The sequence below is a fragment of the Carcharhinus amblyrhynchos genome, chromosome 30 (genome assembly GCF_965287045.1).
Source record: "Carcharhinus amblyrhynchos chromosome 30, sCarAmb.v2.hapA, whole genome shotgun sequence".
In the NCBI taxonomy this organism is placed as follows: domain Eukaryota; kingdom Metazoa; phylum Chordata; class Chondrichthyes; order Carcharhiniformes; family Carcharhinidae; genus Carcharhinus; species Carcharhinus amblyrhynchos.
Genome location: NC_137353.1, coordinates 2,919,963 through 3,041,858, shown reverse-complemented (window position 1 = coordinate 3,041,858; position 121,896 = coordinate 2,919,963). Strand labels below are relative to the sequence as shown.

Genomic DNA, 121,896 nt, shown 5'->3' with positions numbered 1-121,896 from the left:
TGTGCTTGCTAAGTCAATGTCTGCTACATTCTGGCTGTGCTACCCTCCATTACCCTACTCTAGTTTGCTGCAGCATGCCCTCCCATGCAGTGCTGAAGCTATGTGCAGAGTGTTGCCTTGGTCCCATCTAACAACTGAAAGGAAGCCAGGAATGGGAAATAGATGTGACTAAATTTCTTCTGATTGTGTCAGGAGCTTTTGAAATTTCTAATTAACGGTGGACAATCTTGCTTCTGCAAGTCTATGCAAACACATAAAAGTAACCAGTCGAGACATACCTCATGTCAAACTGCTTTATTACATCTTAAATAACAGTACATTTTAATATAGTTATCTATCTTGCATCCAGCTTTCTTGTAGTACACCGACTTCAAAATTAAATACAAAAGGCAAAAGGAAAGGAGTGAGGAAAGACCTACAGAATTAATGGAAAGGTTGCCAATCCAGGCCTACGCACAATTACAGCACATCTGTACAGGTTTGCAGGAACAGAATGAGAAAGCCACTAATGCTAGTAAAGAGCACTTCTGTTTACAGTATGGTGCAAAAAACCTTGCTGTTCAACTCAGCAAAATCAGAAAGCCAGAAACCTGTTCTAGAAAATGATTCTAACATTAAGCTTTCTACATAAAGAATTGAATTTTTAATGTATAAACAAGATGGTTTGTTTCCTTAAGAATCATTCAAGGTGAAGATAATTTGAACAGGCCAAGTTTGTTGTGAGAGCGCTACTCCAGAAAGTGCATAGCTTTTTTTAAATTCTTCATTGATTATGCACAAGAGTAGCCATGATTACAGCTGCAATGGTTACAATTTAACAGGTGTATCTTAAAAGAACATCTACTGACTTAATTCCATAAGCACTTTTTGCAATTCTACAGCATGCTTCTATAAGAGTAAACCCTCCCATGGCAAAAGGGAAAACAAAAAAAACTCCCAAAAAAATTAACTTAGAAACCTCAAGATCATTATTTTCAACATTGACTTACATCATTTGATACACACATTGACCAAATCCAAGCACAGGACATCTGCGGCTGCTACAAGCAGGAATCTTCAGCAAGTATGGGCAGAATGTGCCCTGAACAACTTTACTGAGAAACCTACCAGTTTAAAATCCATCGGGGAGTTTTAATTTTTCTACGTTACCCACAAGGTGAAGGGGGAGAATATTACATTATTTAAAAAAAAAGCATTCATTATCAGGACTGTGTGCTTGGTTAGTTTAGTTCCAACACATTTTAAATGCAATATTTGTGCAACAAAAGGTCCGTGACACAGGACAAGACCAAAAGAGAAGATAGCTCTGGGACTAATTTACAGTCATTGACAAACCAGGACGATGCTGGTCTAGGACTCCCTTGTTTAGCGGAAAAATTTCATACCAGCAAATTCCTTAGCTAAAAACACAACTTAAAATTGAGATGTGTGTTAAAACAGAGCTTTCAACCCTTAACTGACAGCAAACCTTCATGGATCTAAAATTTTAAACTACTGAGAAATTAGCTGTTTATTCATGATTACCAAGTTTATTTTATAGTTACATTTTGTGGGATGATAGTGTTTTCTCAAGACAGAAACAAAATAATGGTCCCAAAAGGAATGCGCAATCTCATTTTTATACCACAGAATCTTCCATTTAAAGATGCCTAACATTGTGCTCTTCATTATAGCAAAGGTTAAAAGTACATTTTGCCCTTTGAAGTTGGGGGTGTCCAAGTCAGTATCAGTGGATCGGATATGCAATGTCATTGAATGTGGAATGGTCTTCCAGTCACCATGGAGTCCGTCTGCAATCTGGAAAAGCAAGGATATTTAATTTGTTGAGTATTGTGCTGTTTCTCCTTGTTTTAGGCAGAAATTGGAAATGAGAACTTCCTGACTGAACTAGTCACCATTAGCAATTTATTAACATAGTATGTCCTAGCATTTAGATAAACCAACAACTCTACAAGACACTGGTCAGAATGACCAGTGATCATCTGCTTTAAAATCAAAGTTCCTAACCCATGGTGTTTTTTCTCAAGATAAACACTGGCTTACATCATATTCCTATACATGGAATATTCCCAAAATATTCCAAATACAAATAAGGCCATTTAATCCATTAATTAATTCTTGCAAATATGAGGAATTTTACTCTTGTATTCACATAACATTCAGGAAATAGGATCTCTTTTTTAAAAAAGAGAATTGACAGGGTCACTCTACATTGTAGCTTGCAAGATTCTGGGAAAATTACTTGTGGAACAAATAAATGAAAATGTCACTAGCTTACCTTAATCTACAGGAACTGAACTAAAGGTAGCTTAATACTGTCCAAGTATCTGGAAATTACACCCAATTTTCAATTGCAGGGCAACACAAAATCTCAAATGATTTTTTTTTTGTTTACGGGACGTAGGCATCACTGGCCAGACCAGCATTTATCGCCCATTCTTAAGAGCATTTGCAAGTCCACCACTTTGCTATGAGTCTAGACGTGGGCCAGATCAGGCAAGAATGGCAGATTTCCTTCCGAAAGCACATTGTCGTAAAAACCCATCTGGTTTACCAATCGACAATGGTTTCATGGTCATCGCCAGATTTTTAATTCCAGATTTTTTTTTTTTTACTGGATTCAAATTTCACCGTCTACTGTGGTGGGATTTGTACCTGAGTTCCCAGAGCATTACCCTGGGTCTCTGGATTACCAGTCCAGCAACAATACCACTACGCCACTGTCACCAGAGTTTGTCATCTGCCCTGCCTAAACGCAAATTTAATATTGATGTGATGGATAGTGACTTGAAGTTAGTACATTAACTCTGCAAATCACACTAACAACATAGCCTTGAATTAAGCAACCATTCATATTTAAAGGGCAACTGTTGGACAAAGGAACTGGAAAAGCAAAATTATGACCAGGACAGAGAATCATTGTGGGTCACATCCTACAATTTTCTAGAATCTTGGATACCAAAAGGTGATACCCCAATGGCCCAAATAGGTCATGCTGCAGAATGAAGGAGGATGTACTGCTTGTGGTACTATACACCAATAATGCAAGCAAAATATTGGAACCAAGTAAAAACTGATAACATAGCCTTTAATAAATGAAGAGCCATTTTTCATGCACTTCATTGATTCATTTTATAAAATCAGAACCAGAACATATAAGGGATGATCTATTCCATTCAGCCTAACACGACCACTATACGAATCTTTAAAATAGCATGAGCTTTCACTCCAGAAGCTCTCCAGCAAGATTTCTCACTGACATTTTCTTTTCCCTCAATTGTTTGTGCAGAAATCTGTAAAGTTACACTGTAGGAAACAGATTTTCTTTCACGTTCGTGTATTGAGATTTAGGCAGCAAATGTTTCCTTTCACAAAGAATGAATAAAGCAAACTTCATTATTCAGAAAAGTTTGAGAGCGAACCATTATTTTGTCTGTGTTTTTATTAAAATTGTACTCAACTGGAAGAGATTCTAACAACCTCCACATTATTACCAATGAACCTCTCCACTATTCACTTGCTGAATTCTCTTCATAAAAAGTGATAGAAAAATTGTGCAGAACGTTCACACTCAACGACTGCAAATTCTAGACAGGGTCAGAGGACGATAATTATTGGAAATGAAACTGTCAATATTTCATTTTCAGCTTGCTACGATCTGTAAATATACGAACTGCATTTTCTGCAACTTGCTTTCACAATCAAACTGATTCTTCACCCCAAATTTAAAATAAGCCTATCATAAGAAACAAGTTTAAATACAATGTGGGACCTTACTTAGCTGCAGACAGAAACTAATTAACAAACCTAATATTTAGTTCCAGATCTTCAGAAAACTATCCCATGATCCTGTTGCAACTGCCATGCCATCATCAGTAACACCCAGGCAGCTCACACGATTATCATGGCCAGCCAGAACACCTGAAATAGTGAAGGGAAAAATCTTTCAGCAGGTGCGTGAGCAATATTACAAAACTAATGATTCTTTCCTACTAGTTAGAATTTAGAGCTAATTTGATTAAACACTAGGCAGTCCAGCATTCAACTTCTGCTGATGTAATTTTGGTACTTTGTCTTTGCTAAATGTATTTATCATTTTTGTAATGGCAGTAAACATTTTACTACTCAAAGTAGCAACGATACTAGCAGTCAAAGAGCAAGACAATTTTACTTACCTGAAATCTACTTTGCATAGGAAATTGGTTCAAAATCCATAAATAAAAGGCATAATTAAAGGCAAAAATGTGTGACATACCAGCACGATCAGCTTTCAGAGTATCCCAGACATTACAGTTGAAGTCATCATAGCCAGCTAGCAGAAGACGACCACTCTTGGAGAATGCTACAGATGTAATGCCACAAATGATGTTATCGTGGGAATACACCATCAACTCCTGATCAGCACGCACATCAAACAGCCTGCAGGTGGCATCATCTGAACCAGTTGCAAATGCATTGCCATTAGGAAAGAACTGAAAGACAACAGAGCACGTTAAACACGTACATCCACACACAGGCCTTAAAACATGCACATCCACACACACACAGGCCTTAAAATGTGTACATCCACACATGCATTTAAAATGACTTATTTATACAGCACCTTGACCACAATAAAATATTACGATGTTTTTGAGGCATAGATAACATACGGCAGAGAGTCACATCAGGAGATATTAGGGCAGATAAAGTGAGCTAGATGCTGTTGAGGTTTAGGGGGGAATTCCAGAGCTTAGGGCCCAGCTGATGGCATGGCCAAAGATGGAGTGCAATGAAAATTAAGGATGCTCAGGAGCAGCATAAATATTTGAGTTTTACAGCTGGAAGAGATAAAAGATGGAGTGGTGTAACCATGATGAGAATTTCAAAAACAGAAGCACTGTTTAACAGGGAAACAGGGCAGTTTAATGGCCACAGTGGTGACAGGTGAACGGTATATGGTAGGAGTTAAAAGCAGTCAGTGGGGCTTTGGACTACCATTAGTTTGACAGCAGAATGTGGCAGGTCAGCATGAGTCTATTAGAATAGTCACATCAAATTTAACAGAATTGTGGATGAGGTTTTCAGCAAATCAGCTGTAGCAGGTCAGAGATGGGTGCTGTTAAAGGTGGAAATAAAAAGTCTGAGCAGTGCCATGGATATGTGGTTTACTGCTGATCTCAGGGTCAAGTATGTAAGTGAGCTTGGGAGCAGGCTGCCTCAAGCCTCAGATAGTTGCCAGGGATAGAATTAGTGGTCAGGTCCAACAATAATAGATTCAGATTTCCAATATTTAATTGGAGGAGATTTCTGTTCTTCCAGGCAAAAAATGACAGGATTAGGGAGAAATGTTACCTATTCAAAATATTCTCTCCCACTGAAACAGATACTCCTATTTTGTATTTGTTGGTTCCTGCTTTCCTGAAGTGCTCTCATGATGTCAATGAGGTGAGCATTGTGGGCTTTAAGTGGCAGCTGACCCAAAACTGCTGAATGACGGTAGTGGCCAAGCAGCTCAATATGCACAAAGCTGGATATAGAGGACAGTCTAGAAGAGGCAGGCTATTTAGGATAAGTTGAAGAGGCATTTCTTCACTCATAGGATGGTGAACCTTTGAAATTCTCTATCTCAGAAGGTAGTCAAGGCTCAGTCAACATGTATATTCAAGGCAGAATTTGCAGATTTTTACATATTAAAATGTCACAAGATGTGGGGATAGTGCAGGAAAGTGACATCGAGACAGAAGATTGGCCCGGACCTAGTAAAACAGCAGGCTCAAGGGGCCAAATGGCCTACTTCTGCTGCCATGTTCCTGCTTCTGCAGAAATAAAATCAAACTATTTTTAAGTGACTTAAATGAGCCTTTCTGGGTAAACATTCAATTTTAAACTCTGAATGCAAAATGGAAGTAGAATTAGGTTTGAACAAAGATCTGCTCCAACTGTCTGAAACAAAAATAGTCTGATACAATACATATTCTCTTACAAAAAGTTAAACATTCAAATAGGCATAAGTCAGGAGCGTGATGGTATACACCCTACTTTAGTGGATGAGCGTAGCTTCAACAGAAATCAAGTTTCACATAATCCAGGATAAAGCTCGACTGGCACCTCACCCCCATCTCCTAAAACATTCACTCCCTCCCACTACTGGTAACACAGTGGAGTGGTGTGCACCATCCACAGGATGCACCGCAGTAACTCAAACATCCTTCAACAGCACCTTCCACCCAGAAGGACCAGGGCAGCTGACATGAGAACACCACCTGCAAGTTGCTCTCCAAGCTACACACCATCCCATGGTTTCTTAAATGTCACTGTCTCAAAATCCTTACTGGGTGCAACCTTCCATTTATTTTGCAAAATATTTTGATTAATAAAACGTTGGCATATAGGGATCAGTAATGAGCAAAAACAGCGATGAGTAAAAATCCTGGAATGCTTTCCCTAACAGCACTGTGGGTGTACCTCATGAGCTGCTGCAGTTCAAGACAGCAGCTCACTACCACTTTCCATAGGGCAATTAGGGATAGAAAATAAGCGCTGGCCTTGTCAACGATGCCCAAGTCCCATAAATAGAAAATGTACTTTACCTTTTCTGTGCCTAGGAGCTTCTTCTGATCATATTATTTGATGCGAGATTCTGGACAGCACTGTTATTTTACACTCCAAAGAAATTCTCAAACCTCTTAAAAAATTACTTTGATAATATAGACGAACGAAATAGGATATAAATAATGGTCACACAAATATTTTACTAGGTTAAGAGAAGGCTTAAACCACAGTTGGTTCTACTTGATCAATAATTAAAATGGCATTACTCCTGTCTCACACAAACCCATGAAAGATAAAACTAAAACTTACACAGATGGCATTAATGTCAGACTCATGTCCAGTGAAAGTCTGTCGGCACATGCCATCTCGAATGTCCCAAAGTTTTCCCGAGGCATCACAAGCACCAGAGACGAAAAGCCTTGTATCAGTGCCAAGAGAAAGGCTCATGACATCACCAGTATGACCAGTAAATGTAGTTGTTTGCTGCCCAGTTTCGATGTCCCAAAGAGCACTGATGAGAGAAAACAAGAAAGAATGCTTCAAATTAGCAATTCAACAATCTCAACTGCCAACATTTCATCTGAGCAACTCCAACATCTGTGTTTAAAATCTGCATACAACTTTAACCCAAGCGCTGTGCTGGGGACAACTGAACAGGGAAGGCAATCAATTTAAACTGGAATCAACAAGTATAAAGGGGTCAAATACATCATCCTGATGACCCCACCCTGTCATTTGCTTGTACAAAATAATCAGATGTTTATATAAAACTGTAACAAGTCAAGGCCAACCTATTTACGATATCCTATTTCGTTCCACACTCACGCCTGACAAAATATTTCAATCTCCACACCAAATTGATGAGTCAAGCAAGAAAGATATAACTCATGTCTAATAGATCACGAAGCAACATCTAATATTCAAACTAAGGCTGGTATCCGTCTGGCAGTGACATTTTCCATGTAATTTTACTCAATATACTTGGTTTAATTTGTAACTGTGACATTATTTTACATCTGTCCAATTCCTTGTGACCATACAAACCTCAAAAAGCATTTTACTTTCTGCACCACATTTGGAATAGTGTGTGCAGTTCTGGTCATCTCATTATAGAGGAGGATGTGGAAGCATTGGAGAGAGCGTAGAGGAGATTTACCACAATGCTGCCTGGTTTGGAGGGTAGGTCTAATGAGGAAAGGTTGAGGGAGCTAGGGCTTTTCTCTTTAGAGCGGAGGAAGATGAGACACAACTTAATAGAATTTTGTAAGATAACGAGGGGGATAGATAGTCTATGAACATTCATTCTATTTCCTCGGGTGGATGTAGCTGTTACTGAGGGCGTAACTATAAGGTTCATGGTGGGAGATATAGGAGGGATGTCTGAGATAGGTTCTTTATTCAGAGTGGCTGAGGTGTGGAATTGGACACTTTAGGAACTTTCAAGCGGTTATTGGATAGGCACAGAGCACACCAGAATGATAGGGAGTGGATAGCTTGATCTTGGATTCAGACATAGCTCAGCACAACATCGAGGGCCGAAGGGCCTGTTTTGTGCTGTACTGTTCTATGTTCTAATCTTCACCCCGCCAGATCTTTTCCCAGTAATTTAATCCCGATGATTCCTTACTGCACTTCAAGGATACAATCCTTAGATATTTCAAATTAGATTAAATGCACATAAGCATTGAAAAGATGACATTTTCAACACTGTGCCCAACTTATACTCAGTACCTTGAATACTACATGAACATAAGCTGCTCACCTGACAGTACACTTCGAAACATATTTTTTAAAATAGTCTAATGGTATGATTTCAACACTCACCAAGTGGTGTCTCCTGAACTGGTTACAATTTGATTATCATCCAGGAAGCGACAACAGGACAGATAACCTGTAATCAAGAACAGTTAAAGCTGAAATCATTAAAACTGCAGGTGTATAAGAAGTGTCAAAATCTGTACTTATTTTTAGTCACCCTCCTCCTATAGTCAAGTTAAAAATAGCATTCATGGGACATGCAGTTGCAGTGCCTGCAACATCACTAACACCACAGATAGGTAGGTGCCTCTATTGAAGAATTGGACCATCCATAATACTGAGCAATGTAAATATTTAAGCATCAATAAAATGTTATTTTCACCATGGGTAAGAGCTTCAATTTTCACAGAAAAATGGAATCCCAAAATACCAGTTAAAAATCCCAGGGTTGCAATTCTGTTTGCTGCCCTGCTCACCCACAACTCCTCACTGCCTTCCTCTCATTTGCTGCTCTGCTACCTCATGATCTACAAGCAGTGAGGAGAGTGGCAAACAAAGTAGTCAAGAGTTGGGAAAGAGGCAGTTAGCTGGCAACCCAAGCAACAAGTGGGACAGGGAGTGAAATGGCACGAGGTGAGCAAGCAGGCACTAAGCATTCGATAGGCACAGATCAGCAACACTGTGCAACGCCAATGAGCGGAGTGAGTGCCAAATTTGTGTTCCCGTGCGGTTACGGGTGATGGTGATTATGGAATAGACAACTGGCAAGCTATACTACACTGTCAAGTTCATTCCTGCTTTCACTCATGTCCACATATTTCCTTCAGCACTAACAGCTGATTGGCCACTTTAACCTCAAAGAGCTGAGGAAAATTATGATGTCCACATGGACATCAGGCTGAGATCAGCTAGCTTGGTAGAAAACAAGAAAACCTTGGACTTTCCTACATGGCTCAGATACTCATTGCAGTAAAGGAGAAAAATGTTCCTCATAACTCTACAAAGGGAGAACCGAAACATTTGGTACATCAATTTATCAGGGATCCGCCATCTGAGTACCACGATGTCCAAACATTGAGGATCTGTTAACATCTTAGAAGACTCAACCCTCAATGAAGCACTTCAGCCTGAAACTGCAATGCACTCAGTATAAACATGCTGCATAGTGGTCAATGTTCTCATTAAGACAGTAGGTATTCCTTTAATTCCTCTACGCAATATTTATTGCCGTTTCTTGTGCAGGTAACATCGTTATTGTGATCAAATGTAAGGACTTGGTTTGACCTCTGTCCTCCATGCCAAGACATAGGAACATCCAGGCCATGTCTCTCACGGTGACCAGTGACAATGAAATTGAGAGACGTGGCTGAAACCAGGGTCAGAAAATGATACGCTCTTACTCAATAACGGAGTTTTAATGGGTGAAATCCACTGTGCCCAATTAATTATGGTATAATGTAGAGCCAGGGAGGAACGACACCAACATTCAGAACATTAGGAAAGAATCGTTGAAGTCACCATACATGATTATCTACAATAAAGTCTCATTAACTTCAACTGTTTCTTTTAGCTTCAAAGGTAAAACTTGCCATAGCATTTAAAGGAATTCTGCCTTTGGAGAAAGTTAAAGGGTGCAGAATTACCCAGGTTATTAGGTACATCCCCCAAATAATCTGTAGTTTCAATAGATTCCTCAGAGCTAAGAAACAGGAGGAGGCTAGACAATCCACCAACCTGCACTGCTATGCAATAATGTCAAGGTTGAATTTCCACATCAGCTCCATTTTTCATCCAATCCCCATCCCTTTTTATTGGGACAAGGCACAGCCATACATTGAGTCAAAATGTCCATTAAGATTAATACAAACATCTGTGTCTTTATAGGAAAACAGCCTTAACTGCCAGCTGGGACTCCTTACCTGTATGTCCAGCCAGCTCACGACTCACACGGACGTTTCCTTCACGGGTCTTCAGGTTATAAATGGAACAGATGTTATCCAAGCCACCACAAGCAACATAGTTACCAGAAGGGGCATATGCACAAGTCATGACCCAGGAAGATCTCAGAGGAATGGCATGAACCTATTATTTAGGCACAAGGAACACAATAGTAGTACATATTGACATGATACCTTATTTATAATGCACATTGAGAATACTGTCTCAAATAGATTTTAAAAATTCACCTTATTACCAAACAAGAGCAGAAGATTATGAATTTCCTTTGATGCTTTACAGTTAATTTTGCTAATTTACATTGTTGTTGGTCTTGGTTTCATAATATTCTTGAAAACATCAACCACAAAGAACGTAACTCGAGAATCAAATTCATCTGCACTGATACTTGGCTGAACATCAGAATTTGTGCAACTCTGACAGGTGTGGTAAGAGGGTCAAGTGGAATACATTCAATACACTGCCTCGCCAGGACACAAAGATCTCAAGTTTAAAAAAAATTCAAATAGCATTCCCATAACTATCTGGATTTTTCTATCATTAATTTTTAATACTGATCTACACAGTTACAGTTGTAATATTCTTTCTGGCAATATACTAATTTCTCCATTTGAATAGAATATTCTGAAACTTCCCATATTACACCACAGAACTGATTATATCATATTTACACTCAGGCCTCATGTTGGATGAATGACAACAATCCAGTATTCCCCTGAAGCCAGTGTAGAGAGGATCAAAAAGCTGTTTCTGAAGACATCAACTGGTCTGTCACAATCTAATTCCTAGTAGATAGTGACACTGCATTAACAGCGCCTCAAAATTCAATGAAATGAGGAAAATGAAAATGGCAGAAACTAGCATGTACAAATTTGTGGTTAAATAATATAGTTGGGCAACATCACTTTGCATAAGGAATACTATTCCTATTAATGCACCAATAATCCATTAGTAATGAACATGGGGACTCATTAAAAAAAGTGGATGAAAGTGAACCTAGTGAAAAAAGTGAATTGCTTTGGAATGCTTATCTCAAATAAGTATTCTATCCTTTTGTATTAAGGCTGTCCACCAAAATTTAAATTGATTCAATAAAAAGTTAACATGTCTGTACAGCATAAGAAAATATTGAGATCAAAAGCTGTTTAACAAAAAAAAACACTTTCATGAGCTAATTAGAAAACGTCACTGTTGACTTTACTGTCCACATTTACCAGGTACATCCACTGTATCCTCCAATGTGTAAGAAACAAAACCACGAGATCCACAAATGATTGCAATTTATAGTGGCAAACACAATCTGAACCAAAATAACTGGGCGTAGTTTCTGAGAGAAAGCAGGACAAAAAATATTTTGAGTTTCAGTTGAAGCCAATTTGCTTTTTCTGATGATCACATGATAAAAATGTCTGAAGGAGAGCTGGGGAGGGAGCAGCTTTCTCCCAGCCTCAACACGACAGATAAATGTTCAGAGTTACTTTTATTGATGTACAACAGGATAAATAAGATACACAAGGGACCAGAAAGCATTTCTTGCTGTTGCTCTGATCAGGTGGCTATTAAGATGCCATGTTACAAATCAATCATTTTTCATTAAATTTTAAACTTATGGCTGTTTGTCACTTTACAATGTGTTATTGGTAACCTATTATTGGTTACAAAATGCCCTAAACGGAGGACCTTTGACTTGCGCATTATTCACCAGAACCTAATTCTGGAACCAGTGAAGTCATTATGGAATGTTGAATGAATGACCTTATTAAAAAGACATAAAACAGAATCCTTTCATCAAAATTATTCCACAAAACTAAGGAAACTTTTCCAGGTGGATCTTCCTTTATAATCACTAATTTTTCTTGCTTGGGCCAAAAATTTTAATTTAATTTTTAAAACAAAATCAACAAGCACCTGTATTTACACAGCAGCTTTGAGGAAGTATTCCACAGAGACATCAGACACACACTCCAATATCTCCTTCATTGGTACTGTGACAAAAAAAGCTTTTGTCAAAAAAGTGTGCTTTAAGGAACAAATTCCACAGTATGGGATCTAGATGGATGAAGGTGTAGACACCAGGGTGAGGGGAAAGGAAAAGAGGCTGGTCAAGTGTGTCATCAAGGAACCTTGGCAAAATTGGCAATTAGGAGGGGGAGGGAATTCTCCACTGGCTGGAGCAATAATTAGCACAAAAATAAATGGACTTGGTCATTGGAGGCCAGTTATTACAGGAGCTCCTGAGGTTAGTGTCCCATGCCCAATCATCTTCAGCTACTTTGCCCTTCCCATGGTCTCCTCATTTAAGAAAATATGTAAATATATTAGCAGCTCAGAGAATGGATGAAGTGTCAGGTGGGTTAGGTTTGTATGCATGAGTTTAGAAAAGCATGAGGCAACTTGATCAACACCACAAAATCCTGAGGGGTATTGACAAGGTGGATGTGGAGCAGATGTTTCTTCTTGTCGGAGAATCTGGAACTAGGGGTCACTGTTTAAAAATAAGGGATTACTTATTTAAGTTGGAGATGGAGAAATTATTTGAGGGTCACGAGTTTCTGGAACGCATTCTCAAAGTGCAGCAGAAGCAGAATCTCTGAATTTTTTTAAGGCTGAGCTGGACAGATTCTTAATTAACAAGAGGATGAAAGGTTAACAGCAGGTGTTGTGGGATTGAATGGTAGAGCAAGCTCAAGGGGCTAAGTGGCCTTCTCCTGCTCCTAATTCTTATGTTCGTATATTCCCTCCAAAAAATGTCAAAAGTGGGTGCTTGCTGATGAATGCAGTGTTCAGTACAGCTGCAGCTCCTCAGATACTGGGGCAGTTTTTGCCACATGTCCTAACTTTCAAAGGCATTATCACTGCTTGATTTCCCCATTAATATTTCGAGGGTTACCACTGACCAAAAATTTAACTGTACCAACGATTTAAATACTATGACTACAAGAACCTATGCAAGGATTCAGAGCAGGGGAAATCAAGAGGAAAAGACAGCTAGGAGAATAAGAAAAATGATAAAGGTAAATCAAGGGCCAGAGTGAAAAATAGTAGGAATGGGACAAGAAACATTAAAAGGGCTCACCTTAATAATTTGTACCTGAACACTTGGAGCATTCGAAACAAAATGGATGAATTGGTTGCGCAGAAAGATGTAAAAGGGGTATGATGTGGTGGCATTACGGAGACATGGCTCCAAGGATGGAAACTAAACATTGAGAGCTACGCAGTGTTTAGGAAGGACAGACAAAAGAAAAGATGGTGGAGATGCATTGTTGATTAAAGATGGTATCGATATGATATTGAGGAAAGATATTAGTGCACACAATGTGGAATCTGTATAGGTTAAGAAACACCAAGAGGCAAAAAACATTTGTAGGGGTGGTAGACCGACCAAACAATAGTGGCAACATTTGGAAGAGTATTTGACAGGAAATCAGAAAGGCATGTGCCTAAGAAACATCTGAGATTATGGGTGAATTTAATCTGCATATAGATTGGGAGAGTCAAATTAGTCACAGTACAATAGAAGAGTGTATATGGGCTGATTTTCTGGATCAATACCAACAAGGAAACAGGCTACGCTGGACTGAGTATTGTGCAATGCAAAAGGATTAGTTGGCAAGGTGGATAGTAAGAAGTCTCACAGCATCAGGTTAAGGTCCAACAGGTTTATTTGGTAGCAAAAGCAACTAGCTTTCGGAGCGCTTGCTGCTCCTTCATCAGGTGAGTGGCAGTTCTGTTCACAAACAGGACGTACAAAGACACAAACTCAATTCACAAAATAATGTTGGAATGCAAGTCTTTACAGGTAATCGAGTCTCAAAAGGTACAGACAATGTGAGTGGAGATAGTGTTAAGCACAGGTTAAAGAGATTTGTATTGTAGTGAGATTTTGCAAGGCCAGGCAAGTCATGGGGATTATGATAGTGTGACATGAACCCAAGATCCCGGTTGAGGCTGTCCTCGTGTGCAGAACTTGGCTATCAGTCTCTGCTCAGCGACTCTGCATTGTCATGTGTTGTGAAGGCCGTTCTGATGAAGGAGCGGCAAGCACTCCGAAAGCTCGTGGCTTTTGCTACCAAATAAACCTGTTGGACTTTAACCTGGTGTTGAGAGACTTCTTACTGTGTTTATCCCAGTCCAAAGCTGGCATCTCCACAAGGTGGATGGTGACATAGTTGGTTCTGAAACCAGGATCCTGAATCTCAATAAAGGTAACTATGACAGTATGAGACATGAATTGGCCATGACGGACTGGGAAACATTACTCAAAGGAAAGGCAATGGACAGGCAGTGGTAAGCATTTAAGGAACGAATAGATGAACTCCAAGTTGTTTATTCCTGTTTGGCACAAGAGTGGTAAGGAAACTGTGACCAAACCATGGCTTACAAAGGGAAATTAGAGACAATCCAAGATTCAAGGAAGCAGCATACAAATTGACAAAAAAAGCAACAGACCTGAGGATTGGGAGCAGTTTAAAATTCAGCTAAAGGACCAAGGGATTGATTAAGGGGAAAGCAGCATATGAAAGTAATCTAGTGGATAACAAAAACTGACTGTAAAAGCTTCTATAGGTACATAAAACAAAAAAGATTGACAAAAACAAATGTAAACCCCTTAAGAGTCATGAACAGGAGAACTCACAACTGGGAACAAAGGAATTACTGAGAAACTAAATTCGTCCTTTGTGATTAATATATAAATAATGTACCAGAAGTTCTGAGAGAAACAAGTTTTAGTGAGGAGCTGATGTAATTCAGCATTAGTAGAGAAATGGTTTTAGGAAAATTGATGCGACTGATGGTGGATAAATCTCCAGAGTCTATTAATCTTCATCCCAGGGTACTTTAGGAAATAGTAGCTTCATTGGTGGTCACTTTCCAAAATTCTTTGATCTTTGGACTGGTTCCTACAGATTGGTGTGTACCTCATGCAACCCACTATTCAAAAAGGGAGGTAGAGAGAAAACAGGGAATTACAGACCAGTGAGCCTAGCATAGTTACTGGGGAAGTTGCTAGAATCCATTATCAAAGATTTCATAATTCAGTATTTGAAAAACAGTAGTATAATCAGACATAATCAGCATGCATTTACAAACACAAAATCATATTCGGTGAATCTACTGGAATTTTTTTGAGGATGTAACTAGTAGAGTTGACCATGGAGAACTGGTGGATGCTGATTACTTAAGGCTTTCAGAAGGCTTGACAAGGTCTCACATAATAGACTACTACGTAAAGTTAAAGCACATGAGATTGCGGATAGTGTCTTGAAATGGATAGAAAGCTGGTTAGCAGACAGCAAGCGAAGAGTTGGCATAGTCTTTCTCTGATTGATAGTCAGTGACTAGTGGTGTTCCGCAGGGCCCCCACCTGGACCCCAACTAATCACATTATTAATTAATGATTTGGAACATGGAACAAAATGTACCTTTTCCAAATTTGTAGATAATGCAAATTTGGGTGGGAGGATGAGCTGTGAGGAGAATGCAGAGATGCTTCAGTGTGATTTGGACAGGCTGAGCGAGTGGGTATATTCATGGCTGATGCATTAATGTGGATAAATGTGAGGTTACTCACTTCAGTTGTAACAATAGGAAGGGAGATTATTTGAATGATTGTAAATTGAGGGAGGTGAATATTCAGCAAGATCTTGGTCTCCTCATGCGTCAGTCGCTGAGTGTGCAACAGGTACAGCAGGCAGTGAAGGCAAATGCTACATTGGCCTTCATAAGAGGATTTGAATATAGGAATAGGGATGTCTTGTTGCAATTGTACAGGGAGTTGGTGAGGCTACACCTTGAGTATAGTGTGCAATTTTGGTGTGCTTATCTGAGGAAGGATATCCTTGCTACAGCAGGACTGCAGCAAAGATTACTAGGCCGATTCCTGGGATGGCAATCTGTCAAATGAGACTAAGCCGGTTAAGATTATATTCACTGGAGTTTAGAAGAGAGAGAGGGGATCTCAGAAACTTATAAAATTCTAACACGATTAGACGGGGTAGATTCAGAAAGAATAATCCGGATTTTGGGGGGGAGGGAGTCCAGAACTAGGGCTAAACCTTTCTGGATTGAGGTGTGGAGAAATGTCTTCACCCAGACAGTGGTGAATCTCAGAGGCCAAAAGGTTGTGTGTTTTCAAGAAATTAAGATATAATTCTTAGGGCTAAAAGGGATCAAGGGATAATGGTGGGGGGCATGATCAAAATGAATGGTGGAGTAGGCCCGAAGGATCGAATGGCTGACTCCTGCTTCCAGATTCTATGTTTCATGTTTTTAGGACATGAGGTTGGGAATTCTGTGCAAAATAATATCTTCTGACTCCCCAAAGCCAAAGACATGCTGGTTAGGTGCACTGGCCACACTAAATTCTCCTTCAGTGTACTCGACGGGGTGCCAAAGTGTGGCAACTAAGGGATTTTCACAACAACTTCATTGCTGTGTGAATGCAAGCCTACTTGTGATACAAAAACTTAATCACTACAATGGAATACTCGCCTGGTGGAGTGCAACTTCAACAATACCCAACAAGCTCAACAGTAACAAAAACAAAGCATCCTTTGATTGTCACTCCCTCCAACTTAAACAACAAGTTCTCCCCATCAATGTGCAGTAACAGCAATGTATTACGTACGAGGCGCACTGCGGCAACCAGATTATGGGATCACCAGCACAGCTTAATATTGAATAGGATTCCAAAGCTGCTAGCCATCAGACAGGTGAAGAATGGCATTGTCACTGACAAGGATACAGAGTTTGAAGCAGGGTGCAAAGTTTTCCTAACATTCCCTGAATGGGAGAGAAGGGCACCAAGAAAACATACTTTGGGCACTTGAGACAACAGCATGAAGGGAAAAAGAAGCACTGCTGGCAATTTTGTGACTACAACTGGATAAGGAAGAGAAGAATAAGAGGACAGGCCCCCTGAGCTGGACATGAACCAGTATTGGAAAGGGAAGGCGCAGCAACCCTGTCAACACCTGCACACGAAGAAGAAACATGCACTATAAAAAGGTCACAAAAATGTCATTTGTGGCCTTGATTAAGGTTTAGTGACAGAGTTTGAAAGATTCAGGAGAGTTGCAAGAAAGATGGAGATAATTTGGGAAGTGACAGCATATTTAACAAATAATAAAAGCAGAACACTGCGGACGCTGGAATTCTAAAACAAAAACAGAATACTGGATAAACTCAGCAGTTTTGGCAGCATCTATGGTGAGAGAAACACAGTTAACCTTTCCTGTTCACATAACTCCTTCTGAGCGGTTCATACTTGAGAAAAGTTTGAAACAGGGCAAGTTTACGAAGATGAATGGAATTATTTGTTTTGAAAGGGAGGTGGTGAATGGAGCTGAGGAGGAACTTCTTCACTCAAAGGGTGGTGAATCTCTGGAATTCTCTGCCTGTTGAAGTGGTGGAGGCTGCCTCGCTAAATATATTTAAGACGTGGGTAGATAGGTTTTTGATAGGCAAGGGGATTAAGGGTTATGGGGAGAAGGCAGGAAAGTGGAACTGAGCCACGTCAGATCAGCCATGATCTTATTGAATGGCGGGGCAGGCTCGAAGGGCTAGATGGCCTACTGCTCCTATTTCTTATGTTCTTATGATGGTAGCTTGGAAAGGAAGGGAGACATCACCTAGGAAATATTTATAACTCAGAGGCTTGGAAAGGAGTTGGATATTCAGCAACATGGTGGCAGTAGGATGAATTTGGAGGTCATACAAGGGGTGAGAGAGAAACACGGGCTTAAGTAAAGGACAGGGGCAGGTTTGGCATCCTAAGCAAAGGAAAACTGGGGAAGCAGCAGAAGCTTCTTGACATGAGGGTGTTGATATTACTGTATAACTTGCAAAAATATGTACTCATGGTGAATGAGGACATTCATGAGACCCGATCTGCAAGTGTTCACACCTTGTGTTCTTTAATAACGTTTACCATAGTCATATTTTTGCCGCACTTCACATTCAAAAATAATTTGTTAAAGTCCAACAGTTAAGGTAAAATAATGATAGACTTGTTATAAATAGAACCATAGAAAGAATATGACAGAAAATGGCCATTCAGTCCATTGGTTCTGCTCCAGCCAAGATAAAGAAAATAGAAACCAGCATCGTACTTCAATCCCAATTTTAAGCACCTGGTTCGTAGCCTTGCAGATTACAGCACCTCAGCTGCAGATCCAGGTACCTTTTCAATGAGTTGAGCATTTCTGTCTCAACCAGAGACACCCTCTGGGTGAAAACCCGTTTCCCCATGTCTCTTCTAATCCTTCTGCCAATCACCTTAAACCTATGCCTGATGTTACTTGGCTAGGGGAAAACAGGTCTTTCCTTTCTATACCTATCTAAGCTGCTCAATTTTGTACACTTGGATTAGGTCACCCCTCAACCTTCTGTCGAGGAAAACAACCCAGCCTATTCAATCTATCCTCATTGGCCAAACAACATTTTACGCCGTTCCAGCATTAAACCCCTGCTTTTGTATTCAATACCTCATCCGATAAAGGAATACTTTCTTCATGACCTTATCAAGCTGCCCTGTCACCTTCAGAGACATGTGGACATGCACTCCAAAGTGTCTCACTTCTTCTACCTCAATATACTATAGTGCATTCCCTTGCTTTGCTGCCCCACCCCAAATGCATTACCTCAATTCTCTGCACTGAATTCCATTTGCCACTTTTCTGCCCACTCAACTAAACCATTAATATAATTCTGGAGACAGCATTTATCCTATCAACTATATGGTCAATTTTTGTATCATCTGCAGATTTCCCAATTTGTTCCTCCTTTACACTAGGCTGGTAGTACTTCCAGATTGGGTTAAATTAGGATCTTCCATGCACGATTTATCTATGCAGCGGGTGATGCTACTACCCATTGAGCTGCTGGAGGTAATTTTACAAAATTTTAAAGTTGCATAATTGTGATCCATTAGGTCAAGTGCTGCAGCTAAACATAATTAGGTGCTGTGGGGAAATTGAGTGCTTGACCATGTTAAATGTAGCCATGGAAACTTTGAGCCAAATTCAAATCCATAATACAGACTGTACTCACCTTGTTTGTGGTGTAGCTGTCCCAGATGATCAATTTCCCATCCTGGGAGGCACTGACTAGCAGTCTAGAGGGAGAAAAACACAAAACAGCTGATACCACTTTCAGAATTTGGAGTAGGTCCAACCACAACAGTTCAATACTGATCTGTAAATTCTATAATAAGTTCAAGTATTTTGTATACCCTAAGTTTACAAGTCAAGAGTTTACAGAATTGAATACCCACAGGTAAATGTTTCACATGACAAATACAAGCAAAGTGTATTCTCCAGAACACCTTACAAACATGTGGTTAAACACAGGTAAATCAAAGTTTGTATCTGCCTATAGCATTAGGTAGCTCTCAAAATGACTATTCCACTAGATTGTTTTGCTCGTCATATGCACTAAACCGAAGTCAGCACAATACTAAATAGATTTAAAAGTTTCTTAAATAAACAATTATTTCAGATTTACTGTACAGTGGATTTCAACTTTGCTTTTTTACAAAATATTTCAACATCAAAGCTAAATAATTTGTTATAAAAAGCTATTTTACAAACGATACTTCATTTTAATTAATTCAACTTGATACTTTGAGGTAAACAATAAAAGTCCACAGTTTTAGCACACTTTTGTACTCTATTTACATAACATGTTTAATGGAATTGGTTAGCATTAACTTTTGGCACTCAGGTACTAGACACTATTACATTTCCAATTTTATCAAAATACAGGTAAAATTATTAAGAGTTTAAAATTTTTCATTTTCAGTGCTTCTAATGACAGGTGCAGTTATATACACCTCAGGTTTTCCTTCGTGCGTCATTAATTATCAAGGGTTCAATAACTTGGAGCAATAACAATCAAGGTCTGCACTACACTAATCTAAATAATTAAAAAAATTCAGTTTCTGCTTCTGAATTTTAGCTGCAACATTAATTAAGTCTCATGTTAACCTAATCACTATGCAATTTAGCTTCCTGCATATTGCAGTTATGGCAAATAATTTGACAAATTTAAATCTTTGAACATAATGCATCAAATTAGAGCGACCAGTTAAAATCTCTTCAAAGATATACCACTACATGCATTGTGTTTAGGATCCTTTATCAATAAGTATACGTCTATACAGTTTTAAGGTTACAGGGACCCATAATTATCAACTTTAATATTCCATTCCATAAATAAACATTTTGCGTGCCATGCATTATTTTCATGAAAGTCATAAACAGCAGCTGGAAGTGGTAAACAGCAAGCCACCTGACTGAAGGTGGAGGAAGGCTCTGCTTTGGTCAGATATATATTCAACAATGGAATGTTTACTAAAATCTGTATTTCAAAAAATAAGCTTGATTTAATAGGGGACATTTTTGAAACAATAAATACATACTTTAAATTCAACTTCTAAGTGGGTGGCCAAGGACAAATATCTAAACTATATTAAAGCACACATCTGATGAATGAAAGGAGGAGGGGTGTACCCATTTGCTACTAGAATTTGGCAAAGTTGCAGAAATGCTGGGTCATAGTGCTCATCTAAACAAACCCATTCCCTTATTGTCTCCAGGGTACAGATGCTTCTAATCACAAAGCAATCAGATTTCCCCAGTGATCTAATCCACACCTGCTTCAGTTTAATTAGCCAAGTCTTGGTTTGTGCATTTATCCATCCATTGTTTTGAAAATCTGGATGCTGAAACCCTTCTTTGCATGAAGCATCATCTTGCATTGAAAATGAAAGTGTTTCCAATGTCAGAATGTGCAAAACCTAAAATGTCAATGTATCAATTGTGCTGCATTAAACTCTATTGGCATGTTAGTATTTGTTTCATTTACTGTCCTGCAGCATTTCAGCAAATCTTGTTTGACTGAATACTGATACGGATTACTGAAATCCGCACAAGAATGAATGCAGCCAAGCAGGTTTCCCGTTAAAAATAGTTACATTGTGATGGATCCTATTTAAAAAAAACTGTATTCCAACCATTGCTCAGTTTGTAAAATTGACAATAAATTTTAATGGCATTAGAGAAAGATATTTCATATTTGAACATTGTTCACAATATAATTAGGCTGAAGTTAACCACCCCTCTCTCCCCCGAAGAAACCCAGTGCTAAATAACTAGCAAGTGATACAGTCCTTTATTAGTTGATTCATTTCAAGGCTTGACAGCAAATGCACAGTATTAAAAACACTATGGTTAACATTTTATGTTTTTACAGAATGCCACATGTTTCTGTTGTGCATTGGTCTCTCTCCAGAGTCATTAGGTAATGAAAACAGGCCTGTTGGGATTAAGGAGCAAACAAAATTCCATTTAAAATGGCACTGTGCCAATGAGACGACAGTTTGTTATTTCAAAAAAATCCTAATGAACTTACTTTATCCCATGCCACTGCTCTAACAGTCACCATCCATCTGAATCTATAATAACACTTAGAAAACAAGAGAACTAATGATGTACACACCTGGAGTCGGTACCCCAGTGCATTGCATAAATCTTAGCAAGGTGGCCTCGTAGTGTTCGCCTGGTACGCATCTGAATTCGACCCACTGGGTCAATGTTAGCTGTGATCTAAAGAGCAAAACAAAATGTCAGCTTGCATCAGAGAACCTTTTCCAGTTCACTTATTTCATAAGAAATTTAGAACCATGATCACATTAACCATAAACCTGAAGCAATCCAATACTTAAAGATTCTTTCGCACTTAAACTAAAAACAGCAACTGCTGGAAACACTCAGCAAGTCTGGCAGCATTTGAGGACAGGAAAGTTGTTTCAAGTTAAACATGACACTTCTGCAGAACATTCTGAAGAGCCTTTTGTTCTGAAGCATTGTTTTTCTCTCTCTCTAGGTACTGCTAGACCTTGGAATCAAGTACTTCAGAACTCAGAAATACTGCCAGTATTTCAAGCACATGCCGTTTTTGTTTCAGATTTCCAGCACGTCCAACATTTTTCTTCTAAGCTTTGCTGCTGGTATATTTATGAAGCTGGCAAACTGTAGCACTACACACAGCACTCACTCCTTTCCTTCTCCCTGTGTACTCTACGAATCAAATGCTTTGTGTGTATAATATGCAAGAAACAATACTTTTCACTGCATACTAATACACGTGACAATAATAGAGCAAATCAAATTGACAAAGTCAACAGGTTAATGAATGTAATCATGAAACATTCTTTTCCGAGTAAGGAAAATTTAATAGCAGTTATAAGAATTCAGATAGAATCTCTACCATTAACCCAGCTCAGTATCTCCTTCCCGAAGTGAAAATAGCAAGTTGAGATCAGTTAACTCTCATACAAAGATGATCCTTTATATATTTTACTATTATGTAGAAAGTTTAAAATGGTGGGATAATGAGTTACATGACACCAGGATGGTGAAAGATCGAAAAACATTAAAAATCCAAGGGTGAAAACATAAAATAGGATACAGGCAGGAAAGGGGAGTTAAAAGCATAGAGCAGCCATGATCTTATCGAGGTGGTGCGGCAGACGCAAATGGGCCGAATAGCTATTTCTTATGACTTTATGAAAGCAGAAAGTATCTGCAGAAAAGTTTGGAACTAAAATGGTATAGGTAGGGAAAGCATTTCAGCAAATCTGGTTTGACTGAATACTGATACGGATTACTGATACGCGCACAATGAATGAATGCAGTCAAGCAGGTTTCTCATTAACCTGCTTATTGAGGTTATTCTCAATATTGACATATAAATGGAAAGAGATATTTGCATAGGGGTTAGTAATTTAAGATGTCATGAGTTAATGACCAAGTCCATTCAGTGATTTATCTTCCCTGTAGAGAAAGTCCAGTGGTACGTCTACGGATAGGTGGACTAAAATGCCATTTCTGAAATTTGTTTACACTGTCTATGGCAAATTAAATCTTAAAATTTTATGAACATTTAAACTCCATAATTTTACCAAACTTCTCTCCAGTGTGCAGACTCTGGTTTACATGAAAATTCTACAGGCCAGTAATATCATGACACATCCTGAGCTTAAGTGCAGCAAAAACATGTTTAACCTGTCATGGTCCAAGATGAAGATGATTTTGACTGCAATTATTTCTAAATGCATTTTTCGTAGCTGAATGTGCAAGATGAAAATTGAAATCCAAAGAACAAAGCAGCACAAGAGCAGGCCTTTTGGCCCTCCAAGCCTGCGCCAATCACATTTACCTATCTAAGCCTCTATTCCCCGTTGTTCAAATGCCTATCAAGACGAGTCTTAAATGGGGCTAATGTAACTGCCTCAACCACCTCACTTGGCAGTGCATTCCAGGCACCCACCACTCTTAAAAACTGCCCCAACATATCTCCACTGAACCTTTCCCCTGATCTTGAACTTGTGCTCCCTTGTAGTTGTCATTTCTGCCCTGGGGAAAAGCTTCCAACAGTTCACCCTTTCTATACCTTTTATAACTTTGTAAACTTCTATCAGGTCGTCTCTTCATCCTCCATCTTTCCAGGGAGAACAATCTCACTTTATTCAATCTCTTCTCATACCTAATACCAGGCAACATCCTGGTCAACCTTTTCTGCACACTCTCCAAAGCCTCCACATCCTCTGGTAGTGTGCTGACCAGAATTGGACACAGCATCCCAAATGTGGTCTAACAAATGCTTTAAACAACTGTAATATAATTTGCCAATTTTTATACGCGATACCCCATCCAATGAAGGCAAACATGCCATGTGCTTTCTTCACCACCTTTTTCACCTGTGCTCCACTTAAGGATTTGTGGATCTGAACTCCAAGATCTGTGTCCATGCTCCTCATTGTTCTGTCATTTATTTTATAGCTTTCACCTGAATTAGGTCTACCAAAATGTATCACCTCGCATTTGTCCTGATTAAATTCCACCTGCTGTTTCTCCGCCCAATTTTCCAGTCTACACATTCTGTTGTATTCTCTGACAATCTTTATCCAATCTGCAACTCTGCCAATCTTAGTATCATCCGCAAACTTAAATCAGACCAGCTACATTTCCCCCCCCCCGCCAACCAAGTCATTTATATTTTATAGACAGAAGTCCCAGCATTGATCCCTATGGAACACCACTGGTTACAGACCTCCATTCAGAAAAACACCCTTCTACTGCCACCCTCTGACTTCTATGGCCAAGCCAGTTCCAAATCCATCTAGCTAGTTTGTCCCTGATCCTGTGAGAATTAATCTTTTGCATCAGTCTGCCACAAGGGCATGAGGGTATTAGCTACCCTAGAAATCAAAAAAAAGAATTACTGACTGAGTGTTGAAATGAATTAATCTAGCCACCTTTGTAATGTGAACACAGTATACACATCAGTAAACAAACTGGCTAATAGTTATTTCATAGAAGAGACTCAAGTACTGCTGGAAAAAAAGTCAAAGCTTTTCATTTTGCAATCAGGACGCTTCGCAATTACCCACACAAAGATTCACCCTGTATGAGAACAGAGTATTATTCTTAGAATCCATCCAATGCAGGAAGAGTTCATTTGGCCCATTGAGCCTGCATCTACAACAGACCCTAACCCTGTAATCCCCCTGACATTAAGGGGCAATTTAGTGTGGCCAATTAACCTAACTGCACAACTTTGGATTGTGCAAGGAAACCCATGCAGACACAGGGAGATCATGCAAATTCCACACGGACAGTTGTCCAAGATTGGAATTGAACCCGGATCCCTGGCATTGAGACACAGCAATGCTAATCACTGTGTAGCCCTTAAGTGCTGATTCGTTGGCAAAGAGGCTCGGATTGGTTGAGGTGTTGACATGGAGAATGCACAAGTTGGTGGCAACTGACTGTTAACTATCAAGCCAGCAGCTTGAGCCTGATCGGTTAAAGCATTGCCCTGAGGAATGAGTCAGCAAATGGCTGTCACTTATTTTGTTTAGCTGAAATGGGTGCAATGTGTATGCATTCTGTCTTCAAAGAACAGGCCTATGAATTAATATATGCAGCTTCCAGTACACATAAATCCATAGAATCCCTAAAGTGCAGGAGGCTGCCATTTGGCCTACTGAGCCTGTACCAACTCTGAAAGATTATCTCCCTCCCCACTCCAATAACCTTGCGTGTTTACCATGGCCAATCCACCTAACCTACACATCCTCGGACTGGGAGGAAACCCAAACAGACAGAGAAGATGCAAATTTTTTTTAAACAATGTGCAACATGCTGCAACCCCACTGACAATTAAATTGGTTGTCAGCATAATTTAGTACACAGAATTATTTGGCAAATGCTTGAAGAGAGTTTGCAATCATGTTGGGCATGGTCTGTACCTCGTCTGTTGTTTAATGTGACCCATCAGCCTTTGGAACATATGGTCTACATACCTCGCATCACCCTGGCACTGAAATTCATATACGACATTACTCATGTGATAGACAAAACTTCATTTTGGCTTGATGGCGGCTCCTGTTAATGGTGAATACTACTCATGTTGCTACTGCACGGTAGCAGTGTGTAACAGCTAGCTTCACTCGCTGCTCAAATTTATGAGATACCTTGCCTTTCTAGGGTGGTCCAAAGTAGACTGGGCAAGTGAATAGCCTTCAGCCCAAGTCTGAGAGATATAAAGTGCAAAATATTCCAGCAGGGTAGCCACTATCCTGCAGGATACCTTTGGTGCACCCTAATTTAGCATCAAATTTGCACAATGAGCAGTTGAATCAGGCCTTATTTACAAGGCTGTCAATAAGACCAATCTTATAGCATGTGGAACTCTAAGAGTCCCAAGTGCACACCGACCAGTGAAGGTAGGATTGAGGGAGACTGTGGTAGTGAACTTGTTGCCAGATTTATCAATAGTACATTAAGGAAAGGGAGTTAATGGACAGCTCCATTTCAAGGGTAAATTTGGGTGGAGTTTGGAGCCATTAAGACATATACAAAATTATTACGTGTAGCTGCAGACTTAGATTTAGCAATGGTATCATCTATATGTTGGATATTCGAACAATGCTTAGCAGTTCTCAGTCATGTGATGCCGTCTCCATGACAACAGCTCAACCAGAGCCTGCTTCCTAACCAATCAACACTTTCTTCTGAGTATAAATTGTTTACTCTAACAAATCGGTATTCTTGTGAAATGTCCTGCTGAGTGCAAGAAAAGCTTCAGTGTGTCTATTTTTTCAGCAAGACTTGTAAACTGTAAAAGTTGTGCAAACATTTCAAGAAAAATAACAAGCCTTTAAAAATTGAGGAACCACAAAGTTTCGCTGACCATTATATCTAATCTGGCTAACTCGGCATTGTAGATTACAGGAATCCGTTCAAATCCATGGTATGGTTATGGATTCTAAGAAGTTATTTTCTTTTTAATGTTAATTTTTGACAAGACTTGTCCAAGTAAAAATTTTAATACCCTTCTATTATAAAATTCATTATTCTGTGGACAACTGATTTTAATAGCTCATTACAAATCCCCAAAAGATTGTTAAAACTTTACAAATTTCAAAATTCTTGATATTCCTCTTTCCTTTCTGTTTCCAATTAAAATGGTTTATTTCCTTCATCATTATAACTTTTAATTTGTGTTACACCTCTTCCCATGATTGATAGCATTCCCTTAATAGAATATCTGGAACTATAAACAAACAAGGTGTCAAAGTCTTCTACAATTTATCAACTGCTTGCCATAAACCCCTTCTATTCAAAATCCAGAATCCTATTTGCTTCCTTATATCCAATTTTGCCGAAGTTCTGAGGTCTTAAAGTAATTAGTTAAATACTGGTACACTGATTGGGGTGACAGTTGGTTACATGTTCGGCTGTCAAAAAATAAAAGATTGTGGTTTAAGGTTAAAGAAGTTGTTCATGGTTTTGTTTGCCAGTGGCTTTGCTACAGGTGGTGCCATATGTCAAGTACAGTTGTATGATCCATTAGCACTAGGTAGCATACTGTTAACAAGGAACAGCCAAATGCATAAAGTTTTTCCTGCCTGTACAGTCTCTGCCACAGCAAGACCCCTGTAGTGCCTCCTTGTGGTGACACACAGAAACTAAGTACCCTACATTGAACTGCAGGGAGTCACAGAGAAACTTTGGTTCCCAGAGATATGATACACAGGCTGACTGGTGTGGGGGACACCCTGACCTGCTCTCAACTTGCTACAAATGGAACTCATTTCCTTATGCTACAGGCATTGGGGTGTCCTATAGGCAGTTGATGAGCTCTTTAAGCAAATGCAATTCTTGAATGGGCCCTTAATGCAGGGACTCCTACTCTTGCTTTAGATTCAGTTTAATGTTGGTGGGAGGGGGAGGAGTCAAAGCCTCCTCAGGCTATGCTGCCAAAGAAATGTGGACGGCAATTCACCTATATTCTTACCAGCAAGGGAGCAACACGCAAGGTGGCAGTTTACAGCACTTCCAACAGTGGGAAGCATTATTACATTCTACAGGTTAGTCACCATCCACCTCAAGCTGCCAAGGTACCGTGCTGCCTATGTCTGCTTTTCTCTGTGAGCACATGAGGATAAAGATCCTATCCTGACAATTGGACAATAAACAGATACCAAGAAAAAACAAATGGTGAAGATTTGCCAGCTTGGAAGTTGGTGCCCTGGCATGCATGAAGACCTGCAGTCAACATAAACTCTAGTTGATAATCAATGTAAATGTGACACCTGTAGGCAGCTAGAATTTGCCAGAACAATGTGGTTTCAGAAACTTCAAAGCAGACGTCGGCCCTGCAAACATGGTCCCTGCACAGATCATCCCACACAAAGGGGCAACTTCATGTGTAACGTGGCAGACTCTACCTTCCCAGGTTCAGCTTGTTCAGTCACCAAAAGAAGTGCAACATTTAATCTCAATTCAACACACCCAAGTTCTACGGTTTCATTCCCATCATCTCTTGCAGATGGGAAGGTGTCAGCCAATCAGGTCAGGGATCACTAAAAACTAAATTAGCCCCAGAATAATAAAAGGGGAGGTCTGTTAGAAACAAATTCTTTCAATGTTTGACAAAATAAACATTAAAAAATATAATAGGAGATTGGAGGGATTGTCTGTCCAGGAGGGGAGCTAAAATAGCGGTAATGTCCGCTATGCTGCAAGTTCTGTGATGCTATAAACATGGCATGGTTTTGAATGGATTTCTGCGATCTATAATGCAGAGTTAGCCAGTGAACACCATGGGTTAGGAAGTGTATTTGCTCTATTAAAAGGAAATTTTGGGCCAGAAAACTTTGTAGCGCACAACTAAAAAAAAACGCCATTGGTTGAAGAGGATAGATTCACTCATTTCAACATTCAGTAAACAAATCTTTGAAGCTTTAGCTGGACTCATGCAGGGTTTATGGATAATATTTATCTCTAGATATATTTTGTTCCACTGTCCTTTTACCCCCACAAACACATTATCTCTTCATTCATCTACAAAGGCCATGGGCCTGGTTCATTAATCTGTTTATGACCTCCTTGAATTCCTCCAAGATCTTCCTCATATCTTGTGCAACTCCCCAATTTGATATCACTCAGCAAATGTTATTCCTGCTCTGCCTAAAGCCAAATTATTTCTATGAACAGTGACTACTAGACTGGTTGCAAGATGCCAATGTTAATCACATTTAGTCCTTTTTCCTGTCTTTCAGTTATTTGCTGCTGTTTGAGCCATATTCTCATACTTCAAATTTCATAGGTTCCTTTCACCTCACTTCAAATATTTTTTGGACACCCGTACATTTATTGGCAGCATTTTTAAAAATCACTTCAAATTCTAAATTATTTCAACAACAAACAAATCAATTTAACAGCCTGTCCTTTACGGATGCATGCTGGTGGCCTGACTAGCCTGTTTGACTATCCTCTAATGACAACTGACAAAGAAGATTTACCTTCCCCTTCTTAAACATTCACTTTTTCCTGAAGCTTATAATTAAATTACGTATAAATACCTAAAGGTGGAAAAGCTTGTAGCCAAACATGTGCCATCACTAACTATATCCTTACCTGGGCCAGAGTGGCATCTGCACATGCTTTCCTGGCATCCTGTAAAGGAAAATGGAGACAAATTAAAAATTGCACCAACATATTCACATAAAAGCCCACCTAGAATGGTCAATATCTTCTAGAGCATTAATGCAATTCAATCTGTCAAAAAATGATTTGTCAATTTTAATTTTGTTAAAGTCCTTGCAACGTGGAAGACAATAGCAAAGTTGTATTTGTTGTCCATCCCCAACTGTCCAAGGGCATTGAGGACTTGTCTTAAAAAAGATTGAGCACTTGAAGCCTATACTTGCTGGAATTGAGGAGAATGAGGGGAAGTCTAATTTAGATACAAGACTCTGAGGGAGATTGACAGAGTAGACAGAGTGGATGTTTCGCCTTGTTGGAAATTCCAGAACAAGGCACCACAGTTTTAGGTTAAGGGGTGGTAGATGTAAAACAGAAATAAGGAATTACTTCAAAGGATTGTGAATCTATGGAATTCTCTACTCCAGAGTGCGGTGAACATTAGAATACTAAACAAATGAGGAGATAGATAGGTTTCATTAGTGTGGGATGAAGGGTGCTGAAGAGCAGACAGGAAGATGGAGATGAGATCAGCAATGATTTCAGTGAAAGGCAGAGTAAGCTCAAGGGGCTGAAATATCAACTCTTGCTCCTATGGTCTTTTGTTTTATGTTTGAGACAACAATGTGGACTCGGGACTGTGTAGGTCCCACCAGATAGAGGCAGCAGGACACCCATGAACCAGTTGGGTTCAGAATATTCAGCAGCTTCCCTGGCACTTGTTAAGGTTTGGCCAAGGTGCATTGAATTCAACTTCACAATTTGCTGCAATGGAGTTTGAATTCATAACTTCCAGCTGCTGTTCAATGCAACAATCACTGGGCTACTGCAAACTGTTATTCTGAAAACTTTTAGAACAGCCACAAATTTTAAACAGACACTAAGTTTAAAAAAAGTCAGAATACACTAATGACAATTACTTCAGCTCGAGTTCGGTGAAGTGATACTGTAATGGGTAAAATACATGAATACCCTGAAACAAATTTACCAGGCCAGTCAATTCCATTTAGTTGGACTTTGGTTGTGCTTACACCCAAATTATAGAATTACCAGAAATGGCAATAATCCTCTTCTGCAGTTTCATAGAATCCCTACAATGCAGGAGGCGGCCCTAGGCTGCTGTGGGAGGCAAAGTAGTAGATTGCAGGGGCTTTGACCTGAATTTTCAATTTCTCTCTCGCCACAGGGAAGGTGCCAGACAACTGGAGAACAGCTGATGTAGTTCTGCTATTTAAGGAGGGTTGTAGAGACGAGGTGTGGAGATGCAGGCATTGGATTGGGGCAAGCACAGTAAGAAATCTCAACACCAGGTTAAAAGTCCAACAGGTTTATTTGGTAGCACAAGCCACAAGCTTTCGGAGTGCTGCTCCTTCATCATTGGGAGTGGGAGTTACGTTCACAAACAGGGCATATAAAGACAAGCTCAATTTACAAGATAATGACTGGAATGTGATTCTTTACAGGTAATCAAGTCTTAAAGCTACAGACAATGTGAGCAGAGAGGGGTTAAGCACAGGTTAAAAAGATGTGTATTGTCTCCAGCCAGGATAGCTGGAGATTTTTCAAGCCCAGACAAGTCATGGGGATTACAGATAGTGTGACATGAACCCAAGATCCCGGTTGAGGCCGTCCTCACTTGGCTATCAGTTTCTGCTCAGCGATTCTGGGTTGTCGTCTGTCGTGAAGGCCGCTTTGGAGAATTCCTGTGACTGCTGAAATGTTCCCCAACAGGAAGAGAACACTCCTGCCTGGTGATTGTCAAGCGGTGCTCATTCACCTGTTGTTGTAACGTCTGCATGATCTCCCTAGTGTACCATGCCTCAGGACATCCTTTCCTGCATTGTATCAGGTAGACAACTTTGGCCAATTTGCAAGAGCATGTACCCTGGTGAGGTGATGGCATCCAGGTTGATAATCCAACATGTCTTGCAGAATAGTGACCACAACACCACACAACCCTGCCACAGCAACTTCCACAAGACGTGCCGGATCATTGACACGGATGCTATCATCTCACATCAGAACACCACCACTTCAGCAATTACGGGTATTCAGCTTCTGATCTTCAGGTAAGCGTTCTCCAAGGCAACCTTCATGACATACGACAACGCAGAAACATTGAGCAGAAACTGACAGCCACGTTCCACACGAGGGCAGCCTCAACCGGGTTCATGTCACACTATCTGTAACCCCCACGACTTGCCTGGGCTTGCAAAATCTTTAACTGTCCTGGCTGGAGACAATACACAGCTTTTTAACCTGTGCTCAACTCTCTCACTCACACTGTCTGTAGCTTTAAGGTTTGATTATCTGTGAAGAATCGCATTCCAACCATTATCTTGTAAATTGAGTTTGTCTTTATATACCCGGTTTGTGAACATAACTCCCACTCACCTAATGAAGGAACAGTGCGCTGAAAGCTTGTGGCTTTTGCTACCAAATAAACCAGTTGGACTTTAATTTGGTGTTGTGAGACTTCTTATTATACAGACAAGCCGGGGTAGAAAGACCAGTGAGCCTCACGTCAGTGATAGGGAAACTACTGGAGAAATTTCTGAAGGAGAGCATCTATACCCACTTGAAGAGGCAAGGCTTGATCAGGGACAGTCAGAGGGAGGTCATACCTAACAAAGTTGATTGAATTTTTAGTGGTGGTGACCAGGTGTGTAGATGAGGGTAATGCTGTTGGTGTAATTTATATGGATTTCAGCAAAGCTTTTTACAAGGTCCCACATGGGAGACTTGTAAATAAGGTAAATACACATGGGGTACAGGGAATTTGATAAAGTAGATTCAAAATTGGCTCAGCTGTAGGAATCAGAGGGTGATGACAGAAGGCTGCTTTAGCAACTGGAAGCCAGTGTCCAGTGACATACCATAGGGATCTGTGTTGGGCCGCCTATTATTCGTCATTTACATAAACAACATTGATGACTACGTGAGGGTTATGATTAGTAAATTTGCAGATGACACAAAGATTCGCCAGGTGGTTAACAGTGAGGTGGAGTGTCTTGGGCTTTAAGAAGATATAGATGGAATAGTCAAATGGATAGATAAATGGCAGATGGAATTTAACCCTGAAAATTGAAATGATACACTTTTGAAGGAGTAATTTGACGAAGTAATCAAGCGAATTGCAGTACACTAGAGAGTTCTACGGCACAAAGGGACCTTGATGTGTTGTCCATAGATCTCTGAAGGCAGAAGAGCATGTTGACAGAGTGGTGAAAAAGGCACGTGACACTTGCCTTTATCAATCGAGGCAGAGATTACAAAAGCAGGGAAGTCATGCTGGAGACGTATAGAACTTTGGTGAGGCCACGGCTAGAGTGCTGTGTGCAGTTTTGGTCATCACATTATATAGGAAGGATGTGATTGCACTGGAGGGGGTGCAGAGGAGATTCACCAGGATGCTGCCTGGGGTGGAACATTTAAGTTATGAAGAGAGGTTGGATAGGCTCGAGTTATTTTTCAAGGAGCAAGAAAAGACTGAGGGGCAACCTGATCAAGTTGTACCAGATTATGAGGGACATGGACAGAGTGCATAAGGAACAGGTGTTCCCCTTAGTTGAAGAGTCAATTGCGAGGGGACATAGGTTCAAGGTGAGGGGGCAGAATGTGACGGTCTGGAATGTGCTTCCGAGAGGGTGGTAGAGGCAGGTTGCCTCACATCCTTTAAAAAGTATCCCGATGAGCACCTGGCACGTCATAACATTCAAGTGCTGGTAGGTAGTGTTCGGTGGGAATTCAAATGCTTCTCGTGTGTCAGTGCAGACTTGACGGGCCACAGGGCCTCCTCTGCTGTATGATTTTATGATTCATTGAGCTCATCAAGCCTGCACCAACAATAATCCCACCCAGGCCCTATCCCTGTAACCCCACATATTTACCCTGCTAGTCCCTGACACTAAGGAGCAATTTATCAAGGCTAATCTGACATGCACATCTTTGGACGGTGGGAGAAAGCCCACACAGACATGAGGAGAATGTGCAAACTCCACACAGTCGCCTGAGATTGGAATTGAACCCAGATCCCTGGCACTGTGCTAAGCTCTGTGCCACCATGTCACACGAAATGATTTTTAAAAAATGCCATTAACTTTTTGCACTAAACGAAACATGGTAAGGAACATATCTGATAAAAGCCATTGCTTTCATTGGCAACTACAAACAGGTTTTGCTTTCTCAGAACTGTGAATGGAGGAGATTCTTCTGCTAGCAATCTTATACCTTCCATTGGAAAATAAAATTAAACAGTAAGTTTATTTCAAGAAGTCACTTACCCATTAGCTCAATGTTAATCATTTACACTGTGACAAAGCCCAGAGATCCATAATTGGGAAAAAAATTTGAATGAAACCTATTCAGAAATATAATCTTTTTTCTGTGTTTCGAAACAAACGATTTGCCAGACATTTCTGTATGCTAAGATGGTTAGTTGGCAGCAGTCTTGTGAACTCAGATGACATCGTGCCCATGTCTTCTGATTCTTTCAATCCATTCCTGTCTGCTGGGTTGCATTTTTACATTAAGAATAGGTCATAGATTGAGCTGCCTTATCTTGAAGTGTCGAGCTGGATCAGGCTGGCAAAGAATGAGGCACACGTCTGAACCCCTTCTTCAAACATAGGCCACTGAAAAATCCATTATCTGACGACTGCACGATTATTGCATTTCAGCAGCTGGAGTTATATGGCTACAGCACAACTCTGCTCTGAACTGACCCGGGGGGTGGGGGCACACGATGGCCTTTATGGGAGATGGAAAACACATGCCGCGTGGGTGCAGCATAGCATTTTGGGGATGGGGCCCAAGAGGTGTTGCACAATTCAGACATCAGGAGCTCGAACAGCTCCTTTCCCAAAGTAGCGTTTTCAGCTTGAGCACTTTTGAATGGTTCATACTTATCCAATGATTGTTTCTGCAGAAAAGCTGTTTTGTTTGGCATGTCCTACATCGTGTCCCTGGTGATATAATAATCGAAGCACTACAAAAAGAAGCATTTTGATACTACTAACTTGGAGCATATATACCAGCAGGTGGGCTAAATGGCCTCTATCTGTGCTTCAAATTCTATACATCAATGTATCCATGTGCATAAGCAGTAGCTGAACCAGTTTAGGTATAGTGCACACATATTTCACCAACATGCTCAGCTGAAAAGGTACCAAAATGCTCAGATTATTCACTCACTCATCCAGCAATGAAACCGTAGCTGTAGATAGGTAATTTGTATCATGTGCATGATGGACTATCGGAAAGTCAGCTGCCAACCAGGTAAACATGTTTTGCAGTTAATGAGGCCCATAAATCTTAAACAATCTGACCGACTACCCAGTAAATATAGAAATCAAAAAGGTACAAATGTCTCTGATCTTCAAAACCATTACTTTAACAGGTCTTAGAATGTTGCTGGAACCAGAGTGCTCAGAACATCTTAGGTGGGCATTGTACATTGATATATCAGAGTCAGGATCAAAACAAATATCTGACATTCAGTACCCTGAACCCCTGGAGACTTCTGACTTGCTGACTGCAGACGGAATAATTTCAATTAAAGCACAGGTAATTTGGGGGTTAAGGTTTCAAATTCAGGGGACAGATAAACGAGCTAATCAGTCCCACCAAAGGAAACTCCCTACTGGCCAACCACAGTGCACATGAATATTAAGTCTAAATTGTAGCATGTCACACTTTCTCACCTCCCAAAATTATAGCATGAACTTACTATACAGGAAACTACAGATACAATCTGCCATTCACAGCATAGTGCACTGAGAACAATATAGTTTAAGTTTAATTTAAAAAACTGCCTATTTATGATTTCAAATCAAACTAAAGTTCTGCATTTACAATGTGGGCTAGCTGATGTAATACTCACTCGGATCTGATTCTTCAGCTGCTCGGCCTCCTGACGTAATTGATCCAGTTCACTCATTTTCCTGTACTAAACTTGTGCTTTATTGCCTTCACTGGGATACACTGATATCTGAAAAAGAAATGCATAATCTGAAAACGATCAAAGAGATTAAAAGGAAAAAATAATCCAATAAAGCTAAAGTGTAAGAGGGGAGTCAAAGGACTGCAAATCAGATTTTCCACTACTTTTAGGTAGAAAAATTCAAAAGCAAAGCATCAGGATTAAATTTATGATCAAAATTTCAAAACACTAACAGCTGACTTAAAATCTTACTCCACATTTTACAAATAAAAAAATTGATAAACAAAATTAAGCAACTATTATGCAGATATAAAATGCTGGAATACCTAGTAAAGCATTCCAGAGCACCTCATTTTTTTTTAAACGTTCTCTTTACACTGAGGGGTAGAAAGAATCTCCACCAACAGTGCTGCTTCAACCAGGAAAAAGATTTTTCATTATTGCATACTTACAATTACGACTTGCAATTCCTTTTGAGTTTCTAAATGTCAGCTTGTCCTAATAGTTCACCACTTTCCTACTGTCTAGTCTATTTGTTAGGTGTGTATGGCTGTGTCTTTCTCAGCAGTATAATTCACTCAGGCTCAATGTTGTTGATTCAGATGCTAAGCCAAATCGGTTTAACAAAAATCTGCTGATTACACAAACCCACCACAATCCATGACCCAAATCCAGTTACTGCCATAAGACACGCAATTTACATTTATTGCGCTGCCCCTCTCCATGCTAAGGTAACAAAACTGGCATTTCGATGGAACAATAGCTTGGATCCATTTATAGCTGCGAGATGTGATTTTCTGAGAAATTGGAATTACGAAAATCACTTTGGTTCTTTTCTGTTACCTGAACAAGAATCTACTTGCCATTTCACAGACACTAATAAATCAAGTTGCACTAACTGAAATGATTGTTCTAGCGATTAATTTTACCTATGTTACAAATACAATGGATAAATCCTGCAGCAGCTCAAACTGACCTGCTTGGGAACTACAAATTTTGGTACAGTATATCCCCTTCAAAAGGTTTCTTGAAAAATCCAAACTACAGACACAAATTTGACCAACTAAATTTGCCAATGGTTAAGATACTTCAAGAAACAAACTGGCAATTAAACATTTAATTCTGATTGAACAACTCTATTTTTTTTACAATATAAACTTAAATGTAACTATGGCTGACAAAATTCACTGTCCAACTCGCCAGGATGACAATTTTATTTGAAGTGAATACCTCGATCACAACAGCATAGGAATTAAGTTTCAATTGCAAAATGGCTTCCAGCTAGCAATTTGATTGGCCCATTCTCCTAAACTGGGTTTGCAGCTAGGCAATGACACTAAATCCTTTAATCTTTTTATGAAAAAATATGCCAGGGTCAATGCTATCATAACAAGATCTAATCCATAGGGCTGTCATTACCATTTACTGCTCAGTGTAATGAATGACCTCTATGCCATTTTAATCATACTAGTTTACTCACTTACAGTGTAGCTTTAACTTTCTCAGTAGCTGATGCATCTAAACAGATCCAATACACAATGGAGGTCAAATTTGAGGCTTGCTATGTTACTAATACTATTAATTCCTACCAGTTGGCCTGGTGTTATGGTACTATTCCAGTTTTTTAAAATGTGTTGAGTCTCCTCAGAGATACTATGCACTGGCTCCATACAAAATTCAGCATGCTGGCCTATGGATTGTTAATTTCACTTTGAATTCAAAGCAAAATTAAGTAAATTTGACTACTTTTAGAAGAGTACTCAGAAATGATCCAAAGATCGATTTCAAAGTCTGTACTACATTTGTGGTGACAATATTTAGAACTACTGAGACTTCTGACGAATCTTCATCATTTAGTAAAATTCATGTTCTTGGGTCAAGGTGTCTTGCAAGCAAATTGAAAGTTGCAGCAGTGAGAGGAGGGTAATTTTACTATCTCCTCACTGGTGAGCAAAAATAACAGCCGACATCCAATACTGTACTCTGCTCTTATGGTGCACAGGCACTTATGGCTAAATAAAGAATAGTGCAAGGCTTCAGCTTGTGTGTGCTGGGCTTGATTATACCATGCTCAATGACAGTAGATAGGAAATAAATTTAAAATCACTTTTCTGAAGCCCCAAATTATTTTTAAATAATGATATATATTTTCATTTATATATGCCTGTAAGAACATACATAGTCTACATGACTTCGCTGATTTTTAATGTGCGCTCAGCTTACTGGATACAACTTTTCAATTATTCTGCAAGATATTTCAAATAATAAACTGTAGGTATAAAGCGATCAGTAATGTGCAACCACAAATGAAGTCAAAATCTTGTAACCTCTCTAACAGCACTGTGGGTGCATCTATACCAAATGGACTGCGGCAGCTCAAGGCAGCAGCTCACCAGCACATCTGACGGCAATTAAGGGTGGGCAATAAATAAGCAATGCCCATTTCCCCAAGAATGGATTAAAAAAAGGACGGATGCATAAACTATGAATAAGTCAATTAAATGTTACACATTTAAAATGGTTGGTCTAAATATTAGCATAAACAACCTCTTTAAACCAATGCCAATTTAGTGTCAAGTAACTAATAAATACCAGTTTTCAATCATGATTATTATGCATCGTTGAGTTACAAATTGTGTTAAGATTAACAAAACAAAAAAAGAATGGGAATCAGTGGTGTGATGTCAAATAACTAAATTTGGCAACAGGGGTTTACAGGTATTCTAATAGTATCCAAGGAAATAAAAGCAGATTTACTATGTTTGCTGGAATTTTTAGTATCAAGTATTTTTAGCACGAATATTTTTAACATCCTGGGGAATACAGGTAAGGATAAAATAATTTAGATCCCCAGGGATAAGACTATCCATTAGGCAAAATGAAGTGACACCCTTATCCCTGTGTAAATTTTTCAAAATTTCAAGGATGGTTTAAAGGGATGCTTAGTCCAAATGGCCGACTGATCAAGATCTGCATTCCTGCAACACCTCACACAACCCGAGTACCCCAACACACTTTACGTTCAATAGCATACTTCTGAAGTGTGGTCACTGTTGAAAACAAAAGCCATTTGTGCGCAGCAAACTTCCATAAATAGCACTATGATAATTGTATTTTTTTAAAACTGACAGCTGTAAGAGCAGAGTCATGGATGCAATCAATGTGTCTCTGTTGTAGTCACTTGCATTCGTTCCAACTACACTCAGGCCGGCTCAAACTGGATTAGTCAACTTGGGTTACAGACAATGGTTAATTTGGAAGGTGACGATTTCATGTACAATGGGCAATTAGGAATGAGGAGGAAATCAAAAAGAAAAAAATTAACGTGATGGGGATAGACTGACAAAGAATAAATTAAAGGTTACCCTTCACTAAAATTTCACAATCTCAAGATGTGAATAATTAGTGAACAGATACAAATCAAACTTTCAGCCAACAATCAAGGAATGAAAATTATTTTAAGAGAACGGCACATAGGGTGCCATTCAGCCCATTTGTTGACGCACATTTCTCATGCTCACTACACAAAGTCAGTAAGGAAAGGATTGATTTTTATTTCATATTACTTTTGCCTGTCATCAGACTGATTAGCACTTCTGGTGTGGGGAAGAAAAGGCAAAAAGGTTAGTAATATGGACCAAGACACTAGAGTACAGATGAACTGATCATGATGGTCCATTCTTACACAGAAATCTAGTTTCTATTTAATTCACAGAACAGCACATCAGATATTTACTATGGTAATACTATGGTAATCACTTTTTCAATTCTACTTCACAATATTATCTAATCAGTACATTATTCAATTCACTGATGTTGTTACTCAATAGCATGTACTTACGAAAGTCACAACAGTTCAATATTCATTAGACCCAAAGTAGGTATGGATATCAATTTTGTCATGAAATACATTTTCAATCTATCATAAATTTTAGCTTTAAATGTTCTTCATGGGAGTTAAAAGTCAGCTTCGAATAATGATTTGAGTATATTATCAATTCTAAACGTCCTACATTTTTCCTTTAGAGAATTTTACTCTGGCCGTTGGGTAGAGATATAAATCATTAGCTGCTGACACCTTGTGGCTTTTTGCCCCCTCCATTCCTGAAGCATAGGACATGTGCAACCATAAATTTGGTGGAATCACTATAGCCAATGTGGGAATTCACTTTCTAACTAGATCTTCCCTGACTAATCCAGCAGATTTACAGTAAAGTTGCTGCAGGCAATGCAAATACTTGCTCTGGGAACAAGCAGTGCCAACACCCAATATAAATCAGTTCAACTTATACTATATCAGCAACACTGGCTAAAGCTCCCAGATTTGACCTGAAGTCATTCCCTACATGTGCAAAGTGTTGGTCAAGATGCAAAAGCAGCAAAATGGTTAAGTCCTATGGACTTGGGGGAAATGAAGTAAATCAATTACGTGGTAACAAAAGTGCTGGAAATACTCAGATCAGGTAGTATCTGAGGACAGCAAACAGTTAATGTTTTATGTTGATGACCTTTCATCAGAACTCTATTCTGTTCTGATGAAAGGTTATCAACCTGAAACATCAATTCTGCTACCCTCCACATATACAGCCTGGCCTAAGTTGCTCCAGCATTTTTTGTTCTTATTTCTAATTTCCAGTAAGCACTGTATTTTGCTTTTAAAGCACAAAAGCAAAGAAAAATAAAGGACAGGAAGAGGCCCTTCAGCCTCCCAAGCTCATGCCAATCATGATGCCTGAACTAAACTAAAAAAAAACTTCCGCCCTTCCTTGGATCATATCCCTCTATTCCCTCCCTATTCATGTGTCCATCCAGATGCTTCTTAAATGTTGCTAATGCTATCACCTTTTCTGGCAGCGTGTTCAGGCACCCACCATTCCCCCCAAGAAAAACTTCCCCCACAAAACTCCTTTGACGTTTCCCCACTCACCTTGAGCCTGTGCCCGCTTATAATTGACACTTCCACCCTAGGAAAAAGCTGGTTATCCATCCTGTCAATGTCTCTCATAATTCTGTAGACCTCTATCATGTCTCCCCTCAGCCTCCGTATTTCCAGTGTAAACAATCCTAATTTATTGAACCTCTCATCATAGTCAATGCTCTCGAGATTAGGCAACATCCTGGTGACCCTTCACTGCATTCTCTCCAAAGCTTCCACATCTTTCTGATCCACAGGCAACCTAACCAAGATTTTGGTTTTTATAAAATCAGTTGGGTACTTCCAATTTGTCTTCTAGGCTTAAATATACACAAGTTCATCACCTAGGCCATTCCAAAATTTCACACATCTAACAGCCTCACCTAATGCATAGCCCATAAAATAGCTTAAGGCACCCATGAAAGCACCCCCTCCCCACCCTACCCGAGGTAAACTTAAAATAATGAAAGGGATCCGTAAGTTTAAGTATCAAAATAATTTTGCTCTGTTCATGTTGTTATCATCAATACTCTCTGATGAGTGTAAGCCCTGTTGGAAATTAAATGACCAAGGTTTCAGTTCAGATGTTCATGGCTATCCCTCGATTCAAAGCTACTCAGTCGGAATTTCTGCCGTGGGTCTTCATGGGACTGAAAAGGCCTGCAGATCTTTGGGCCCATGGGACAGGATGCCACGAGATAATGGGATAATGGAGTGCAGGCTTGCTTCTGTTTTTCCTTCTCCGTCTCATTCAGACAGTGTGACTAAAAGCAACTTGATGGACAAGTTAACATTCTGACATTTGGCAGCAAGCACCTTTTGGTCATAGACGTCCATGCTGCTGCACTTTTGAGCCTCTGAAGTAGTTTTTTCTCTTCCCTTGAATGTTGCCATTTGAGAAAGCAGGTCCTGGCGGGAGTGATCGTTTTCAGCTAGACACAGAGCGCCCAGTCCATCAAGGTTGATTTTGCAGTGGTTTTCACTACATGCTTGTGAATCTGGCTTCGTGAAGACTGTTTGCCAACAGTCTTCACATTGATTCTGGAGGATGCAGTAGAGGCATTACTGATGGAATTTCTCTAGCGCTGTGTGTCACCGATACACAGTCCAGGTCTCATTACACATGAGAGCTTAGTGATGGCAACAGTCTTTACACTTGTTGACTCAGAGTTGCCTTTGTTGTCAAAGCACACAGCAAAAATTTGTAAAAGGATGAGCTTGCACAGTTAGCAGCGTTGGATCCTCTCATCACTGGTGGTCTTTTGAGAGCGAAGTGCTCAGCATATTCTAGAGTCTCTCCACGAACATCAACAGAAAGCAAAATATTTGTGTGACCATGTATGGGTCAATTTGAGTTTTGTTTTGGCTTTATTGAAAAACGGGCCAAATTCTGACATTCAGAATTGGAGACATAAAGAGTAGCTCACAAGTCTTGTACAGAGTGTGAAATATCACTGCAATTATCCGCAAATTTGGTCAGTTTAGTTTTGGCTCAGAGGCAAAGTTACGGTTTTCTGTCTAGATAGTACTTAACTGCCCTTTTGATGTCAGTGTTATCAAAAATTACCAGATACGATCCCTATTCAAATTGCATGCTGACAAAAGGTTAACAGCACAGTGGTTAGCACTACTGCCTCACACTGCCAGAGATCCGGGTTCAATTCCGGTCTTGGGTCACTGTCTGTGCGGAGTTTGCACGTTCTCCATGTCCATGTGGGTTTTCTCCCACACTAAAGATGTGCAAGTTAGGTTGATTGGCCACACTAAATTGCCTCTTAAGTGTCAGGGGGCTATCAGGGTAAATACGTGCTGTTAGGGGAAGAGGACCTAGGTAGGATTGTTGTCGGTGCAGACTCGATGGGCTGAATGACCTCCTTCTGCACCGTAAGGGTTTATAACAAGGAACAGCAAACCTAAAAAACTGCTAAAACCCATAGAATCATACCCAGCCTGTCACTCCTTAATACTCGCAAAGCATTAACCAATTAATATTTTCTGAAGGATAGTCATTGCCATAGTTCATACAGATTTAGTGGTCAATCTGCACAAAACAAGATCCTGAAAAGAATATCAAGGTAAACTGTTTCAACAGCACTGACTGATGGACACCACAAGATGTCTTTCTTCTTCTCCAATAATGCTATTGGAACTCTGTCCACCTGAGCAGGCAAATGGTGGCTCAGTTTCAGATCTCCGACAAAGGAGGAATCTGGGAATGCGTGCTAGTAAAAATGTCACATTTATTTATCATTCTGATATTAATAAACTGTTGAAAACATTACATTTAAAACGTACCAGTATAGTTATGGGATTTCTTAATATATCATCTTTCGTTTTCATGGAAGTTAGCAGCAACAATTTGAGTATAGATCTCAACACCCTCTCCTGACGTAAATGGAGGAATAAAGACAACCCTAACTATATTTACAGTTTAAATTGAACACAGAATATCAACATTTCAGTCTTTACTAAATACCAGTGTCAGCACTGGATTCTTGCTCAGCAAACGTTCAGTCACCATAAGCAGTGCAATCAGAACAGCTGAAATTCCACCACACTCAAATTGAGAGAATTTCACATTTTAAAGTGCACTACTGCTGATTCTAAAATCTGAAATTAAAAAGTGCCAGAAAAATACAAGGTCAGGCACAATCTGTGGAGAGAGAAACAGTTAACATTTCTGGTGAATGGTCATCTACCTGAAATATTAGCTTTTAAAAAGGTGCATATTATAGATAAATATTTAAGAGCTAACAAATAGAAGCGCTTGTTTAAATTACTTTAAAATTTGCTTACGTTACCAAACAAAAACATCAGGAGTCTAAATATATCAAAATATATTTTCACTATATAATTCACATGGTGATTGAGAACAACGGGAGAGAGTAAAGAAAAACAGCTGCATAGAGCTGGCAACAAAAGACGGCTTTCATTCAGGTTGTCTTTTTTTCACATTCCTGGCATTTACAGATATGTCACTATAGAACCCGAAAAAAGCCCATCAACATAATTTAAAATTGCTGTTACCTAGTTTAAGTCAGGTCTGAGCACAAAAATAGCTTTTTTGGTATTGCTTCAACAAAGGAAAAAAGAGATAAGCGCTTCAAAAGTATGTATTATTGAGGGACGAATGCAATTTAATATAAATTACTTGCCTTAGGAAGAGTTTGCACGAAAATTCCAGACACCTAGATAATTCAGTTTTTAAAAAAAACATGGGTTTTTTTGCCTTGCCTCAACTGCCCTCGGGAAGGTTGTGGTGAGCAGTTTCCATGAACCACTGCAGTCATCAAGTATAGATATGCCCAATTTACCATGAGGAATTTCCAGATTTTTGACCCAGCAGTGAAAGAATAGTGACGTAGTCCTAAGTCAGGATTATGTGCAACCAGAAAAGGGAAAGCATCAGCTGTCCATGTTCTTCTAAAGTGAAAGAGGTTGCTGTAGCAAGTGGCAGACACTGGGAGTATATTTAAAAACTATAGAATTGAACTTTATAACAGCATTGAATTCAAATAGTCACTATTGCTTTGATGAAAGATCATCTCAACATGAAGTGTCAACTCTGTTTCCCTCCACAGATGCTGCCTGACATGAATAGCTGAGTCAGTTTGGGAGGTTCTGTCGAAGGAGGCTTGGCGAGTCGCTGCACTACATCTTGTAGATGATATACACAGCTGACACAATGCCCTAGTGGTGGAGGGAATGAATATTTAAGGTGACGGATGGGATACTAATCAAACGGGTTGATATGTCTGATGATGTTGATGTGTGTGTTGCTGGACCTGCCCTCAACCAGACAAGAGTATTCCATCACACTTCTGACTTATGCTTTGTAGATGGGCTTTGGGGAACCAGGCAATAAACCAGGCAGAATTCTGAGCCTCTGACCTGTTCTGGTAGCCACAGTAGTTATATGGCCAGGAGAGACAGGTAGCATTGAGGAAGCAGGGGAGGACTGCAGAAGGACTTGGACAGGCTAGGAGAGTGGGCAAAGAAGTGGCAGATGGAATACAAATGGGGAAAAGTATGAGGTTACACAGTTTGGAAGGAATGGAGACAGACACTATTTTCCAAAATGGGGAAATGCTTAGGAAATCAGAAACACAAAGACTTGGGACTCCTTGTTCAAGATTCTCTTAAGGTCAACGTGCAGGTTCAGTGAACAGTTAGGAAGGAAAATGCAACGTTAGCATTCATGTCAAGAGGGCTAGAATACAAGACCAGCGATATACTTCTGAGGCTCTATAAGGCTCTGGTCAGGCCCCATTTGAAGTATTGAGAGCAGTTTGGGTCCCATGTTTAAGAAACGATGTGCTGGCCTTGGAAACGGTCCAGAGGAGGTTCACAAGAGTGATCCCTGGAATGAAGAGCTTGTCGTATGAGGAATGGTTGAGGACTCTGGGTCTGTACTCAGGAGTTTAGAAGGATGAGGGAGATCTTAGTGAAACGTACAGGAAATTGTGAGGCCTGGATACAGTGGACGTGGAGAGGACGTTTCCAATAGTAGGAAAAACTAGAACCAGAGGGCACAACCTCAAGCTAAAGGGAGGATCCTTTAAAACAGATGGAGGAATTTCTTCAGCCAGAATCTGTGGAACTCTTTGCCGCAGAAGGCTGTGGAGGCCAGTCATTGGAGTATCTTTAAGATCAAGATAGTTTCTTGATTATTAAGGAGATCAGGGGTTATGGGAAAAAGGCAAGAGAATGGGGATGAGAAAAATATCAGCCATGATTGAATGGCGGAGCAGACTTGATGGGCCAAGTGACCTAACTCTTTTCCTATATGTCTTATGGTTAGTCCAGTTCAGTTTGGTGATAACCCCAAGATGCTGATGGTGGGATTCAGTGATGGCAATGTTGTTAAATGTCAAATGGTCACTAAACCATCCTCCTTTAAAATTCAAACATTCAAATATATCAATTGTTTAACATTTGTTGGACGACGTCACTTGCTGTTCCAAGAAACAACATAGCGATATTTAAGACATGCTATTCTGGTAACATGCATTAAGAACTAATAAAATTCAATTCAGTGACATTAAAACAAAAGTTGCTGGAAATACTTGGGTCGGGCAGCATCTATGGAGGGAAACAGTTATGGTTCACAATGGGATGATCTTTCATCAAAACATTCAGTGATTACTTGAATTCAATGCTGTGATAAAGTTCAACATTGTACTAATCTACATAACTTTTTGAAAACACTTCCAATGTCTGCCACCTCACTACAAAAATGTACTATTACATGTCCAATTGAACATGAGGTAAACATGCTGGGAGCAGATGGTCAAGTTTCAGTGAAGCATTACTGAAAGCAGCTTAGAAATAGCCTGGATGCACGCAATTAGAAACCAACTACAAAAATACTAGATTGCTGAATTTGGCTTCCTAATTCCTGTGGACCCTCAAAAAAAATCATTCTTTATACATCCTATCTGGTTTACTTCAGTTTTGATTGGAGACTTAATTAGTTCACAGAATTGCAGAATCAGCGCAGATCCATTTCTAGGACAAGAGAACACGGATTTAGGCCAAAAGATACAGGGAAATATAAGAACAAACTTGTTTTACACAGCAAGTGATAATGACGTGGAACTCATTCTCCACAAGGGTGAAAGAAGCAGAAGCAGCAATTTCAAAAGGAAGTAAACCTGCAGCGCTACAATGAAAGTGGGCATAACTGATTGGATTGTCCTTTGAAAAGCTGGCATGGATTCAATGGACCCAATGCTTCCTTCTGTGCTGTAAACAATGTAACTATGACTTCATGGCAAAAGATCACTGTCTTTTATTTTTCATGAGATCACAATTCGAGTCACAATGCCAGTTACAGGAACCTTGTTCAAAACTTCAGCAGAAACAGCACTAAGTCATATCTAGACTTTTGAGAAGTGGTAGCAAACAAATGGTTCCTTACAACAATGCACACTGTAAGGTTTGGCTTCCGGCATGCTCCTGTCTCTAAAGTCAAGAACCTTCACACAAAAATTATTACTCCTTCCACCCACTATGGTAATATAGCCCTGACTAGTTAAAGAAATAGCTACTGATAAAGCAGCAACATACACTCTTACTCACCAAGTGATAAAAAAATTCAATCACTTAAATAAATCTGGAAGCTACTAGTGATGGCAACCATGAAACTACTCTATTATTGTAAAAAAACCAAAAACCATTCCAGTTTACTAATGTCCTTTAGGGAAGGAAATCTGCTGTCCTTACCTAGTCTGGCTTTATGTAATAGTAGAACCACAAAAGGGGTTAACTCAAATGGCGTAGCAAACCACTCAGCTGCCATATTATCAAGGGCATTAGGAATGGGCAATAAATGCTGGCCTTAATAATTGCTATGGCCCACAAATGCGTCACATTAAAAAGCAGTATCATATCTGGATCTTCCAATCTATACATTACAGTTCTACACTCCTAACCTCAGCGTTTAAATTAAATTGAAGAGTTACTGCCATAGTTTCTATTTGTCAAATGAGCTCAATCCAGAGCAGCTATTTTTTCATCAGCAAATGCTATTCACCAATGTCTTTATTAGTTTTTCCCTTCCTTGACCATATATATTCGAAGATTCCATCCACCTTCAGTTTGTACAAAATCAACTTTAATTACTAATGACCCACGATTTAAAAAATGCCAATGTGACAATGAACAGGACAGTCTTTGATGCCCAAGCTCCATTCTACAAAAGCAGTTTAAGATTCACTTTCATTCAGGGAAGTAGCCAATTCAAAGAGACAGAAGAAATCTGTAGACAAGAGACCTATACAATAGGTACCTTCTGAGACGGTTATAGAAATTGGGAAGAGGGGTAAGTACGAAGTTGGAGAAATGTTTTTTTCACATATCCATCAGTTGTCCAATGTGATATGCTTCAGGAAGGTCTAGTTACAAACAGGAGAAGCCAATGCACAAATGTTTTGCGCTAGAAGGAAATGCTTGGTGTCTTGCATTATCTGAAATTATATCCATGTTCACTTTTGTTGTGACAATGATATGGTGAAACTAATGGTGTGCATGGAATGAGAAAAAAAACAAGCTAGCCCATCAAACAGGTTCTCTGCATAGAATGTCAATACCGTAGGTGTGACGCAAATTCTTTTAGTTACATATATTCTAGCAAAGCCTACATCTGCTACATTCTGGAGATAATTGAGTACATCTAGATGATGCTCAATCACCAAAAGCTAAGAAAAATACATGTAGCACAACTACAATCTTTATATTTCATATTTGTGCAACTTACATTCATTTTGATTCAAAGTCTCATTTACATAGCTGAACAATTTCTCCAGATTGATTCTCAACTGCCTTACCCCTCCCAATGCACAAGTTAGTGTCATACAATGGTTACTAGAAAAAAAACCTGATCTTCCACAGTAATTTTGCTTCTCTGAATAAAATGCATGCTCTTCAGCAAATGTCATTCTACAGGAATGTAGATGAACTGCAACTCAAACTCCCAAAGTGCTAGTTGCAAGGCACAGAAGAATTTCCACCTTGAGCTTTTATGATTTTTCATCTACCAGTTTAATTCTGGCATATTCAAATGATATTGCACAAGGATCTTAAAACTAAGCACAACTGAGCTACTCCAATGCCCACTTTACACTGGAACATCTGATCTATTATGTTGGTTTGGAAGTCTATTTGACTGAAACAGTCTTTGTCCAGTCTTGAATTTCCACTGATCACAGCCATTCTGGAGCCAGTGTCCAGGTTCTCAGACACATGCAGCAACCAAGGTAACTTGAATTTAACATTATTCACCTGATCTACACTCAACTGAAACCTGACCCAGGTCTGTTCCTCCAGCTGTTGCTGCAGTAGTTACTTTTAACTATTCCACCTATTACACCAGAGACATGACCAGTCAGTTGAAGCCATATACGTTCCTGCTTTGTTGTAGCAATGTACAAATATTTAATCAATAAAAATCCAAGTTTTACCTAAAAATGCAACAGGAGGGTTGGTGAAAGCTTTGGAAACTTAGTCACCTTCAGTAGGAAGTAAGAGTGAAGAAAAAGAAACTGCTCATACAGTAAGCTTCTACGCTGATCATAGTGTGCTTCTATGTGCTATCATGGAAAGACGTGCATATTTACCCTGGCTATACAAGTTGTTGCAAAATAATGAATTAAAACATTGAGATTTAGGTTTGTGTAAAATAAAGTATTTTACTCATTCTTGATCTTTGTTATTTAATCTTAAGCAATAAATGTTTTGCTGCAAAGTATTAAAAATGCAGATACATTTCTGCAGCAAAAGTTGGAAAATCTTAGCACGTCTGGAGGAGTAGTAGAGCCAACGCTTCAGGTTTGGATGTGCCTTCGTCAGGTCAGCTGAGATTTTCCAGCATTTTTTGTTTTTATTTGAGATTCCAGCGTCCAAATTATTTTGCTTTTAACAGATTTCTGCAGCTTGGAAAGGTGATGGCTAAATGTGAAAAATACAATAAGTCCAAGGTACAAGAGTTCTCACTTCTAGATTCTTGTAGTGATATCCACACAATATAATACTAACCATGAGCTGGCAATCTTCTATGTGAAACTATCAGGGGAGGCAGGCAGGCTCTGGTGAATCTTACCCAGATCATTTTCTCTGACAGGACAACCAATAAATGAATGTCCACTGCAAATTTAGAAGCAGATGTCAATTAATGACTCTCCAAAATCTATTCTAAAATTTTACGATCCATAGAAAGGCAACAGTCACCTGAATCTGATGTAGTTCCACTTTACACTTTTTTGCCTCCAGGATAAATGGTAAATTAGAGCTTGAGGTGAGAGCACAAAGTAACCAATTTTGAACGGACGTTTTTGCCCAAAAGCTAACAGCTGATTTACACATCAGACCTATCAGTAGCTTTCAACCCAACAGGCAGTTAAGTATTCCAGCTAGTTACATCACATAGCTGATTCACAGCTCTCATTAAAAATAAACTTCATGGGGCCAGGGGTCATTGTGTGATGCAAGCATGGCAACAGCTTCATTTTTGAAACCTGTGGCACTTCTTTTAATCCTGGTGCACAACCCACGAATTTTTTGATGCTGAATCTGTGCTATGTTACTGGATGATCCTCACTAAATTTTGGTAATGAGGAGCCAAGTGAAATCAAGAAAGTCCTTTTGATTGAGGCAGTCAGGGTGGGACCCAGTTTGCAGTGGCCATTTCGCTGGTGAGCAGACCTACACTTTGGCAATAGTGATAATGGCTGCCATTGTGAGTGAAGTTGCGGACAGGGGTCTCACTGCTCACACTGATGAACTGCGAGATATCATGAAGAGGATGAAGAAGTGGAGGAAAGAAATGTTTGTCAATCAAGACAGAAGTTTCCTTGCTGGGACCTCACCTTAATCTTTGGAAATCCTACAACATGGTATGTTGAATATCCTGACTGATGTAGGGTGCTTTAAGTATTCATACACTTGGTCTCCTGAGGGGAATCTGGGACAAATTCCCAGCCAAATCTGAGAACTGACTTTCACAATCTTGATTTGAAGGTTAGGTGTTAAGTTTGATGGCGCACACAGTATTCGGTCTTCAGGGTTGGGTCAATCGAACACTCCGACAACAGATTTTAAATTGTTTTGTCCTGTTTGTAGAGATGGGCTGGAGACAGCCAACGTATTGGCTTGTCACCTGCTGGCACCTAGGTTTCTTTTTACCAGGGCTTCAGAATGATGACATGATAGAAGTACAAAGGCTTTGGTGAAACTCTGATGGATCCCAAGTTTTGTCCAATGGTCCCATCATGGTCTTTACAAGCTCAGTATATGATTACATTATCCTACAGTTCATCATTAATCCTGAACTTTGTTCCCTTGTGATTAATTATACTCTTGATTTTGTGCTACCATCTGTTATTCTGACAGGATTGTTCATTTTTCCCCCTTGATGGCATTCCATCACCAGTTTGCTTTGACAATGGAACGAGGGAGGCCTTAAATGTGCATGACTGTTTGCATTCACCTTCAATTTTGATGCAAGATACCGCAGGAGCAGGATGGGTAAAGGAGTCTGCCTACCCTGCTTCAGGCCATGTCAAATTCTAATCCTTGGTTTTCAGTGTTTCTAATATGGAGGTTTGGTGACTAGTGGGGTGCCCCAGGGGTCAGTGCTGGGGCCTCAGCTATTTACCATTTATATAGATGATCTGGAGGAGGGAACCGAGTGCAGGGTGTCGAAATTTGCTGATGACACCAAGATTGGGGGAAAGGCAAATTGTGCGGAGGGTGTGGAGAGTCTGCAGAAGGATCTAGATAGGCTGGGCGAATGGGCCAGGAAATGGCAAATGGAATTTAATGTTGGCAAGTGTGAGGTGGTCCACTTTGGTAGGAAGAATGGTAGGAAGGACTATTACTTACGTGGCGAAAAACTGCAGCAGGCGACGGTGCAGAGGGACCTCGGGGTCCTTGTGCATGAGTCGCAAAAACCCAGCTTGCAGGTGCAGCAGGTGGTCAGGAAGGCGAATGGGATGCTGGCCTTCATAGCGAGGGGGATTGAATATAAAAGTAGGGAGGTCTTGCTGCAGCTGTATAGGGCATTGGTGAGGCCGCAGCTGGAGTACTGTGTGCAGTTTATGAATGGGATGGATAGGATAGAGGTGGAGAGACTCTTCCCGCTCAAAAAAGACAGTAGGACTAGGGGGCACAGCCTCAAGATAAAGGGGAGGCGGTTTAGAACGGAGTTGAGGAGGAACTTCTTCACTCAAAGGGTGGTGAATCTCTGGAATTCTCTGCCCGTTGAAGTGGTGGAGGCTGCCTCGCTAAATATTTTTAAGAAGCGGGTTGATGGGTTCTTGATAAGAGAGGGGATTAAGGGTTATGGGGAGAGGGCGGGAAAGTGGAACTGAGCCACAACAGATCAGCCATGATCTTATTGAATGGCGGGGCAGGCTCGAAGGGCTAGATGGCCTACTCCTGCTCCTATTTCTTATGTTCTTATATTTCCTTGTAGGTCTCTTTTCTTCTACTGGGAACATGCAGTGTTGGTTGTATGCCATGAAGGTTGTGGGGCATTTATCTGTTTTTTTTTAAAAATGTGCTGTAATCCTTGCATTTATACTGAGGAGTACATTTTTTGAAATCCTTCACTTTATTGAGTAGTGCCACTGCAGGACTGTAGGTAGCTGGTTTGGTACAAGTGTGGTAAACATAGCTTTAATAAGCCCTCATTGTGGGTGAGAATAACCCTTACTAGAACTAGAGGTCTCGCATTTTTGTTGTTACTTTGGAATTAAGGAATCCTTGCTCATCTCCTATGAAGGGATGGAGAGATCATGCATCTTGGAAAAGACCAGGTTCTTTTTTTTTCCTGTCGTTGACATCTCTGGTGTTGTTGGAATAGAGGAAAAAAATATATACAGGTGCACATCCAAGCATGGCTGACTAATCCTCGGATATCCAGCCTTTCTCGGATTGGTCTTCTATATTTGCTTGGCTGCACGGATAGTGACAGTGGTTACTTGATCGCTTGGCTCTTAGAACGTACGCAAGGGAAACATCCTGTTGTTAGGGGTTTGATTGATATGGGGAAATAGGTAAAATTTTTTGATGGTGGGGCCTAAGTGGCATCTCTGGGATGCCTAGAGATGGGGTCGTTTGCTTTGTTCAATGCATAAGAGTGATGTGAGTACACTTGGCCCATCAGCTCTTATTCTAGCATCACTGTTCCTAGTTTAGCTCAACTGAGTACATTAGGGCAGTAGTAACTGTTTAACAGGGGGATGGTAAATTGGCAGGCGAATATGTCACCCTCTCGATATGTCCCCTTTAGGGGGCTTCTGTACTACTTTCTTTCTTGAGACTTGATTCCATTGGGCACACAGTATCCTTTCGGCTACAGGGCCCAAGTGAGAGTTTTTAAGTGCTCCAACTCAGTGTTGTTGAGACAAATCTTTAGTTGGAGATTAGGCTTGATGGAGGAGTAGGTCGTCCTATGTAGGGACTTCCAGACTATCTTGAGCTCTCCTGGGGAGGGCAGCAGTATCCTGCTAATGAGGTTATGTTGTCCCTACTAACTCTCCTGGCTTGAGACAATTCACACTGTAACCTGCAATTATCCCTTTCTCCACAAACTGTTTGTACCTGTGAAAACTTGCTTTCCTATAGAGACTCACATTCCAACCATTTTTTGCATTCCAATCTGCAACTATCTTGCAATTATGTCTTTTGATAAATGCCATTTTTATGAACCTACCTCCATTCATCTGATGAAGGAGCAGCGCTCCGCAGGCTCACGAATCCATATAAACCTGTTGGGTTTTAACCTGGTGTTGACAGACTCCTTACTGCTCTGTTTCTGGTATCTTGTTTTGCAAGTGTACACTGTTAGGCCACATCTATTGTCTATTCCTGGTGTTCCTCTCTCTGGGGTTCTCTTTATCTGGACAGGCGAGGTGCTGATACAGGCTCTGATGTGCAATAGTTAATTCTAGAAGGTTTCCCTTATCTTGCCGGCAGAATTGTATTGCACCCCAAGACACCCCATTGATGGTTGTCTTGAGAATAGTCTGATGAATATTTGCTGGGTCTTTTCTGTACATCTGGAATATTGATCACTCTGTATTGTGCAAGATTTTGGGGATTTGTTGTGTCTTATGGTAAACTATAAAATGGAAAACCGTCAATGAAAATTTTTTTTAAAGCTTCACTATACTACAGTGATTAAAAAGGAAATAGAACAAATCCACCTTATATTGTGGTAATTTTGGCAAGTGCATTAGACTTATATTCTAGACACTATCTTTAATGCATAAAACAATTTGACTGTTATACAATATCAGGAGCACAAGCACAAACTGCAATTTTAGATACAAAGGTGGTTAGTCTATCCAACTGCAGAAGTTCAATGATCCACCACAATTGCAGGACCCCCATAGCTAATTGGCAAATAATGAGCAGCATGCTGCTGATTGCCTCTCTGTGCGCACACTCCTTTCCAGCAACATTCAATTACTTCTGTCAGCAAGTATCAGCTGGTACTGCAGTGCTGATTAATCCCACTCCCAGACATGAAGCCAGGCTTTGTAATTATTCCAATTTGTCACCACTACCCGAGGCTGCTCTTGGTGGGTTCACTGACGATCAAGGACATAGTCTACAGTGCCAGCTGGTTGGTTGTGATGGTGAAAGCACTTCTGTTGAGCTCAGATAAGTGGCAGATCCAGCAGTTAAAGCTGCATTCAGCTCCTTGGAAAAGCTGTAATGCAGCAAAGCAGCAAATAAATCACCAGAAGCAGCACCACCCAAAACAAAAAATGGCAGCTCAAATGGGGAAAAATTGCTGGAAGTGCAACACCCACTAATCTCCAATCATTAGCTAATGGTTTTTAATGAATATGTGAAAAGGCAAACAATCCGCACATTGATAATTGATGTTCCACTAAGTAAAACATGACACGCTTCTCATTAGGGTCAAGGCAATAAAGTTTTCTTTCCTATACACTAGTTAATCTGATGCATTTCGTTTCTTAATTTAAATGTGCATTATAGCACAAGTTTCATATCCATTTGGTACATAGCAAGGTCCCACAAAAATAAATAAATTATATTATCTAATGCTGGTTGAACAATGTTGATCAGGGCACCAGAAAAACTATTCTCTTCTTTAAACAGTGCTTTAAAATCTTAAAATTCCACTTGAACTGACAGTTGAAGGCTTGGCTTAATATCTTAACCGAAGGTCTGTGCTTCCCCCTAAGAGGCACATGCTCAGCACTGCACTGGATTGTCAGCCTAGAATTATGAAATCTCAACTTCGAATTCAAAGTCAAATAGTACCAACTAAGCCAAGCTGACAGTAACACCATAATTCCCTACAGATACTCCGAAGGGAAGGTTAAGAGGAGATTTGATGTACTAAAAATTGTGGAGGGTTTTAAGAGTGAAAAAGAAATTGTTTCCTTTAGCAGGACTGGTAACCAGAAAATAGACTGAAGATGATTTACAAAAGAACCATGAAGGATGAGTGTTTTTCTCAAAAGAAGCAAAGGCGAACTGTGATCGGGAATGTGCTGCCCTAAAGGGTGAAGGAAGCAGATTCAATGGTATAGGGATGAATGGGTGAAGACAAAAAAAGGGTCTGAAATTATGTGACAAGGAATCACATACATATCATAATGCAAAGTGACTGCAGGGCAAGGGGCCAGAAAATTTACGGTCTTCAGTAGTAAATTGTAAATAATACTTGGCCAGTTCAAGTGGGTAGGACAGTAGGCTTCCTTTTAGTTTCTTTTACAGTTAGACCATGGGCCAATGTATTTGTATGAAATCAAAGTGACCTCAGCGTTTCAACATTTGTCTTTAATGCAGTTAATACAGGTAATACAGGATGAAGTAAATACTAACACCAGAACATGACCTTGCTGGATTATGCTCATGCAAAGCCAAGCAAAGGACTATAGGGAGGTAGAGGCAGAGGTCAGAAAAAACATTTCAAAAGGGTAGAGCTCTATAATCAAAAAGTCAGAATTTCATCCCTTTCAATCTTCAAAATGGAATTGATAAATATTTGGAGAAAAATTTACAGGGTTGTGTGAGAAGAGTGAACAAACTGATCAGGTATCTCTACCACAGAGCTGTCACAGGCACAACAAGCCAAACACTGCACCCAACAGAAGAGAAACTCATTTTGTGGAACGTGCCATATTTCTGGAAGAAATATTTTTGATTTGAAATTCAAATTTTTTCTCCAATCCACTCTTAACAGTCAGTACACATGATGTCATAAGATCAGTCAGTTGTGAGTTCAAGTCCCACCTCAAACTCAGGGGAGGGGAGAAGCTAGGCTGATACTTGTGACATCAGACATGCTAAGTTCACATCCTACTCCAGGACTTGACCACGGAAGGTGTATTCACAAGATGGCTAAACAGGTTGATCAGCCTGTGTATCCTTCCAATACACCTGATGGCAGAGAGGACTGTTTACTGGTCAGCCGTACTGCAGACAGCAATGCCAAACCACTGCAGTATTGTATAATCATGGACCAATTCAATGGAAGTCTGTGGTTGCCAAGGCTCTTTTAAGAGCATGATACCAGAAAGAGATGAAGTGCTTGTGAATACAATATGCACAAGTCCGATTATATTTAGATTACGTTTGTCACTAATCGGATATTGTGCACTCGAGCCAAAATCTATTCCTTTGAAGGAAAGCACAGATAGGCATCATTAAACAGTCACACCATACCCCAGCACTGTAGCTAAAATCCACAAATTTTTAAATAGCCCTATTACAGGGCAGAATGATGATTTGGGACAGGCAACAAGGCTTGCCAGTATTACCCACATCCCAAGACCAAATTAAGAGACACTAAACAAGTTCAAAAAGAATTTGTAAATAATTAAATGAAACAATTTCATTTGAATACAAGAACACTCCTAAGAACAGGACTGTGAACAAGAGACTGAAGTCTGATAGACAGCAATGAGATAAAATACAGGATCTAAGAAATGCCACGTCAAGGGTTAGAAAACTGACCTAAATATTCTAATTTTTCCTTCTCCACAGGGACAAATCTACCTGCTGTTCAGCTAAAATTTGCGTTCCTTTTAATATTCTAACGTGATTCTCTGGAGCCTTCATGATTTTATAGAAAGAACTTTCTGGAGAAATTGGCCAGGTACAATTGCAAGGACCAACTCTGTAAATCATACATTAAGCGGAAACCTTAGATGAGCAAAATAATTAGGGGAAAACGTTTACCCATTTAACATGATTTTTGATCTTATTTTGAATTTTAAGCTGCCCTCAGTCTAAGAAGAGATGAGATGACATTTAGACTTCCTTTCTACAAAAGGGCTCCAATGTCAATTTCAAAACAGATTCAGGCCTGTATGAAACACAATACACAGTGAATTTAAGAGCATTGTTGGCATTTTGGCGAGGCTATTAAGAAAGTGATCACTTATTACTAAATCTGAATTTGGCAAACAGCAAAAATACATTAAAATGTGAGGTTGTCATAAAATAAGATCAAGAGTCAATGAATCAAAAGGATCACAAAACATCTCCATTAATATTAATTTCACTTAGTAAATATGAAACACCATACAACACATTTAACAAGAAAATGTGGAATACCAATTCATTTGAACAAAGCAGTCCCAATGAGCGCAGGTGGCACTTAAAATCATTTTTTTCCCCCACACGTAAAGTTAAGTTATATGGATTACGATGAATGGTGAGTGCACTGCAGAACTTCAGACAAAACGAAAAGCTTTAACCATACTTCAAAAGCTATCCCTCTGTTCCATTATAATCTGAAGAACACTTTCTTATATATTGCCTAAAGATTTCAAGGTGGCTTAAATAACTTCCTGACCTATGAATTACTTCTGAAATAAGCTAAGGTGGCTGAAGTCACAGCTCCAATGGTGGGATGGAGTGGAGGATGAAAAAGACAAAGTAGATGGGGCAGGATGTTTTATTATGGGAAGGTTGCAAAGGTAAGAGAGAATGGACAGAAGATGCTAACTTTAAAGTTGAGATACATAGTATCAAGATCAATGCAGTAGTTTATTTGTCACAAGGCTTACATTAACATTTCAATGAAGTTCATGTGAAATTGCCATAGTCGCCACACTCCGGCACCTGTTCAGGTCAATGCACGTAACCAGCACATCTTTCAGACTATGGGAGGAAACCCACGCAGACACAGGGAGAACGTGCAAACCCTACACAGACAGTGAGCCAAGCTAGGAATTGAACCTGGAATGCTGGTGCTTTGAGGCAGTACAGCAAGTAGAGGTGCGACAGATGAGTGAAAGTTGGCAGCAGAATTTTTAAGGATGAAAGACGAGAGGCTAGGCAGCAGACCACGGAGGTGAAAAGTCTGCAAGTGTCAAATGGGCTGAGGTAGCAAACATGAGAGTTGAAAACAAGATCAAAAAGAACGCTGGTGTTGAAAACATCCTGGCTCAATCCAAGTCACTGGCATGGAAGAGACTGAACTAGTTCCAAGGGTATGGCATTTATTGGGGTCAAGATTTCTAGGGCAAGGATAAAGTGAGAAACCTCATTGAAGATTTTTGAGCATTCAATTCAGTTCAGTTACACATTCAATTCAGTTACATGTTGATCCAATCAAAATATTAACTCCAAGAAGCAGGACTGAAGCATACAATCAAAAGCACCTCTTTCTTTCATAATCTTGAAACCCAACATTTGTTTGGAACAAAGGTTCATGAAGCAAAGTCTTAATTCATCAAGTTTCCTGTTAGCTTGAAGTCCAGACTTCAAGAAGTATTGGGTACCTATACCTTGTCAAAGACAAGAGAATTAGTAACCAGAACTGCCACAATACACCTGAGGAATCTGACCACATTCGCAGCAGTCCATCCCTGTTATTTGACTATTTACTATAGTGAAGCAGTAACGGTTTAATACATTTATTTGCTGCAACACTAAATAATGCTCTTTTGGGACTTGTGACTTGCTGTTCCCATTTTATAATTAAACAGTGATCTAATGGAAGTTCCACCTTATAGACAAAACAATCAAAAACAGAATTTACTGAAAGTTTATGAAACTTAGGAATTCATTGCATCAAACTGACCATTAAATTTTCAGAGTCAAATTGAATGGGTATCTGATGCAGAGCATGAGACACCTTAATGAAATAGATACTCCTTGTGCTTTAAAATTTGCATAGGGCCATGGGTTTCCTTTCTTCAATGAAGTCTTTAACCCACCAGGTCACTGACTAATGATTTTCCTGAAATAATGCTAGAATTCAAAGAACATACTAAACTCTTTTTGAACAGATATAATAATGACAATTACTCTTATTGCCTGGGCATATAGAGATGATTTAGGAATATATGTAGTGTCTTAAATCCAGCTATCCCCAACAAAGATTTTTTGAAAGCTGCCATCACCTGACTTTCCCTCCACGCTGACATCTTTGGACCATGCTTGCTTTAATCAGCCAGAACGATGGCATAGTTGGACTGAGGGCTTCTCTACTATTTTGTGATGTAAAATTTTTTACTTCTGTGGTAACCATAACAAAACTGTTACCAACTCAAGGAGGATAAATTTGAATAACAATGGAAGTTATGATTCAGCTGCCTTTGTAGCCCTTTTTCCCCCATCCACAGGCTGTTCTGTATCTTTTATTTCTAAACTTGGCAAATTACCTTCCAAACTAAGAAAATTATTGTAATTTTTGTGTCAAAGATCCCTGAGTTTCAGTAAGAGCATACAATGTCCATGTAATTGTAATTCCTTTTGTTGCTGGAACAGGCTTTTCAGTGTTCAAGAATTCATGGTGTCATCCTGTAAAAACAAAGGGCCTTTTTAAGGCAACACACTGTGAATGTTGCTGTTCGCTCAACATCTGCACAGAGTTGCCATCTGCAAAAATGCATCACTGGTTAAAATTTTAACCCTGAGCTTTCCAAATCTAGCCAAATTCTACATTTATCAGCTGTAAAAGGGCTTCTTACATGAGACCTGGAATCACATTGCAATTCAAATAAGACTGATATTACTCTATATGACCAAAGAATGAATGAACCTGGTGCCAAAGCACAGCAAGAATGTTAACAGCCAAACTAAATATGACTTTCATCAATAGCATTGGCAAACACAACATAGACTTAGATTCCATCTATTACACCATGCTGAGATATGAAATGTCAACACACATTGGTATGGCAATGGCCACGTGACCCAGTAGATCAGTGAGGTATGGTGAACGTTCCAGTAACAGAACGCAATGACAGTGTAATTACTGGAATGCAATGACACCATAATTATTTTCTGGGGAGTTTGCAGCGCAAGGTGGAGTCCCAAACACAACCTTTCCAACTTTGAATCGATGCAGAAAAGTGGCTCAGCAACAGTTTCTGTCCATTTTGGTCATTTTAATATATTTTCTGACATGGGCTACTTGGTGAAACAGTTCACTGGGTTGTTCAGATTGCTTCCATGGGTTCACAGAATTGTCAAGTAGCCGAGAGTATTGTTGAAGCCAGAGATTTACAAGTATTTGAATTAAAGCGACGAATCAGGAAGGTTTGACTCAACCGAGTCAGATAGGCATTCAGAGACATGATAAGTGTAGGTTTCGCAGGGCTTTGCAGAAAAGGGAATGTGACTAACTAAAAGCTTTTTCAAGTGTTTTCACAGACACAGTAGCAAAAAGCGTCTTTCTGCTTTAACATGAGTAGGCGGCAAATCAGTGCCTCAAGCCTGCTCTGTCATTCAATGCCACCATGGCTGATCTCAGCCTCGATGCCACTTTCCTGCCCGTTTTCTATAACCCTTCAACCCAGTACTAATTAAAAATCTGTCTATCTTCTCAAATTTACTCAATGTCCTAGGGTCCACCATACACTGGAATAGTGAATTCCCACAGATTCACCACCCTTTGAGAGAAATCGTTTCGCCTCATTTCAAACCTGCTACTCATCCTAAAACTAGGGCCTCTCGTTCTAGGTTGCCCCACAAGAGGAAACATCCTCTCTACATCTATCCTCTTTAGCCTCTTACAATACCTCAATTAGATCTCCCCCATTCTTCTAAATCCTAGATACAAAGATAAACTTGTGGTCAAAGGAAACTCTAAATTGCTCAATCTCTCTTAAGATAAACTTCATTTCTGGAATCAATCTAGTGAACTCTTCTGAATTCCCTTCTTCAAGTAGGGGAACCAAAACTATGCACAAAATGCCAATGCAAACTCACTAATGTTTCGTACAGTTGAAGCAACATTTCCCTACTTTTATACTCAATTGCTTTAGTAATAAATACCTAAATTCCATTTGCCTTCATTACCTGCTGTACCTGGATAGTTTTCTGCGATTCATGCATGAGGTACCCAAATCCCTTTGCACCAAAGCATTCTGAAGTTTCTTTCCACTTAGATAGTAAGTTGCCTTTTTACTTTTCTGACCAATGAGTCAATGAAGAGGTAGGGTTGGATGCCATCATGCATGTGAAAACTAAATCCTTGCTTATGGGTAAGGTGACAATGTAAGATTTTATGTAAATGATAGAAGAGGACCAAGAATGGAAACACTGGATACAAAGATAACCTTGTGGACAATAGATTTTTTTTAATACAATGTAATGTCTCCGTGTGAAAGGTAGAAGTGGGACCAAGAGACAGATCTATATGTGCATTATGGAGGAGAAATGTTAGAGGGAAAAGGTGCACTCGACTTGTGGAAAAATCACGTCTTCATTCAAATTTCTAACAGACCAATGCAGTTTCAGCATTTTTGCTCAAGGTCAGGATATCTTGAACATGCCTTTACTTATTGAATTTTGCTTGAACATGCTGCAAAATTTACATTTTCATGCCATACAATTCAGCTGGATATGCCATAGAATTGTAGAGGCTGGGTTATTTGAATATGCAAACACAGTAGCCCACCAATAATTATACAACAAAACATTTTCAAAGCACTGATGCCATGACCAACGTAAGTTATCCGAGAAGCTGGTTGGTAACTTTCCTGCACCTTTTTATAAAAGATTACTCAATAAGATGCTCATTCACAATACCACTGATCTGTTGTATTACTGACAAACCACTAAAGCACTGAATAGCTGGGTTAAAAATCCACCCCCTCCCCCCAAACTTTGTCATTTCTTCCTCACAACAGCTACTTTCTAGCAGTATTGACACTGACAGGTTCAATTCTGGAGATACCAGCATATCTTGAAGTCAAAAGTGCAAAGCAAGTAAATAAAGCCTCAATTGTCTCCAAAAACACTAAATCATAGGTGGAAAAAGTTCACGTGTGACTTAGGCATAGGTTAACTGCGGCCACTATTCTGGAAAATGTTTTTGTACCATTTTTAAAACCAGTAAAACGCAAGACTTTGAACCATGGTCAAATAGTCTAACATTTTTATTAGTGACCACTTCAGCAAAGACTCTTGAGAACTCTGGGTCCTGTTGGAATGCACTCAACATTTGGGGCTTTCAAGAAAACTGACCTGATAGGACTACTTTTAGCCAAAGTTACAATCATCAAGAAATCGATATGAAGCAAAGCTGAAATGTTCAAAATTACTACGTTTTCGCTTCAATTACAATATATTTAATATGTAATGAAACCAAAGCAAACTACAAGGTTTGATTTTTTGTACTTAAAAGGTAAAAAGCTTCAGTAGTAATAAAAACTTTCTACTTTTGGAATGTAGCTCCTCATTCATTTCACTTAAGAGATTTGATGAGCTTTGTAGTTAAAGTAAACCTGTCACTTTTGGAGAACGGAAAACAGCAAAGTCACAAGTTATCACGCGGAGTACATTCTTTTGCTGTTTCCCCACTCCACTGAACAATAATCCAAAAGTTTCCACCCTGGATTAAATCATCAATTTAGTTGTAAACTGTTCTCAGGGTTGCCTCATACATACTCTAAATTCAGATTATCCAAGTTTACTTCATTTCAGTCTCCTCACAGGGAAAAAAGTCTACACCAAAATTGCAAAAGCCTGGAATACACATTTTGTTTAATGCACAGTCACATATAAAAAAGCTTTCACTTAAACTGGGCATTTTGAGTGAACAGAACTAGATCAAGATAGAAAAGTCATAAAATGGATTGCCTTTAATGAGTTAATTTGTGCAAAACGCTGACTACATTTTGACGAATAAGTTATCCATTTATACAATGCTTGCCTTCATTAATTTGATAAGAAAGGGAATCGGAAGAATTATAGCTGAGCACAGTGTACTTCACCTTGAGGAATACAACACTCAAGGAATAGGCTGCTGCAAATAAACTCTTAGCAAATAGTGTATATGAGATTATGTTCCGTTAGAGAACCCCAATTATTCAATTTTCTTCACTGGAAGAACCTCTAGGCTAAACAACCATGCATGAACTTCATCAGAATCCACATTAAAATAATAACTAGCACATTTTAAAATCAGGAGATTGGGATGGAAGGGTTGAAGAACTTCATAACTCAACTAATTAAGTAATATAAGAATACCCAGGCTTACTTTATGTTGATTCATACATACAAAACGTTCTCAAAGTCCAGTTTACTCCACCATCAGGATTATTCCTAGTCAGGCACAATCCTCAAATACCTTGATCGTGTTAATACTCCAATCCCTTTATTCCACATTGGCCTCCTCACAATGATTAGCTTATGCTTGGCCTGTTCATTATAGTATTGCAAGGGGGGTGGGGTTTGGCCAAACCACTTCATAACAAGATGTTCCTCGCACTATTTTCCGATCCTGTCTTCAGTGAGAAATCAAGCGTCTTTATTACAGAGTTTACCAACCAGCCTAGATGAAAATAATGTTTAAAAATAAATGCAGATTCCTCTGAAGTGGGGCAACTTGTGGAGTTCCTCGTTTTCCCCTCATCCTTTAAATTTCGTCATTATTTGAGCTGCAAACTGTTGGAAGCATAAACTGATAACAGCACATCAAGAACACCACAGCATCTGGGACTTGAGCTTTAAGGATTGAAAAACAGAGAAATAACAAAGTGAAAATGGCTGAATTAAAGTCAGAAAGAGAAAGCCCAGATCAAGAGGAATGAATTAATGGAAAAAGAGAAAAAGAACTTTTAATCTAACAGATCTGTAGAAATGAGACTCTGCAGTCTGAACTGTTCCCTTTCTGGGCTGGAGTGGTTGAGTCACATTGGATGAACACAGATCTCTATAATTTAAGTAGCAACCAGTGTGTTCTGGTGAGTTTTATTAGCAACTAATGCTCAAATGCTGCAGCTTTGCAAAACTCATGGATGATTGAGGATGAGGTGCCACAAAATGAAACAAATTGCTCAACAAATTCATTTTACTGATCCTCACTACAAGGTGATGGGACAATTTGCACATTGAACAGAGTGCCAAACATGCGTTATTCTGGGCATTAGTTTAAAGTTACTTCACCTCAAATGAGTGGTCTGGTTAAGTCATGACAGAAACTTCAATGTTCATATGTAACAACATTGGGAAATCCAACTTAGTTCCCATGCAGAGCTTTCACTTAAAATTTTGGTACAAATTTGAATACAACTAGCATACATCTGGATGAATTTGAAACCACATTTAGTGTACTATACTGTGCTCACTCATCATTATGAATTGATTAAAAAAGATTCATATCTTTAAGAACTTTTACAATGTTCAATAAAATGAATGGCTGAGGGTGACAATTTAAATTTTCTGCATCAGGGTTTGGCTGTAAGGTAAAGCTATTATTTCCAACTGATTAGCTGTATTGATCGGGTACTGGTACATTCAAGTATTTGTGTAGCTACAAGTTCATTATCTGGACCCATGCCAAATTAATTTAATCATCTGGAAAGTTATGCAAGTAGACAGAAGACTTAATTATTTGTACACTATCATGCAACATGTTACCTGAGTTAATATTCATTCAATTTAAAAGGAACAGGATGTGAATATGTCTATCATGATCTAGAGATGAGTTTTAAACCTACATAAAGTGCACTTAGAAAAAACCAAGTCCTCGGATACTAACACATTCTGAACTAGTTTAGCAGTTTCCACCATTTTCAATGTAAAATTTATATAATAACTCAAGAGCTACATGAATATTTTTCCAAAGATGAGATTTGATCAGACATCATATGCAGTGGGATCTAAATGCACTTCTGTTCCAGTAAACACATTTTAAAAAGCAGAGCGCTGTTTTTCTTCTGTAGTTGAGGAAGCCACACCCATCACATCTACTCAGATGCAAGACATGAATTCACACTAAATAACTTCAAAACAGCTTAGCACAAAAATGCTTCCTTAAAAGCTATGTATAACCCATACATCAGCAGTGTTTATAATTGAAAAACAAAAATCTTTCATCTATATTTTCTGCATGAACTTGAATGCTAATGCAGTAATGATAACACTGCAGGATGCTTCTGAAGTCCTCAGAGGGTTATAACATTGGTTCCTCAAGTTATAACTCTTACACGAATTAAACCGAGAATACCAACTGCATTTTCAACAAACAAGTACACAATCTCAAAACTAAATACAAACATCCTTCTGCACCAAGGTAAATTTATGGTTCTAAAATACAGTTGAAGAACAGTTTTGTAAATTTACTGAACTACAATTAGGAATTTGGTTCAAACCTCAAGTTGCAAATTGCCTGAGACGCAGCACAGACAACTGAAATCATCTTCAGGGTTTTCGGCCTTAAAAGACCACACCTTACCTTCTCAACCAGTGTGCACTGCAGCTAAGATCGGTTCATTTTCACTCAAGACAGATCAAGTAAGAACAAGTGGATATTTTAACATGTTAAATTGCAGACTTTTTAAAATACAATTGTTGATTCATAATGCTGAGTTTTCCACATCCTTTTAAAAACACAAAATGGCTGCTCTGCAGAATGCTAAGAGAAAAATATAGTCTGTTAAAATGATGCACATTCCTGCCCCTGTATTCCAAACACTTCATTTAAAAATGATCAGACTGCATTATCTATCCTGCAATCCCCCTTGCCACTTGTTCAAGATGTGCTTAAAAATAAAATTTACATACATTGCATATCTAGGTTTAAGCGTTGTGAAAACAGTTAGCTTAGCGATGTATCGGGGGGGGGGGGGGGGGTGTGTGTGTGTGTGTGTGTGTGTGTGTGTGTGTGTGGGTGTGTGGTTGGTGGGGCAGTGCAACCAGTGGAATCTCCCAGGAATTGGGGGCAAGTGGAAATAATAAATACCAAATACAACATTTCCCTATCTTTCAGGAAACTAGAATGCAAGCCAAAAATCAGTTTTACTACAGTCTCAGAATTCCATTAATACTGGGGACGTTAATTTAAATTCAAGTTAGCTAAATGACTATTGCTTGGTTTGCAATGCCAATGCATCTAATTGGAAATCTGGGTCTAAACATCTGCTACAAGGATAGGAATTTAGCACAGTAAATACTGGCAGTTAAGTGGTGCCAGTCTTCAGCAATCAGAACTGAATGCTGTCGTTAACAATTCCCAATAAAAAAAAAGCATCCTGCATGGAATCCCTACAGTGAAGGCCCATTTCTTCAACTCTCCAATACAGCAATCCTTCCAGCCTTTTCCCCCACCCCATAACCCCACACAGGGACACAAAGGGGCAAATTTCGTATGACCAATCCATCTAACCTGCACATCTTTGGATTGTGGAAGGAAACCGGAACACCCGGAGGAAACCCACATAGCCAGGATGAGAATGGACAGTCACCTGAGATGGGAATTGAATCCAGGTCCCTGCTGCTATGAGGCAGCAATGCTAACCAACGTGCCACTATATGTTTTATAAATCGCAGGTGGCCTTGTACACTATAAAACAAAACACTGTATTCAAATCAAGCAAAGTTAGAAGATGGATCAAGGTGGAAGCAAGGAAGTTGGCACTTGTCAGGAGTTTTTTTTTAAAAAGAGTTTGAAGAAATCTGAATTTGGAGAATGCAATTAGTGTCAACAGCTCCTATTTTAGATTTAAAGGGGATTTTTCCAACTGAAGAGTCCATTTTGTTTGTTTTTAAAATCAGAGATATACCCATATGTAGAGTTATGGTTTCTTCACATCTAAATAAATATTAACACTTCAGGATAAGATAAGGCAAGACATTACTGTGTTAGAAAGAACAGGAGACCTTTATATGGCCCCTCATGCTTACTCCGCCCCTCAATATGATCACAGCTGATCTTGGTCTTCAACACCACCTCCCTGCTTATTCCAAGACACCAAAAATCTACGTCAGTCAAATATGTTCAACGGAGCATCCACAACACTCTAGGGCCGAAAATTCCAATGATTCACAACACTAAGTGAAGTAATTTCCCCTCATCTCAATCGTCAATGATTGGCCCCTTATTCTGAGTCTGCGTCCTGTTTTAGATTCCCTTACAAGATTCTGAAGGGGATTTCTGCTGGTAAGTTTCAATGAGATTGTTTAATTTTCCTAAACTGCAAAAATAAGCTGAGCAAATTGGAGCTATCATAGGACAAATCTCTTCACCCCAGGGACCAATTTAGTGAATCTTCACAGTATGACTTCAATACCAGTAAACTTTTTCTTACAAATGTGGAGACCAAAACTGTACACAGTACTCCAGATGTAGTCTCACCAAACCCTGGCCAGCCTTATTTATTCCTGCAATCAATCCCCTTGCAATAATGGTCAAAATTCCATTTGTCTTGTTCATTGCTTGTTGCACCTGTGTGTTAACTTTTTGAATTCCTTGTATGAGCACACCCGAGCTTCCTTAAACATTAACACTTACAGGTTTCTCACCTTTTCTAAAAAAAATCAAATCTTCTATTCTTTCAACCAAAGAGCCTATCATTCATATTATAATCCAGCTACCATTTTGTTTCCTGCTCACTTAACCTATCTATATCTCTTTGCAGCCTACATCTCCCACACCCTATCTTTCCATCTCGTTTTGTTTCGTCAGCGAACTTATATACATTACAATTAATGATCTAGATGAAGAGGCAGAGAGTAAATAACTGAGACACTGGCACTGATCCTTGCGATGCATAAGAACATAAGAAATAGGAGCAGGAGTAGGCCATCTAGCCCTTCGAGCCTGCCCCGCCATTCAATAAGATCATGGCTGATCTGTCGTGGCTCAGTTCCACATTCCTGCCCTCTCCCCATAACCCTTAATCCCCTCTCTTATCAAAAACCCATCAACCCGCGTCTTAAAAATATTTAGCGAGGCAGCCTCCACCACTTCAACGGGCAGAGAATTCCAGAGATTCACCACCCTTTAAGTGAAGAAGTTCCTCCTCAACTCCGTTCTAAACCACCCCCCCTTTATCTTGAGGCTGTGCCCTCTAGTCCTACTATCCTTTCTGAGCTGGAAGAGTCTCTCCACCTCTATCCTATCCATCCCATTCATCATCTTATACGTCTCAATGAGATCTCCCCTCATTCTTCTAAACTCTAACGAGTACAAGCCTAATTTATTCAGCCTCTCCTCATAGCTCAACCCCCTCAACTCTGGCATCAGCCTAGTAAACCTCCTCTGCACTCCCTCCAAGGCCAAAATATCCTTGCGTAGGTACGGCGCCCAAAACTGCACACAGTACTCCAGCTGCGGCCTCACCAATGTCCTATACAGCCGCAGCAAGACCTCCCTACTTTTATATTCAATCCCCCTCGCTATGAAGGCCAGCATCCCATTCGCCTTCCTGACCACCTGCTACACGTGCAAGCTGGGTTTTTGCGACTCATGCACAAGGACCCCGAGGTCCCTCCGCACCGCCGCCTGCTGCAGTTTTTCTCCACGTAAGTAATAATCCTTCCTACCATTATTCCTACCAAAGTGGACCACCTCGCACTTGCCAACGTTAAATTCCATTTGCCATTTCCTGGCCCATTCGCCCAGCCTATCTAGATCCTTCTGTAGACTCTCCACACCCTCCGCACAATTTGCCGTTCCACCAATCTTGGTGTCATCAGCAAATTTCGACACCCTACACTCGGTTCCCTCTTCCAGATCATCTATATAAATGGTAAATAGCTGAGGCCCCAGCACCGACCCCTGGGGCACTCCACTAGTCACCATCCGCCAATCCGAATAGCACCCATTGACCCAACTATTCACTACCTGCCAACTTGGAAAGTCCCATTTACTGCCACTCTTGGCTTCCTATCTGTTAGCCAATTTTCTATACGTTAATATCTTACCTCCAACTTCATGTGCATTTCTCTTGCCATTGGCACCCTATGCGCAAGCCTTTTGGAAATCCAGGTATACTACATCTACTGGGTCCCCTTTATCTAGCTTATGAGTTACATTCTCAATTACACTGAAAAGCTACAAACTCAACAGGTATTGCAAGTAAACGTACAGGACAAACATCCTGATCAACTGATTTGGATGTTTTCATGTGGCCTGCCAATTACTTAAAATGAAATAAATTACCTACACACACTTAAAAACGTATAACCTGATTTTTAATCAAGATACAAACTACTAATTTAATTCACAAACATTCGACCCTCAGTTTGCGCTACTTTAGCTTTCAGGATTCGTTACATTGCCACTCAAGGTCATCTGGAAAAATAGCTAGGATGCATATTGCTATCTGAGGATTCCTACTGGAAAGTGCATATAAGTATTGGATCAGGTGGAAATCAGCTTTTGATGCGATGTAACAATGGAAAAATAGCTCAGCAATATCCACTGGTTAGGTCCACATGCAAAAACTGGTTCCAGCCACTTGAAGCTAAACTTAGGAAAGTCCAACCTTCAGCAGAAAAAAGGAGAAACAAGATATCTCGTAACTGCTTTCAAATACGTTTTTAGTTGTTTATGCTAGCATGAGTTACCACTGAAGAACAGAATACTTTCTGCAATAGTTCTGCATCTTGGGAATCTGAGACAAATTAAACGACCCAGTTAGATGACAGTACCTTCAGGAAAGTGATTTCTGAAAAAAAACCAACATATCCATTTGGCAAGTTATAAGACCACCCGCAAGGGACGATACTACATCACCACTACCGAATGGCACCTTCAACATAACGACAGTTGACTTTTTGGATCAAAACTTATCATAGAAACTCTACACTGCAGGAGGCGGTAATTCGACCCATTGAGTTTCCACCAACACAATCCCACCCAGACCGCATCCCCGTGACCCAACTTATTTATCTGCTAATCCTTCTAACCTATGCATCCCGGGACGCTAAGGGGCAATTTAGTATGGCCAATGCACCTAACCTGCACATCTTTGGAATGTGGAGGAAACCAATGCAGATATGGGGAGAATGTGCCAACTCCAGAGAGTGACCCCATCCAGGAACTGGGCCCAGACCCCTGGAGTTGAGGCGCAGCAGTGCTAACCACAGTGCCATCCCAAAAATTGAGAAAAAATTGATGGTGGCATGCAGAGTTTTTTGAACACGTTCGAGGGTCTCAAAACGGACCCCAAGTAAAGTGAGGTTGATATCAATTGGTCAAATTTGCCACAACACCGTTTTGTATTTTTACGGAGCAGTAAAACATCTTGGGCATTCCAGAAGAGCATTTAAAATCAAAATCAAGATACTAAATCACATCAGAGATGACCAAAAGCTTAATCGAGGTCAATTTAAATGATTGTCTGAAAGGAAGTGAGATGGAGATGCTTGGGAAGAGAATACTCCCTAGGCTGCTTAGGGAGGCGAGAGATGAAATTGCTGGGCCACTTCTTTGGACACAGGTGAGGTCCCAGAGGACTGGAGGATAGCGAACATGGTACCGTTGTTTAAAAAAGGGTAGGAGGGATAACCCAGGTAACTATAGGCCGGTGAGTTTGACTTCAGTGATAGGCAAGTTGATGGAGAGGATTCTTAGGGATAGGATGTATGAGCACTTAGAGCGTTGCAATCTGATTAAGGATACACAGCATGGCTTTGTAGAGGGGAAGTCTTGCTTTACGAATCTGGTAGAATTTTTTGAGGAGGTGACAAAAACGGTCGACGAAGGACGAGCCGTTGATGTCGTCTATATGGATTTTAGTAAGGCGTTTGACAAAGTCCCTCATGGTAGGTTGGTAGGAAAGATTAAGGCTCATGGGACACGAGGCCAGATATCTAGATGGGTGGAGAACTGGCTTGCTAAGAGGAGACAGAGTAGTAGTGGAGGGGTCCTTTTCTAGCGGGAGGTCTGTCACTAGTGGTGTGCCGCAGGGCTCAGTACTGGGACCTCTTCTCTTTGTGGTGTATATAAATGATTTGGAAGAGGGAGTAAGTGGTGCGATCAGCAAATTTGCTGATGACACCAAGATGGCTAGATTGGTGGGCAGTGAGGAACAGTGTCTGGCAATACAACGGGATATTCTTAGGCTGGTATATTGGGCAGATATATGGCAAATGGAGTTTAATCCAGATAAATGTGAGGTGATGCATTTTGGCTGGAATAATGTAGGGGGGAGTTATATGATAAAGGGTAAGCCCATAAGGAGTACAGAATCGCAGCGAGACCTGGGGGTGCAAGTGCACAAGTCTTTGAAAGTGGCAGTACAAGTGGAGAAGGTTGTGAAGAAAGCCTATAGTATGTTAGCCTTTATAGGAAGGGGTATAGAATATAAGAGCTGGAGTCTAATGTTGCAATTGTATAGAATGTTGGTTAGGCTGCATTTAGAGTACTGCATCCAGTTCTGGTCGCCTTACTACCGGAAGGACGTGGAGACTCTGGAGAGACTGCAGAGGAGGTTTACCAGGATGACGCCTGGTATGGAAGGACTGGGTTATGAGGAAAGATTGAGCAAATTGGGGCTGTTTTCCCTTGAAAGACAGCGACTGAGGGGGGATCTAATAGAGGTATAAGATTATGAAGGGTATAGATAAACAGAGGTAAGCTATTTCCTATGTTAGAGACACAGTACGAGGGGCCACGGGCTTAAGGTGACAGGGGAAGAGGTATAACACAGATATTAGAGGGAGATTTTTCACACAGAGGGTAGTGGGGGTATGGAATGCTCTGCCAAGTAAGGTGGTGGAGGCAGGCACGCTGGAGTTGTTTAAGAGTAACTTAGACAGGCACATGAATGGGTTGGAGATGGGAGGATAAAGGAGATTATTTTAAATAAAGTTCATTAGCAGTGGGACGACCCTGGTAATGTAAAAGGATACAGGATGATAATAGCTTTTTTCTCTTTTAATTCACAGGTTTTATGTCGGTCCGCCTTGTTGTCCGACGAGGGGCATACACGCGACGGGTCGTACTTGGGCTGCTCTTGAATGTTCGAGATTGGCCTAGTGCTTCATGTCGTCAGTGTGCTTAAACTGGACCAGATGCTGGGCAACACGACAGCTCAGTGACTATCACTGTTTGCTGTGTGGACACATGGATTTGGGCCAGTGTCTGTGGGAGTTCGCGCATCCTCCCCATGCTTGCGTGGGTTTTCTTCAGGTGCTCCGGTTTCCTCCCACACCCCAAAGATGTGCTATTAGGCTGACTGGAAGTAATAAATTGTCCCTAAATTAGTTTCCCTCAACGTGGATTGCCATAAAAACAATAGGTAGGGGTCACGGGTGGAGGGGGGGGACTGGTAATATTAAAATGGCTGCGCGGGCTCGTTGGGCCGAAGGGCCTGTTTCCCAGGCTGTTTTTGTACTCAAGCTTTGGGCTCGGACAGATGTCAACATGGCCACAAATGGTGGATTGATGAAAATTACAAATGCTCAAGAGGTCAGAATTAGATGGGTACAGGTAAGAACATAAGAAATAGGAGGAGTAGGCCATCTAGCCCTTCGAGCCTGCCCCGCCATTCAATAAGATCATGGCTGATCTGAAGTGGCTCAGTTCCACTTTCCCGCTTTCTCCCCATAACCCTTAATTCCCTTGTCTGTCAAAAACCTATCTACCCGTGACTTAAATATATTTAAGCGAGGTAGCCTCCACCACTTCAACAGGCAGAGAATTCCAGAGATTCACCACCCTTTGAGTGAAGAAGTTCCTCCTCAACTCCATTCTAAACTGCACCCCCCCATCTTGAAGCTGTGTCCTCCAGTCCTGCTGTCCTTTCTGAGCGGGAAGAATCTCTCTACCTCTACCCTATCCATCCCTTTCATTATCTTATATGTCTCTATAAGATCTCCCCTCATCCTTCTAAACTCCGAGTACAGACCCAGTCTATTTAATCTGTCTTCATAGTCTAACCCCATCTCTGGTATCAGCCTAGTGAACGTCCTCTGCATTCCCTCCAAGGCCAATATATCTTTGTGCAAGTGCGGCGACCAAAACTGCACACAGTACTCCAGCTGCAGCCTCACCAGTGCCCTGCACAATTGCAGCAAGACCTCCCTGCTTTTATATTCTATCCCCCTTGCTATAAAGGCCAGTATCCCATTCACCTTTTGATCGCCTGCCGCACCTGCAGACTGGGTTTTTGCGACTCATGCACAAGGACCCCCAGGACCCTCTGCGCCGTAGCATGCTGCAGCTTTTCGCCCTTTAAATAGTAATCCCTCCTACTATTATTTCTGCCATAGTGGATAACCTCACACTTGCTAACACTGTACTTCATCTGCCAGGTCCTCGCCCACTTGCTCATCCTATCCAGATCCCTCTGCAGGCTTTCTACACCCTCCACACAGGTATCTGTGAGGATTATGAAACTGGGGAATATAGAGATGAGGAGGGAAGAAAATGGAGGGATTTGGTAAAGATGAGAATTTCAAAATCAAGAAGTTGCTTGACCAGGTGCAAATGTAGGTCAGCAAGCATGGAGGCGCTGGTGCAAATAAGGGCACGGACAAACTTTTGGATCATCTCAGATTTATGGGGGATAGAATGAGAAAGGCCAACCAGAATTAAAAATAACTATAACTAGGATTTTAAATTTAGACTCTGGAGAAAATTTGAACAAATTAATTTGAAAGATGTCAGAACTGGGGAATGGAAGATTTACATTTTCCACATGTAGTTTCAAAGGTTTCCAGATCAGGTCAGAAAAAAGACAAAGCTAAAGCTCCCCCAAAATCTATCCTGATAACGTGCCTTGCAAACCTCCCTCACTCACTGGGATTCCCCCCCCGACCCCCAACACCTTACACTGTCAGCTGTTTTTAATAAAGCATATTTTAATACCATAACATTTTTGGCAAGAGCATTTCGGCTTTACTTTAAGAAGCTGACAGTCTTTCAGAAATCAGAACAGAAGATTGCCAATTGTGTTGATATCTATAGCCCACTTCTGGCAGTATAAAAATATTTAAAGAGGATCCCACTCAAAGTTGAAAACTATACCTGCAAGATCAGACTACTCCAACCTCTTCCCAACATTCAAAATTTCAATATCAGTTAGGGCCATTTTAAGGCACTTACAATTGCAGCCTTGGTGCAAATCTGTTTTGTTCTGCACCAATAATGCAGTTTAGTCTAAATGCAGCACAAATTTAGTCAGCACCTGACCTACTGTAGTGAACTGAGAGACTTGGAGTCACAGTCCAATTCACTTTAGAGTCAGTTTAGACCTTAAAAATTGATTTAAAATGTTAGCACATAATCATATTTCTGTTTTTCTTGATTCAAAAGCAGTAAAATCAGGCATCATTAACTCTCAGCACTCAAACATTCCTTGATCAGTATTAACCCTGTGATAAGCAAGATAATCATTAAAACTCAAATCACAGGATTTTAAAATGGCAGCCAACTGATTATTGTTCTAGGACTAGCAATCCAGAGGTTCAAATCTCAGTGGTAAATAGTGAAATTGAATTAAATAAATCTGAACATGGCAGCTACCACTGTGAAAGCTGTCAGACTATTCAACTGTCATTCTGGGAAAGGAAACTGCCACCTCTCCCTCCTCTGGCCTACATGTGACTCCATTCCCTTATGTTGTTGACAAAATGCTCTCAGGGCAAATACAGATGGGCAATAAATATTTTCCATCACAACACTGTCCACATCTCAAAAATAAAAATACCTTAGGGGTATTATAATTGGCTCCAGAATGTCAAGAAATCTTTGTTCTAGTTAACCAGCAGGAGCTGGCTAAACGGAGCATGTGGACACCAGAAACTATATAATCACACAATTCTATGAATGGTGCATAAATATTTAGCAAAATAACTGAAATATTGTAAACAATTCCACTAAAAATGGTTCCCCCCCATCAAAAGATTATTTCCCAAGATATTTCACTATTCGCTTTGAAATGGTTATTCCAGAAATCAGATTTATTCTTGTGCAGAGTCAGGTAGAACAAAAAAGAGAGCTATTTATCTTGTGGTCGATGCGTCTCATGCATTGCTGCCAAAGGCATTATCACACTCACTTTAGTGCTTCCAAACAATTAGACAACAGGGAAAGAAACCAAAATCAGCTCTGGAGTTCACAGTTGTGCACTGCATTAAAGAGGACAGCAACCTCTATCACTGCTTCATTATTGGCCAAAAGAAGAATTTTCTCCATTTCCCTCTTCTTCTAGCCTCTCGGTCATTTAATCTTACTTATTAGTCATTTCATTCAACCAAATTTTATTCTGACAAACCAGATTTTTTAAAGATACAGCATGATTCATATTCAAATCTGTCAATGCAAATTTAAAAATTTGCAAAAAATGTGAACCAGACATTAATATTTAACTGTCATTCTATACTACAACAAATGAGACACCTGAACTTACTATCCCTTGTATATTTTAAAGCAATAACTGTCTTAATACCTGACATCTGTATTCATAATTTGCACCTTTCTCTTTGTATATGAATTGAGCAACTGTACAATAAAATCCCATCAATGCATTAGTGCTCCACCACATAAATGGTTTTAAATAGCTCTAAATAATAGCACACACAGACAGTTTGCCTGGAACAGCCATCCATTTCCTGCCTGTGGGGAGAAGCACTGACAATAGCTTGCCTGGTCCCAATGGAAGCAATGCACTAACAAGCTGAGCTAACCACCTCCCTGATTCTGGCGGAAAAAATATCTCCCCTGGCACAAAAGGCCCAAAGATAAACAAGGACATCTGTACATTTGACAAATTATTCCATAATAATCAGCTTAAAACTAATACACTTTCAAAGGAAACGAAGACTTAGAAAGTAGAATCCAGCCCCACATGTCAACATGATTAACTGTAATGGTGATTTTGAAAACAGGATCAGTTTAAAATCACTCTCTGCAAGTGATTTCACGTAATCAGGATTAAAAGCTAGAGTTTGCCTAACACAGAATTAGGTCCATATTTTACTAAATATTTAGTAGGCAACATATGGTATACAGTACTAACAACCCATCAGTATACTGGAAGCCAAAGTGGCTTTGTGCTGCTGCTTCACAACTGAAAGTACAGCCCAGATTTATTTTAACGGAGCTTTTTAAAAGCAAAGACAGACTGGGAAAGGAATTTACATAAATTAAACAGAAGGACACAACGTAATCCAGAAGCTTTAAAAATTTCTACCACTGAACAGTTTTAATTGAATTCCCTACAGTATATATGCAAAATCTTGATCCTCATCAGATATACACCCCACAAGAACACACCTCATTTCAAATTTTCATCATGAGACAGAAATAAGCTTTGTCTATTTAATAAGGGGAAGAAATATTCTTGTCAAAAAATAAAGACCAGAAAGAACTTCAAATACCTATCCTGGGATACAGTGTACACTGAACCTTCAAATATAATTCAGCTCAGATAGAAACAAAAACTACAGCACAATATAGGCCCCCTACCTTAAGAGATTACTAGGCTATGGAAACGTAGAAAAACTACAAAGTACACTGCTGCTCAGTAAATCCAAATAAAGGGTATAAATTTTGGGTGTAGTAGTCCAGAAAGCATGTGCATGCTCAAATATTTTCTTACTCCTAATTTAGGTGACATTTACATCAAGGAAGAGTCCAATCCTGTCTTCACATGACATCTGCACAATGTTTCTTGGAGAGTTTAATGGATTTTGATCAGAAGCAGTAATTGTAATCGTTTTCTCTTCTCCCTGACCAGGGTCGTAAAAGGCAGTTACAGCATTCATACGGCTAATTTAATATAGAACTTGGTTTGAACCCAAGATCCACCAGGCCTGTATGACCATCAAAAAATAACCCCAATACATTATTAGAGAGAGTCAGTTGTCTATCAGTGGAAAAAAATTCTATTTGGCAGAGTGTCATTACAAATATATTTGGCTTTAACCATGTGTCAAGGGGATACAATTTTCAACATTCAATTCTTAAAAGTAAGTTATTCTAAACTTACTCAAGTTAAAAAAAACTAGAGCCTATAAGCAAACATTGTACAGAATCCAGTGGTTTATTTTTTGCCCCAAAATAAATGGACTTAAGATTCATTTTCAGGATGTGGGTACCACTGGCAAAGCTGCCAATTATTATCCATTGCTCAGACTTGATATTAGAATAGTTTTCCACTTCACCAAACAGTGAAGAGCCAACCATGATGTGTGACTGGAGCTACAAAAAGACTAGATCAGATAAGGCAACAGATTCATGATCAGTTTTAAGCCTTTTTTTTCCTCCCAGATTATACATATTTTAACCTGATTTCAAATTTCTCAGTGCCACGGTGCGGTTTACATTTTGATTCTCTGGACTACTAATCTATAAAACTCTGAATACTAATCCAATATAATACAATACTGTGGGACTTCAAAGTTACCAATGCCCAATAACAATTACAAGGACACACAACTTCAGTAACTCTATCAGACACTTCCACCCTAAGCAGCCCAACGTGAAGCTCAAGTCCCTCTAATTCACCCCTGAGAAACATGCCCTAACAATTTACAAGGTTACTGCTTTATTGATTAGAACCACATAACAAGTACAGCGCATAGGCAATTAAGCGCATCAAAATTCAGCTCTTTCAAAGAGCCTGCCACACCTGCGTGCTTACTTTCAGCGGCTGATGCACAAGGACTCAAAGCTCACATTCAGTATCCACCTCTCTCAATTTACACCTATTCAAGTAAAAACGTCTTCCTATTATTGCTACCAAAGTGGATAACTTCACATTTATCCACATTATATTGCATGTCATGCAGATGTCCACACATCAGTCTGTCCAAATCACACTGAAGTATCTCTGCATCCTCCTCACAGCTCACCTTCACACCCAACTTTGTAGCATAAACAAATACATTCAGTTTCCTCTTCCAAGTCATTAACACGAACAGTTGGGGTCCTTGCACAGATCCCTGTGAAATCCCACAAGTTACTGACTGCCAATCAGAAAAAGACCATTTATGCTAACTCTTTGCTTTCTATCCATCTCAAGACATTTAAAGCACATTGGATTGCAGGCACTTAATCATATTATGTAAGACCTTGTCAAAAGCCTTAATAAACCACATCCACTGGTTCTCCTCAATCAACTCTACTAGCTACACCCTCAAAAAATTCCAATGGATTCATAGAGCACGATCTCCTTTTTGTAAATCCATGCTCACTTTGTCTGGTTGTACCACTGCCTTCCACATGCCAAGTTATGAAATCCTTGATAATGAACTCAAGTACCTTCCCCTGTATTGACGTTAAGCTCACTGGTCTATAGTTCCCTGTTTTCTCTCTACCTCTCTTTTTGAGCTTATATCAGTTACCCTCCAATCCATAGCAACTATTCCAGAATCCAAAGAACTTTGGAAAATAGCGACCAATGATCTACTATTTCTAAGGCCATTTCCTTAAGTACTCTGGGATGAAAATTATCAGTATCTGGAGATCATTCCACCTTCAGTCCTTATTTCCCCAAAACCATTTCACTACTAATGATAATTTCCTTCAGCTCCTCACTAAAACATGTTTCTCTCAGCACTTCTGGCACACTGCTTCAGTCTCCACAAAGGAAGGCATAAAAAAAATACAACTTTAATTCCTCAGCCATTTCCCCATTATGGACTCTCCCGTTTCAGACTGTAAGGGGCATGCATTTGTTTTTGTCAGTCCTTTTCTCTTTACATATCAAAAAAACTGTCAAGGTTTCTAATGTTTCCTGCTAGCTTACTTTCATACTCTTTTTCCCTCAATCAATCCCTTGAATTTTAAACTGCTCCCAATCCTCAGGCCTATTGCTTTTTCTTGCCAATTTGTTTGCTTCCTCCTCAAATCTGATACTACCTCTAATTTCCCTTGCAAGCCATGGTTCGGCCACAATTACCTACTATTCTTGTGCCAAACAGGAACAAAACTTCTGGAGTTCACTTGTTCGTTCTTTAAATGCCTGCCATTACTGAAAAGGAAAGGCAGTGGATAGGTAATGTTCCCCGGTCCATCATGGCCAATCCATGCTTCATACCGTCAGTTATTTTTATTGAGATTCAGGACCCTGGTCTCAGAATCAACTACATTATTATCCACCTTGACAAAAAATTTCATCACATTATGTCACTAAGCCCCAAGGGTTCTCTCAACTGGATTGCTAACTAATACATTCTCATTACACAACACCAAGTCGAATAGAGTTTGCTCCCTTGTTGATTCCTCAACATACTGCTCCAGAAAACCATCCCATGTGCACTCTGGAAATTCCTCTATTGTATTGAGACTAATTTTACTCTAAGCTTATACAGATTTTTTTCTTTTTTATTCATCCTTCAGCCAGTGAAGATGATTTTTCATTACGTACTCAACCTAAATTTTTCATGATTTTAAATAATCAAACTTCCTCTCAACCTTCTCAGCTTTAAAACCCCAGCTTCTCCTGTCCATGTGCAAAACATTAAAGTCAATGCCAAACCTAAATCTTTCAGGATCTTCCTAAAGTGCAGTGTTCAGAATCAATACTTCAGCTGGAGTCAAACTAGTATTTTATGAAATTTTAGCTGAACTTCCTGACATTTACACAATAAGCATCTATTCCTAAAGCCCAGGATCAATATGCTTTAACTGCTTTGAAAGGTGGCAAAACAGAATCAAAAATTTGCACACAAATATCACCTCTGTGCTTTTACGCCGTCATTTCCCCCCCCTCATTCTTCTAGTAAAATGTATCACTTCATAGTATTCTCATCTGTCATGTCTATCCATTCATCATGTCTTCCCATTCCAACAGCCTATCTACTTCACTATTTGTGCTTTGCACAATTACAAAAAATTGAGATGCATGAGCAGTCCACATAAAATTAAAGGAACAATACAGTTAATTAGAAATAGTTCCAAAAAATCTTGGTCACAAGAATGCTAGAATTGAAATATTTTCCAAGCGAGTATGGAAATTTCTTACATGAGAGGCACTGCAGCTTGTATGATTCTTTGGATTTAAACGTGAAAGTAGATGAACAGATGACAACTGTAATGATGATCATTTGTTCCATACTACTTTCCTTCAATAGATTGGTGATGTTTACAGGGAATTATGTATAATGCACATCTTCAATGGGGAAATTGCCGCAAACATCTTGAACACTTCCTCACACCAGTTAGTTGTATTGCAAGTAATAAGGATGTCAGAATTTAAAATTTACTGGTGTGTCAAATCATTGTGCAAAGATAGCAGAACTCCACTATCAGTTTATTCTTAATGAAGAGACTAGAAATTTGATGGAGGAGGAATGAGATTGAGATATTAATGTACTTAAGTGCATCAGCCATGCTAAAAATTCTCCGTGTCCCCGAACAGGCACCTAGCGTGGCCACTACGGGATTTTCACAGTAACTTCATTGCACCGTTAATGTAAGCCTACTTATGACACTAATAAATAAACTTAGAACTCAAATTTAAAAACAATTTACACAACTCACCACAGATACAAACACAGATTAAATGGAATGTTGGCATTTAGCTCAAGGGGGCTGTAACTCAGAAGAAATAAGAGGTCTTGATTAGGCCACAACTGGAGGCACTGTGCTCATTTTTAGGTAAAGTACTTCAAAAGCTAATACTGCATTGGCTTTACAGGAATACAAATGTAAATTCACCAGAATGATAACTGGGATTGCTGGGTCAAAATTGAGAAGTGGAAGTTTGAAATTCTCCCCAAAAAACTGGTAGTTGCTGGGTCAGTTGAAATGTAGATTAACAGTCATTAGGAAGGCATGTTGAGGAACCTGAATCAAAGGTAAGTAATTGGAGCTGAATGGTGAAACAGCTCATGGGGCCAAAATGCCTACTGCTGTTAATGACCCATATGTCACAGGGAAAGTATAACCCAAAAGAGAGATTGATCGTATAATACATAATCTGAAAGGGCTCCAGGATACTTCTTGGTGATTGTTTAATCAGCAGCTCTGGGAAAAGCCTCAAAAATAGGCCACCATGCTGGTCCCCTAGGTATGAAGTGGGAATTGTACACAGCATTATTAAAAACGTGTGTTAATGGGGAAAAATGATCAACATGTGTAAGCAAAAAAAAAACCATATGAAAAGGAAAAAAGTCAAATGCAGGTTTGATGTTGCAACATATTCTCGGTGCTCAGGATCAGAACAGTAGAGTGTAGGTGGTCATTTGGTCTCACTCCCCAAATAAGAACAAGTAGGAGCAGGAGTAGGCCATCTAGCCCTTCGAGCCTGCCCCGCCATTCAATAAGATCATGGCTGATCTGAAGTGGATCAGTTCCATTTTCCCGCTTTCTCCCCGTAACCCTTAATTCCCTTGTCTACCAAAAACCTATCTACCCGTAAATCCCTTAAGCAGCTCATTAAATAGTTGAAAACTCCTTGGAACCATGAGAACCCCAATCACTTCATATTCCTGGGCAAAACTTCCAAGTTATCCATTAATTAGTGAAAATAAGTAACCTACTGCAGCATGGAGAAAATTACATCAATGCCCACCACTCTTAAGTGGGGCCAGGATGAATCATATCTGGCTATGATGCCACATGTAGCTGAATAACCCGGTATTCACTATTTTAAGCTTACACGATAAATTGTTAATTTGACGAGGCATTAGAAAGCTGTTAAAGGGAACCACAATGTGCACAAGAGGGGAAATGTACTTGATTTGAATATGTTACAACATTATACAAAGCTAGATTTTGCAGAATGCAATAGGTGTATATAGTATTTAAACCAAATGCCTTGTGTAATAAAAACAAGCGTAGAAATAACATATTTGCAAAAATGGACAGTCTTAGGAGGATACTTCAACAATATATAACAAACAGCAGCAGGAAGTAAAATATCGCAGTACATCAATGCAGGATTTAAATATCCAAAACTTGATTTAAATATTTATAAAAATATGAACTTCCAGAAAACTATCACTATATTGCATAAACTCTTGGCCAAGAGGCAGGATGAATAGTTTCCATTCCATTTTTGGCAAATCTGCACTGTAATAAAAGCAGTTTGTACTAAGTTTTGGTTCAAAACTTGATTACCGTTGTTGCATGTACTAGAAATTCCAATTACTAAGTTACCCCGAGCTTACCCAAACTTTCCAATCATCTGAGCGATACAAGTGGTGCCGATTTACTTACTGAAGAGAACATGAGGATTTTCTTGGAGATGTTAACTGTAGATTTCTGACAGGTGATTTATTAAATCTTGCGTGCATATTGAGACAATCAGCTGTATGACTAGATTTACTATTAAACTTTAGACCAAGATGTTTGCTTAAGGAACTTCCCCATAGAATTAAATTTAAACGTCAGGAACTTTGCCCCATTTATAAAGGTTCAGTCAATACTATGCCATCCTTTGAAGTTAAAATAATTAGTACTCCAATATGAACATTAAATTATCTGCAGTACCAAAAAAAATTGAATGTGTTTGCACATGTAGCTCAGGATGAGTTAGCAATGTCACCCATTCTATCACACCAAACAAGATGAGTGGGAAATAAATCACCTTGGTCCTGCCTCTGACCGCATTTACCTTGTATATGTGGTAATACACAGGCAGATACCCAAGATCACTTATCTACCCTTTTTAATCAAGAGTGGAGAATGATGAATGAAGAACAGCCAGCTTTGATGCTAGAATTTTTCTCTTCCAAATGGTAGATAAATACTTATCAATTATGTCATATAACATACATTCACTGGAATATAGTGTCCAAAATTAGAGAATCTTTCAAGGCTTTCTTCTAATCACCATCTTGGCACAGACTGACAAAAGGATGACAAAAAGTGCACGTATTAGATGGGCTTTGTGAAGAATAACTGTCCAGTAGTACAGCTTCCCTTCATTACTTGGACTTGAACTATACATTGTGATCTTTAATATCAATGTAAAATACTGTAGCTTCCTTAACATGCATCATATAGAAACGCTGCTAATAAATGAAAAATACAATTTCTATGGCAGAAGGGATTAATTCAAAAAACAGTAGGACCCCACCTACTCAATTTCCTGTTAATCATCAATTTGGTGTCGAGGGGTAAATCTCCTGGATATACATATTTAATTATCTTGTAGCACTTAATTTTTTTTAAAGTCTAATTTTAAATCCTCTGCATCCCATTATAGGCAAAATCGAATAATTAAGATTAAAACAAGGAACGGGGAATGATAGGGAAGGGGAAAGATAGAGCAGGGCGAGTCCCTCTTTCATTAAAGAATACAGATGGAGAAAGATTACTGCAAACAAAAAAAATACCAAATAGACTTAACATGGCTCTATGGTTGGTGATTATGCGTTTTCTTACCGATAACGGGAGGGAACGGGGAAGAAAGAGATGACTTAATTGGCAAAAGTCAAAAATCCGACGCAGCATTAATTGTATTAAAGCCAATCTCCAGCAATGCCTGAAAAACCCAGCCCTGCAAGAAACGAGGAGGAGCCCCCAGCACAATCCCTCCAAGAGAAAAGCATTGCCCCCCCCACCTCCCCCGGCAGTAAGAGGAGACTGGAAAACGCACATTCGGCCATTTGAGGGACAGGAAAAGGAGTGGGGAAGTCAAAGCCGTCGAAATATTTGAGGCAGAAACTGTGGGATGCCCCTTTACCCCGAGCTCATTATTGGGATGAGGGAGAGGGAGAAGCTGCCATCGCCATGTTTGGAGTCCGGGCCCAGATTGAGGAACTCATTCATTAGGAGGGGGAGAGGCAGAGGGGGCTCCCTCCTCCCCCACCGACGCCAATTCACACAATTCCAGCCGCACTCGGCTCCCCGCCATTTCACATTCACCGAGGGAAAGGCGGGAGGGAAGCAGGGCGGTGGGGAGATCTTCCCTCACCGCCCACCCCCTCCTCCCCGGCCATGAGGCTCCCTGTGTCCCCCTCCTCCCCGGCCTGACCCAGCCCGCCCAGCCTCACCTACAGCTCCTCGGTCCCGGTCAGCAGCATCCACCTCAGCCCGGGCTCCGGAGGCGCTTTCTGCTTCTTCCCCCCTCCCCCCGGCTCAGGCCCGACCGCTCCCGACTTCTTCCTTCAACAATTCTGGATTTTTCTTCTGGTTGTCGGGTTATTTTCTTTTTCCTCTTTCTCTCTGTGTCGGCTCAGTGTCGATGTTGGGGCGGAGTGTTGTTTTTCTCCTCACGGTCTCTCTCTCTCTCTCGCTCCCTCAGCCGCTCCGAGCGCGCCAGCCCGCGGCCATTAGATGGAGACACACTCACCCGGATGGGCGCGGCCCAACCACCGCCCCTGCGCCGGCCGCCCGCCCGGGAAACCCCGCACGCGCGCTCCCGCCACCCCGCTCGCTGCCGCCGCCGCGCCCACGGCCGGGAACCCGCATCGCGCCAGCCAACCAGCGCACGCGCGCCCACTCCCCCAGCAGCGCCCTCTTTTCTGCCAGTGAGGCACTGCAGGCGTATTGGGGGCAACCAGCGAGGCATTCCTAACAGCAAGTCAGACCTGCATTCATATACCGCCTGGTTTTCACCTAATGACATGGTAGTGCCAGCGTTGGACTGGGGCGGGCACAGTAAGAAGTCTCACAACGCCAGGTTAAAGTCCAATAGGTTTGTTTGGAATGACGAGCTTTAGAAGCACTGCTCTTTCATCAGGTGAGTCATTCCAAACAAACCTGTTGGACTTTAACCTGGTCTGCACCCAAGACTGACACTCCAGTGCATTACCAAAGGGGTGGCATGATGGCACAGTGGTTAGCACTGCTACCTCACAACACCAGGGACCTGGGTTCCATTCCCTGCTTGGGACACTATGTGCAAAATCTGCATATTCTTCTCGTGTCTGCGTGGATTTCCTCCGGGTGCTCTGGTTTCCTCCCACTGTCCGAATGACATGCTGGTTAGGTGCATTGGCATTCAGCCACGATGGGCTGAATGGCTTCTTGCTGAGCTATAAAACTCTATGACTCAAATCATCTGCTCATTATCACATTGCTGTTTGTGGGATCTTGCTTTGCATATATTGGCTGCTGTGTTTCCTACACTCTGGTTTCTCTTGATCCTGTAAATCTTCTTTGGTGAGAGGATTATTGCACGTAGAGCAAAGAAAATTACAGCACAGGAACAGGCCCTCCACACCCGCACCCCCCCGCATGCTGCCCGTCTGAACTAAAACCCCAAAGAACAAAGAAATTTACAGCACAGGAACAGGCCATGTAATTTTAGTCTCCTTAATTAAGGAAATGCTTTGGAGGTGGTTCAGAGGAGGTTTCCTGGATTGATTCCTCAGACAACCCACTCATTTGAGGTAAGTTGGACAAGCTGGGTTTGTTTCCACTGGAGTTTAGAAGAGTGAGGGGTGAGTTGATTGAAATATATAAGATCCTGAATGATTTTGACAAGGTGGACGTGGGAAGGATGTCTCCTCTTGTGGGTGAATCCAGAACTAGGGGGCACTGTTTTAAAATTAGGGGGTTGCCCCTTCAGGACAGAGATGGGGAGAATTATTTCTCAGAGGGCTATGTGACTTTGGAACTCTCTGCCTCAGAAGATGGTGGAGGCGGTGTCATTGAATATCTTGAAAGCAGAGGCAGATAGATTCTTGTTTGATTTCCTTATCAAAGGTTACGGGAGGTGGATGGGATTGTGGATTTCAAAACAAACTGATTAGCCACATTGAATGACAGAACAAGCTCAGGGGGCCAAATGGCCTACTTCTGCTCCTATTTGCTTTGAGATGTTTGTGGTGGTGATAAGTGTTACATAAATGTGAGCTTTTCTCATGACCACCAGACATTCTAACCAATGAGATACTTTTTCAGTGCTGTAAGGTAGGAAACACAGCAGCTGATCTGCAACACAAGCTCCCATAAAGTGCAACGTTATAATGACCACATCATCTGTGATGTTTGAGTGGTAAATATTGGTCTGGACACCAGGGAGAACACCCCTGCTCTTCTTCAAAATAGTGCCACAGAATTTTTTATATCCATCTAAAAAGGGCAGATGGGGCCTCAGTTGAACATCTCATCCTAAAAACACTACCTCCAACAGTGCTGTCTTAGTACTGCATTGGAGCACAAACTTTTTTTTGCTGACATTATGAAGTTGAACCCACAACAGCAAGAATTCTAGCAACTGAACCACAGTGACAAATAAAAATGTAAGAAATACAATCTGCAGTGAGCCATTTGGCCCTTTGAGCCTGCTACATCATTCAACAAGTTAATGATTGTTCTTCTAATTCAACTCTACTTTCCCAATTTATCCCCACCCCATGAGTTCCTTAGAACGCAACAACCTATTGATTTCTGTTTTAACTATACTCAACATCTGAGCATCTACAGCTCTCTGTCTGGGTTAAAGAATTGTAAAGATTCGCAAACCTTTGAGTGAAGAAATTCCTGAACCCTTATCCTGAGTCTGTGACCCTCATGTTCTAGATTTCACAATTAGGGAAAAGATTTTTTTCAGCATCTAACCTGCCAAAACTCTTAAGAATTTAGTATGTTTCAATTAAATCATTTCTCATTCTTCTAAATATCAGGGAATATTGATCTTGTTTAATTAGTCTCTCCTCATAGGACAATCCCGCTCATCCTAAGAACCAGTTGTCAATCTTTGTTACAATCCCTCTTGGGCAATTTTGCTTTTCCTTAGGGAAGGAGATCAAAACTGTGCTCAGTACTCTGGGTGTGGCCTCCCCAAAGACCAGCTTAATTGGAATAAGATGTACTTTCTCTTCTACTCTAGACTTGTTTAACAAAAACTAACATTGCCTTCTCAATTGCTTGCTGTTTCTGCATATTAACTTCCTGTGATTCATGTATAAGAACAGGCAGGTTCTTTTTGAATGTATACATTTCTCAATATTCAAAAATATTCCGTTTTTATTACTTTTTCATACCAATGTGGATCGGCTTCATGGTTTTCCCCATCATACCCTATCTGCCATTTTCTTGTTCACTCACCCAATCTGTCTTTATCCCCCTGCAGCCCTTTTGATAATTTAACCCAACTGTGTATCTTCAGCAAACTTGGATACATTGCATTCAGTCCCCTTATCTAAATATTGTAAATAGATGAGGTGTATGTACTGATCCTTGCAGTATCCCACTGCTTAAAGCTCTCCTCCGGTTAGGGTCATACCTAGCACAGAGGAAGATCATCATTGTGGTTGGAGGTCAATCATCTCAGCTCCAGGACATCTCTGCAGAGTTCCTCAGGATAGTATCCAAGACCCAACTATCTTCAGCTGCTTCATCAATGATCTTCTTCCCATCATAAGGCCAGAAATGAGGATGTTTGCTGACGACTGCATCTTGTTCAGCACTTACATTTACGACTCCAGGTGCTGATGCAGTCCATGTCCAAATGCAACAAGACCTTGCCAATATCCGAGCTTGGGCTGACAAGTGGCAAGTAATATTTGCATCTCACAAGCCCCAGGCAATGACCACTCCCCACAAGAGAAAATCTAACTGTCGCCCCTTGACATTCAATGGCAATACCATCGCTGAATCCCCCACAATCAACATCTTGGAGATTACCATTGACCAGAACCTGAACTGGACTAGCCATATAAATAGTATGGCTACAAAAACAAGTCAGATCTATAAGTCGCAAGTCAGAGTGCGAGGAAGTACTCCCACGCCTGGTTGAGTGCAGATCCAACAACATTCAAAAAGCTCGACACCATCCAGGACAAAGCAGCCAGCTTGATTGCTATCCCTTCCACAAACATTCACTCCCTTTGTAGCAACATGTACCATCTACAAGATGCACTGCAAGGATTCACCTAGGCTCCTTAGGTAGCACCTTCCAAACCCATGACTACTATTAGCTAGAAGGGCAAGTGCAGGTACATAGGAACACCACCACCTGGAGGTCTCCTTCCAAGTTGCTCATCATTCTGACTTGGAAATATATTGCCATTCCTTCACTGTGGCTGGGTCAGAATTCTGGAACTCCCTCTCTAACAGCACTGTCTGTGTACTTACAACACAGGGACTGCAGCAGTTCAAGAAAGCAGCTGGCCATCACCTTCTCAAGGGCAACTAGGTGTGGGCAATAAAGGCTGACCCAGCCAGCGATGCCCTCGTTTGGTAAATGAATCAACAGCTTGCCAACCTGAAAATGTCCCAGGAAGTAACAGCAAGTCTTTGTCAAACATCAGTTCAGTCCCAGCTAGAGCACTGTCTCCCAATTCTGGGCAGCATATTTTAGGAAGGACAAAGAGACTCTGGAGAAAGTAACTAGAATGGTTCCCGGGATGTCTGATCAGAATCACATGGATGGGCTGATGATGTGGAGATGCCGGCGTTGGACTCGGGTAAACACAATTAGAAGTCTCACAACATCAGGTTAAAGTCCACCCAGGTTATTTGATAATAACCCCACAAGCTTTCAGAAACACTGCTCCTTCGTCAGGTGTGTGGAAGGTTGATAAATAATTGAAGGGGGAAAATTTGCAGGGATACTGGGAGGAAACAGGGAAATGGGACGAACTGTAAAGAACAGAGGAATGGGACTAACTGGATTGATTTTTGAAAGAGCAAGCTTAGGTTTGATGGGTGAAATGGTCACCTTCTGTGCTGGATTATTCTATTACTCTATAATTTAGGAATAAAGTCCTAATGAGGACTATATAAAAGTTTATTTATGAAGACATTTACTTTTTATTCAATGCTGATATACAGATGCACTCCTGTAAAGATAACAACACAATGTCTCAGCTCCTCAAATAAATAACACAGCACATTTTGCAGAGTCTAAATAACTTCCATTCATAAAGCCCAATCAAGACAGACTTATACTAGAAATCTTTTGATTTTAGACAATTTACTTACCAGAGTCGGTTTGATTGGTCAGCTAAATCCTGAGCATGTACCTTTAGTTGATGCCACTGAGATTGAAACCTCAGTCGCAACTCATCCAGTCGACAATCTGTCTGAGTGGTGTTGTGATGCGCTGGTGGTGTTTTGCACGCCAAAACTCTCTGGAGATGTGCCGCTGATCCCGGGGGATTGTTATGTACTGCCAGTTTATAGGCTGCAGTGTGCAGTGCTCCCAATCTCAGAAGGTGTTAGAGTCTCCAGGTTATGTAACCAACGCTGATATGATACATCAGCAGAGCCGCCCAGGCAATCAACAATGCTCCAGCAATAACAACTTGCATTTATATAGCACCTTCAGCATTGTAAAATTTCCCCAAGGTGCCACACAGGAATGTTGTCAAATACAAAATAACACTGAACCGCATAAAGTGATCAGACAACAACCAACCAAAAGCTTGGTTTTAAGCAGCATCTTAAAAAAGGAGAGGGGGATGCAGTGAGGGAATTAGAGCTTAAAGGATGGCAACAGAAGGTATGGGTGCCAATGGTGGAATGATTAAAATTGGGTTGTGGAAGAATTGGAGGAGCGCAGAGACCTCGGTGATTGTTGGGTTGAAGGAGGTAACAGTGACACATGGAGGGATTTGAAAGCAAAGATATTTTAAATTGAGGACCTGTAACCAATGTTGATTCATTATCACAGGGGTGAACATGCTTTGGTCTGACCTAGGGTAGGAACATTAAACGAATACAGTGATATCGTCAAGCATTGTAGATGGGATTGAGATGGGAATGCCACCACCTCCAGGTACCTCTTCAAGATGCACACCATCCTGACTTGGAAATATACCACTGTTCCCCTACTATCGCTGGGTCAAAATCCTGGAACGCCCTCCACAGCAGCACTGTGCGTGTTCCTACACCATATGGACTGCAGAGATTCAGGAAAGTAGCTTACCATCGTCTTTTCAAGGGCTATTAGGGATTGGGAACTAATGCTGGCCTCACCAGTGACACCCACATCTCATGAAATAATAAAAAAAATGTTGGGAGGTCTCTCATATTAACACTCCACTGTTCCAGTTAATAATTTACCATGGAATTCTTGAAATATTTGGTAGCAGAACAATAAGGAGAAATGTCCGACTCCCATTCCCTAATAAAAACACCTGACAAAGAGTTTATTTCTTTAATGCCAATAGCAAGTTACTGGGGTTTGCAAATTTCATAAAGTGTTAATCCCCTTTATTTTATCTCCCACCAACCTCACCTGGCAGGCCACAAATATCTGGGGGTATTTTAATTTCAAGGTTTTGTGTGGGTGGTTGTGACAGACACCCACGGTCAGAGATTTCAGAACCGCATTGTTTTAACCTCTGACCTCATCGACACGTTGCTGGTAAACTGATTGCCTGCAATCTCAAGAATGAAATAAAATAGCACCTGTCACCACTATTGGATTCCCCATCAAACTTTACAGTCAATTAAGCACTTTTAGAATTGTAGCCATTATTGGAATGGAGATCACAGCATTCAGGGTGAGGTATCTAAATGGAGGATTGAATATAAAAGTAGGGAGGTCTTGCTGCGGCTGTATAGGGCATTGGTGAGGCCGCAGCTGGAGTACTGTGTGCAGTTTTGGGCGCCGCACCTGCGCAAGGATATTTTGGCCTTGGAGGGAGTGCAGAGGAGGTTTACTAGGCTGATACCAGAGTTGAGGGGATTGAGCTATGAGGAGAGGCTGAATAAACTAGGCTTGTACTCGTTAGAGTTTAGAAGAATGAAGGGAGATCTCATTGAGACGTATAAGATGATGAATGGGATGGATAGGATAGAGGTGGAGAGACTCTTCCCGCTCAAAAAAGACAGTAGGACTAGGGGGCACAGCCTCAAGATAAAGGGGAGGCGGTTTAGAACGGAGTTGAGGAGGAACTTCTTCACTCAAAGGGTGGTGAATCTCTGGAATTCTCTGCCCATTGAAGTGGTGGAGGCTGCCTCGCTAAATATTTTTAAGAAGCGGGTTGATGGGTTCTTGATAAGAGAGGGGATTAAGGGTTATGGGGAGAGGGCGGGAAAGTGGAACTGAGCCACAACAGATCAGCCATGATCTTATTGAATGGCGGGGCAGGCTCGAAGGGCTAGATGGCCTACTCCTGCTCCTATTTCTTATGTTCTTATGTTCTTAAAATTGGCTTCCTGACAGAATCCAGAGGGTGGTTGTAGAGAGTTGTTTTTCAAACTGGAGGCCTGTGACCAGCAGTGTGCCTCAGGGATCAGTGCTGGGCCCACTGTTATTTGTCATTTATATTAATGATTTGGATGAGAATATAGAAGACATGGTTAGTAAGTTGCAGATGACACCAAGATTGGTCGCGTAGTGGACAGTGAAGAAAGTTATCTCGGATTGCAACGGGATCTTGATCAATTGGGCCAGTGGGCTGACGAATGGCAGATGGAGTTTAATTTAGAGAAATGCAAGGTGATGCATTTTGGTAGATTGAACCAGGGCAGGACTTACTCAGTTAATGGTAGGGCTTTGGGGAGAGTTACAGAACAAAGAGATCTAGGGGTACATGTTCATAGCTCATTGAAAGTGGAGTCACGGGGGACAGAGTAGTGAAGGAGGCATTCGGCATGCTTGGTTTCATTGGTCAGAACATTGAATACAGGAATTGGAATTTCTTGTAGAAGTTGTATAAGACATTGGTAAGGCCACACTTGGAATACTGTGTGCAATTCTGCTCACTCTATTATAGAAAGGATATTATTAAACTAGGAGGAGTGCAGAAAATATTTATTAGGATGCTACCGGGACTTGATGGATTGAGTTATACGAAGAGACTGGATCGACTGGGACTTTTTTCTCTGGAGCGTAGGAGGCTGAGGGGTGTCCTTATAGAGGCCTATAAAATAATAAGGGGTACAGACCAGCTAGATAGTCAATATCTTTTCCCAAAGGTAGGGGAGTCTAAAACTGGAGGGCATAGGTTTAAGATGAGAGGGGAAAGATACAAAAGTGTCCAGAGGGGCAATTTTTTCACACAGAGGGTGGTGAGTGTCTGGAACAAGCTGCCAGATGTAGTAGTAAAGGCAGGTACAATTTTGTCTTTTAAAAAGCATTTAGATAGTTACATGGATATGATGGATACAGAGGGATATGGGCCAAATGTGAGTTATTAGGATTAGCTTAGGGGTTTTAGGAAAAAGATCAGCATGGACAAGTTGGGCTGAAGAACCTGTTTCCATGCTGTAAAACTCTATGACTATATTTAAAATGCAGCAGCCAATTTTCACCCAGTAAGATCCTACAAACAGCAATGTGATAATGACCAGATAATCTTGTTCACTGATGTAGATTGAGAGATAATATTCATCGAAATCATAGAATCCCTACAGTGCAGAAGGACTCCATTTGGCCCATTGTGTCTGCACCGACCACAATCCCACCCAGACTATACCTCCACAAGCCCATGCATTTACTGTAGCTAGTCCCCCTGACACCATGGGGTAATTTAATATGGCCAATCCAACTAACCCGCACATCTTTGGATTGTGGGAGGAAACCGGAGCACCCGGAGGAAACCCACACAGACAAGGGAGGAACATACAAACTCCACACAGACAGTGACTCGAGGCCAGAACTGAACCCGGGTCCTTGGCGCTGTGAAGCAGCAGTGCTAACCACTGTGCTGCCAATATTGGTCAGGACTTTGGGGAGGGCTCCCTTACTCTTCTTCGAAATAGTGTCGAGGGATCTTTCACATCACGTGAGAAGGAAGAACTGGCCTTGGTTTAATTTCTGATCTGAAAGACAGCGGTTGCAATTCTCCGACATCGCCTGTGGCTGGGATTGTCTGGTCCCACCACTGTGAACGGGGATTTGGCTCAGTGCCATATTCTCCATTCTGGCTGACAGGGCGTATGACATTGGAAATTTCCAACCAGTATCTCCGGCAGTTTAACTCTCCCTCAGAGAGTTAGCCTCAATGTTTTTGTGTTCCAAGCAGCTCCTGGCTGGCAGGCAGGAGATTAGGTGACCTGGAAATTGCCTATGATGGCCCACAAGCACGCAGGTGTGTTTCAGGATTGTGGAGGAGATATGGAAGGATGGCTGTGATGTCTGGCTGAGGATGGGGGTTGCCCTGTGCTGAGCACAGCCTCACTTGTACACATGCGACACGGCATCATTGAGATGAAGGAATTTGTGGTAGTTGTGAATTGGTTGAAAAGTGTTGGTCTCTTTATATTCCTGATAAAAATCCAATGTTTTGCCTCATGTCCCTTTAACCGGCTGTGTAGTGGTTTAACATTTCTTTCAAAAGAAGTTTTCATTTCTCCTGAACAAATTCTTTGTTACATATCAGTAAATCGCAGAGTTCTGATAAAAAGATTGTTCTACCAGAGATCCTGCACCTGAAGATTTAACCAAGATTTTCTCTCCTGACTTGTATATTTCTGGCATTTTTAATTTATCTCCTTAGATATCAGATTTTCAGAACGTATAATTATTTTTGAAATAACTCCCCAGAGGCCGGCGTCCCTTCACCAGATTCCCTTTATTTACTAACTCTATTCCACTCCTAGTTTGCTTCAGGTACGCAGTCAGAATCCGGATTGTCAGTGGACCTGACACGCCTATTTTTATAAACGGATGAAGATCCCTGATTGGGTAGGCAGTTATGACGTCAATCAGGGAGCTCATACTCCAAGAGGCCAACCTCATGGGCCTCATTGAAGTCATTTCACTTTTCTCTTTTGTAATCTCATTCAATTGCTTTTTCCCCTGTTTTCCAGCCATTACCATTTAGATTTCATTTTATGGCACAATTAGCACTGCGAGGAAATCAGCATGGGGCAGTGTAAAGACACTGAAGACAGAGACACCAGACAGTAACCTAATTATGGTCAGCGCTTTTTCTGCTTCTTCAGTTTACCATCACATTTTTGTGGAAATATGAGCTCTTAAAATGCTGAACCATTACTTTATTCTATGACATACAGACCAGGATTTCTTTGGAAAGACGAAAGCATTAAAGACAACACCTCATAAAAGCGAATGGGAGGCGGAACAATGCTGGCCTCGCCAACAACACACACCTCCCATCTGCATTTTTTTTTAAAGCTAAGATTAGTGTTCAATCAAACTTGCACTGTTTTGTTTTAAAAATAGACCTCACATTATTGAAGTGCACCTAAATTATTAAATTAGCTATCTAAAACCCCATTTAGAGGAGTTTAAAAGCCTGAAGTACAGACTGAATTATTCAGGAGATTTTCCACAATCCAAAATCGATAGCATGAAAGCTGCAGAAGGAAGGGAGGGGAGTTTGTAAGTTATCACTCTCACTTATTGGGCTTTGTCCCTTGAACAGGAAGAACATCAAACCCAGTTCTAGATTCCCTTTTGAGAAATGTCAGCAAGTATGGTCATGACAGAATACACAGCCAGAATAATGTGCCTTAAACTAAGCTTAGTCCGTTTATATTAAATAGGTTAATCCCTCTGTTATCTTGCTAATCAAAGGCTTTCACTGAAGCATTAAGCATTCTCATTGTAACATTTTGCAGCACAGCATCTGGGCTGTATCACTCCACTGCATTGAGCTCCATCAATTATTTCATTCGTCAAATATAAGTCAGAAAACATAACTATTGTCAAAACTGTGCAAGGATCAGGATTTCTAGAATAAATTAACAGTGAGGGTATTTTATATTTTGTGCTGGACATACACATGAACCGGAATTGAATTCCAGGCAGTTAATGTGACAGGTCCGGAGCCACCCGCCCTTTGCTGTTACCTTAGATGAATTCCTCAGTATCAGCAGGAAGTATTCTTCAGGCCAGTTTAGCAGAGTAATGCTCCCTCTGTACTGCATCAATAATCTGACAGCATCAAGCTATCCAGCTGCACTAGCATCAAAACCCCTGGCCACAATTTTCCCCCCCAAAAAAATAACTAAAGGCCCAATAGGCAGGAAAACGGGAGTTTCCTGGCCTTTTTGTTTTGGATGAGCTTAGTTAAATGAACTTCCGACATTCCCTGCAGCACAGAGACCATCAGGAGATTTTCGCTGGTGGTTGGGGGTGGGGGGGGGGGGGGGGGGGGGGGTGGTGGGGGGTGTGCAAATCCCGCTGGAGAAACTGGAATTACCAAGGGGGCCAGTGCGCACGTGCTGATCTCCTAGTGTACTGGCAAATCGGTTGATATGCACTCCCCCCTCTCCCGTCACCAGCCTCCCAATCACTGGCCCTGAACCTCCCCCACCCCCCGAGCACCGGCCCCACCACCAGCCCCCACCCTCCGACAGAGAGTTCCTCCTCTCCCCTCCTACCTTCCTGCACCCCCTGGTCTGGCTTTGCCCGTGTCTGGGCATGGCCTTGAGAGGCCCCACTGCCTTGGCACTGCCAGGGTGCCAGGCTGACCACGGGACACCTGCCTTTCCCCAACCGCCTGGGGGACCTCAATGGCCTCCAGTCTCAGCAGCGAGACTGTCAGACCTGGTCCACATTGCTGGGGATCAAATATGACCTCCACTGGCAGAGTCATAAACATTACTGAGCCCAAAGGATGGCGTCCTGGGCTCACTAAAGAGATGCATTGTAAAGAGTCTTGCGCTGTTCTCCGGCGTGATGGTCACCTATTGCAATTCCTATTTTGGTCACTCCCAGCACACTGTACTACCCGAGCAGCACTCCGGCCAGGGAAATCACACTCCTTTTTCTCACTGTTGTAATACAGGGTCCTTAGATATCACAATGATGGGATATTGAGACTTGTATATTGAACCACGAACCATTTATTGCCAGTTTTGAAACTATTTATTAGGTTATTGTTATGTATTGAGCTGCTTCTCTATGCAAAAGTTAAAGTTTATTTATTAATCACAAGTAAGCTTACATTAACACTGCAATGAAGTTACTGTGAAATTCCCAGTCGCCACACTCTGGTGCATGTTCAGGTCACTGCACCTGACCAGCATGTCTTTCAGACTGTGGGAGGAAACTGGAGCACCAGGAGAAACCCATGCAGGCACAGGGAGACCGTGCAAACTCCATACAGACAGTGACCCGAGCCGGGAATCAAACCTGGGTCCATGGCATTGTGAGGCAGCAGTGCTAACAGCTGTGTGGTTTCCAGAGTGTTCTCTCTGAATCTATTACCACAAGACTCTTTGCAACATACTGTGAGCTGTGCTATTCTCCAGTCTGACATTAACCCTTGGCTCTGCTGAGCACCTGTACACCACAACAGCATGTAGGCACATAGCACAATGTCCCCCTTTCTTCCTCAGTGAAACTTCCCTCCTTTTCAATGGAGTATTACAGCACAATCTTCACGGCTATCCCTTCTCACCCCCACCTCGGTTCTCTAATGTTATAAATTCAGACAGTCTGTCGGCTTGACAGTTCTTCCATGTCTCTGTCAGCCACATTTGGAAGGATGGTAACAGTACTCTGCGTTTCTTTTTTTAAAGTTTTTAAAGATCTCACTTTGGTCTGTTCTTTCTCCGTCTGGAACAGATCTTTGGTCTCTGTCTTTCATTTTGGTTTCACTGTTTGCCAGATTTATCTCTGGCCAAATCTTAACTTGCTTCAGTTCTGTAATTGTGTGATTCATGGCTGCATTATCTGCTTACAACTTTGAAAGTTCTCTGGCTTTTCCTTTCAATTCCTATTCACTTTTATTCAGCTGCTTCTGAGAGAATCAGAGAATCCTCACAGTAGAGCAGGAGCCCATTGAGTTGGCACTGATTCCCTGATGGGGCATCTTAAAATCCATAGAATTACAGAATCCCTACATTCAGGCTGTTCAGCCCATTGAACCTGCACTGACAATGATCCCACTGGGCCCTATCCCCATATACCCCACGTTTACCCTACTCATCCCCCCGACACTAAGGGGCAACTTACCATGCCCAATTAAACTAACCTGCACATCATCGGAATGTGGGAGGAAACCCATGAAGACATGGGGAGAATGTGTAAACTCCACATAGATAGTGACCCAAGCTGGGAATCAAACCTGTGGCCCTGGCGTTGTGAGGCAGCAGTGCTAACCCGTGCTGCTGTGCAGCCACACTTCTGCTGCTATTCAATCCATTTCTGCCTCTTTCTCATAGCTTTTAGCTTCTTCCTGCAATATGGAATATTGCCGAGTCTTCCCTGCCATCTGGATCTTCCGTTTGGTGAGGCTAAATTTTCCACCAGGTCTGTTGAGTGATACGACCAAGACATATTTCTCTGCCAAGACATACCAGGCTGATTCCTGGGTGGCAGGTCTGTCATATGAGGAGAGATTAAGTCACTGAGAATTATAATCACCGGAGTTTAGAAGAGTGAGAGGGGATCTCGTAGAAACTTATAAAATTCTATCAGCTTTAGACAGGGTAGATTCAGAAAGAATGTTCCTGGTGGTGGGGGAACCCAGGGGTCAAAGTCTGAGGTTTTAGAACTGAGTGAGGAGACATTTCTTCACCCAGAGGGTGGTGAATTGTGGAATTCACTCCCACACAATGTAGTTGAGGCCAAAATGTTGTGTGATTTCAAGAAGAAATTAGATATCGCTCTTGGGCTAAAGGGATCAAGGGATATGGCGGGGTGGGGGATCAGGACACTAAATTCAATGATCAGCCATGATCATGATGGGTGGTGGAGCAGACTCGAAGGGCTGAGTGGCCTACTCCTGCTTCTAGTTTCTGTGTTTCTATTTCACATGGAACCCTGACAACTAAAAGTCAGGAGACCTCCTCCAATCATTGGAAGTTTGGTTTGAACTCAGATTGTGCTAAGGTACACTACCAAAAATACAAGTGTCTCCCCAGCGGTGAGCTCCTAATAATAATGTGCTACATAGTTGTCAGGCAGCCTTGAGGAGATTACATGAATCATGTTGTATCAGATTGTTATTTCCATGCCCCTTATTGAGCCAGTCTAAATGTATTAAAATCTAGTTTCCATATACCAACTTTAATGCAATAAAACATCTCAACGCACTTAATAGGAGCAATGTCAAATCAAATTAGATGCCAAGCTGTATAAGGTGGTATCAGACCAGAGGCAAAGAGCTTGGTGAAAGAGGCAGGTTTCGTGTTAAAGGAGGTGAGCGAGGTGGAGAAACAGAAAGGTGTAGGAAGGGAATTCCAGACATTGTGTCCTTAACAACTGAAGGTAGACCATCATAGTGGAGCCATTAAAAAAGGGGGATGCTGAAGAGAGCAGATAGTTCAGTGGGTTATGGCACTGGAGAAGGTTACAGAGATAGGAAGAGCAGAGATCACAGAGGAATTTGAAAACAGAGATGAGAATTTTAAAATGGAGATATTTCTTAACCAGATCTCAATCTTCAGCAAGCACAGGGATAGTGGGTAAATGGGACTTAATGCAAGTTAGCATCTGGGCCATTGAGTTTTGGCTGACCTGAAGTTTAGGAGGGGTAGAACCTATAAGACTAACCAGGAAATGATTTGGAATAGTCAAGTCTAGAATAAAAAAACCTCTATACGGAACATGTTGTAGCTCAGACTCACTTTGCATGATTCACCAAGAATGGCGTTTAAATCAAATGGGACACTCTTCAGATTTTAATGGACACTTTGAATAACAAACTAGATATTAATACATTTACACTGGCTCAGTAAAGTGCCAAGGAGAATACAGAGCTTCTTTAACATGGTCAATAACTATCTGATAAAATATGGATCATGTACACTATCTCCTTGGGACTATCATTAGCATAATTGCCAATTAACCAACATCTGTTCAAATTTACAGATAAACACTAAAAAAAATCAATTTATTTTTGTATTCTTTCGCCCTCTAATCTTTATTTTACCAGTTTATAGCTGTGGGTGACAGTAGCTAGACCAGCGTTTGTTGCCTATCCCTAATTGCCCCTTCAGAAGGTGGTAATGAGCTGTTTTCTTTAACCACTGCAGTCCATGTGGTGTAGGTACACCCACGGTGCTGTTGGCCATGCTAAGTTGCCCCTCAGTGTAACTCAACAGGTGCCAGAGTGTGGCGACTAGGGGGTTTTCACGATAACTTCACTACAGTGTTAGTGTAAACCTACTTGTGACACTAATAAATATACTTTAAAATTTTAAAACATTTGAGAAGCTCAACACCATTCCATCTACAAATATTCACTCCCAATGCACAGTGGCAGCAATGTGTACCGTCTACAAGCAGATGCAGCAACTCACCAAGGTTCCTTCGACAGCATCTTCCAAACCTGGGACTTTTACCACCCAGCAGGACAAGGGCAGAAACATTGGGCAGGGTGTTCTTGGATTTTGACCCAGTGACAGTGAAGGAACAGTGCTACATTTCCGAGTCAGATGCTGAGTGACGTGGATGGGAACTTGAAGGTGGTGATGTTCCAAAGTTACTGTGAAAATCCCCTAGTTGCCAAACTCTGGTGCCTGTTCAGTCATTTTGAGGGGCAATTTAGCATGGCCAATGCACCTAACCTGCACATCTTTGGAGTGTGGGAGGTTACGAGGAGAGGTTGAAGAAACTGGGACTTTTCTCCTTGGAAAGACGGAGATTGAGAGGGGACATGATAGAAGTATATAAGATACTGAAGGGAATAGATAGAGTCAATAGTGAGAGACTGCTCCCTAGACTGGGTACGAACACGAGAGGTCATCATTTAAGGGTGAGGGGGGAGAGGTATAATTTGGAGGTGAGAAGAAGGTTCTTTACGCAGAGAGTTGTGGGGGTCTGGAACGCGCTACCGAGTAGGGTGGTGGAGGCAGGAACGTTGGACTCGTTTAAGATGCAGTTAGATAGGCACATGAGTGAAACGAGAATGGAGGGATATGGTAGGGGCTATTAAATAGGGTTAAACCTCGGGAGACACCGGAAAGGCAGGCTGTAAGATTAATATTTTTGTCTTTATTCCATAGGTGGAGGTCCACCTCGTGTCAAACGAGGGGCATGCACACGGTGGGTTGTGCGTGGGCTGCTCTTGGAGGTTCCGGGAGTGGCCTAGTACTTCGTGTCGGTGTGTGTGCTTGATCCTGGACCGGTAGACGGGCGCCGCAACAGCTCGGTGACTAGCACTGCTAGCTGTGCAGATACATGGATTTGGGCCTGTGTCTGTGGGAGTTTGCGCATTCTCCCTGTGGTTGCGTGGGTTTCCTCCGGGCGCTCCGGTTTCCTCCCACACCCCAAAGATGTGCTCTTAGGCTAATCGGTTTTTACCAAATTGACACTATTTCTTCCCTGAATCTGACTGAGTAGGGTCCCATTCGTAGACACGCAGGGTAGAATAGGTGTAGGGTGATGCGGCGGTGCGGGCTCGTTGGGCCAAAGGGCCTGTTTCCCGTGCTGGGTTGTTCTTTGAAACTGGAGCACCCGGAGGAAACCCACGCAGACATGGGAAGAATATACAAATTCTACATGTTCACCCAAGGCTGGAATTGAACCCAGGTCCCAGGTGCTACAATGCAGCAGAGCTAAGCACTGTGCCACTGTGCTATGGCAGTGGTGCTGCGGGGATGGTGAAAAACAGTAGTAAACACACACCATGAAATCAAGAACAGCAATTCTTGAAAAGAAATGTAGATATTGTGTATTGTTTCCAGGTCATCACACTTTCAAAAATGATATGAGAGTTCTTGAAAGTGTAGAGAGGAGATTTACCAGAATTGTTTCAGGGGTGAGGGAATTTAGCTACAAGATTAGCTTGGGGTCGATCTTCTTGGTGTAGAAGAGACTGAGGGGAGATGTGATGGAGGTTTACAGGATTATGACAAATTTAAATAAAACTTTATGTACCATTAGCTGTTGGTACAAGGGCTCGGGGACATCGATTTACGATTTCATAGAATTCTACAATGCAGAGAGAGGCCATTCAGCCCATCGAGTCTGCACCAATCACAATCCCACCCAGCCCCTATTCCTATAATCCCATACATTTATCCTTCTAGTCCCCTGACACTAAGGGGCAATTTAACATGGCCAACCTAACCCGCACATCTTTGGACTGTGGGAGGAAACCCACACAGACATGGGGAGAATGTACAAATTCCACACAGACAGTGATCCAAGCCGGGAATTGAATCCCTGATGCTGTGAGGCAGCAGTGCTAACCACTGTGCTGGCGTGCTCCCCCACCGTTTTAACCAAGGGATACTGGGTACATAAGAAATAGGAGCAGGAGTCGGCCATCCAGCCCTTCGAGCCTGCCCCGCCATTCAATAAGATCATGGCTGATCTGAAGTGGATCAGTTCCACTTTCCCGCTCTCTCTCCCCATAACCCTTAATTCCCTTGTCTGTCAAAAACCTATCTACCCGTGACTTTAAATATATTTAGCGAGGCAGCCTCCACCACTTCAACGGGCAGAGAATTCCAGAGACTCACCACCCTTTGAGTGAAGAAGTTCCTCCTCAACTCTGATCTAAACTGCCCCCCCTTATCTTGAGGCTGTGCCCTCTAGTCCTGAGTAGATGTGAGGAAGAATCTTTTTACATGATGAAAGCCAATGACCTGGAACTGATTGCCTTTGAGGCAGGTGAATGTGAGACAATGATCAAAAGGACATTGGATGGGCGCTTGAGGGAAATGAGCCTGCAGTAGGGGAATGGGACTAACTGGATTTCTCAGAGAGCTGGCATGCACTCAGTGGGCTGAATGGCCTCCTTTTTTGTTGTAAGGATTTGAATCACTGTAATATATTGGAAGGGGGAAGTTAGATTACTGGGTAAATTAAAACTACTTCAAATAAATGAAGTTATTCAAAATTTTTAAGTTCAGAAACTTATTTTTGCTGATAATATTGGAGGGAGAATTTGGATAAGTTCTTGTTTAGCTAACTGTTCAGATTGCTCACTGACTAGCACTGATGTGACAGTGAAAACATGATGCTTGCGCAAAGTTAAAAATAAGCTGTTTTCATGACTCCGCATTTCCCCTGACATTTGTCACGTCAGGTTATTGGTGCTTTGAGAGAGCAATCTGCAGTGAGATCGGAAAGACTGAGCAAATCGGCAGAAGCCTCAGTGCAGGGAAGCAAAACTTGTTACATCACACCAACAATCCTAAACTCTGGGCAGCATCAAACCCTTCTCCATATGGCACTTAATCAATGTTATCACCCCCACCCCCAGACTAGTCCTGCTGCTAATTAGTTGGTAATGTTTCAGATGGTGTATAGGTACAGAATAAATAGTGTGTGTGTTAAGAACCTAAAATGGATCTCCTAGAAAAACTTTAGACTAAGGACGGTTGAAGCTAGTTTTAGTTTTGAATTACTTCTGTTAACACAAATAGACACAAACTGGTTCTGAAGAAGAGTTATATTCGATGTGAAATGTCAGCTCTGTTTCTCTCTTTATAAATGCTGCCAGACCTGCCGAGCTTTTCCAGCACTTTCTGTGTTTATGTTAAGGAGTTCCATTGTTGCCTTCTGTGAATGCTTTGAACTGCCAGCAGCTCGATGGTGACAGGGGAACTGTGTCCTTCTCTCTTATGAGGAAAGGTGTGTGGGAATGTGAGGGATGTATTAAGGCTGGGCTGGGGATAGAGAACGGGTGGGTGTGAAATTACTTCATTTATTTGTTGAACATTCTGGGCTCTCATTTTTGCTTTCCTTGGCAACAGACTTCTGTTTAACCTCATCTGCTTACACCTCTCCTTGTTCACTTTCATTATACTGTTTTTTATTTATTCAGGGCATCATTGGCTGGGACAGCATTCATTGCGCTTCCCTATTTGCCCTTGAACTGAGTAATTTGCCGGGCCAGCTCAGAGGACGGTTAAGAGTCAACCACATTGGAGTGTGTCTGGAGTCACCTGCAGGCCAGGCCGGGGAAGGACAGCAGATTTCTTTCCCTAAAAGGACATTCATGACCCAGATGGGTTTTCCCTTGCATTAAAAATTGAAAGATCAACTTAATGTGAAGTAGGTCCATTCAAAGGTCTGACAACAGCAGGGAAGAAGCTGTTCTTGAGTCAGTTGGTACTCAGACTTTTGTATCTTTTACCTGAAGGAAGGTGGGAGAGAGAATGTCCGGGGTGTGTGGGGTCCTGAATTATCCTGGCTGCTTTGCTGAGGCAGTGAGAAGTGTAGACAGAGTCAATGAATGGGAGGCTGGTTTGCGTGATGGATTGGGTTACATTCATGACCTTTTGTAGTTCCTTGCGGTCTTGGGCTGAGCAGGAGTCATACCAAGCTGCGATACACCCAGAAAGAATGCTTTCTATGACGCATCTGTAAAAGTTGGTGACAGATGTAGCTGACCTGCCAAATTTCCTTAGTCTTCTGAGAAAGTAGAGGCATTGGTGGCCTTTCTTAACTATAGTGTCAGCATGGGGAGGGACCAGGACAGGTTGTTGGTGACCTGAAGCTCTTGACCATTTCTACTTCATCCCCATTGATGTAGACAGGGACATGTTCTCCTTTATGCCTCCTGAAGTCAATAACAATCTCCTTCATTTTGTTGACATTGAGGGAGAGATTATTGTTGCTGAACCAGTTCACCAGATTCTCTCTCTCATTCCTGTACTCTGTCTCGTCATTGTTTAAGATCCGACCCACTACGGTGATGTCATCAGCAAACTTGAAAATTGAATTGGAGGGGAATTTGGCCGCACAGTCAGAGGTGTATAAGGAGTATAGTAGGGGGCTGAGAACACAGCCTTGTGGGACACCGGTATTGAGGATGATTGTGGAAGGGATGTTGTTCCCTATCCTTACTGACTGTGATCCATGGGTTAGGAAGTTCAGGATCCAGTTGTAGAGGGAGGTGTTGAGGCCCAGGCCACAGAGTTTGGAGATGAGTTTTGAGGGAATAATGTTATTGAAGGCTGAGCTGTAATCAATAAGTAAGAGCCTGATATCGGTGTCCTTGTTATTTAGACGTTCCAGGATTGAATGCAGGGCCAGGGAAATGGCGTCTGCTGTGGACCTGTTGTGCTAATAGGCAAACTGTAGTGGATCCAGTTAAGTCCGGGAGGCTGGAATTGATTTGTGCCATGACTAATCTTTCAAAGCACTTCATAACGATACTTGTAGCTGAACAGAGCTGAGTGAAGATAATGTCAAAATGCCCAATTCAATCCGAAGAAAATTGTGATGCACCCCAACCTACAGGAGCACCCCCAGAGTGGGTGTGATATCTCCCTCTGGGATATCCTGTAGTAACTCTTATTATTCACGATGGGAATTGAGAGGATTGGTTTGGAAGGATCAATCACTGAATTTCATTGATACGTGGGCTTTTTCTAGAAGAAAAAGACATCAGTAGATGTTTTTGAGGTGCATATAAGGGGGCGGATTTTAAGAACACATTCTACACCTTCCTGCTCCTTAATGCACGACATGACGGGTGACAGTTCAGGGCAGAATCCAAACTAATGAATCCACATCCCCATTCAAATCAGCAGAAACCAATAACCTCATCAAGATCTTCGTTCATTGAGCCAAACACAAAGAGCTGGTTGGAAACTTTCCTTTATCAAAAGCCTGTTCAGGTATCTTCCTTAGGATTGGCCATAGGAATTGTGATGATTAATGTGTTAGGATATAATGAAGTGTGTTTTCTGTCTGAAATAGCTGATCCTTTCAGAAAGCTTTGGATACAGTTATTGTCCAACTCAGCACTAACCCTTTCTTGGATAATATATGAGAAAAAGGTTTAAATTCTACCCATTGGCCAACATGTTCTCATCCCTCTAGAATAAAGTAAACTCCTGAGACCCTGAGCTCTGCATGCAGCAATTCCAAACGCCTGGATAATGGTAGGAAAATTTCACTTTGGGTCACAATCCCGTAATTTAATCTGAAATCATAGCCAGAATTTTCCAGCTGTTCACTCCTCACCATTGCTTCAAGCAAGGATGGAGAACTTGGTGCTCAGCCAAGTCTCCATTCACTGCAACGGATCCGGAGAATCCCAGCCGTGAGCGAGGTCGGAGAATCCCAGCCGTGAGCGAGGTCGGAGAATCCCAGCCGTGAGCGAGGTCGGAGAATCCCAGCCGTGAGCGAGGTCGGAGAATCCCAGCCGTGAGCGAGGTCGGAGAATCCCAGCCGTGAGCGAGGTCGGAGAATCCCAGCCGTGAGCGAGGTCGGAGAATCCCAGCCGTGAGCGAGGTCGGAGAATCCCAGCCGTGAGCGAGGTCGGAGAATCCCAGCCGTGAGCGAGGTCGGAGAATCCCAGCCGTGAGCGAGGCCGGAGAATCCCAGCCGTGAGCGAGGCCGGAGAATCCCAGCCGTGAGCGAGGCCGGAGAATCCCAGCCGTGAGCGAGGCCGGAGAATCCCAGCCGTGAGCGAGGCCGGAGAATCCCAGCCGTGAGCGAGGCCGGAGAATCCCAGCCGTGAGCGAGGCCGGAGAATCCCAGCCGTGAGCGAGGCCGGAGAATCCCAGCCGTGAGCGAGGCCGGAGAATCCCAGCCGTGAGCGAGGTCGGAGAATCCCAGCTGTGAGCGAGGTCGGAGAATCCCAGCCGTGAGCGAGGTCGGAGAATCCCAGCCGTGAGCGAGGTCGGAGAATCCCAGCCGTGAGCGAGGTCGGAGAATCCCAGCCGTGAGCGAGGTCGGAGAATCCCAGCCGTGAGCAAGGTCGGAGAATCCCAGCCGTGAGCGAGGTCGGAGAATCCCAGCTGTGAGCGAGGTCGGAGAATCCCAGCCGTGAGCGAGGTCGGAGAATCCCAGCCGTGAGCGAGGTCGGAGAATCCCAGCCGTGAGCGAGGTCGGAGAATCCCAGCCGCAGGGAGAGATTGGAGAATCCCAGCTGTGAGCAAGGTCGGAGAATCCTAGCTGCGGGAGAGGTTGGAGAATCTCAGCCGCGGGCAAGATTGGAGAATCCCAGCTGTGAGCGAGGTCACAGAATCTCAGTCACAAGTGAGGTTGGAGAATCCTAGCCAACACATACTCAACTGTGGAACTGTCACATCAATCTTCACAAATGTGCGTGAAACGTTGAGACTATCAGAGGTATATTTGGCTGACATTAGTAAATAATGCAGAGTTTTTAGTAAGTCACATGTTCACATTTTTGAAGAATATGTTGCTATTTCCAAAGGTAAAAAAAAGTTTCTATAGAATCTTCCACAGCCTCAATAGACTCAAGTGTTTCACGGCTGATGAAGTACCTTTGAATTGTAGTCAGTGTTGTAGGGTAGGAAATGCAGCAGTTAATTTGTATGCAGCAAGCTCCCTTAGACAGCAATGTGATAATAATCAGATTACCTGATTTTGTGCTGTTGTCTGAGGGATTAATATTAACCAGCTCAGCAGGACTAACTCCCATTCTTTGGGACCTGAGTTGGCAGGCAAGGCCTTGCTTTAATGACTCATCCACAGGATGTTACCTGCAGCAGTGCCGCACTCTCTCTGTACTGCACTGGGGGTCTCACAATCCCAGTCCAACGCTGGCATCTCCACATCACCATCTGCACTGGGGGCATCAGCCTAGATTTTTCTGCTCAAGTCTGAACCCACAAAAGGTGTCGGGGAAGCTATCAACTGAGCCACAGTTGGCACAGCTGATCAGTGGAAGGAACTCAGAGCTCCCATGAAAGATAATAAATAATCTGAATTCATTTCAGATCTTGGGTTATTAAAATAGTCAGCAGCAACTGGGAATTAGCCTCTGAAAGATACTGGAGTGTCACGTGGGGCAACTCAAACAAACTGGGCCGTAATAAGAAACATCAATTAGCAAATATCTACTCATGTCCCAGTTTTTATTGCACGGGTTCAGCGCGAACAAAGCAAGTCGGAATTATTAAAAACAACTTTGATGCACGTCGATACGTATTATAATATTTCTCATTATTTTTCAGTTGGACTAAGCTTCTGTTTACAGCCAGATTACATCCCTAACTGAAAGTTCACATTGCTTTGGAGATAGTTCTTTATCAAGTCTATGTGTACAATAAGAGTTGAAAAGAAACAGCAAAGCGGACGTTGGATTTTATTCCTGTGTTACCACATTGAGGATATTGTGAACCAGACCCATTTGTTTAAAACAATTTTGGGTGAAAATGAACATGAAACGTACAGGTTGAAGAGAATCTCTTGCTGGAGACATGTAAATGTCATCAGTGACACTATTTATAATTTAGTGTCAATTGTTACTGTGCTGCTTTCTTGAACAGTAAGAGTTAGTTGATTGGAACCAGGACAAATGATATGATTACAGACGGCAAGCAGAATCTGGCAGCCCATATGTTACAATGCTGTTAGAAAGTCTCTTTAAATAAACTCAAAAGACAAGCAATGACTAAGAGTCTAATCGTCCTCATGTTGTCTGCCAGTTCCTGAAGTCTGATCTGAAGCAAACGAGGGTCACGGAGTGATATCACATAATTCAACTGAGAGCAGAGCAGAGAGTCTATTTTTAAATAAAAGTAATGGTTAAAGTTCCATGCAAATACACCAGTCCATTTCTCTGTTTAACATCACTATATGTTCCAGTAACTGTGTGAGACGCTTTGTGTGGGAAACGTGCAAACATTTGTTCAGTGATGACTCTTCTGTGTTTGAAGCAAAGTATCCGAGTAGGTATAGGAACCACGGAATATTAACAATCAAAAATCCAAACTCTAAGGAGACCAGACAATGTGATAAGTACGAACCAATAACACCTAAATACGCAGCACAAATTAATCCTTGGAACTCACAAAGGAAAATCAGCAGAATATTTCACAGCTCTCAGCACGAATATTGCTCAATGATTCAGTTAAGGGTGAACATTGTTCTAAGGTTGGATGAGAAACCAGCAGAGATGGCTGGAAGGTGATTGGGCTTCCAGATCACTATGGGACAATCGTGGGTTTCCTCCGGGTGCTCCAGTTTCCTCCCACAATCGGAAAGACCTGCTGATTAGGTGCATCGGACATATTAAATTCTCCCTCAGTGTAACCCGAACAGGAGCTGGAGTGTGGCAACTAGGGGAATTTCACAGTAACTTCATTGCAGTGTTAAGCCTACATGTGACTTAATGAATAAACTTTAAACTTGTGAATTCTTCATTACTATTGTAACAAATATTCACCCCTCCCCCATTCCCGATGTAACCAGCTGTCTTCTTGGTAATTAAGTGGATGGATTTTTATACGAACAGACCATTGGTACATTATAGCAATCAGTCACCAATCAGAATGAAACTGGATCGACATTGATGAATAGATGGTCTCAATCTCACTGGCCATAAACTCCTCACACACTTCTCATCCCACAGCCCTCGGAGAGAGAGAATTCCAAAGATTCACTACCCTCAGAATGAAGAAATTTCTCCTCAGCTCAGTCCTAACTGATTGACCCCTTATCCTGAGGCTGTGTCCAGATGTTCTGGATCCTCTCAGCAGCTATCCTGTGAATCCCCTCTTGAAGCTTGTATGTTTCAATGAGATCACCCCTCATTCCTCTAAACTGCAGTGAATCATCCCAGTTTGCTCATCGTCTCATTCTCTCAGCCCACGGACCAATCTAGTAAATCCTCCAATACAAGAATATCCTTCTTTAGGTACCAAGACCAAAACTGATTTATTGATTTGATTTATTATTGTCATGTGTATTAACAAATAGTGAAAAATATTGTTTCTTGTGCACTACACAAAGCATACTGTTCATAGAGAAGGAAACGAGAGAGTGCAGAATGTACTGTTTACACCCTAGCTATGAGTGTAGAGAAAGATCAACTTAAGGTAAGTCCATTCAAAACTCTGACAGCAGCAGGGAAGAAGCTGTTCTCGAGTTGGTTGGCATGTGTCCTCAGACTTCTGGTTTTTTTTTCCCCCGAACGGAAGAAAGTGGAAGAGAGAATGTCCGGGGTGCGTGGGGTCCTTACTTACGCCGGCTGCTGCTTTCCCGAGGCAGCGGGAAGTGTAGACAGAGTCAATGGTTGGGAGGCGGGTTTGTGTGGTGGATTAGACCACATTTATAACTCTTTGTAGTTTCTTGGTGTCTTGGGCATAGCAGGAGCCCATACCAAGCTGTGAACTCAACTTTTCTAAGTTGTGAAAATCCAGTAAAGTTGTGAAAATAGAATTTGTGTAATCTGTGATTTCTGATGCTGCCATTTAGAAATGAACTAAAGGTGTGAAGCCGGTGACACCAGCATTGTGAACAGGACACGGATACTCCGGGACTCAGAGCACCTGGTCCTCCACAGTGCTAACTACTGTGTTACTGTACCACCCCAGTGGTGGCACAGTGGTTAGCACTGCTGACTCACAGTGTCAGGGACCTGGGTTTGATCGGGTCACTGTCTGTGCAGAGTCTGCACATTCTCCTTGTGTCTGCGTGGGTTTCCTCCGGGTGCTCCAGTTTCCTCCCACAGCCCAAAGATGTGCGGGTTAGGTGCATTGGACATGCTAAATTGCCCCTTAGTGTCAGGGGGACTAGCTCGGCTAAGGTTATGAGGATCAGGCTTGGGTGGGATTGTGGTCAGTGCAAACTTGATGGGCCAAATGGCCTCCTTCTGCACTGTAGGATTCTATGATTCTAATCCTGGCACAACCATGAAAGCCGGTGCTACTGAGAATGATCAGATGGAACTGAGTTCAGTTTGAGAGCTGGACTAACTCCATGTGCACAAAACTATCCAACTAGACTTGGAGAATGGAACAATATCTATTAGCTATTCTAAATAGTTGGAATTTGGAAATAATTAAGGATGAACGGGGAACCACATTAACAAGACAGATTTACTTAGTGGGGCCAATCTTGGGAAAATCACAACCAGCTCAGGCTGGAGCGCGCTGGGGAATTGGATACACTGATACCCTTAAACACAGCAGGTAAAATCTCTCTTACCCGTAGAATCACAGGGTTTACAGCACAGAAAGCAGCTACTTGCATCTGCACCAGCTGGAGAACTAGAATCCCCCCCACAACATCTCACTTTCCAGCATTTGGTCCACAGCCCTGCAGGTTACCGCACCAGCCTATCCAATCATTCCTCGTAGCTACAATTTTCCAATCCTGGCAATACTCTCCTCAATCTCCTCTGTAGCCTCTCTAACACACAGTTACATCCTGTCTGTAATGAGGTGACCAGAAAATGCACACAGTACTCTAATTGTGGCCTAATTAGTGTTTTATATAATTGTAGCAGAGCCTCCCTCACTTGTAAGTGTTTCTCTCCTGTTTTCCTGTAGAATCCTCCCATCACTCCATACACACGGGGACAGATACTGATTTCCAAATGCAGAGCTGGTTAACCATCAAAAGCTTATTTCTCGTGCATCAGTTGCTGAAAGTAAGCGCGCAGGTACAGCAGGCAGTAAAGAAGGCAAAAGGTATGTAGGCTTCATAGCGAGAGGATTTGAGTTTAGGGACAGGGATGTTTTGTTGCAATTGTTCAGGGCGTTGGTGAGGCCACACCTGGAGTGTTGTGTGCAGTTTTGGTGTCCTTATCTGAGGAAGGATGTCCCTGCTATAGAGGGAGCACAGCGAAGGGTTACCAGGCTGATTCCTGGGACGGCAGGTCTGTCATATGAGGAGAGATTAAATCAGTTAGGATTATGTTCATTGGAGTTTAGAAGAGTGAGACAGGATCTCATAGGAACTTATAAAATTCTAATGCGATTAGACAGGGGAGATTCAGAAAGAATGTTCCCAATGATGGGGGGGTCCAGAACTAGGGGTCAGAGTTTGAGGATAAGGGGTAAACCTTTTAGAACTGAGATGAGGAGAAATTTCTTCACCCAGAGGGTGGGGAACGTGTGGAATTCACTCCCACAGAAAGTAGATGAGGCCAAAACGTTGTGTGATTTCAAGAAGAAATTGGATATAGCTCTTGGGGCTAAAGAGATCAAGGGATTGGGAGGGGTGGAGAAGGTGGGGGGAATCAGAATATTGAATTCAATGATCAGCCATGAACAAAATGAAAGGTGGAGCAGGTTTGAAGGGCTGAATGGCCTCCTCCTGCTTCTAGTTTCTATGTCATCTAGGTATCCATGGTAACAGTAGCTGGGAGGTTGCTGGGGTTAGGGTTTAAAGTGGGCAGATTGCCACCCCTGGATATTTACCCACTGTGTTTAATAGATTCTCTCAATCTGAATCCAGTGGTGACTGAATCCACAGGATATTTGTGAGAATCCAATGATAGTGTTGGGCTCCAATGATAGTGATGCTCTCTGAAAGAGCACCTTACCCAGACCCTATCCCATAATCCTGCATATTTACCCCATTAATCCCCCTAACCTACACATCTTTGGACACTAAGGGCCAATTTAGTATGACCAATGCACCTAACCAACACATCTTCAGACTGTGGGAGGAAACCAGAGCACCCGGAGGAAACCCATGTAGACATGGGGAGAATGTGCAAACTCCACACAGACAGTGACCCAAGCCGTGAATTGAACCCGGGTCTCTGGTGCTGTGAGACTGCAGTGCTAACCACTGTGCGGCCCGATTTTAATCTCAGTCCAAGTAGGGAGGCATTTAATAACCTGCCAGCCTGCTGACAGTCAGTATGGAGAGGATTGGAAGGCTGTGCAGGCTGCCTGGGTCTCATTTCATTAACATTGACACACAAAACCCATTGGTACCGAGTCAAAACATAGACTGCAACATCCAGGGTGAATCCACATCCTCTGTTTCCCTGTACAAATATTAGCAGCAGATGCTGGATATCTGGGCTCACACAGAGAACTCACTCCCTTGATATGCTAGAGGAGAGCTCCCGTAATTGTACTGCAGTGAAAATTCCAGACTTCAAAAGGAAGGGTGAAAGTTGGGAATGTGAGATTGGCTCAGCACTGCAGCACGACCTTAGGTTTACAGTCGCCATCATGTGGCAGGGTAATATACTGCAGCAACAGGAACAGTGATCTACCCAGCCAAAGGTGTTTGTTACAGGAGAGAGCAGACATCTCACAGTAACAGGACTGGAGGGATAGACAAAGCACATCTGGATGGATTTGGCTCTGAGGATTCTTTTAAAGGTAATGAGAGTGACAATGCTTATGGAGGGTGAGCAGGGCTCGCGCCTGTTAAGATTCCATCACAAATAAAGGAGCGGAAGTAACCACATGAAGAGAGGGAAGCCAGAGGACTGAGACAGTCGGCAAGTAAGCTGGATATTAAACAAGGAAACATATTTGTGCAGCAAGTTATTATGATTTTTTAAAAATCAATTTATTCATAAGATGTTGTGTTGCTATGAAGGCTAGGGGTGGCTCGGTGGTTAGCATTGCTGCCTCACAGCTCCAGGGACCTGGGTTCAATTTCCAGTTTGGGTCACTGTCTGTGTGGAGTTTGCACATTCTCCCCGTGTCTGCAAGGGTTTCCTCCGGGTGCTCCGGTTTCCTCCCACAGTCCAAAAGTCATGCTGATTAGATACATTGACCTGAACAGGTGCCGGAGTGTGGCAACTAGGGAATTTTCACAGGAACTTCATTGCAGTGTTAACATAAGCCTTACTTGTGACTAATAAATAAAGAATTTATTGGGTGTCCCTAAATCAATGTAATTTGCCAAAGTACTCGATAATTGGAATGTCTCGCTTGGCCATTTCAGAGCCAATCACATTGCAGTGGGTCTGGAGTCACCTGTAGGCCAGACTGGGTAAGGGCAGATTTCCTTCCCTAACGGACACGTGTGAACCAGATGGGTTTTTTACAATAATCCACCAGTTTCATGATCATCATTAATATTACTTGATTTTTTAAAAAAAGCTTTATTTAGTTGAACTGTAACTGTCCAGATAGGATTTGAACTCACAGCCCAGGATTATACATCCTGGCCTCTGAATTATTCATGCAGTAAATCACTCGGATATTATAGCTGCATCTGGAATGGTCAGAAATCGGGCAGTGGGGAGAGCGGGCAGTGGGGAGAGTGGGCAGTGGGGGGGGTCAGTGAGGAGAGTGGGCAGTGGGGGGGGTCAGTGGAGAGAGTGGGCAGTGGGGGGGGTCAGTGGAGAGAGTGGGCAGTGGGGGGGGGTCAGTGGAGAGAGTGGGCAGTGGGGGGGGGTCAGTGGAGAGAGTGGGCAGTGGGGGGGGTCAGTGGAGAGAGTGGGCAGTGGGGGGGGTCAGTGGAGAGAGTGGGCAGTGGGGGGGGTCAGTGGAGAGAGTGGGCAGTGGGGGGGGTCAGTGGAGAGAGTGGGCAGTGGGGGGGGTCAGTGGAGAGAGTGGGCAGTGGGGGGGGTCAGTGGAGAGAGTGGGCAGTGGGGGGGGTCAGTGGAGAGAGTGGGCAGTGGGGGGGGTCAGTGGAGAGAGTGGGCAGTGGGGGGGGGTCAGTGGAGAGAGTGGGCAGTGGGGGGGTCAGTGGAGAGAGTGGGCAGTGGGGGGGTCAGTGGAGAGAGTGGGCAGTGGGGGGGGTCAGTGGAGAGAGTGGGCAGTGGGGGGGGTCAGTGGAGAGAGTGGGCAGTGGGGGGGTCAGTGGAGAGAGTGGGCAGTGGGGGGTCAGTGGAGAGAGTGGGCAGTGGGGGGTCAGTGGAGAGAGTGGGCAGTGGGGGGTCAGTGGAGAGAGTGGGCAGTGGGGGGGGTCAGTGGGGAGAGTGGGCAGTGGGGGGGGGATGTTTGAGTTTGTATAATTATTCTGCAGAGTCACACAGATGCTGCCAGAATTGCTGAGTCTTTGCAGCATTTTCTGTGATCCGGGGACACCGGCACGAACTGAGCTTCCTTCAGAAATCTGGACAGGATCCTGCTGTGTTAGCGGCTGATGCTGTTTAGCTCCAGGGGGTTAGGACGATACTTGTCTTATTCTCAGCCAGTGTGAACTTCCTCACTCTCAAACCGCTTGTTACCAATTTCAACAACGGCAGCAGTGAGCTTTTAATGATCGAAGGAGGTTTGATCGAATCGGACAAGATTGGGACATTTTAGATAAGATGGAGAAAGAAAAACTATTCCCATTGGCTGACAGAGCAGGGACTCAAAGACAGGAGTTTCAAGTTTTAGGCAAGAAATACAGAGGAGGGGGGGGGGAGGGTGTGGAGGAGGGGGTGTGGGGGTGGGGGAGGGTGTGGAGGAGGGGGTGTGGGGGGGGGAGGGTGTGGAGGAGGGGGTGTGGGGGGTGGGGAAGGGTGTGGAGGAGGGGGTGTGGGGGGTGGGGGTGGAGTGTGGAGGAGGGGGTGTGGGGGGTGGGGGAGGAGTGTGGAGGAGGGGGTGTGGGGGTGGGGGAGGGTGTGGAGGAGGGGGTGTGGGGGGGGAGGGTGTGGAGGAGGGGGTGTGGGGGTGGGGGAGGGTGTGGAGGAGGGGGTGTGGGGGGTGGGGAAGGGTGTGGAGGAGGGGGTGTGGGGGGTGGGGGTGGGGTGTGGAGGAGGGGGGTGTGGGGGGTGGGGGTGGAGTGTGAGGAAGGGGGTGTGGGGGGTGGGGAGGAGTGTGGAGGAGGGGGTGTGGGGGGTGGGGGAGGGGGTGTGGGAAGGGTGTGGAGGAGGGGGTGTGGGGGGGTGGGGAAGGGTGTGGAGAGGGGGTGTGGGGGTGGGGAAGGGGTGTGGAGGAGGGGGTGTGGGGGGGGAGGGTGTGGAGGAGGGGGTGTGGAGGAGGGGGTGTGGGGGGTGGGGAAGGGTGTGGAGGAGGGGGTGTGGGGGGTGGAGGAAGGGTGTGGAGGAGGGGGTGTGGGGGGTGGGGGAAGGGTGTGGAGGAGGGGGTGTGGGGGGTGGGGGAAGGGTGTGGAGGAGGGGGTGTGGGGGGTGGGGGAAGGGTGTGGAGGAGGGGGTGTGGGGGGTGGGGGAAGGGTGTGGAGGAGGGGGTGTGGGGGGTGGGGGAAGGGTGTGGAGGAGGGGGTGTGGGGGGTGGGGGAAGGGTGTGGAGGAGGGGGTGTGGGGGGTGGGGGAGGAGTGTGGAGGAGGGGGTGTGGGGGGTGGGGGAGGAGTGTGGAGGAGGGGGTGTGGGGGGTGGGGGAGGAGTGTGGAGGAGGGGGTGTGGGGGGTGGGGAAGGGTGTGGAGGAGGGGGTGTGGGGGGTGGGGGTGGAGTGTGGAGGAGGGGGTGTGGGGGATGGGGGTGGAGTGTGGAGGAGGGGGTGTGGGGGAGGGAATGTGGGGGAAAGGGGTTGGGAGCTGGGGAGGGGGTGGGGAAGGGAGTGGCAGCTGCGTGTGGGGTGTGGGGGAGGAGGGTGGGGGGGAGTTGAGGGAGAGGGGGTGTGGGGGAGGGGGGTGGGGGGGAGTTGAGGGAGAGGGGGTGTGGCTGTGGGGGAGGGGGGGTGTGGGTGTGGGGGAGGGGGGTTGATGTGAGGAAGAACTATTTTTACACAGCCAGTGGTAATGCCCTGGAATCACTGGCTGTGCGGGAGGTGGAAGGAGGATTGGTTGATGATTTAGAAAGGAAATTAGAAATATATAGAAATATAGAACATTACAGCACAGTACAGGCCCTTCAGCCCTCAATGTTGTGCTGAGCTATGTCCAATCCCAAGATCAGTCTATCCCACTCCCTATCATTCTGGAGTGCTCCATGTGCCTATCCAATAACCGCTTGAAAGTTCCTAAAGTGTCCGACTCCACTATCACAGCAGGCAGTGTATTCCACACCCCAACCACTGAGTGAAGAATCTACCTCGGACATCCCTCCTATATCTCCCATCATGAACCTTATAGTTATGCCCTCTAGTAACAGCTACATCCACCCGAGGAAGTAGTCTCTGTACTCCACTCTATCCCCCTCATCATCTTATAAACCTCTATTAAGTCATCTCTCATCCTCCTCCGCTCTAAAGAGAAAAGCCCCAGCTCCCTCAACCTTTCCTCATAAGACCTCCCCTCCAAACCAGGCAGCATCCTGGTAAATCTCCTCTGCACTCTCTCCAATCTTCCACATCCTTCTTATAGTGAGGTGACCAGAACTGTACACAATATTCCAAATGTGGTCTCACCAAGGTCCAGTATAGTTGCAGCATAACCCCATGACTCTTAAACTCAAACCACCTGTTAATAAACGCTTACACACTATAAGCCTTCTTCACTGCTCTATCCACTTGAGCTTCTAACCTTCAGGGATCTGTGGATATGAACCCCAAGATCTCTCTGTTCCTCCACATTCCTCAGAACCCTGCCGTTGACCCTGTAATCTGCATTTAAGTTTGTCCTACCAAAATGAATCACCTCACAGTTATCAGGGTTAAACTCCATCTGCCACTTTTTGGCCCAGCTCTGTATCCTATCAGTGTCTCTTTGCAGCCTGCAAGAGCCCTCCGCCTCATCCACTACTCCACCAATCTTGGTGTCATCAGCAAATTTACTAACCCACTCTTCAGCCCCCTCTTCCAAATCATTGATAAAAATCACAAATAGCAGAGGACCCAGCACTGATCACTTATCTGGATAGGCTAAGTGAGTGGGCGAGGACCTGGCAGATGGAGCATAATGTTGGCAAGTGTGAGGCTATCCACCCCGGTAGGAATAATAGTAGGAGGGATTACCATTTAAAGGGTGAAAAGCTGCAGCATGCTACAGTGCAGAGGGACCTGGGGGTCCCCGCGCACGAGTCACAAAAACCCAGTCCGCAGGCGCAGCAGGTGATCAAGAAGGCGAATGGAATGCTGGCCCCCACAGCGAGGGGGATAGAATACAAAAGCAGGGAGGTCCCACTGCAACTGCACAGGGCACTGGCGAGGCCGCAGCTGGAGCACCGTGCGCAGCCCCGGTCACCGCACCCGCGGAAGGACACCCCAGCCTTGGAGGGAGTGCAGAGGATACCAGAGATGAGGGGGCTGGACCACGAAGAGAGACCAAACAGACCAGGTCCGCCCTCGTCGGAGTCTAGAAGGATGAGGGGGGATCCCACAGAGATCTGCAAGATAATGAAGGGGATGGACAGGGTAGAAGTAGAGAGACTCCTCCCGCCCAGAAAGGACAGCAGGACTCGAGGGCACAGCCTCAAGACAAGAGGGGGACAGCCTAGATCGGAGTTGAGGAGGATGGACATTTGAGGGAAATACACCTTCAGCGAAAGGATTGACTGGATTGCTCTACAGAGAGCTAGCATTGACTCGATGGGCTGAATAGCCTCCTTCTGAGAATAGCAAGGCTATGGGCAGTGTTTTCGATGGGCTGAATGGCCCACTTCTGCTCTTTAGGGATCCTATGGTACATTTATTTTCCACAGATGGATCAGAAGGAGCCCCTCAGTGACCGTTTCCTCTTAGAGAGAGGTTATTATTTCCCTTATCACAGTTAGCTGGTGGACGAGGCTGAAAATGAGAACTTGTCTATTGTCAGGAGGGGGAGGGAGAACCGACCCTCACAGGGATTCGCCTGAAAACGTTCCCTCAGGTACACCCCAAAACCTGCAGCTGGTGTGGGGGGGAGCCAGTGGGCAGGAGGAGTGTGTACGACCCGACTGTAATATCCTATCGAGTCTGAACAGAACGGGGGAACTACTGACTCCAGGATTCATCTCAAATACCAAACTCTCCCCTCCCTGTGTCTCTGCACCCAGGGGGACAGAATATCTCAGCTATGGCTTTCGAAAAAATATTGTTCGTTAGCAAAGCCCCTGAGAAATCAATTAGTTTCACTGACACAGTTCCAGCTAACTTTAGATCAGCTGATATGATCAGACTCAGGGGGGTAGGAGCCAGCTCACAGAGCCGCCTGTTCACTGGTTATCCAAGTGGGTGAGACATAAAAAATGACAGCTGGTATTTTTACACTGTGTGGTTTGCAAGGGAGCAAATTAACATCTCTGATTCGAATCTCTTTAATAAAACTTCTAAATCACTTTGTAACAAGGTGTCTCCTCTGCCTTCCTTTCTTCAAATCTGTTAAATCGGCCTCACCTCTGATCGTTCCTGAGATTCCGTATAAAAATAAATTACTTTTCAAACTGGAAATTCCTCCTGGAAACGTTACAGATGTTTTAAAGGAACAGGATTAGGCTCTGTGGGGTCACTGGGGTTGGAGATCACAGGTTACAATGGGCTGTCGCACAAGTCCTCACCTGGTTAGGATTAGAGGTTCAGGGTTAGAGGTTAAGGTGAGGGTTAAGGGGTAATGGAATGGGATGCTGGCCTTTATAGCGAGGGGGATAGAATATAAAAGCAGGGAGGTCTTGCTGCGGCTGTATAGGGCACTGGTGAGGCCGCAGCTGGAGTACTGTGTGCAGTTTTGGTCGCCGCACTTACGCAAGGATATATTGGCCTTGGAGGGAGTGCAGAGGAGGTTTACTAGGCTGATACCGGTGATGAGGGGGTTAGACTATGAAGAGAGACTGAATAGACTGGGTCTGTACTCGGAGTTTAAAAGGATGAGGGGGATCTTATAGAGACGTATAAGATAATGAAAGGGATGGATAGGGTAGAGGTAGAGATTCTTCCCGCTTAGAAAAGACAGCAGGACTAGAGGGCATGGCCTCAAGATAAGGGGGGGACCAGTTTAGAACGGAGTTGAGGAGGAACTTCTTCACTCAAAGGGTGGTGAATCTCTGGAATTCTCTGCCCGTTGAAGTGGTGGAGGCTGCCTCGCTAAATATTTTTAAGTCACGGGTAGATAGGTTTTTGACAGACAGGGGAATTAAGGGTTATGGGGAGAAAGGAGGAAAGTGGAACTGATCCACTTCAGATCAGCCATGATCTTATTGAATGGCAGGGCAGGCTCGATGGGCTAGATGGCCAACTCCTGAACCTATTTCTTATGTTAAAAATTGGAGTTAATGGGTAGGATTAAGGTTTAGGGTCACAGTCAGGGATTATTAACTAGGGTTAGGATTAGGAGTTGCGGTTAGGGTTTAATGGCTAAGATTACAGTTAAGGATTGTGGTTAGGAGTTAATTTTTAGTTTATTAGTGTCACAAGTAAAATTACATTAACACTGCAATGAAGTTACTGTGAAAAACCCCCAGTCACCACACACTAGCACCTGTTCAGGTACACTGAGGGAGAATTTAACATGGCCAATGCACCTAACCAAAAAAAGTCTTTTGGACTGTGGGAGGAAACTGGAGCACCCAGAGGAAACCCACACAGACATGGGGAGAATGTGCAAACTCCACACAGATGGTCACCTGAGGCTGGAATTGAACCCAGGTCCCTGGCGCTGTGAGGCAGCAGTGCCGCTGTGCCATCCCAGTTAAGGGTTGGGGTTATGAGAGTTAATGTTTGGCATCAAGGAAACACCAACTGGGCCAGGAATTTAAGGCAAAGGTTGCTGTGAAATTGGATGGATTTAATGGCTGGGGAAGATTGAGCAATGCCTGGAAATATACAATGAAATGCAGAGACCTCAATGCTCCAAGAAATGGGGGCCGTCCCAGTAACCTTGTGGATTTTCTTCAGAATCCCATTTTCTCTCTCTGACACACACACACTGAATACCAAACCTCCTTTTCTCAACTCCTGTTTGAACATAAGAACTAGGAGCAGGAGTCGGCCATCTGGCCCCTGAGCCTGCCCCGCCATTCAATAAGATCATGGCTGATCTTTGTGTGGACTCAGCTCCACTTACCCACCCGCTCACCACAACCTTTAATTCCTTTACTGTTCAAAAATCTATCTATTCTTGCCTTAAAAACATTCAATGAGGTAGCCTCAACTGCTTCACTGGGCAGGGAATTCCACAGATTCACAACCCTCTGTGTGAAGAAGTTCCTCCTCAACTCAGTCCTAAATCTGCTCCGTTATTTTGAGGCCCCTAGTTCTAGTTTCACCCGCCAGTGGAAATTCTTTTCTGTCTCTGAGATCCTGTCATTGGGCAACAGTAAAGTTTTGTCTAATTTGTGCTTTGTTTCCAGAACCATTGAACTTCCAAATTCTTTTAGTCTCTCTCAGTACCCCCAGGGCAGAACGACTTTGCTAAAAATGTATAAATACAAAAACAAACCCTAAAGATCTGAAAACTTCATTCACAAACCTATCCAGACACCTCAGCACAGGGTTCCCAAACAAAACCCCAATGAAATTGAAACTGTTTTTACCTTTCTAACACACAAATATATAAATTCAACTTCAAATTATACGTCGTTCAAAACATATTCCAGAATTTAACCACCCCTGTGTGAGAAAGCTTCACCTCATGTTGCTTTTGCTTATGTTACTGATTACTCTAAATTTGTCCCCTCTTGGTCCTTTCATGAGTGGGAACAGTTTCTCTGGATCTAATCAGCCCAGACCCCTCGTGTGTAAAATCTCCCCTCCGCACACCGAGGAAAATATTTACAACTTCTCCAATTTATCTGCATAACTGAAATTCCTTATCCCACGCTCCTAAATCTTTTCTGCACTTTCTCTAAAGCCTTCACATCTTTCCAAATGTGTGCTTAAAGTTTTAAAGTTTATTTACTAATCACAAGTAGGCTGACATTAACACTGCAACGAACTTACTGTGAAAATCCCCTAGTTGCCACACTCCGGTGCCTGTTCAGGTACAGAGGGAGAATTTAGCACAGCCAATACACCTAACCAGTTCTACGCAGGTATAGCAGGCAGTAAACTATGGGAGGAAACCAGAGCACCCAGAGGGAACCCATGCAGACACGGGGAGAATGTGCAGACTCCACATAGACAGTGACACATGTTAAGAATCCAACCTGCGAGGCAGCCGTGTTAACCACTGTACCATAGTCCAGCTGAGCCTGAACTAGTGTCTTCTACAAATTTATCATAACCTCCTTAGCCTTTTACTCTATGCCTTTATTAATAAAATCCAGAATAAAATATGTTTTATTAACCACACTCTCCACTTGTCCTGTCACCTACAATGATCTATGTACAGATACACCCAGATCCCTCTGCTCCTACACCCCTTTAGAATGGAGCCCTTTAGTTTCCATTGACTCTGTTCTTCCTACCAAAATGATGCACATCATATTTCTCCGCATTGGACCTCACCGGTCACCTGTCCATTCATTCTGCCAACTTGTCTACATCCTTTGGAAGTTCAGCACTGATTTCCTCACAGTTCACAATGTTCCATATTTTGTACGAGGAAGATCAAGGGTCCCTATATTGACCGATGGGGAACTTTGCTACAAACCTTCCTCCAGCCCAAAAAACATCCATTAACCATTCCTCTCTGTTTCCTGTTACTCAGTCATTTCTGTATCCACATTGTTACTGTCCTTTTTCTTCCATGAGTTGTGTGGCATTGTATCAAATGCCTTTTGGAACTCCATGTACAGCATTACCCTCATCAACTCTCTCTGTTCCCTCATTGAGAAACTCCAGCAAATCATTTAAACATAACTTTCCCTTTATAAATCCACGATGCCTTTCATTAACCTTTGACTATTAATTTTGTCTTGAATGATTGTTTCTCCATTATTGCATTTTCTTGCTGTGGACACGTGAAGAGGAGAAGGGAAGTGGTGAGAATGAGCTGCAGAAAAAGCATGGAACAGGAGGAGTAACGTGAGGTTTGATGGTGCAGTTTACAGGGAGGTAACGTACAGTCTGGAACCAGGAGATGGAAGACTAACAAAACGTCCAGACAGATTCCAGTTATTTGACCCTGGCTGCAATGTTCAGGTGTCAGGTACCACACGTCCCCTGCAGTTGTACCAAGTGTTAAGTTGTCGAACAAGATTCTTTCGATAGCAACTTTCAAATGCATAACGTCTACCGACTAGAAGATGTCCTGACCTGATGAAGGAGCAGTGCTCCAGAAGATTGAGATTCCAAATAAACCTGATGGACTTTAACCTGGTGTTGTGAGACTTCTTACTGTGCAACACTGGCATCTCCACATCTTGGCTTCCAACTAGAAGGACAAGGGCAATAGATATAAGGCAAGCTCCCCACCAAGCCCATACACCATCCTGACTTGGAACCATATCACCGTTCCTTCACTGTGGCTGGGTCAAAATTCTGGGACTTCCACAGTAGGTACTGTGAGTGTACCCACACCACATGGACTGCAGCAGGTTGTAGAAAGCAGCTCACCACCAAAGTTAATGAAAGGTGGACAAGGATGATCTATCTGATGAACAAATAAAAGCAATACTGATGGAAAGTTCCAGAAAAGAGAGAGAAATGTTTGCAGTGTAAGTGTGATTACTACAGAGCAGGCACATTAATGGAACCCAGGCTGGTAAATAGTTCAGGGGTTACGTCTGTTACTCTGCAGACTTTCTGCTCAGTTGATGCTACTGAGCGGCACCGTGGTTAACGCTTTGCACATTCCCCTCATCTCTGCATGGGTTTCTAGACCATGCCAGAGGGCAGCTCCAAGTTCATCGCCAGTACAGTTGTGCTTAGTGCTAAAATTAATCTTTTAGTCAACAGTTTTGTTACTTCATGAAGTATTTAAATAAACACGGAATCAGCATTAAAAGTAAACTATGCTGTGCAGGTTTATAAATATCCAGACTGCGGAATACCCTCTGGATCTCTGCAGATGATTTAAATAAATCTTCCCTAATCATTTGCTTTATTTGGTGCGCTAAACCCTAACTGTGCACTTGGGACCAGCACACACCTGTTCAGAAACTGGCTGATCGGATTAACATGCCGAGGAATTCATTTCCATCCAGGTTTTTTCAGCTCTGCTTGGGAAGCGGGAAAGGGCAGGGCACACTGCCACAAAGTAAATGGAACTCTTTAAAAGACTGATTTTCCTTTTGAGAGCAGGGGGCAAATCGGGTCATTGTAACATTGCCTTGGATCATACTGTTCCAGGTTTGATCCCCTCACCCCCTCTGGGTCAGTGATTCTCTCTCTGTGATAGAAAACACTTTGTGTTTATATGAAGCACAACATTGGGCACCAAAGCAGGAATGGTATAGTCAATGTGTTTAATACCCCTGGCTCTATGTAGCCTCACTGAAAGAGTTATCCAGCTTACCCCCTATTTTACTCACTCACGATGTGTGGGCATTACTGGTGAGGCCAGTATTTATCCCCCAGCCCTCAGGGCAATAAACACTGTGGTTGACTTTAATAGTCACCTTTCAGTAGTGGGGTCATGTCACCGTCCCCTGTACGTGATCCCTTGTGTCTCAGAGTTGGGGAAATTGATACAATATCAACATATGACCTGGTCAGAGCAACGTCCATTTACTCTGATGATATTAAACTTACCATCGGTTTTATTGAAACGGCTCGCAAATATTAACACAAAACAAACAATAAAGTACAATTCAGGCAATGGCCAAACTTTTAACAGCCAATAAAATCCAAGTGTTCACATTTTAAATGTTCTCCAAAGTGAAAACAGGTGATGGCTGGAGAGAGATGAGTAAGTTTTCGGCAGTGAGTGAGAACATTGCTAATGTATCAGTAACTAACAGTCTGAGAAATACCACAACACCAAATCGACAAACATTTCGATTTGGTACTAAGCCTGGCAGGTTTGGAATTTTGCCTTACGTTGGCACAGTGAGTCTTTGCAC

The 121,896-nt window shown here is 42.0% G+C and overlaps 1 protein-coding gene across 4 annotated transcripts; it reads right to left on the bottom strand.

The window, feature by feature from the left end:
- Positions 1-279: 279 nt before the first annotated feature.
- Positions 280-83,061, bottom strand: LOC145360050 (guanine nucleotide-binding protein G(I)/G(S)/G(T) subunit beta-1). Of its 4 annotated transcripts, none has more exons than XM_080214958.1 (11): positions 82,796-83,061; positions 35,191-35,298; positions 29,244-29,282; positions 21,751-21,857; positions 19,303-19,366; positions 10,212-10,374; positions 8,359-8,425; positions 6,844-7,045; positions 4,256-4,472; positions 3,808-3,921; positions 280-1,797 (listed from the first exon to the last, which is right to left on the bottom strand). In XM_080214958.1, the coding sequence occupies exons 2-10, from the start codon at positions 35,245-35,247 to the stop codon at positions 3,815-3,817; spliced, it is 1,023 nt and encodes a 340-aa protein (XP_080071084.1). In that variant the 5' UTR covers positions 35,248-35,298; positions 82,796-83,061; the 3' UTR covers positions 280-1,797; positions 3,808-3,814. The 4 variants fall into 4 exon arrangements, with proteins under 4 accessions (XP_080071084.1, XP_080071085.1, XP_080071086.1 ...); XM_080214959.1 differs by lacking the exon at positions 82,796-83,061 and adding an exon at positions 62,151-62,255; XM_080214960.1 differs by lacking the exon at positions 82,796-83,061 and adding an exon at positions 36,227-36,449.
- Positions 83,062-121,896: the final 38,835 nt, after the last annotated feature.

Coding starts and splice junctions, on each gene's coding strand:
- LOC145360050 (XM_080214958.1), bottom strand. CDS start 35,247: ATGAGTGAACTGGATCAATTACGTCAGGAGGCCGAGCAGCTGAAGAAT. Junction 21,858..29,243: donor CAGATGCCACTCTGGCCCAG/GTAAGGATATAG, acceptor TTTGCTCTTTAG/ATCACAGCTAACATTGACCC. Junction 3,922..4,255: donor TCTGAAAGCTGATCGTGCTG/GTATGTCACACA, acceptor TCACTATTTCAG/GTGTTCTGGCTGGCCATGAT.